At 38.2% G+C, this 114,282-nt stretch overlaps 13 protein-coding genes, 1 long non-coding RNA gene and 2 pseudogenes across 19 annotated transcripts; 5 read left to right on the plus strand and 11 right to left on the minus strand.

The window, feature by feature from the left end:
• Positions 1–1,973: 1,973 nt before the first annotated feature.
• On the plus strand, positions 1,974–6,105 carry LOC126803641 (mechanosensitive ion channel protein 1, mitochondrial). Its single transcript, XM_050531413.1, is given in 9 exon segments — positions 1,974–1,977; positions 2,348–2,666; positions 2,759–2,874; positions 4,063–4,143; positions 4,146–4,226; positions 4,514–4,618; positions 5,172–5,296; positions 5,618–5,842; positions 5,923–6,105. Coding segments are annotated over 9 exon segments (1,170 nt in total). The 3' UTR covers positions 6,037–6,105.
• Positions 6,106–11,595: 5,490 nt separating this feature from the next.
• On the plus strand, positions 11,596–13,568 carry LOC126803944 (putative UDP-rhamnose:rhamnosyltransferase 1; annotated as a pseudogene).
• Positions 13,569–24,314: 10,746 nt separating this feature from the next.
• On the minus strand, positions 24,315–24,882 carry LOC126803980 (3-hydroxyisobutyryl-CoA hydrolase 1-like; annotated as a pseudogene).
• An 8,688-nt stretch (positions 24,883–33,570) lies between these two features.
• LOC126803942 (probable polygalacturonase) lies at positions 33,571–36,067 on the plus strand. The gene is made up of 6 exons (XM_050531680.1): positions 33,571–33,624; positions 33,722–34,078; positions 34,483–34,603; positions 34,766–34,940; positions 35,036–35,106; positions 35,215–36,067. The coding sequence occupies exons 1-6, from the start codon at positions 33,589–33,591 to the stop codon at positions 35,919–35,921; spliced, it is 1,467 nt and encodes a 488-aa protein (XP_050387637.1). The 5' UTR covers positions 33,571–33,588; the 3' UTR covers positions 35,922–36,067.
• Positions 36,068–43,522: 7,455 nt separating this feature from the next.
• On the minus strand, positions 43,523–48,408 carry LOC126803955 (mitogen-activated protein kinase homolog MMK2). Its single transcript, XM_050531696.1, has 6 exons — positions 47,941–48,408; positions 46,748–46,877; positions 46,010–46,147; positions 45,001–45,333; positions 44,251–44,434; positions 43,523–43,972 (listed from the first exon to the last, which is right to left on the minus strand). Exons 1-6 carry the CDS (start codon positions 48,102–48,104, stop codon positions 43,800–43,802), a joined length of 1,122 nt encoding a protein of 373 aa, XP_050387653.1. The 5' UTR covers positions 48,105–48,408; the 3' UTR covers positions 43,523–43,799.
• A 2,060-nt stretch (positions 48,409–50,468) lies between these two features.
• Positions 50,469–52,724, minus strand: LOC126803957 (protein BPS1, chloroplastic-like). 2 transcript variants are annotated; one of them, XM_050531698.1, is made up of 2 exons: positions 52,597–52,724; positions 50,469–51,749 (listed from the first exon to the last, which is right to left on the minus strand). In XM_050531698.1, the coding sequence occupies exon 2, from the start codon at positions 51,732–51,734 to the stop codon at positions 50,676–50,678; it is 1,059 nt and encodes a 352-aa protein (XP_050387655.1). In that variant the 5' UTR covers positions 51,735–51,749; positions 52,597–52,724; the 3' UTR covers positions 50,469–50,675. The 2 variants fall into 2 exon arrangements, with proteins under 2 accessions (XP_050387655.1, XP_050387656.1); XM_050531699.1 differs by lacking the exon at positions 52,597–52,724 and adding an exon at positions 52,371–52,551.
• A 10,832-nt stretch (positions 52,725–63,556) lies between these two features.
• On the minus strand, positions 63,557–66,437 carry LOC126803939 (probable serine/threonine-protein kinase At1g01540). The gene is made up of 7 exons (XM_050531676.1): positions 65,756–66,437; positions 65,083–65,187; positions 64,866–64,988; positions 64,612–64,782; positions 64,368–64,497; positions 64,075–64,284; positions 63,557–63,983 (listed from the first exon to the last, which is right to left on the minus strand). Exons 1-7 carry the CDS (start codon positions 66,325–66,327, stop codon positions 63,816–63,818), a joined length of 1,479 nt encoding a protein of 492 aa, XP_050387633.1. The 5' UTR covers positions 66,328–66,437; the 3' UTR covers positions 63,557–63,815.
• Positions 66,438–69,190: 2,753 nt separating this feature from the next.
• On the minus strand, positions 69,191–74,475 carry LOC126803947 (CAAX prenyl protease 1 homolog). Its single transcript, XM_050531685.1, has 14 exons — positions 74,376–74,475; positions 73,649–73,796; positions 73,476–73,560; positions 73,292–73,387; positions 72,514–72,579; positions 72,242–72,340; positions 71,962–72,075; positions 71,755–71,865; positions 71,204–71,266; positions 71,000–71,092; positions 70,526–70,639; positions 70,234–70,305; positions 70,092–70,157; positions 69,191–69,662 (listed from the first exon to the last, which is right to left on the minus strand). The coding sequence occupies exons 1-14, from the start codon at positions 74,455–74,457 to the stop codon at positions 69,546–69,548; spliced, it is 1,326 nt and encodes a 441-aa protein (XP_050387642.1). The 5' UTR covers positions 74,458–74,475; the 3' UTR covers positions 69,191–69,545.
• A 1,599-nt stretch (positions 74,476–76,074) lies between these two features.
• Positions 76,075–76,913, minus strand: LOC126803990 (uncharacterized). Its single transcript, XR_007673126.1, has 4 exons — positions 76,783–76,913; positions 76,565–76,636; positions 76,415–76,480; positions 76,075–76,260 (listed from the first exon to the last, which is right to left on the minus strand). It is a non-coding gene; the product is annotated as an uncharacterized LOC126803990 (long non-coding RNA).
• A 563-nt stretch (positions 76,914–77,476) lies between these two features.
• On the minus strand, positions 77,477–80,323 carry LOC126803948 (CAAX prenyl protease 1 homolog). Its single transcript, XM_050531686.1, has 14 exons — positions 80,200–80,323; positions 79,949–80,096; positions 79,789–79,873; positions 79,592–79,687; positions 79,424–79,489; positions 79,240–79,338; positions 78,943–79,056; positions 78,739–78,849; positions 78,600–78,662; positions 78,416–78,508; positions 78,175–78,288; positions 77,959–78,030; positions 77,816–77,881; positions 77,477–77,732 (listed from the first exon to the last, which is right to left on the minus strand). The coding sequence occupies exons 1-14, from the start codon at positions 80,228–80,230 to the stop codon at positions 77,610–77,612; spliced, it is 1,281 nt and encodes a 426-aa protein (XP_050387643.1). The 5' UTR covers positions 80,231–80,323; the 3' UTR covers positions 77,477–77,609.
• Positions 80,324–80,741: 418 nt separating this feature from the next.
• Positions 80,742–82,136, minus strand: LOC126803974 (uncharacterized). The gene is made up of 5 exons (XM_050531715.1): positions 81,739–82,136; positions 81,500–81,654; positions 81,302–81,368; positions 80,962–81,013; positions 80,742–80,882 (listed from the first exon to the last, which is right to left on the minus strand). Exons 1-5 carry the CDS (start codon positions 82,097–82,099, stop codon positions 80,792–80,794), a joined length of 726 nt encoding a protein of 241 aa, XP_050387672.1. The 5' UTR covers positions 82,100–82,136; the 3' UTR covers positions 80,742–80,791.
• A 1,333-nt stretch (positions 82,137–83,469) lies between these two features.
• LOC126803956 (sphingoid long-chain bases kinase 2, mitochondrial) lies at positions 83,470–87,292 on the minus strand. The gene is made up of 13 exons (XM_050531697.1): positions 86,989–87,292; positions 86,818–86,894; positions 86,183–86,236; positions 86,015–86,074; positions 85,524–85,601; positions 85,334–85,380; positions 85,212–85,252; positions 84,937–85,021; positions 84,737–84,851; positions 84,503–84,625; positions 84,321–84,421; positions 83,904–84,108; positions 83,470–83,795 (listed from the first exon to the last, which is right to left on the minus strand). Exons 1-12 carry the CDS (start codon positions 87,179–87,181, stop codon positions 83,979–83,981), a joined length of 1,104 nt encoding a protein of 367 aa, XP_050387654.1. The 5' UTR covers positions 87,182–87,292; the 3' UTR covers positions 83,470–83,795; positions 83,904–83,978.
• Positions 87,293–87,509: 217 nt separating this feature from the next.
• Positions 87,510–89,546, minus strand: LOC126803971 (50S ribosomal protein L5, chloroplastic). Its single transcript, XM_050531712.1, has 3 exons — positions 89,282–89,546; positions 88,796–88,996; positions 87,510–88,003 (listed from the first exon to the last, which is right to left on the minus strand). The coding sequence occupies exons 1-3, from the start codon at positions 89,519–89,521 to the stop codon at positions 87,674–87,676; spliced, it is 771 nt and encodes a 256-aa protein (XP_050387669.1). The 5' UTR covers positions 89,522–89,546; the 3' UTR covers positions 87,510–87,673.
• A 3,311-nt stretch (positions 89,547–92,857) lies between these two features.
• LOC126803987 (heavy metal-associated isoprenylated plant protein 19-like) lies at positions 92,858–93,451 on the plus strand. The gene is given in 3 exon segments (XM_050531726.1): positions 92,858–92,890; positions 92,970–93,051; positions 93,177–93,451. Coding segments are annotated over 3 exon segments (390 nt in total).
• A 1,660-nt stretch (positions 93,452–95,111) lies between these two features.
• Positions 95,112–101,417, plus strand: LOC126803928 (uncharacterized). Of its 4 annotated transcripts, none has more exons than XM_050531661.1 (10): positions 95,112–95,807; positions 95,921–96,019; positions 96,212–96,414; positions 97,112–97,305; positions 97,496–97,604; positions 97,751–98,064; positions 98,433–98,825; positions 99,150–99,231; positions 99,351–100,979; positions 101,080–101,417. In XM_050531661.1, the coding sequence occupies exons 1-10, from the start codon at positions 95,740–95,742 to the stop codon at positions 101,244–101,246; spliced, it is 3,258 nt and encodes a 1,085-aa protein (XP_050387618.1). In that variant the 5' UTR covers positions 95,112–95,739; the 3' UTR covers positions 101,247–101,417. The 4 variants fall into 4 exon arrangements, with proteins under 4 accessions (XP_050387618.1, XP_050387619.1, XP_050387620.1 ...); XM_050531662.1 differs by having other exon boundaries at positions 99,150–99,226; positions 99,349–100,979; XM_050531663.1 differs by having other exon boundaries at positions 98,433–98,741.
• A 414-nt stretch (positions 101,418–101,831) lies between these two features.
• Positions 101,832–106,398, minus strand: LOC126803960 (protein REVEILLE 3). 2 transcript variants are annotated; one of them, XM_050531703.1, is made up of 9 exons: positions 105,976–106,398; positions 105,481–105,538; positions 104,642–104,765; positions 104,375–104,551; positions 104,131–104,232; positions 103,432–103,541; positions 103,211–103,270; positions 102,465–102,582; positions 101,832–102,388 (listed from the first exon to the last, which is right to left on the minus strand). In XM_050531703.1, the coding sequence occupies exons 1-8, from the start codon at positions 106,212–106,214 to the stop codon at positions 102,475–102,477; spliced, it is 978 nt and encodes a 325-aa protein (XP_050387660.1). In that variant the 5' UTR covers positions 106,215–106,398; the 3' UTR covers positions 101,832–102,388; positions 102,465–102,474. The 2 variants fall into 2 exon arrangements, with proteins under 2 accessions (XP_050387660.1, XP_050387659.1); XM_050531702.1 differs by having other exon boundaries at positions 104,131–104,259.
• Positions 106,399–114,282: the final 7,884 nt, after the last annotated feature.

A 114,282-nucleotide genomic window follows, 5' to 3' on the forward strand; every position in this document is an offset into this window, starting at 1 on the left:
AGCTGGCTTCTATGTTTTTATGGAATGAATAATATCAATTTTGGTTTGTGACGCTGATGTTACTTTGAGGAGATATTTTCAGTGTTGGGATCTCATTAGTGAAATACTTAAATTTGGATAAATTTTTTCCATCTAGATCAACTCAACTTGAACGGGGAGATGATCTGAGGTCAAAGGGAATGGTGAGTGAGGAGTTGAGGATAAAGTTAAATAATGAAGAGTGTCATTTTATATCGACAAAGATACTTAAATGATAAACATAAATGTCGAGTTAGAGATCATTGGGGAACACATGAATTTTAATATATTGGAACAAAAATTGAAATTAAGCAGAATGCTGAAATTGAAGCGCTAATATAGAGATGTCATCTTTTTGAGGTGAAAGAGGTCAGAAATAGAGATGTCATCGACATCATATAAAGTTGATATGTGCTAATGTGCATCAATTAAAACTAGTTAAGCTGTTGTGTACGAGAAGTAGATAACAAAGAATTTTAAAGATGTTTTGTACATCCTAAAGCTATAATTGTTTTATTCGATAGTAATCCTAAAGCTAGAGTTTGATCAAATTCAATAAATCATGCCAAATCAATCGAAGTGGAATTTAAAATTAAATTGTGCAAACCATGCTAATAATAGAAGATAAACCAATTAACAAAAATTAAATTACTTTCAAGCTATTCCACCGGATGCAACTGTGAAGGTACACCACTTGGAAAGAAAAAGAAAAAAAGACAAGGTCAATTGTTGAGTTGGAGGGCAATGACACCCACTATCACCTTTCCGATGTCACTCTTATGAAGATATGATTAATTTATTGACAAATAGTCGTGTATTACTGTATTAGGAAGATTCTTAATTTCCTCGCATCGGATTTCAAAACCAAATTATATATGTAATTCTAGGCAACGTCTGCTAAGAGCCTCCTCTCTCAGAGTCCAAATCAACTTTTGCATACATGTTGATCGGGGATAGGTTGAGCCGACTTGGTCTCACTTAACTGTGTTAAAGGTCAGACGTTAGAAAAAATAAAAAGCCGCATATGCCATGCATGTGACTTGATGAAATGAAATGGTTTTTTTTTTTGGAAATGAAATGAAATGGTTGGTTGGGTAACTTTGCTCTATTTACCACATGTGAGAATAATGGCGCTGAGAAACCAATTTTATCACTGTAGCAGGAGTCGTTGACTCGTTGTATTTGAAGAACACAATGAGGTTGAGAAAGCCGAGGAATCAGAGATACCCATGAGTAGAAAATCACTATGGGATCAAAAATTTATTACTTGTGAAAATTGATCTCACCGTAATCTCATTTTTGTCCAAATTTTGTCCATTTTCCCGACCCACCCAACGCCACACCCTTATTTCTTCCCCATTTCTTCGTTTCCAGGACAGGGCGGGCTCCACAATTTTGCATCTCTAATTAACATGGCTATCATAATCATGTCTCCATCTACTCCTCTTTAACCCCAATTCATAGACCAAAATTTTTCCATCTCCGAATCTCCATCCATGAATCACTCACTGAAACCCACATCCTCAATCTGTCATGTACCTTTTCGTAATCATCGGATTTACCGCCACTCTCTCTCAGCCCCGCCGCCACTCACCGCCGAGGTGGAGAAGGTAGTGTTCTATCCATCCACAATAAAAAAAGATCAAAAATTCTGGATGAAAACATAATGCATGTACGGTGTACCTAAGTTGGAGATGAAGGCATAATACGTGTGAACACATAACACGTGACCTATGCGTGTTTTTATTGACATTTACAAAAAGTTTTACAAAAAATTTCACCAAGGCTAACACACAGACGTTGTTTGTCGAAAGATGTTAGGCTCTCGGAGAGTGGGTTCTTACCAGAACATGTCGTAATCCTAGTGGTACTCCTTACATATTATATTTCAACACGTAGATTTATTACACTAAAATTATAATTTAACATATTTTTATTATTTGTGAAATGATTTTATGGGTATTGATGATTTTAAACTAGAATTTCGGGTTTATACTTTAGAATTTAGGGTTTTAGAAAGAAACCTAAAATAATCTTTGACAAAATAACTGAAATATAATTTTTCTGATTAAATTTTACATGTCAAATTGTGATTGGAATGTTAAATCACTAGACATTAACACGTGAGGTATGGTATCATTGAAAAATTTCTCTCACCGGAGTGAGCCGACTATTGACATGCCAATAAACGTGATGATTATACTAGTGATGTGTCAATAATAAGTGACTGTGTTAAAGAGGGTCCACACAGATTCCACCCTTTTTAAGCACATCTATCCACCGCCGGGATCCAATTAAGACTTGGTCTCCAAATTGAAACCCAACCCAGCTGGGAGAAGTCATAGAAAGCCCTGTCTTCTTCCCCAAGCAAAGTAATCAACCTCCCCATATGTTAAGCAGCTGTTGGATACATATCCACATCTTAACAATGTGATTGCTCCAGTTGGATATACTTTGGCAGGTACTGTATTCGCTTGGCTAGTGATGCCTAGGCTTTTCAAGAGGTTTCACAAGTATGCAAATCAAGGTCGTAATGTCGTACTAGCTCAAAGCGCATTAGAGGAGCATGTTCCATATGAGAAAAGTTTTTGGGGTGCTTTGGAGGATCCAGTTCGATACCTTGTTACGTTTATGGCATTTTCACAAATGTTAGTGGTGTTAAGTTCTCATATTTTGATTCACCTATATGCGTTCTTTTATATCACACTGCATTAAACCAACTAAGAACTTTGATTTATAGTGGCTCAGTGGTTGCACCAACTACTATTGCTGTTCAATATCTTGCACCAGCTTGGAGAGGTGCAGGTATCCTATCATTTGTTTGGTTTCTATATCGGTGGAAGACAAATGTGATTATTGCAGTAGGATAATGGCTAGGAGGATTTGAAAGGCATTATGGCATTAAGGCAAGAAAATGCCCTTACTATAGATAGGCTAAGGGGCCTTTACTAATATTATAATGGCGCTTCTTTTTGAAAGTCAAGTTTCGCGCTTGTTGTTTAAAAGAGGCCCTTACTTTTTTTGGCTCCTTCCCGGCCCGGAAGTTCGCTTCTGGCGAATAGCTTCTACCTGCTAGCGCTTGGAATGGGAAGCAAGCTACATGTCACATCCCGCCAAACTTAGTCAAATTTTACTTTGAGCATTCTAGACGGATCCAGAATATGGCGGAATCCTTTGGAAGATCATAGAAGATTTTAGAAGGCGTTGGAAGTCTCAAAAAACCTTGGGACATCTTCGGATTTCTCTAGAAACCATAGAGAGGCTAAGAGACCGGAATTCTCTAGAACACTCAAGGATCATCTTAGATGTGTGTAGACTTGTATAGAGTTCTCTAGAATTCTCTAGAATTCTCTACATTGTACATAGTCCTAGAATTTTCTAGAACTAGTAAAGTAAGAGAAGTCCTATAAATAGCAAGACACCCATCTCATTTCATCCATCAAGTAAGCAAGCAATCAAGCAATCAAGCAAGGAGCATACTTGTAAGCTTTATTTATTTGTTCAATATAAGTTCTCTTCGAGATATTCTTTTTGCCTTTCAATTGTTATAGTAGGGCGTTTGCGAGATTAAGACTGACTTAGTATAAAAGAGTTGCTAAGACCGCATGAGTTGCATAGCGAAGAAGTAAGCTCGTGACAGTTGAAACTGATGTCACGTCCCGTTTTCGGGAGTGTCAATCGTGGGCGTTGCTTGTTATAAGAACATCAGGCACAAGTGAGATCTGTTCTAAGATTAAAAGTGTGGGTGATATATGGCTGCTCCTTCCGAGGGGTTCAGGCAGGCCGACCCAGTTTAATTCGGAGAGCTTGTCGCTAATTGGGGACTTAACGTCAAAGAAAGGAGTTGGTCGCCCTACACACAGGTTAGGGTCTGGAGCCGATCCCCTGATGAGTCTAAGACAGGGCGAAACCAATGTATTGCCCCGTTGGATAAAGCTGGCTCCATGGGGATGGAGCGCCGCATGGACCAAGTGTGGCAGCCGAATGGCTAGGTCCGTGACATACAACTACCTTCAATGAATGAATGAAAAGAAAGGGTTCGAGGTCGTGTATTAGCAACACAAAGTTTGCCCAATAGTTTTGACCGGGAGAAGTTGTTAGCTCTGGACAAAATTTCATCTGTTGGTCTTTTATGGTTGGGGTAATGGCCTTAGCGGAGGCATGTGGGGTGGCTGTGCAATCTCTTATGACTGTTGGAGGCGTAGGAGGTAAGGATGGCATATATATTCTACCTCTTTTTATTCATGACACTTGGAAGTGTTTGCAAATTGACGTCTGAATTTGTTTTCATTTACTGCATATTTTGGTACAGTATGTAAATATTGTTATTGGTTTCTTTCATTCCAACTCGGCCTTCTGATTAAGTTACACTTAAACTTCCTTTGTTGGTTGGGTTTCTTGGGATTCATTCTTTATTCCGTGAATTCTACCAACCCAAATCCAGAACCCGACCTTAATAAGATCTGACATTTTCTGCTCTGCATATATTATGCAGGAGTTGCCACTGCTTTTGCTGCCAGAGATGTCCTTGGAAATGTCCTGAATGGTTTATCTATACAATTTACAAAACCTTTTTCACTAGGTGATACAATAAAGCTATGTTGTGCTGCATTCATCCAATCTGTTTGTTGGTACAATTTGGTTTATCCCATTCATTCTATTTGATTAGCAAAATGTATTATAAGCATGGATTTCTTGTGTTTTTGGTAAGAGAGTGAGCCGTGAGTGATATACTTTGATTGCAGTACCACAGAGAGATAACAGAAACATTAGGGTTATACTGTATCTCGAATATTTAAAGTAAGGCTCCACAGTTCAAGTTCTTTATTTGTTGATTGTTCTGCGATGATTCTTATAGATCAATCTAAGTATCGTGCATATTACAGGAAGCCCTTATAAATGATGTTGTACAATGATCTCAACCTAAGACTGAATAGATTTACTCTTATTTCATAATGATCAGCCGTTCATGAATTGAAGATCACATAATATGAAATTATTATTTAAGCATTATCATTTTCTTATCTATAGTAGGATCTGATAATTGTTGGGCATACAATATCTTTCCTAGCATAATGAGCAAACCGGAAATTTGTCATATATCAAAATCTATTTGCTGGTTATCGTACTTATTTTCTTCATTATGTTAAAAGTTTTGCATATTGTGCAGGCTGGATCAATAGAAGGTCAAGTGGTGGATATGGGACTTACAACCACTTCATTACTGAATGCCGAGAAGTTCTCGGTGATAGTTCCCAATTCACTATTTTCTAGTCAGGTGAGTACTTTTCCACAATTTTATTTTGTTCCCTCTGGCTTCTGATACTCATTGTGTGCATAAGCAACAGTTGCAAATTTGCTTAATATACTCAAAAACCATCAACCATGCTTAAGTCACCCAAGTATGTAGGACCTGGGCATGACTTGACTTGTTTGTTTTAGCTTCTTGATACTTTGTACTTTCTAGTGTTTTCCTATTATATATTTACTCATGCTTTCTGTATGCTGTATATTATGTTTTCTAGATTGTTTTAGCTTTAAGCATCCTTAATAATGTTTTTCTGTGATATGTTTAAGCAATCTTGATACTTTTTTGTAGGTGATTGTAAACAAGTCACGAGCTCAATGGCGTGGTATGGTCACCAGAATTCCCCTGCAAATTAATGATGAGTTGGATAAGGTTCCCCAGATATCAATTGATATAAAGAACATGTTGAGATCACACCCGAAGGTTTTCCTGGGGAAGGAGGTGCCTTATTGTTTCCTGTCTCGTTTAGAGAGTTCATTTGGAGAATTGACTCTTGGCTGTAACCTCAAGCATATGGTAAACCCTGCGTCCCTTTTTTTTGCAGTAATCTTGTTATAGCTATTGCATCAATGTTACTGATCATTTTATAATTCCAGAGCAAGGATGAATTGTACTCTACAGAAGAAGATATTCTTTTGCGGGCTGTCAAGATAATCAAGGGACATGGTGCCAAGTTAGGCAGCACATACAATGATACCACCACTCCATAGTAGCTTAAGTTAAGAGTTGGAACTCGTGCTTTGGTTTCTCTGAAGATATATTTTCTTGACTGCTAACCGTAGAGAAGAGTTTTTGTGAATGTGGGTGTTGGATACTAACCTGTTTGTCATGGTTTTGTTTGTCTTAGCAAATAGCAAGGGAGCTAAATAGGAACATGGATGAAAACTAATGCTAGCTTTTATTGTTTTAGAAACCTTGTGAAGCTTATTTTTGCCATGTTTGGGAACAGAAAATCTCATGCTCCTAAGTGTGGCCACCAAACATCTATGATTTGGAAAGCAGGTGTAACAAAGATTGGTAGATATATTGTCGGAGTTAGTGGAAATTAGTAGAATAGTTGGTGGAAATTAGTAGGTAGAATAGTGCTAGAATTAGTCTATATAATGAAGTGTAATTTGTAAATGAATCACTAAGCAATAATCTGTTCAATTCAACTTGGTATCAGAGCCTTCGAGCTCTGTTTTTTCTGAGATTTTTTCCTATTTTTTTCCGGCCGGGTTCTGCCTTCGACTCACCCGCTGCCTCACCGTTTTTCCGGCTTCCTTCCCTGTGCCCTCCGATGCTCTTCCCGTTCGGCTCCCTCACGAGTCACCCAGCTTCTCCGACATCGGGCAAACCCGACGATCTCCGGTGATCTTATGTACCCGATGACCTCCGGTTCGCACTCGACCCGAAGTAGTCTCTCCGCTCCTCGCCGCTGCTCGCCGGACGTCCTCAGTCGCCGCTCCTCGCCGAAGCGTTTCCTAGATCGGTCTCTCTGCACCGACCCGGTTACAGCTCGCCCCGCCCCGGCCCAAACTGCAACCCAACACAACCTAGCCCAGACTGCGTGTAACCCGACCCGTCCACACGACCCGACCCGTCCACTCGACCCGGTCCACACGACCCGACCCGGTCCGGTAAGAACCAGTCGTCTTTTTCCTTGTCTGTGCATCCTCACCGTCAGTGCAAGTGCACCAAAGACATATTCTTTTTTAATTGGTATGGCTTTCAATATTTCTCACTCTGGTAGTTCTGATACATGGATTATTGATTCTGGTGCATCTGATCATATGACTTATGACAAATCTTATTTTACCATATTATCCCCTCCACCCGTACCCTATGTTACTAATGCTAATGGTGAGCCATTCCCCGTGGTAGGGACAGGGTCTGTTCGTATTACTCTTACCATAGAACTTCACAATGTACTCTATGTACCTGCTCTATCTCATCATTTGATATCTGTTCCCCAACTAAACGCTGACGCTCAGTGCTCTGTGACCTTTTTTCCTATGTATGTGATATTTCATGATCTTCTCACCGGACGAGTAATTGGTCGGGGGTATTTGCGGGGCCGGTTGTTTTATATGGATCTGACGTACGCAGGGGAAAAACCAGGGGGACAGTCTCGGACCGCGTTACTCTCTACTTCTGACAAGCTAAGTGAAATTTGGTTATGGCATCGTCGCTTAGGGCATCCATCCTTTAGTGTTATGAAAAAATCCATGCCCACTTTGTTTATTAATGTGGATGAGTCTTGTTTATGTTGTGAGACATGTGTTTTGGGCAAGAGTCATCGATCAACTTATTCCCCTAGTATTTCAACTAAAAGTTTTCTTCCTTTTGAATTAATTCATTCTGATGTTTGGGGACCCTCTAAAGAATCTACTGTCTCAGGCATGCGTTATTTTGTGTCATTCATTGATGAGTGCACACGTCTTTCATGGATTATTCTTCTTAAAAATAAAGATGAAGTTTTTCCAGCTTTTCGTACCTTCCATGCCTCTGTCCAAACCCAATATAATGCCACCATTCGAGTTCTTCGTTCTGATAATGGGGGGGGGGGGAATATGTGAATCATGTCTTTCAGGAGTTCTTTAAGACACACAGAATTGTTCATCAAACAACGTGTCTTTACACACCTGAGCAAAATGGGATTTCTGAAAGAAAAAATCGTCATTTACTTGATATGGCTCGATGTATTCTTTTTAGTGCCCACATGCCTAAATACCTTTGGGGTGATGCTGTCATTACTTTCGCCCACCTCATTAATCGTCTTCCATCTCGTGTTCTTCAAGGGAAAGTTCCCTATGAGGTGCTTGCATCTCATGTCTCATTACCTTTTTTTCATAATCTTCCTGCCCGTGTTTTCGGTTGTGTCGCTTTTGTTCATCTTCCACAACATCAGCGTTCTAAGTTGGATGCCCGGGCAGTTAAATGTGTGTTTGTTGGGTACGGAGGCCATCAGAAAGGGTACCGGTGCTATCATCCTCCTACTCGGAAGTACTATGTCACTATGGATGTTACCTTTTTTGAGGACATGAGTTACTTTTCCTCTTCTGATACTGCTCTTCAGGGGGAGAATTCCTATTTTGAAGAGTTGTATCATGGAGAGGGGGAGACAAATGAGCCAGTCGATATGGTAACAAGTTCCGTTGAGATTACCAATGTGTCAACCACACAGGCACCACCGGAGGTCGTCACTCAAGAGATTCAGGCACCAGAAGCTGACAACACAACTGCCCCTCATGTATCTCATACTACTGTTTATACCTCTGATCAAAGCTCTCCTGGTACAGAAGATCACTCATCTGAGGTTAGTCATTCTATTGAGGCTAATAGTAGACAATATATTTTGCCAAATAGGTCTACTCGAGGTCAACCCATAAAAAAATATGAACCTACCCTTCAGACTAAAGCCAAGTATCCGGTGGCCAATTTTATATCTACCAAAAGATTATCTAAGTCATATGAGTCATTCGTGAATCAAATATCTACTGTATCGGTACCTAACAAAGTGCAGGATGCATTGGGAGATCCAAAATGGAGGAAAGCAATGGAGGAAGAGATGTAAGCATTATAAAAGAACAATACTTGGGAGCTTGTACCTCCACCATATGGCAAGAAGACTGTATGATGTCGATGGGTGTTTACAGTGAAGCACAATCCAGATGGGTCAGTAAGCCGGTATAAAGCACGCCTAGTAGCAAAAGGGTTCACCCAGACATATGGCATAGACTATGATGAGACATTTGCACCTGTTGCAAAGATAAACACTATCCGGGTATTGCTCTCTATCGCTGCTAACTTGAACTGGCCACTTAGGCAGTTTGATGTTAAGAATGCATTCCTTCATGGAGAACTAACAGAGGAAGTATACATGGATCTTCCGCCTGGATATGTGGCCACTTCTCCAAGTAACTCCGTATGCAGATTAAGAAAGTCTTTGTATGGTCTTAAACAGTCACCTCGTGCTTGGTTTGGAAAATTCTCACAATTCATGAGGAAAATTGGCTACATGCAGAGTAATTCAGACCACACATTGTTTCTCAAACACCAACAAGAGAAGGTAACAGCTCTAATCATATATGTTGACGATGTGGTAGTTACTGGTAATGATACTATTGAGGTGGACAGATTACAAAAACAACTTGCCACAGAGTTTGAAATGAAGGACCTAGGTACACTCAAGTACTTCTTAGGAATTGAGGTAGCCCGGGGAAGTGATGGTATCTATCTGTGTCAGAGGAAGTACATCCTTGATCTACTAACGGAGACATGTATGTTAGATTGCACTCCAATTGATACTCCTATTGAGCAAAACCATCGGTTATCAGAGTACCCAGATCAACTGCCCACTGACAAAACTCGTTATCAGAGACTAGTTGGACGCCTGATTTATTTGTCACATACCAGACCAGATGTTGCGTATGCAATAAGTATAGTGAGTCAGTTTATGCATAATCTGAGTGTGGATCACATGGATGCTGTTGTGAGGATTTTGAGGTACTTGAAGTCAGCTCCAGGGAGATGAGTAATGTTTTCTAATCACAACAATATCCTCGAGATTTGTGGCTTCACAGATGCAGACTGGGCTGGAAATATTACAGATCGAAGATCCACATCAGGGTACTTTACCTTTGTTGGAGGTAATCTTGTTACATGGAAGAGTAAGAAACAAAATGTGGTAGCACGATTTAGTGTTGAAGCAGAATACAGAGGTATGACTCAGGGAGTGTGCGAATTGTTATGGCTTAGAAGTTTGCTACAAGATTTGGGTATTAAGCCTGAATGTGCTATGCAGATGTACTGTGACAACAAGGCAGCCATTGATATCTCCCATAATCCGGTGCAACATGATCGTACAAAACATGTAGAGGTTGATCGTCATTTTATAAAGGAGAAGCTAGACGCGAAGATCATCAGTTTTCCTTTTGTTTCTACAGAAGAGCAACTTGCCGATATGCTCACAAAAGGAGTGTCTAAAAAGGCCTTTTATGATTCACTTAGCAAGTTGGGCATGGTTGATATGTATGCACCAACTTGAGGGAGAGTGTCGGAGTTAGTGGAAATTAGTGGAATAGTTGGTGGAAATTAGTAGGTAGAATAGTGCTAGAATTAGCCTATATAATGAAGTGTAATCTGTAAATGAATCACTAAGCAATAATCTGTTCAATTCAACTTATATATCACAGTTCGAAGGTGGGTCCGGGAAAGGACGTCTCTTCCAATTCCCCATCTGGTTTGGAAAAATCTCATTTTGGAGGATGCATCATAATTACGCACAGGATCCCTGCTCTTGTTACTTGAGACTCTTGTTATAGCTCCCGAGTCCACAGAATACTCGGAATAGGTTAGTGAATGTGAGGTTTTGCATATTAGAATTAGCCTAGATTGTCATGTACTCATGTTCTTCTACTTCCCGTCTGAGCAGCTAGCTTAGGATCGTCTGTTGGTGATGAAAAATTCCCCAAGGGCATTTAACTCACCAAAATATATATTTGTGGGCGGGAACTGTTAGCAGACTGTCGTTCGTTTTTTCTTTTCCTTTGACTCGGGTGATTGACCTTTAGCAAGAGAGGGATACGAAAACCCTTAAATGTCAAAGTCAAAACGTTTCTAATCTGAATAGCTTTCTAATAATCAGAATCAGATGTCTTTAACTCTTGCCCAATTCCCTCTTTATATAGTGGAATTTCTCATTCTCCATTAAATTACATTTACGATCGTCATGACATCATTCATGTGTACTTATATATGTTCTCCACCATTGCTCATTTATTCTAACGGTTATTCATTATATTAATATCTCCTTAATGTGTCAGTTTCATACCGATTATTCATTAGTCATTACAATCACCATAGTTTTGGCCATCATTAAAGTCACATTGAACTGTCTCTTTCATTACCATTACCACCCGGCCGTATTAATTTCCTCTATTTAACACATCTTTTCTTTTTGCATTTTCTCCATGTGACTTTTGGGTAAAAATATTTTCTCTTTCCCACATCGTCGGTAGAAAGTAATGCAGTAATCTATTTTGGCAAAGATACCGACACAGTGATTAAGGCTGCCCGTTTTTGTTAGTCCAAAATTGTGTGGAATTATTCTGTCCACGATATTTTCATTTTGTTTCCATACACGTAACTTTTTTTTGAACTGGGACCAGACACATAACTTAGCAGTCGTAGTCGTGGAAGTCAATTTATACTACTAAATCAAGTGCATTCATTATCATAAATATACCAACTGAAGAGACATGTGAATGACTTTCATAAGATGACTGGTGACAAGTTTATTTCGTATTCTTCTGATTTAAGCTAACAAAATCCCAAGCCTTGAAACAGTTAGAGCAAAATTCAAATCGGGCAGAAATACCAAGCGAAACAAAAGTTCAATTAAGCACTTGCAGATGTAGATCTTCTGGTACCAATATGTACGTGCCGACAATTAATTGCAGAGGTTTGTTACTTTACCACATCTTTATCACTCAATTATATATAGTTCAAGCTATCAACCTGACCAACTCTCCAGTTTCAGGAACTAGAAATGGCAAAAGAGCTTCATGTTGTGATTCTTCCATGGTCTGCCTCTGGCCATATCATTCCTTTAATTGAACTCTCGAAAGCCTTAGCAAAAGCCAAGATTCATGTCTCCTTCATATCTACTCCAAAAATCATTCAAAGGCTCCCCAAAATCCCACCAGAGCTACAATCTCTCATAACATTCGTGTCTTTCCCTCTGCAAACTTTGGGCGCTGATCGCCACTTTCCGGAAGGCGCCGAGGCCACGGTGGACATACCTTTCGAGAAAATGGACGACTTGAAGATTGCTTTTGATCTTCTACAACAACCCTTTAAGCAGTTCATAGCTGATCATCTGCCGGACTGGATCATCGTCGACTTTGCTGCTCACTGGGCGGTTGACGTGTCCAAAGGGTATGGTGTTCCTCTTGTCTACTTCTCTCCTTTCTCTGCTGCCAAGTATGTCTTCTGTGGTTCACCCGAACAACTCATGTTCCGCCGTCATCGGAAGTCTTCACTTCACCACCAAAATGGGTTCCCTTTCCGTCTATGGTAGCACTAAAGAAGTTTGAGGCCGTTCAATGGCATGCTGGCGTTTTTACTGTGAATCGTTCAGGAATAAGTGATGCTGCAAGGCTTGCCAAGACTGTGTCAGGAAGTGAAGTACTAGCTGTTCGTAGTTGCAATGAAATTGAAGGAGAGTACTTGGAGTTGTGCGGGAAGCTCACCGGAATACCTGTGATTCCCACAGGTTTGCTACCTCCAAAGAAGTCCAAAAAGGAGATCGGGAATGATATGATCTTTAAGTGGCTTGATAAGCAGAAGGCCAGGTCAGTTGTGTTTGTAGGGTTTGGAAGTGAGTGTAAGCTGAGCAAAGAACAAGTGTATGAGATAGCTCATGGTCTGGAGCTTTCAGAGTTGCCGTTTCTCTGGGCACTCAGAAAACCAAATTGGGCCAGCACTGATGCTGAGGCTCTTCCTCTAGGTTTTGTAGACAGAACATCAAAGATAGGCCTTGTTTGCTTGGGATGGGTGGACCAAATCGAAATTCTGGGGCATCCATCAGTTGGGGGCTCTCTGTTTCATGCTGGCTGGGGTTCTGTGATTGAAACTCTGCAATTTGGGCATTGCCTTGTTGTGTTACCCTCTGAATGCAAGGCTTCTAGTGGAGAAGGGTCTGGCTGCTGAAGTGGAACGCAAAGAAGACGGGTCATTTACTGGAGATGACATAGCAAAATCACTGAGGCTGGCAATGGTGGAAGAGGAAGGAGAGCAGCTGAGGATCAATGCAAGGAAAGCTGCAGCTGTGTTTGGAGATGAGAAGCTGCAGGAAGACCACTACCTTGGTGCATTTGTTGATTATCTCAAGACTAATGGTAGAGAAAGGTCTTCCTAAACAATATGTCAAAGTAGCAAGGTAAGAAGTGCATTGTTATCCAAATCGCAATTCGTGCATTATCAAACTGTGAACGCTACAGGGTGGTAATTATCGTGGTGATCAGTGCAAGAATATTATGTAGCTGGTCACCTTAATTTGTAATAAAGCAGAATTATAATTTTGGTCCCGGTATCTTTTATTTTCGCATGATATTTTTTTTGCTTTGTTCAAAAGTGTCCCAGCGAATTTTGCATGACATGAGTGGCGACAGGAGCAGATCCGGCCCATGCGGAAATTTTGGGATTAAAATATTTACTACATATCAGCTAACGCAAAAAAGAAGAAGAGAAAAGGCAGATTGGATTAGTTCTCCGTCACCCATCATTCCGTTCGTTCGTCACTTCGTCCTTCGTCTCTCTCTCATCGTGCGAAAGCCACTGCCCAACCACCCACTGCTCCTTCGGTCTCTAGTCCTCCGCGCCCTCCGCCACACTCCTCCCACCCTCACCTCCGGGCTCCATTGATTTCACCACACAAAGGTTCTCTCACTTTTATGATTTCAAATTTTCAATTTGATTGATTGATGTAATGTATGTTAAATGGATTGTGCTACTTTGAATTCAATTATCTCATTTACTATTTAAAGTCTTGCGTTTTGCATTAATTGACATCCTTATTAGTTATTACTTGGCATCTGACTGAAAGCTCAAGTAGAACCAATGACTACTCCTTGGATCTCTTTGTTGTTGATGATTGGCATATGCTTTGAGTAATATAATGAAGACAAGTATCTTCTCGGATTACATATTATTGAGGAGATATATCTACCTGTATTATGAGATTGTTAGTCGCGATCGTTACTGAAATTCCTTGAGTAATTCCAGAAATGACTTTCATCTGTACGATTAGTCTATGATATGCTGTTCTGTATTGAATCCATGTGTACTTGAGTGTGTTGTTCAGAAGTGAGGGATTGGGGGAGAGAAAAGAATCAGCGAACTGAAGTGATCTCCTCTGTGCTCCCAGCTTGATTTCTTGTTATTTGTTTTTATTACACATTGCTATTTTTGGTATACTTATTTGTCAATGTTCTAAAACTCGGTCAATTCGACCGAGTACTCACGTACTCGGTACTCGGCTGGTTACTGAGGCGATTTTGACCTACTCAGTGCCTCTACTCGGCGGGAAGAAAATCGGCCGAGTATTCGGTACAACTCGGCCAACTCGGTCAGAATAAAAAAAAAAACAAACGACGTCGTTTGCCTTCAACCCTGATTCATTTACTCGATGAGGATGATTTTATATCCGATGATGAAGAGGAAATAGATGACTTGAGTTCTGATTTTGAGTCGGATTCGGAGGAAATACAAGATGGATATGGAGAAGAAGAATTTGAGGCATAGTTACATATGTTTGGGATTGTTTGCAAAAATTGAATTTGGTTTGCTTATATTACTTATGTTATTGTAATGGACTAATGGTTTTTTTATTTTTTAGACATTATTATCTCTTAAATATTGTAATATTTTATGGACTATTTTTATTATTTTGGACATTATATATTAGATTATATGTTTTAGAAATAAAAAAATGTAGAAATTAGAATCCGAGTACTTCTCTACTCGCTAGTCACCAACCGGCCGACCGACTAACGAGTAGCGAGTTTTAGAACCTTGTTATTTGTTAATACTCTTTGTACTACGTTGCTTAGCATATGCAATCCATATTAACATCCCTGGAACAAATGTGCTACGTTGGTTAGTGATTGGTTAACACTTAAGCTTGTTATGTCTAATTACATTTCCTCTATCAAATGTGCTATGTACATGCTCTGTTCATAGGCTCTTCACAGTTGCAAAGTTATTTATTGCTGAAATGGGTTGTGGATTTTTTATGTCCTATTGATCAATCCAAGGAAGAATGTGGTAAAATATGTTTTGTTTCAAAAATATGAACTTGATCGACTTCGGTTCATAGGTAAGTAAATGAAATTTTATAAAGTGGTTTCAAAAGGTTTATGGTCAATGACTATGTTAAATGTTGAGTATCATTGTGTTGATGTTGTGGGTTGTAGTGTTGGTTTCTCATTTCTTTGTTCTTATTGTATGTTTAGTGATTTCCTGAATTATGCTTTTATGCATAAATCACTAATCAATATTCTGTGTTTTTTAAGGTGTAATCTCTTGAACTAAAACTAATACAGAGATTATACTTTTTATGTTTATTTGAGTGATATCTTGAACTATGCTTTTATGCAGGATTCACTATTTTTTTTCTTGCATTTCTTTCTTGTGTGAGTGGATCTTGTAGTGTGGTGTGTGTTGTCAGTGTGATGTGGTATGTGAGTTAGATGTGTGACTTGATGAGGACATTGGTTTGGCAACCAACGTTGTAGTTGTAGGTTAAGGTCTCTCATGCGTGGTGAAGGAGACCTATGTTGTGTGATGTTTTCGGTCTCTCCTGTGTGGGGTATGAGATCGTTGATCCCTCCTATGTGGCGAAGGAGATCATTAGGCCTAAGAATGTTGAGAGTAATGACGTTGTGCATTACGCCTGTGTTGTGTGAATAGGGAGTGAGGTAATATGTTATCTTTTACTTGCCTTAAGTTGTTGACTAGGAAGCACGGAAACGTGCATACACCCACGTTTCCCGCTTCCGAAGCGGAACCACTCCGGAACCATTTCGGAAACGTCCGGAAACGCTCGGAAACGCTCGGAAACGCCCGGAAACGTGCCGGAAACGCCCGGAAACATGTTTCCAGAAAAATGAGTTTTGGAAACGCGAGTTTCCAAAAAATAAAGATTTTTTAATGTTTTTTTATTTGAGATTTTGAGTTAATTAAATTAAAAATTTATTATTATATTTATTTTTTTGTATAATTTATATATATTTTTAGTTTTTTTTATTTCGACGTTTCCAAAACGTACCCGCTTCCTAAATTTTTTGAAAAACACGCTTCCACGTTTCCAAACGTTTCGCTTCCACGTACCCGTATCCGTTTCCGTGCAGCCTAGGTTGTTGAGGGTGTTGTTGTTGTTGTGGTTGTTGATGGAGTCTGAGTGGTTGGTGGTTTTGTGTTGTGGAGTTTGAGTGCAGTGAGATATTGATGTTATACGTGTTGTTGTCGTGGTGACAATGTGATGATGTTGTTGTGAATTAATCTAGGCTGAACGGAATCGGGTACGGGTACGTGGAAGCAAAACGTTTAGAAACGCGGAAGCGTGTTTTTCAAAAATTTTAGGAAGCGGGTACGTTTTGGAAATGTCGAAATAAAAAAAATTATATATTATACAAAAAATAAATATAATAACAAATTTTTAGTTTAAGTAACTCAAAATCTCAAATAACTTGGTGTTCAACATTCGAAAATAATACAAATATAATAAGAGATCTAGGTATCAACAAGAGAGAAGGAGGGTCGGCAACTCGGTTGGAGGTTAAAAATATGTCGAAATAACTCATTTGACTTGACGAAAGTATGTCTAGTACTTCATTTAAAATATAAAAAATAACATAAAAACCTTTATTTTTTGGAAACTCGTGTTTCCAATTTAGAAACTCGTGTTTTCTCCGCGTTTCTAAAACACATTTTTCTGGAAACACATTTTTCTGGAAACACATTTCTGGGCGTTTTCGGGCGTTTCTGGCGCGTTTTCGGACGTTTCCGTCGAGTTTCCGGAGTGGTTCCGCTTCGAAAGCGGGAAATGTGGGTGTATGCACGTTTTCGTGCTTCCTAGGAATTAATGGTGTTGCTTACATATTGTTGAATATGTTGTGATGTTGTTGAGTAGATATATTGGTTTACTCATACCAGCTCTGAAGCTGATCGAGTTGTGTTTACAATCACGGTGTACCAATCAATGATGTAGTGTGTACTATCCCAAAAATTTATAATTATTTTTTAAATATTATTCGGAGATATTTAAATTGGTGGTGATCCAATTATATAGTACGAGAGAAAAAAACGAAAATGTTTGAGCGATTTTTACTCGGAAACGTTATCGTGAGGGGTCAAGAGTTGACTTTTTATCCGTTAGGAATCTCAGAAAACTTCATTCGTGAAAGTCGTATAGTTCGTCAATACGTGTTCGTAGACGCGCGACATGCTTTAATCGGATGTCGTATGTGAAACTTGTTAGGAACATAAGTTTGGTTGCTGATTTTGGGATGTGTATAAAAGGAAGGAGAGGAGATTAGAAATTAAGAAAATCAGTTTTTTTTTCTTTCCAAAATCAGCTCGGTTACTGTTTACTCAATCTCGGGTACTGTTTACGTGATTTTTCCCTCTTGGTTGCCGGATCTTTCTCCGACCATATCGTCGTCGTCCGGCGACGAAATTGAGTGAGACTGGTGGTGTTGGAACCGTCTCTTCGTCTCCTACTCATCTGAGTTAGTGTTTGAGAGAGATTCAAGCTGTTTGAAGCCCATAAATGAAGAATAAAGCAGATATCCCATTTTGAAGAAGTGAGAAGAACTCCCTCCTCCGGTAACCAATCAAGGTGATTCTTCTTATGTCTTGAAGCTTGTAGGTATCAACCCTCTAAACAGTTTTATCTATTTTGAAACACACAAGGAGAATCGGCGATTTCTTTTTCTAGGGTCTGTGAATAGTGCTGATTTTATGGTCTTCGTCGATTAGACTGTTTAGGCTTGGATTTAGACTTTGTTTTCAACTAGAAAATTGTTGGAAATGTTTTTTAGATTGTGGTGGTAAATTTTGGTGATCATTTGTGGTCACCGAAATAGTGGTAGTGCCGCCACTGTTGGCGGTGTGTTGGGTCATGTTTCGGAGTAATGGTTTACTCCATTGTGATGTGCTCGTCGATATGAGCGTTTACATAGGTCACTTGCTTGCGTTAGGTTAATCCTAAGTAAGTTAGTTGTTGTTAAAGGTTTGGTGATTTTAGGTTGAATTTGTTGTTGGTTGTTTTCGGGAGTTAGACTATTCCCGGTTTGGTGGTTTACTAAGTGAAACTTGTGTCCCTTAGGTACTTGGAGTTCATTGAACCAAGTGAGTGAATCTCACTTTAGGTTATAAGTTGCTAGCGGGAGCGGAAATGTGAGTAAACCTCACGTTAAGCTACTTACCTTTGGCGGTAACTAGACGTATTCGTATTTAGTATGCGTTGATTACTTGTATGTTGTGAGATTAGTAAATATATATATATATATATATGTTGATATATATATATATATATATACCTTTAAGTGATAATGAGATTGTGCATATAATTCTATTGTTTATGTGTTGTTATATTTTATGTATCGCATTGAGATATTGTGCGCGTTTTGTTGAATTATATTGATTGTGGAGGATGAGACCGAGAGAGAATAAAATGTACCTCTCGGTAAATTGGAGGTTTATGGAGGATAATTGTATAGTTGAAGTGTATGTGTGTTTTGTTTGGCCGGAAGGGAAGAAAAAATGTACCTTCCGGTGTTATTGATGTTTGAATGCAGTGGTGTAAGTAGTAATGATGTTGCGCTTGTATGGTTTCGCCCAGTGGCATGTGGTGAGTGTCAATATGTTCTGCTTTTAGTGGCAGTCTTGATGGTAAAATATTTGTGAGTGTGTGTATCTCGCATAGTGGCGGCCCAAGGTTGGATGTTTTGACATTGTATTAGTGTTGATGTACCTGTTAGTAGGGTTCTTGATCCACCTACCTTAAAATCGTTCTAAAAATATAATTGTTTTGAAAATACATGGACTTGATTGACTACGGTCCACGGGTAAGTAAAACATGATTTTATTGTTATGATTTTTAAAAGGGTTAATGGTTAAGAACTATGTTGTATGATTTTTTTTTTTTTAGATTTATCTGTTTGAAAGTGACTTCATGAACTACGTTATTCTGCAGGAATCACTAATTGTTCTTATGTGCAGTGTAATCTCCTGAACTAGGTTATTATGTAGGGATTACATTTTTCTTTTCTTATTTCTTCTTGTTATATGTGAATTCCTGAACTCGGCTTTCCCGCAGGATTCACTAATTGTTTTCTTGTTTTGTGGTGTGTATATATATCATGTGTGGATTAATATATATTGTACGTGTTGTTTGTGGTGTGCATATATATCATCCATGAATTGATATATATTGTCGTGGTTTTAATATTGAGTCTTGTTAAAACATTTTCTGGTCTTCGGACGATGATGTCATGTAAATCGGAACCAAGCCTTGGCCGTGTATTGATTACGATCAGTTAGAGCTCTAGTTTGTCTGTTGTACTACATGAGGGGTAACCATGTGGGCTGCCCATCTCATGAGTACACATGTTTTAAAAAGACATTATGGTAACCAGGTGGGTTGCCCGAGTCTCATGAGTATTCATATTTTATTGTGTTATTTGTTACGGGTAACCAGGTGGGCTGCCCGGGTTTTATGAGTACTCATATTTTCATATATTATTTGTTACGGGTAACCAGGTGGGCTGCCCGAGTCTCATGAGTACACATGTTTTAAAAAAATGTTGATTGTACATTTCCTTTATAAGTGATGTATGTTTAAATGTTGGTTTACTCATACGGGCTGAAAAACTTACCAGGTTTGTATTTTAAAATCCTGGTGTACCAAATCAATGTTGTAGATGATAGTTCTGCAGGTGAGGATTAGCAGGCTCGGAGAATTTACACGGAGGACTAAGGGTTTCATTCTTCTGTTTTTGGTGAGGATTGAGTGAATATTAATTTTCCAATTGTTTTAAAACTTGAGTGTATAAATTCGTGATGTATTATTCGAGTCGATTGAGTTGTACTTTGAAGTCAGTTTCGATACACTGTTGTTGTAAGATGATTTCAATATATTTGAGATTATTTTAGAGTTTTCATGTCTTCGAATTAGAATTTTTATCATTCGAAATTTCGGGATCGTGACACAGTGGGTAGTGTTGCAGGTACTTCTTATTAACTGTGACAAGACAGGCCGGCAGCGTGATAGCTGAGAGTTGTTTTTTATCCCAGTTTTTCTTTTAGTTTTGGTGAGGTTTCATGAGATTTGTCGAACTGTACTTTTTACTTTCTTGTAAATAGTGAGTTTGGTTTTGAGTTGTAATCAAGTTGTTTGTTGAAACTCGATGTTGGATATTCAGCTGTTGTAATGTAATTTCATTATTGAGGTTATTTTAGAGTGTTAGTGATCTAAATTTTGAAATTTTACTGTTCAGAATTTAGGATCGCTACAGATAAGTTCTTCTTTGGTCTAATAAACTTAATATTCACACTGACCACATAGTCATCACTTACCCAGAAAAATTCATGTAAGAATTCAATTTCAAAGAATACTAGATTTCACCCATGTATAATTTCAATCTTTAATCAAAACCCAAAAACAAAAAGAGAAGAATTGAGGAATAAGAGGGAGAAATGAGTTGTTTACCTCTTAAGCAGCTGCAAACCTTAAAACGAAAGGGAGAAGTGAGAAATGGAGGTGCACCAGGAGACTACCACGAAACAAAATGGAAATGGTGGCACTCTCTAATTGGCGAGATAGGTTTTTAGTTCAGCTTAGCTTTTATATTGGTAAGCTAGTAATTTTCAGCCATTGCAAAGGGTACCCAATGTCATTTTTAAAATTTCACTTAATTCGCGAAACGGAAACGCACTGACTTATAATTATAAGGAAAGAGCCACTAACTTTTGCTTATCCCTCATAGATGACTCAGGCTTTTAAGATAAGTCAGTTCTTTGTGTCTTTACCAAACGATTCTTTCTCCTCATCTTATAAGCTAAGAGCTTATAAGCTCCCCCAAACGTGCACTGTATTACATCTTCCCTAAATCAGCTTATGTGGCATCAACGTTTAGCTTACCTTTCAACTCTTGTGTTATCTGCATTGTTCCCATCTTTTTTTGTAATCAGCTTGATGATTGTGAAACATATCACAAATCAAAATTTACTAGGCTGCCTTTTCCATCTGTAGGTTCTAGAGCTACTCGTATTTTTGAAATTGTTCATTCAAATGTATGGGGTCCTGTAAAAACTGTGTCATTTGATGGTTTTAAGTATTATGTCACATTCATTGATGACTTCTCAAAATCTACATTTATGTACTTACTTAAACCCAAAAATGAGGTTGCGAATAGCTTTGCAAATTTCAACGACTTCGTAAAAAATCATTTCTCATCTAACATATGCATCTTGAGATCAGATAATAGCACTGAATATACGTCTAAAATCATGACTTAATACCTTAATGAATAAGGCATTCTTCATCAAATAAGTTGTGTAGGAACTCCATAACAAAATGGAGTGAGTGAGCGGAAGAATAAAGACTTGCTGGAGAAGACAAGATCCATTATGGTGCAAAAAAAAATGCCTAAATGATTTTGGTCACAAGCTATACACATTGCTGCATATATCATAAACAAACTACTGAGTAGGGTTTTAAATTTCAAATCTCCTTTCGAGGTGCTTAAGGAAGGAAAATAAACATTGATCATCTTTGAATCTTTGGTTGTGTGTGCTATGTGCATGTTCAACCCCTCGGCAACCCCTCTGTAAGTGTACGATTTTTTACACTGAGGGGTTGCCGGACTTTCGGGCCCCATACACTATCAAGTATGTCCCTCTCACGAATAAGTCTAACTACTATTAATATCTCAAAACGTGTCTAGCCTCGGGTTTTCACAACATTTAATGGATCTAAAATAATTCTTCTTGAGAACTAGACTATGAACTTAAGTAGGCCAAATCAACATAGGAGGGTTAGCTCCCCTACCTGGAATGACGTGTAGAATCTCAGCCGATACTCAAATCCAACATATAGCTGCTGTTGTTGCTCCAATTCTCTGAATGATCCTCATAACATCAAGTCTGAGTTCATGAGGTATAAAAGAAACAACATCAAAGTGCAATATCTAAAATAAGTTTACTCACTCATTTTCCCTAGTTTGACCAGGAAAACCAATTATTGACTTTACATTGACCTAGTTTTTCCTAGGTTGACCAGGAGTTGATTAAGTTCACCATATTTGACCAAAATTCGACTAATTCTCGAATGACTTGAAAATAATTTAATTATAATTATCAAACGATATTAAGCATGTTTAAAATCTAAACACAGTCTAATCATATCAATGACTTAATTTTATTACTGACAGAATCTTAGTTAAATGATTCTCGATCCTCAAACTGGGTAAGAATCAGAAGTAACATTAGTTGTTACAAACGTTACGTTTAATTGTCGCCATTTTAAATAAGTTGGGTTTTCACTAAGTTACTTTTACGTAAAAGTAACATTGTTAAAATCATTGAGTAAAAGTAAAAAGGTAACTTATGTTAAACCATACAAGTAAAATGGTAAAACAATAAACAGTAAAACTGTAGTTATGAATAGTAAAATTGTCAGGGGCATTTTGGTAATTTCACACTGCGGTAAAACAGAAATGACCACAGAAAAGGGTAAAAACAGGGGAATTCACCCTATGCTTCTCCAATCATGTTTCCGGCCACAAAATCATATTCTAACACTCCTAAATTAACAAACAATATCACCACAATGTCCACAACAACAGAGCAAGTCGAATTCAAGATTACAAAGCAAGAAAGATTACAAAGTCGAATTCAACAATATTACAACTGCTACTACTCCAAAGTCTCCCAAGAAGAGAAGGGTTGGTTGCTGCAGCTCTCAACTTGCCAAGAAGGAAGAAAACGATTGTGGAGGCACGGCAGTGATGAAACCCAGAAAAAGAGAAATTAGGTTAAGCTTCAAATTGATGAAATTGAAAGGGAGAAGAAATTTGGATTGAAACAAAAGAATTGGTCTCACCAAATCGTGGCCAAGGAAGCTCGCCGGAGCTGAAGAGCTCGCCAAAAAAATCACCCAAGGCATCTCACTGCCTCTATTTCGATCAAGCAGAAAACAAGCTGTTTGGAGAATGATATGAAATGGAAGAAGAAGGAGATGTGAAAATGGTGGGATTGCATATGTTCTTCCTTGCCGGATGGCGACGTTGCAAGGAGGAGAAGGTGGTGGTGGTGCTAATCGGTGAAAGAATAGAGGAGAAGAAAGAAAAGGATTTCGCGAAATGAAAGAGAGAAGATAGGAAGAGAAAATGGGCTCGGGCTTTGGGCCCCGGTGAGCAAAATATTTTGGACTTTTTCTTAAAATCTTGAAAACAAATACCCAAAACTGAAAATTATTTTTGAAATAAAACACAACTTTAGAAATTTGTAGAAACAAACACCGAGCATCTGAAAATATTCCAAAGATATTTCTGAGTTTGTGACGACGTGTAGTTTAATATTGACGTATTAAACTACGTTTTCGACACTTCACATAAATGTCGATTAATTAGTCATAATGTGTCGGTAATCGATATTAGAAATTTCGGGTCTTACAAAAACCAGCAGAAATTCAACAAAGGATGTATCCTAGTCGTACTAGGAAACAATCTACTAGGCTACAAGGTTTCTAATTCTCTACTCCTCGGCATCCAATTGGCAATGCCATTTTTGCAGACAAGGTATCTTAGGCTCATCATGTTTTCCTTACCAAACTTGATGAGATTACTGAGCCTATATCTTTTGAAGAAGCAAATTCATCTCCAATATGGTAACAAGCTATGGATGATGAGCTTAAGGCTCTACATGATAATCAAACATGGAGCATCGTTAATCTTCCAAAAGGGAATAAGGTTGTAGGTGCAAGGTGGATCTACAAAGTGAAGTTTCACTTAGATGGCACAATAAAGAGGTGTAAAAACACGTTTAGTTGCTTGGAATTTACTCAAATTTTTAGAGTGGATTATAAAGAAACCTTTACACTTGTGGCAAAGATGAATTATGTTCGAGTTCTTTTGTCAGTTGTAATTAATTTTGGTTGGTCAGTATTTCAGATGGTGTGAAGAACGCGTTCTTACATGGAGAAATGGAGGAAGAAGTCTACATGAAACGCCCACCTGGACATCCCCAAGCATCAAATCCTAAACTTGTTTACAAGTTTCATAAGGTCATATATGGCTTGAAACAGTGTCCCCGAGCGCAGTATTCCAAGCTCAGGCCATTCCTTTTTGCTTCAGGGATCAAGAGATGTGTTGGTGACTCTATGTTCGTTAGAACCAGTCAAGTTGGCAGGTTAGTTGTGTTGGTTTATGTAGATGATTTAATCTAATGAAGCCAATTTTGATGAGGGAACGAAGTGAGTTGCTAGACCCAAAGCAAGCATTTCTGGACCGTCGAATCTAGCATCTGTAAGACCAAGATACTCTCCAAAGAATCCAGGAAGTCTTGACAGAAAATAAGAGGAACCAACATCAGAAACCCTCCTATAGCTACTTCCGGCATAGCAAACACCGTCTTCTCCGTTGCCACTGGAAAGCTACCGTGTATTGAAATACCTGCCCCTGTCCGGCTGTCCCCATGGTCATTCCATTGAGAAATGAAACCTGGGGTGTAGCCTTTGTTGCCACTAAGTACATTAAGGTGTATGCAATTGAGCAATTGAGAAAGATTTGAAAGCAGCTCTCATATCGCCATTGTAGAGATGATGAGCAACAGATGCGACGTCGCCGCCAGCGGAGGAACAGTTCAGACAACCGCTAGAGCATAGGAACTGAGAGGGAGTTCAGTTTTCGTGGCCTGTTGAGTGTCAACGTCGTCACGGATCGATTACTCGTTCGTACCAGAATCTCTGGATCGTGGTAGTGAGGATCTGAGATCGAGGAAGCCATGTTATGATTAGTGAAAAATGGGAAATGCTCAATGAGCAATAAACTGTTTTGGCTAGTTTATAAAGACACACTGATGAAGTGATCGATGGGACACTGAATTCGTTGTAATACTTATTAGAGAATGCAATAGTGTTGCATGCTTGTTTATAATTAGTCTAATCACCATATGCATAAGGTGCCAATTAAGAACAATTTATAATTTTGTACGCAAAAAAAAAGACACGCTTTTACTTGTGATCAACATTTGGATTATTAGCTCTGCACTTAGGTGGTCATATCACCACCAAATATGAAGTTTACATGTGTGATGACTCATAAAAATGACTGACCATTGTTAATGTAATTATCAGAAAATGGAAAGCAAGCAATAATAATGCTCTTATGATGTAGTTATTAACTAGTTATTAATTGGTTAATAGAAACAAAGTACAGTATAAGCAGTACGTCAAGTTTTATGACCCAACACCAATCATCATTTTCCTTCCTTACCGTCGAAGTGCAGTGAGGGCCGGCCCTGAGTTGTTTCGGGCTTTAGGCGAAAAATGGAAATGGGGCTCCCCACCCATATCAATGTACCAAAAACAATTTCTCCCTTATATAGTTTTACTAGTAACATAACAATATATATATAGCAACACTAAGATCATTTTACCAATATACGGTACTAATTCAAGAACACATTTTTAAAGGATTTTTGTATATTACAAAACATAGTATTGTATTACAGTACTACTGATAAAAGGCTAAATTAAAAAAAATCAAAGAAAAATATACTATAGGTTTAAAAGGAAGAAGAACAAAATAGAAACTTAGAAAACCAAATTTGGTTTCGCTCAGACTAAATTAAGTTAATTTTGTCATCGATCTTCTTCTATTTTGTTTGTTTCTTATAGCTCATTTAGTTGATTCTTTTATGGATGCAAAATAATACCATACTTCGGTTTCGTTCTTTGGTATTAAGTATCATCCTACAATTCTGCAAATCTGAAGTAGAAGATGATGAACAAAAGTAGAAGATGCTGGTGATCACTTCCACATGTCATCAGCAGATGATATGACCACCAAAGTGCTCTTGGTGAGCAAATCCGAATCCTCAACAATTCCTATTTGGATGAAGCAATTAAAAGTGTGTTCTTAGTACAACATTTTATGCGCATCATGTGCAATTAGGGATTAGCCACCGTAGTTTGACTAAAAGCATAGATTGCCTCACACGGGCGGTCAACATATGTTTCTTTTTTCCTTTTTTTTTCTTCACATTGTTTCCTTATTTATTCTTATGATTTGGATCAGACACACAATTTAAAGCAAATTTTACACTTCATGTGACTCATATAACCATCTAATATTCCAAATTAGACATTACAATAGCAAGCACCCAAGAAAATCATCAAATTATGAACTTTCAAATATGTTTCTATATAATCTTACCATGACATATAGGTAAAAAAATAATTATGGAAAAACACAAATGTTTAACCAATGTACTTTGACAAAATTATCATTTGTATTAAACACAATTACATAAAGAAATTACCTTTAAGTGTTTTCTTAGAAAAAAAATTTCTACAAATTCGCAACTCGTGAAATGAAAACACGTGCATTACATGAATACGAGACTAGTGACAAATAACGGGGAGTTATATTTTTTTTCTTCCTAACAAAACTATAAAGTGAAATTAAATATATAAATTACCATACAATAAATAAAATAGAAGATTGGTATTAAGTTATTTCCTTTGGCGGGTATGGATGTGCATGGCTAATTGTAATGGAGGAGTGGGAGTTGTTACATGTAGGCATGTAACTCTAACTCAGGTAATTCGTGTAGCGGAATTGTTTCAGCGACGTGTTTTGTGATAGTGATAGATAATGTGGTGGGTGCAGAATGTAGTACATATGGGAGTTTAATTATGTACGTACGTAAGGTTTGACACAACACGTACCTTTCTTCATGGGAGGTCTGTCTCAGGGTGCTTCCTTTCTTTGATTTATTTCTTCCAGGATCGAGCGCTCTAGAACTCGATCACTTAGGTAGGTTCTGGTAGTTGCATGGCATGAGATAAACGATAGGTTATACCTGACAAACGAAGTTTGGAGGCTAGTAAGTTATTGGAAACAGCTGCGGGGTGGTGCATGGTGTTTCAGTAATCGAAATGATATGAGGCCTCTTGTCAGACTCAATTTCCGCCTGATTAAAAAATGATGGAAGGCCTATGGGCCAAATTTGGTGGGCAGGAGATCATGACACCCACCAAATTCGTCTGCGAGGCTATTGGTTCCATCCATTGTATTGTCTCACGTCGCTGCCAGTGTGTTCACCTCTTCATTGATAAGATCGTGAGGTTGTTCACTACTAATTTTTCATATTTCACAGTTTCACACCATCTTTAGGTTTAGCTTTGATTTTCGAAATTGTCACTAACAGCAGCTATAATTCAAATATGGGCCAACCTCGCTGTCATCAATTGAGGAAAAAGTATGGGCTGATTAAACTGAAATTGGGCTTAGCTGTAAATATATTTGAAAGCCCACAAATTCCATCAAAGTCTACCTGTAATTCCACTATGGGAAAAAGAGTTTACCACAATCCGGTGGGTATTTGTCTATTTGATGTTCGCCGATTGCAGCCGTTGGTGGCATGGATGTACTGGTTGAGAATTGGTTGGCTAAATTTGGAAGTGTCGACCAGAAACTTTGGGAGTTAAGGTGGTTTGAGGATATTGAAAGTTTGAGACTATCGGTTGTCTTGGCTCCCAAATGATACATTGATCTGCATAATATGACAAAATGAGAATTGAAGCTCTACTGCAACTAGCGAAAACAATTTTTTGATTCGTTTATGTAAGTAAACATGTCACGCTTCCTTGGCAACTTGGTCCGATGCAAATGGACGGCAATCTATACTTCTGGTCGGTGCTCCACTAATTTGCACACTAACATAATTTAACATTGGCAAACAAAAACCCATAATTGGATATTTCTACAAAAGCTGCAATAGTGGATTATAGTCGTGGGATGGTTCTGGTCGTTTGGATAATGAATTATAGTCTCCACCACACAAGGCTGTGCTAGGCTTCTAGCTACCACCACGATGGATGCCCAAAGATGCTTCTCTTCTGTTGATTAAATGCCTATTTTCCTTCTTTTTTTTCTTTTTCTTTGAGAACTAGTTAATAATTAACCTAAATTGATCGAGGAACTTAAAAGACAAGTATTGTGGTATATACAGCTAGTGAATCAGGTATAAAATTTAGACGAGACAGTACGTCAAATCATTTGTCAAATGCACGTTTTTAGACAAATACTATCTGTCATTCCATCAGACGAACCTACACCTTATTCTTAACGTCTTAATTTGACAGTTCATACACTTAGCAACTACTTATTATCCGTTTCATGTTTCTCTCATCCATATTCAGGAACATTTGTTCCGACCGACATATAGAAAAAGAAACCGCATTAGAGCTTTAGATGAGAAAATGCATGCTTAGCACTTGATTGCACTTGTTGTATTTATATTGATCGATCTACCCACAATTTGAGCAGCATCGACAGTTTATTTCGCTTGCTCCCAATTACGGAGTGGCATTTCTTTCTGTTAACATCACCCGACTTCCGCACAACATAGTCTATGCATGTGCAAGAACTTTTAGGGCGTGAAGTGAAAGTGTTCTTGGTTTTATTCTCAATCACGTTCCAAAACTCCACTGAGGAATACTACTGCTTTGGACGTTTTCTTTTGTTTTGTACCAAGAGACTTTTCTCGTGAGGTGTATATCCTACGCTCGTGAAAATTTGGAGTCTCTTTCTAGGGCATCTTGCCATCTTCTGCTGGAAAATATAGTACTCTAACTATTCTTGTAGTTATATCAGTTTGCAAACCCAGTTACATTATTCTGTTGCCTAGTATGCTAGAAGCCAAAGTTACATGTTCCATCAAGAACTCTACCTCTTTCACGGGTTGTCAGCAGGGATGTTTCCTTTTTACTGTCCCTTTACGTTTCGGACATGATTGATCGTCCAAAACAGATGCTGCATGTGCGTAGTGAATTGATCGATTGATCCAAACTTGCCTTCCCTAATTAAAAAAAGTCAGAATTAATGTTTAATTTTGACACTGGCAAATTATAATAGTCGCATTCTTTTCAAGCATCTCGTCTCTAATTATGCTTATACGTACGCACATTACCAGAACCGATCATCTATATAACTATATTCTTTTGGCACATTGGGTATTTGGGTTTCATTACTTTCATAACTAATGAGAGCATCTTTTTACTCGATCCCCCAGTCATGCCTCAAGCCCTCAATAGCTCACTTAATTAACTCGTCGTGACTCCATACTTAGTTAATCATCGATATCACTGACATTGCAAACTTCTCTGCATATCAGAATATGAGGGGTTCAAGAATTCGAAATGCTATACCATAGTTTTCTTACATGTTAGAAAAATAGGTTCTGGGTCGGATTGTTCTTCGGCTGCCAAACGACAAAAAAGACATGCATAATTCAACTATGTTTAATCAGAAGAGATCTAAAAGGCGGACTCATTATTAGTATATATATCTGCTAATTATAGTACCGCAACAAGCCATTAGGGTTAAGGTGCATGAGGGCCACCAGTAGGTTTTGATCGACCCGTGATGTCGGTCGTCGTCGGCAAGGCAATTCTTAGATTTGAAGAGTTCACGAGTTTGAATGGGATGTGATACGAGTCTGAACATGATTGTAGGAAACTTCAAGAAGTGATCGAAGACTCTGGGAACCGATCAACCACTTCCCAACGGCAATAGTCCAAAACTTCACAGAGGCAAAGATCCCTATTTTACCGCCCCCATAGTAGTCACTAGTCAGTAGCCACAGACTCACAGGCTCTCATCAGTCTCATGAATTTTTGGTGAGTCACTCTAGGAGTCATGTGTGAGATATTTTACTTAGCTACGATCTTTATTTTTCCATGCATTCAAAATGTTAGTTTGATACGAAAAAACAAGAATATTACAAGTTTACAAATGGATAATTTCTACAACGACCCTCTTCCAAGTTCCAATTGTCGGAAGAGAGAACCAATGGACTAACATTGTGAAATTTCTTCCTTAATACACTAAATATGTATTTTAGTATGATTTTTCAATCATGATAGCTAAACTATATGGTTTTAATAGTGGAAAGGACGGCTGAGTTCTCAAATTAACATGGCTGATCACATCGATCACTAATGGAGTTTAAAATTTAGACTCTAGCAAGTAGCAAGTATTAGTATTTTTGTACAAGACAGAGAAACTAGCTAGGGACTTTGGGAATCAGGCCATCTCCAATTCAAGGATGTTAGGAGCTAAATTGCTAAATTTTAGCACTAACCATCTCCAACCCACATTGTTAGGTGTTAAATTTTAACATTGAGGTACTAAAGTGCTATGTTAGGTGTTAAATTTAGCACTTAACATAACACTTTAGCACTTTGAGTTAAGATTAAAATATATTGTAAGGGTCTACCTCTTTAAACCTTCTACTAATTTAATTTAAGATGAACTATTTCTAATTTTGTATTTTAAGAAGCATTTGACGAAGACAATAAATTTGCATGTAGATGGAGATGGAAAGACCTTGTGTATCATTGGTAGAGTTGATACTTTATAATTATTTAAATAAGAAGAGCTAGCTTCCCTCCCAATTTATATGAGAAGAGTTTATAGCTTAGGTCAAACTTTAAATTCTAACAGCTAGTAGTAATTACTATAGAATAAAAGCTTGTTGTAGAGTTTATACCATAATATAATGATTAAATGAGAACAATAACACTTAAATGTATATAACATATTCAAAACCTTAAAATATAATAATGTACTATAATTTAGCACTAACGGGTATGTTGGAGACATAATATGAGCAAAACCCTAGTAGCCGCTCCCCTTGTTAGGGTTTCAAAAACCCTAGCTATATTTAATATATTCCTTCTATTTTGCTATCTCACAAGTATCTCATCCTTGCCCATCACCATCTATAACTTTCCATTGTTCACCATGTCGAGCCTTGAAGAGGTCACCATTAGTTTTGCTTAATCCATGACACTTGCTAGTGGTGACGTCATTGATGTGTCTTTCATGGATCCATCAGAGGATCCTCCTCTCGAAAGCAATACCTTTCTCTTGGCCAAAACCCTCACTGCTGAGCCGGTAGAGATCAAGGATATGCAAAGCAAGTTTCGTCGGATCTGGAAGGTTCGTCGCGGTTTTAGGGTTCAAGAACGTGGCCCTTCGCTTTACATTTTCAAGTTTGATCTTGCAAAAGATCGAAACATTGTTTATTGGGGAGGTCTGTGGTACTATCAAAATACTCCCATGCTTGTTGAAGAATATGATGGACTAAGATCTCCAACGTCCATACCAATGAACAAGTTGTATTTTTTGGGTTCGGTTGCAAGGTATTCCACTGGCACTGGAGAAGGAGAAGCACATCAAAAACATTGCTTCTATGGCCGGATCCTTTGTGCGGCTGGATGATGACATCTTGACCTATCAGCAGAAGGTTAGAGTTAGGGTTTCTCGAGGCCTTAACAAACCTTTTTTCAAGAAGAATATGCTAAGGATTACTGCTGGGGTGATTGTGGAGATAGATTTTGAGTTTGAATACCTTCATGGTGTTTGTCAACATTGTGATCTTATATTTCATGAGGGAGGTCACTGCTTCAAGCTAGGGCAACTCTGCCCTAACCCTAGTGTTGGATCTTCTACCGCGGCGTCCTCAAAGTTTTTGCCTTCTTTGCCGAAGTTGCCTCAAATCAGTATGCCTATTGGGACGTTCAAGTTCAAGGGAGTGGGGATCAGCCTTTGCCTTCAGTTGCTCGAAATCTTTTTGATCCTAAGCCGGCTTTGAAGAAACCAACAATTCGGCACAGAGAGAAAGGTGAGTCCTCCCACGCTATTGTGATTGCTGAGCCCCAGATTGAATCTCCTCTGATCTCCTTGAAAAGGGCTAGACCGGTTAACTCCTCGGCTTCTCCAAAGAAGCCAAAACTGTTGTTATTATAGGACAAAGCTCACGGTTCTTCAAAAAGGGTGAAGACGCCATAGGTGAAGCTCACAGCTAAGGCTTTTAGTTTAAGGGAGGGTAGTAGTGGTGCTTTGGTTTCTTGGCAGGCTAGTGAGTCTAATGATGAAACAAAGAAATGGAAAGGTAGACCCTATGGCTCCAAGAACCAACCAAAGGAGAAGAAGCTGGAGATTGTAGTCGGAAAAGGTCCAAACATCCAAGCTGAAGGTCATGATCCGGGCCCTAGTGTGAAGAGTAAGGAGAAGATTTAGAGTAGTATGTTGCCTATTGCTATGCTTGTATCAGTCATAAAATAGGCTAACTTTTTTCTTTTTCAATTTTGAGCTTATTACCAAAGAGTAGTTCTTTACCGTATATAACTTTGAGTTTTGATTCATAACTTCTTGTCTGATGCTTTGTACACAACATATGAGTATATATTGGCTATTCCGGCCTCAGGAAAATTTCTATAAAACTTAGTGGTTTGCCATTAAAAAAAGATATATTAGAGACGATTGATGTCACATAAATAAATAGTGCAGAATTTAAGATGTTAAAAGTTAAAATTTAGCACTTTGGATTGGAGATTGTCTTAATGTCGTTCGAGTTAAAGGACCACTAACCTTAGAATAAAAGAGACTCGATCACATTATGTAAACACTATAGGACAAGCTTTGTGTTTATTACAGCAACTCAATCCTGCAGTCATTATCATTATCAATATGGAATTTCAGTGGAATTTGAATCCTCATTTGCCTCTAGAACTATAGAAGAGGCAAAGTTTTGTCAATACTGGATATGAGAAATCAATTAGGGTGGATGATTCATATATATTCTCGCGATTACGTACAGTTCAACTGTACATATTCACCTCAAATGTCGACTTTCTGAACTTTACATATCCCCTCGATCATGCACCCTCCAAGCAAAGCTTGTATCAGTCCCTAAGCATCTAACTCCAAATTGGGAAGAGACGTGCAAGCAAGATCTGGATAGAAAACTATCGATTTGGATGAGAGGAAGGATTGCTTCATTGCGATACCAACATGCAATTAACTCAAGCTCATTGCTTTGTGAGTCTTGGTTTATGGTTAAGATGAAAACCTATAGGATCCTTGAAATAGGTGAAAAGTTGCATCCCATATACAGTAGTACTTATAATTTGGTCGTTTTGTATGTGATCGTCAATTATCACTTCGCATTCAATTACTTTTGGTTGTTCGTCACATTGTTATGTAACAAATTCACAGATTGCTATTAGAACACGATCAAGAAAAATATTAAAAGACAGTATATGAAAGATTGAATTGCTCGTGATCAGCAAATCAATTTTTCAAAGAAAATGAAAATAGAGTTTTGATGTAAAAAGAGACTGATATAACCGTAGCTCTTTGGTAGGTTATTCGTGTCATTCTGGCATGTTCGAGTTAAGTATGCATAACAAGTAGAAAACAGAACAGACATTTTTTTTTCTGATAAAATTAAACACTTAAAAAGCAACTGAATTGTCATTTGTTTAATTCCTTCTGAGAACGACAACCACCCCAATATCATATTTATCATGTTATAGCTGAAGTGTTAAAACTATTCCCAGCTAAACTTTCCCTCCTATATATATACCCTCTTGTTCTCTGCAACACCATAAACAAACTCCAAGCTCTCTTTCCACAATGGGATTCTTGAGAAGAAATCCCATGAAAAATCAAGTAAAAACTTCACATTATCTTTCTCTCGTGTTCCTTCTCTTGCATTTTCTCACCAACCAAATGCTAATGCCAGCCTCTTTTTTCCACTCTTTTTCAGGTGATGAAATCAATGTTACTAGTTGTTGCTGTGGCCTTAATACTAAAAGTGGGAGAGAGCAGAGAAGCAGTCAAGGCCAAGCCTAAGAAGGCCCCTAAAAGATTTGAGTCCTTTGAGTACTCTGCTATGAGTTGCAGAGCTCACAGTGCTTCACTGACTGAGTTTGGAGGAGTTGGAGATGGAAAGACATCAAACACAAAGGCTTTTCAGACAGCAATCAGTAAGCTGAGCCAGTATGCAACAGATGGAGGTGCTCAGCTTTTTGTTCCGGCAGGGAAATGGTTGACAGGAAGTTTCAGCCTCACCAGCCATTTCACTCTTTATCTTCACAAGGATGCTGTTCTTCTTGCTTCTCAGGTCTCTCCTTTTTTCTTAATTATTGATCCCCAAACATGCATGTAATTCCATTTCTGCTGTTTAATTATTATTTTTCAGTTTTCTGTCATAAAGAGGTTATGTGTGTCAGTAGGATCAAGGTGTGTGAGAATTAAATTTATCATCATCAAAATCAGTAATAAATCTTTAGATTGGAAATGATGTGACAGCATGTTAATGTTCACATTATAGTCTGATACTTTTATTGTATATATATTCTGAAATAATTACTATGGAATTAAAGTGGAATTTGGTAAATTTTTTACCCAGAAACCAAGAACCTGAGACTGTTTTGGTTTGTTATGATATGTTTGATATACTTTCTTATGTTAAGTATGTATGTGCTTTTCTTGGTCTTATTGACACAATTATCAACTGGGTTACAGGACTTGAATGAGTGGCCTGTTCTTAAAGCCCTTCCATCTTATGGTAGAGGAAGAGATGCAGCAGCTGGAAGGTACTCCAGTCTCGTATTTGGAACAAATCTCACTGATGTTGTTATTACAGGTATCTACTTAGCTTCCTATAATCAGCTTACTTGTAAATTGTAATTTGTGTAGTAATTTTAGCTGAACTAGAATTTAGCTATTTTACTACCAACTCCAAACAGCTTGTTATGTAACTTGAATATAATGGAGTGATTACATAGTGTTATGTTCTCAATTTCAGGAGAAAATGGTACGATTGATGGTCAAGGTGAGTTCTGGTGGCAACAGTTCCACAAGAAGAAGCTAAAATACACCCGCCCTTACCTGATTGAGATCATGTTCTCAAGCGATATCCAGATTTCAAATCTCACTCTCCTAAATTCTCCATCATGGAATGTCCATCCTGTGTATAGCAGGTAATTTACATCTTTGCGTACATTAGAAACGTGACGCAGCAATAATATTATTCGTACCACATTTACTAATCATCGTCGCAATTCTGATGTTTCAGTAACATAATTGTGCAAGGGATTACTATCATTGCTCCAATTTCATCTCCAAACACTGATGGGATCAATCCAGGTTTGACATAGATCTGTATGTAGTTGTGTCGAGACTTTAAGCAAGAACCTCAATTGGTCAAAGTTGGGACGATGGAAACCTGCTTAACAATGTGTGTTTTGTCTGCAGATTCTTGCACAAATACTAAAATTGAAGACTGTTACATAGTCTCTGGGGATGACTGTGTAGCTGTTAAGAGTGGCTGGGATGAGTATGGCATATCATTTGGAATGCCAACAAAACAACTAGTGATCAGAAGGCTCACTTGCATCTCACCATATAGTGCAACCATTGCATTAGGCAGTGAAATGTCTGGCGGTATCCAAGACGTCAGAGCCGAGGACATCGTGGCCATCAATACCGAATCAGCCATCAGGATCAAGACAGCTGTTGGGAGAGGAGCATATGTCAAAGACATATATGTAAGGAGAATGACACTGCATACAATGAAATGGGTGTTTTTGATGACCGGTAGCTATGGCTCACATGCTGACGGCAACTATGACAAGAATGCGTTTCCTCAGATCACTGGGATTAACTACAGGGATGTGGTAGCTGAAAATGTAACCATAGCTGCAAGGTTGGAGGGCATCACCGATCATCCATTTACCGGGATTTGCATGTCCAATGTGACCATTGGATTGGCACAGAAGGCAAAGAAGCAGCCATGGACATGTACTGATATTCAGGGGATCACAAGTGGTGTGACGCCAACGCCCTGTGGTCTGCTGCCTGATCAAGAATCTGATAAACCTGCTGGTTGTGATTTTCCTACAGATGATCTACCGATCGACTTGGTAGAGATTAAAAAGTGTACTTATAGGAGTAATGTGTAACATTCCTTGAAATCATGTACCATGATAGCCATGGTGTTCTTACTGCTTAATGGCAAAGCTAGTTTGTCGCACCAAAAAGCAAATGACATATCTGAGGACAAGTTTAATCCTTTATGTAGAACTATTATTGTTAATCTTAGCGAGAATTTAGTAGAAATCTAAAGCAACCAGGTTCCTAATATCAAATAGACTGAAACAACACCCTGCCAAGTGATTGAAACTAAATTTCATAGAACACACTGAAGCAATGTACATATTAGCGAGATCAGCTCCACCTCTTCCTCTCTGCTCAAATCCTGAGAGTGATTTCCTCTATCATATCAACACTAATTGTGTGATTGATTGTTATTGATTCTTTGACTTGATTCTATGTAATTACTGTTGTTTATATCCTTCTATAATAGGTTTCAATCACAGCTATATATAACTTGTATATTGTAAACAGTTTCACAAGAAAATATATTTCTACATGGTATCAGCCTAAAAGTTCCTTACATGTCCTTCTTTGTCCTCATGGCTTCCTCTTCCTCCAATTCCATCGTCCCCAACACCTCCCAATTTCCCAAACTCACAAAAACCAATTACCTCATCTGGCTTCAACCAATTGAATCATATCTCAATGGCACTGATCTTTCGGGCTATATAGACGGCTCCATTCCCGCTCCTTCTCCCACCATCGATGTCGCTGCTTCAGGTGACACAGCTGCGACCACTGCCCCCAATCCCAAACACAAAGCATGGTTCCTTGTTGATTAGTCCATTAGGAGTCTTCTCACGGCCTCTCTTTCCGAACCTGTCGCTCAACTTGTTGTTGGGATCAAAACTTCCAAAGGCATTTGGGATTGTCTTGCTTGCCATTTTTCTCAAGCCTCTCTTGCTAGTGCCAGCAGCCTCAAGCTCCAGTTATTTGACCTCCAAAAGGGTACCCAATCCATTGATGATTACCTGCAACATGCCAAATCCATTGCCGATTCCCTTGCTTCCATCAATCAACCAGTCTCCGATGGTGACTTAGTCATTGCTACCCTTCATGGTCTTGGATCTGATTATATGATGCTCATGACTGCCCTCACCCAACACCCACCCCTTCCGTCCTTCACTGAACTTCGAGCTCGGATCTTGGCCTTTGACGCGCAGAACAACACGATGTCTTCCACCCCGACAGCCACTGCTCTGTTTCATCATGGAGGCGGCTCTAATTCCGGCCAAATCACCCATGGCAGCGGCTCTAATCCCGGGCAATCTGGCCGTCGTCAGGGTCAAGGAGGGAATGGTCGGACCAATGGCAAAAATCGGAAGAACTCTGGGCACTACAACTCTCGGCATAATGGTTTTTCTTAGCAACCTCAATCCTTTCAGCCTTATATGGGCTTGTCTACTCCAGCATGGGCCCAACAACAACACCAATTCCGGCCTATTTATCAACCCGGTATCCTTGGGCCCGCTCCTGTTCAGCAACAATGGTGTCCTACATGTATGTCCTCCCTTCATGGGCCTACGCAATGTCCACATCATTTTTCTGGTCCCAATACGATCTGTCCCTTTGCTGGTGCTCATTTTGCTCAACTTAGCGATCCCTTTTGGTACCCAGACACTGGAGCAACTCACCACATGACATCACTACCGGTGAACAATCCACAAGCTTATGGGGGCCCACACAATGTTTTTATGGGTAACGGTGACTCTATGCCCGTTTCCCATACCAGTAACCTTCCTCTTTCTATAGGAGATTCTCAATTCTCTCTTCGTAATGTCTTTCAAATTCCAAATATTCGTAAAAATCTTCTTTCTGTTGCTCTTTTCACACAAGATAATCTTGTCTTTTTCCTCTTTGCACCTGATTTTTATCAGATTTATTGCTTACGCTCCGGTCGCCTCTTGTTTCATGGCCCATGTAAAGATGGTCTTTATCCTCTTCCGCTCTCGTCCTCATCTTCTCCCGCTCCTCAAGCTCTTGCCACCTTGTCGTCGTCATTATGGCACAATCGTCTTGGTCACCCATCATCTCCGGTTTTGAGTCGTCTTGGGTCTTCTCTTGGTTCTCAATCTTCTTTTACTTCCTTTTGTAATGAATGTGCGCTTAGTAAGTCACATCAATTGCCATTTCCTTCCAATAAAGAATTTGCCTCATCTCCATTTCAAATCATCCACAGTGATGTTTGGATGGCTCATGTTCCTTCAATAAGTAGATTCAAATATTATGTCATTTTTACTAATGAGTATTCTCGTTATACTTGGCTTTATCCAATACGTCGCAAAAATGAAGTACTCACGCATTTCCAAACTCCTGTAGCTTTGATTAAAAATATTTTTCAGGGCTCGGTCAAAATCCTTCAAAGTGACAATGGGACGGAATACGTTAATAAAGCTTTTTTCTCATTTCTGTTGTACTATGGGTATCCAACAACGGTTCTCTTGCCCCCACACTCCCCAACAAAATGGCCTTGCTGAGCGCAAACATCGTCACATTGCTTCTGTAATTCGTACTCTTCTAGTTACTTCTAATGCTCCCCAACCTCTTTGGGTTGAGGCAGCTATAACCGCTGTCTACTTAATCAATCTGCTCCCTACACCAACTCTAGATTGGGACACACTGTACTTCCGTCTTTATCAACGTCCTCCCTCATATTCGTCTCTTCGTGTCTTCGGTTGTGCCTGTTTTCCACATCTTGGTGCTTATATCTCCAATAAATTGTCAAGTCCTAGTATTGAGTGTGTCTTCGTTGGGTATATCCCCCAACATAAAGGTTATCGTTGCCTTGATCCTTCCTCTGGTCGTGTCTATGTCTCTCGTCATGTTGTCTTTAACGAAAGTCGTTTTCCTTATAAATTCTTGCAGGTACCACTTCAAGGCCCACTTGAATTTATTCACATCACTACCACTATACCTACGGCCCAATACCAAAACCCACAAATCTCACAGCCTACATCAGAAACCACATCTCCCTCTCTCCCACATCCGCCAGAACCTTCTCCCCCGACGACTACCACCAACTCCAGTCCTCTCCCTCCTCCGCCACCCCCACCACCTCGTCCCCCTATCCTTCACTTTTACAGCCGCCGCCCACCACAACCACCACCGCACATCCCCAATTCGGACGTCCAGTCCGATCTCAGTCTCGTGCCGGCTTCTGCCGCACCCACGCAGGCCCCTGCCTCCCCCGCCGCGCAGGCCCATGCCTCTCCCCCAGCGCCGGCCCCTGCTGCTCCAGCGCCGGCCCCTGCCGACCTTCCTCCCTTTATGAATACCCGGTTGCGCAATGGGATCACGAAAACGAGACAACGATCCGATGACACAATCAGGTATCCAATTCCACATGGACTTCTTACTGTTATGAGTGATATGGAGCCAACTTGTTATTCTCAGGCCTCAAAGTCTAGGGAATGGCGTTCAGCGATGGTTGAAGAGGTCAAGCTCTCCTAAAAAATCAGACTTGGTCTCTTGTTACCCCATCAGCCTCCCAGAAACCGGTTGGCTGTAAGTGGGTTTTCCGCATCAAACATAATTCGGATGGCTCCGTGGATCGTTACAAAGCTCGTCTTGTAGCTAAAGGGTTCCATCAACGACAGGGCATTGATTATGATGAGACCTTCAGTCCTGTCATCAAGCCGGCCACCATCAAAACCGTTCTTGCTATTGCTGTATCCTGTGGCTGGTCCCTTCGTCAGCTCGATGTCAAAAACGCCTTTCTCCATGGGTTCTTAACTGAAGAGGTTTACATGACTCAGCCTCCTGGTTTTGTTGATCAAGATCACCCACATTATGTCTGCAATCTCCACAAGTCTCTCTACGGTTTGAAGCAAGCCCCTCGGGCGTGGTTTAATCGCATTAGTTCTTTTCTTGTGACAGCTGGATTCTATCAATGTAAGGCAGATCACTCTCTTTTTGTTTTTCGGTATGGGGCTCACATCATCTACTTACTTCTCTATGTGGACGATATTGTGCTAACTGGAAGTGATGCTAAGATTGTTGACAGTTTTATTAGTGCTCTTAGTCGTGGTTTTGATATTAAGGATTTGGGTCCACTCCATTATTTTTTAGGGTTACAAGTCTCTTCCTTTGGTCATGTTCTTCACGTTGATCAATTGAAGTATGACCATGATCTCTTACAGAAACATGACCTCCTTCATTGTCAACCTGTCAACACTCCAATGACCGCCAAGCCTCTGCTCTCTGCCACTGAAGGAGACCTCCTCCCAAATCCTACCGTATACCGTGAGCTTGTTGGTTCCATCCAGTATTTCACCATCACTCGTCCCGACATCTCTTATGCGGTAAATTATGTTGCCCAATTCATGAGTAACCCTCGTACTATGCATCTCATAGCTGCCAAGCAGATTCTGAGATATGTCAAAGGCACCATTGACCATGGTCTTTCATTTCGGCCACAACACTGCCATGTGTCTCTCTCTGCCTATTCTGATGCTGATTGGGCCGGCTGTCCAGACTCTCGCCGATCCACCACAGGCTATCTTGTCTACTTTGGCACCAATCTCATTTCATGGTGCTCCAAACGTCAGCCTACAGTGGCTCGCTCAAGTGCCGAAGCAGAATACCGAGCCCTTGCTCATGCTTATGCTGAAACATCATGGTTAGGCTACTTGCTTTATGAACTTGGTATATGTATTCAATCTCCAGTCTTGCTGCATTGTGACAACCTAAGTGCCACCTATATGGCTTCTAATCCTGTGTTTCATGCCCGCACTAAACACATTGAGCTCGATTATCATTTTGTACGTGAGAAAGTGGCACTTGGTAGCCATCGTGTTTGTTTCATTCCTTCTATTGATCAGCCAGCCGATCTCCTCACCAAACCCCTTCACAAACCGCGCCATCATCTTCTATGTCTCAAATTTGTCCAGCCAAGGCCGTCTAGTTTGCGGGGGGTATTAGCGAGATCAGCTCCACCTCTTCCTCTCTGCTCAAATCATGAGTGATTTCCTCTATCATATCAACACTAATTGTGTGATTGATTGTTATTGATTATTTGACTTGATTCTATGTAATTACTGCTATTTATATCCTTCTATAATAGGTTTCAATCACAGCTATATATAGCTTGTATATTGTAAACAGTTTCACAAGGAAATATATTTCTACAGTACATTTTGTAGGACTTTGAGAAGCTTTTATTAGATTTCTAAGCTAGGAAGCAAAGCAGAAAGTTTCTCTTGAAAGGAATTTGAAAGGAATTTGAAAGAAAGAAGAAATATACAGAGTTTTTCAAGACAAAGAACCTGAAGTGATGAAGTTGCAGCATATCAACCCGACTGTTCATAGTTTCAGAATTGACATGTAAGTTACAAATAGTCAACTACTAAGAAGTTGGAGAGGGCCTTCATCAGCATCTAAACAGCCTCATACCGGAACCTGAAAGGTGCATTAGCAAAATGAACCACTGATGCTTGTCCGGCTGTGACGTCGGAGTTTGCTCTTCTTCATCATCTTTACTTGACAGCAATATTGGTTCTTGACATATCAAAACACTAGAGTTTCGTTCCATGAAATCAAGAGTTGTGAGGAAATCCAAATACTATAGCTTGGGAAGTGATAGCAAGCAACCATCGTCATTCAAAATGTTGGTAAAGCGTCATCGAGACAAAGCGTCCCAGGGCTACTGCAATCACCAAGATTCAGATATTCAAGCCTAATGAGATTTTAAATTGACTCATCTAGTTCTCTGATGTCACTGCCCCGTAGAACAAGAGACCTCAAGGAGTCCATCTTAATTGGAATTTTCGGAAATGTAGCAAGACTTGAGTAGTTTGTCGCAAAAAAATGTTCGATGGATTGGTGCTCTGGTCAGAGAGCTAGTTTGAGGAAGTAATTGAATTTTTCCGGGTGATGCAGGCTGCATGGAATAAATAGACAAGGCAACCAAAATCAATTTAAATGGGCAAGTCATAAACCAAAATAATGATGAGAAAATTAGAGATAAACCCATTTTTCAACCCTCCCCTTCAATCTAGACCCACACTCAAAACTTTTTTCAATATAAACCCAAATTAATTATTTTTACCTTATTCATAGGTTTTATTTCAATTAATTTGTTTTTACATTTTAGATGGTTTCACGATTCTACCCTTTTGGTTGTAAATATGAAACATCTCCTTCTATTTTAGTTAACATATAGTTATCTCTATCATAAATAAAATTTACTATTTAATTTGGAAATATTTGAGATAATTTTTCGGGTCAACATAAATAAATTTTGCAGTTTTATGTTAAGAGGAATTTTAGGATTGCATAATGTAACCAAACTAATAAATTCAGAATTACATTCTCAATTCCCCCCCCCTTGATTAAGACGATTTAATTTTGAATTTTGCCATTATAGGCTTTAATTTTGGCCATTAGTTTCTGTTCCTTACTTCTATTTAGTCGTTTGTCAATTATATTATGTCACCACTAACTTTCATTATTTTCCTTATGATCATACGTTTTCTCTTTTCTCTCCTAGACATGTTATTTTGTTCCTATCTTCAATAGGTGCAACATCGGCCCTCCCACTTCCCGTACTCATTAGGAGGTTGTAATGCTATTACCTACCAAGCAGGTTGTAATGCTCATTAGGATAGAATATTTTGCCTCAACCTCCAATGATAATTGCATTACCTACTAAATTACCCATACCTCATACACAAACAACTAACCATCTATATACCTTGACAACATAAAAAACAACACATGTTGTACATTAATTTCGAATCTGCTCAATAGGTGCCACATTCATCCTCCCACCTATTCAACAGATCGGAAGTGTATATACCTTGTACACCAAAACATACCTATTTGGTAGAATCACAAAAACAAAAACATCCTACACATTCAACAAACAAGGAAAACTAATCAAAACAATAAAAATGCATACCTCTTCACAATGTTGTCAACTGAAAAATATGAAATGCCCTCTTATCCCGACTGCAGACGTTCTCCAGCTCTAGTACGGATAACAACACACAACTTTGCTGGGATCTACGTAGCATTTGAATAAGCTTTGGTTAATAAGATTTCAAGAATGTAGATGTAGACAACCCATAAACAAAAATATACCTATGTCGCAGGGAAACAAAACCAATTACCTGTCCTTGATCCTCAAATGGATACCCAGACAAACATACGCCACCCACCATCCTCTGATCCTGCGATCCATTTATATCCAGAGCATCGACAACAAAATCGCTAGATTGAAGTCAGAATGATGATTCTTTTCATTGTGAAGATTTCAAAATTAATTACCTTTACTAGTGAGGCTTCCATCTCGCGATTCGAGTTTAATGGCGACATATTGAGATTGATTACCTCTTACCCAGAGTTATTGAGGTGGATTGGAAGCTTCAATCAAAGAAGCTATGATCAAGGGCAGAATAATGGTTGGCACAGTCTTGTTAAACCCATTTCACGGAAGTCGACTTTAGCAACCAGAAAATTAGGTTATTGATACACGTGGCAACAATTGTAATTTTGTTAAAAACTAGGACTGTTTTCTTACACTATATTGTATTTTTAATTTTCTGTTTAACCTATTAACAAGACTCTTAAGGTGGGTTTATATTGAAAAGGGTGTTGATTTTTGGGTTTAGAATCAATTACCCCAATAATGATTTATGGCAACAATGAGGGGCTAAAGCTTTACATAGTACACTGGATAGCGGCCTTGACATTCAATTGTCATCCCTTTTACACATTAGAAAATACTGATAATCCAGGGATGTGAACAAGCCGTACGAATGACATCTTAGCAGAATTTCTCAAGGAATGTCAACATCTCCAACAAAGTTTTATAATCTAGTTTCTGCAGCGGGATCCAGGGATGTTCTATGTAGCATTATTGTACTCAGTTTACTAAGTGCATACAACAGATTATTGCATAATCTTCAGTGAATTGGATCTGGATTGAACTTTACTGACTCTCTCCATATGAGCTCCTTGATGTTCTCTTCTGTAAATGATGGTTGCTCGAAGTCAAAACTGAAAGGACTTGCGCAGACAGGCTCCTCATTGATATCATGAAGAGGTGCTAAGTACGGATGGCAAAGAGCCTGATCAACTGCAAAGGACAAAGAATAATTGTCAGTGAAACTACCCAATATGGTTCCAGTTGAGACTGAAAATACATGTTCTACCGCTTATAACATAATGGATAATAGTGAATCTCTCATTACTATGTTTTCTTTACTGATAATCCTATTGACGTTTCAATGCACTCAGAACACTGTAGGATTGTTAAATCGTTGTTATAGTTTCTAGCAGAACCAAGTTACTAAGAATACTTCTTTAAAAAAAAGTTACTAAGAATACTATTCAAAACAAAAACCCTAAGAATACCTGTAATGCGCCTGTTTGGGTCAAAGATAAGCATCTTCTCTAGCAAATCAATAGCACCAGCTGACATATTAGGAAATCCAACGGAGAAGTCCTTCTTTGCATACTGAGGTAGTTGTCGAACATATCTCCGGGCATTATCACTCCGTAAAAATCCAAGGCTTGAGTCATCAGGTGAACCTATTAGCTGCAATGTAGAACAATAATGCAGTAGTCGTCACAATCAGAAAGTATATATGAGCTAGGAGATAAACTATTTTGTAACAAATATATGTTGGAAGGAAAACACATCCCCATCCTTCCTATCTTGAGACAACCGTTGTCGAAGTGGCAAGCAATGTCTCTTGCACAACCATATAAATTTAATCTTTCTTCAATCCATCACTTCATTTGTTTCTCCATACAAATCAATCAGGTTTGTGCACTTTCTGCCATTGGTGAGAAGAAACCTAGCCAAATGAAATTCAAGTGGTTCCTCTGACTTTTGAAATTAGGATTTAGCTGTGTGTTAAGTTGTCTAAGAACCAAACGGTAGAATGATCAGCATTACCAAGAAAATTTGATACCCTGTTTTTTTTTTTTTAAGTTGCATAAACTCTGCTGCCCCCCCCCCCCCCCCCCCCCCCCAAGTTTAAATTGAAGTTTCTGGAAATTTATCAGCTTAACATAAATCTACAGATGCATCATTCACATAGATTTGAAATACACAAACCAGTCCGTTAGGGTTCAATAAGAAAGATAAACAAACAATACCTCTGTAATGAGTCTCAGCTGATGCACGTAATCTTTGCCAGGGAACAGGGGCCGTCTGGTCATGATTTCACCTAGAATACAACCTACAGACCATATATCAATTGCTGCAGTGTACTCCGAACAATTGAGGAGCAACTCCGGTGCGCGGTACCAACGAGTAACAACATACTCAGTCATGAAATCAGTTTCAGATGTTGTCCTTGCAAGCCCAAAATCACCAATCTTGAGATCACAATTTGCATTCATGAGCAAATTGCTGGGCTTCAAATCACGATGCAAAACACCTGCTGAATGTACATACTTGAGCCCTCGTAACAACTGATACAGAAAGTACTGCAACGATAGCACATAAACATTAGTGAAAGCATACGGAACAACAAAATTAGATCATAAGATATCTACTAGATGCACATAATCATGTCAAAGTCTACCCTTGTTATCATAACTATGAATCACAGGTGAAAGTTCTCTAAAATTGTTACTCAGAATGATAAAATCCGGAAAACTTGATAGTAAAGATATAGAAGCATGTTCCAAGTTGCAACCAAACTAGAGGAGATAACACAATCTAAGCAGAGGACCGGTATCTTTTTAAGAGATGAAAAGAGGACCACCTTACACAGTTAAATAAAGCTATTAAAGGAATTGCAGAACACTTAGTCCTACTTCAGCAGTTGCTTGAATCAACCTACTTCAGTGGCAAGCATGTATTGCTATCACTAGTAACCTAAAAATATAAATCTGGAGTCCAACTATAAACCTTGGCCTCTAAAACAAAAGGACAACCACTGTCAATAGTTTATATCATTCCAGATTTCTTATGACCACTCCATATGAATTGCATGAAAGCACAAAATCCAGATAGTATAACTAATATTTTTTTTAAACACCCAAAAAAAACTGACCAAATTTTGAAAAATTCCAACACAACTATAGTAGCTACAAAATCGCGGTGCTTTAATTCCAATCGCATGTCAATCATATCAACCAAGAATAATTTAGTACCAACCCGGCAATGGTCATCGGTCAAAGATTGGTTGGACCGTACTATCTGATGAAGGTCAGTGTCCATTAATTCATAAACTATGTAAACATCATTGAAGTTCTCCTTCTGTGGAGGCCTTATGATGTCTTTGATGGCAATAACCTGAGCAGAGAAAAAGAAAAATAATAAGAGTTGTGATTCCATGAAAATATATTGAGAAACAAGCAGAACAAGTCCATGTGAGATGTTCAAGTAGGGAGGGTAAAGAAAGCAATTATGCCAGAAAAGACTCTCCCCCAACTTTGCCGAGTTTAAGTACCTTTCTATCAAACTCATATAAGTACCTTTATTTTTATAAATGTCAGAATGATAAATATATAAAATTAAAAATAATTAAGAGAAATGATCTTTCAAGGTATTACAGATGATCATCTTAATCTCCATGGTAAAATAATAAGGACTTATTTTAAGTGATTGTCTGTCTACACAGTTTATATTCTAGTTGATATCAGTTTGCACAGATAATCCTTCGATTGAAAGTGCTGTGAAGCAATATATGATGTGAAGAAGAAAAAATGCAATCATATGTTTCAAGTAAAGAATGATCAGAAATAAATGACGTAAGCTACTTGAACAACTACATTGTCATTTACAACAGTTGCATTGTAAAAGATGATAAGGAAAATGAGTATCTTGGAGATATAATGTGCAAGGAGGAGGCAAAAAGGATTCCTCATAAGAACATGAAGGGAAGAAAATTACATTTTCATGATCCATGTGCCGAAGAAGTTTAATTTCTCGTAAAGTCCTTTTGGCATCTATTCTGTTGTCAAATGCATTACCAATCTTCTTAATGGCAACCTCCTCATGAGTCTCAGCATTCATAGCAGCACTAATAGCAACCAAAAAAATTTATCTTCCTTCAATTTTTTTGATAACACATAGGACATAAGTCAAATAAATGGAAAGATTATTCATAACTGAAACCTTGAAATAGCACATCATTCAGCCAACACAGGCTGCAGCAGTCAAACACACAAACTCTGTACTGACTCACAAGATCCCGATATAATGTAATATTTCCCATATTAAAAATGAAAAGAAACAAGAGATAGGAATACATCCATGCATAAGTTCGTCTTCATTAATGTAACATGGGGCAATAGAGGATAAACAATGACAGGAGTTCGATCAGCAAGGAAAGGATCACACACTTGGACTTGACTAAAAATCACATTAATATACGCAAAGTGACAGACTAGTTATGTTGACAACCCTCGAAAGCATGGGAGATAGAGTTCAACATTGTCCATATTTATCTTTTAAGAAAATGTAACACTATGTTGAGTATCTATTCTTCCAGTTAAATTCAAACACAGGTGACCATAATACTCTTAATTCAATAGTTTCACAATCAACTTAAGACAATGTATATGCATCTTTTGGACTAAACTCTCCAACAAGGAACACATAAACATCATTTGCCCCAGCTTAAAACCAGTTTAAAAAATTTCATGTGAATATGTGCAATTACACTTCATTTCTTGTACACAAAGAAACTGACCCTCTCTAACTCACAACCTTCATAACTTTACAGCCGAAAGTAGAAAAACCACCCCTAAACCAGAACATACCAAATTCTAACCCACAAATCAAAATTAGAAACAAACCTACAACACAAAGAAAGCTACTATCTTTAGCAAACTCAGCTGATTTCCATATAAAGATCTCCATAAAGAACCAAACTTCCCAAATTTACATCCACATATCAAATCACATCAATACCATGATCACAATTTCAAAGTGCTTTTCCACTAAACTAAACATTCAATCAAATACATCCAACTCAAAACCAAACTAAACCCAACAACTTCAAGAACAAGAAATCACCACAAAACACAAAAAGACTCAAACTTTAAAGAACCAAGAAAACCCAAAGAAGCAAGAAATCTTACCAAACAATACCATAGGCGCCTCTCCCAACAGGCCTAATAGGAGGCACATACTTCCTTGAAACCTCAAAGAGATTCCCATACACATTGTACTGCACATACCGGCCGCCGTGGGTGGGTGTCCCTCTGATGTTGTGATCAGCTCCAGAAGCAGAGCTGGACTCCATGGCAGTTGGGTCGGGTCAGAATCCGAAATGGGTCAAGACAGATGAGATTTAGTGGCTACAAAGCTGGAAGAGGAGCTAATGGAGGAGGAGGAGGAGGAGGAGGAGGAGAGGTGGGAGAGTCAGATTGGTGTCGGTAGGTGTAAATGGCTTTGAGATTTCTATGTATTGATTGGTAGCTCTGGTTTGGTTTATGTTTAAGGTACGTGTGAAGTTTGAAGCCCTTTTTCAACTGGAGAAACCCGTGGGGGAAAAAATTGAAGCTCTTTTTTACTCTTCTTTATGTGAAGGTATGGTGTGGTGTCTGTGATTTTTGGGTTTGAGATGATCCTTCTTTTAACTTCTGTGTAAAGCCAAAAAAGAAAAAGGGTTGAAAACTAATTAAAAGTGTTACAGTATTAGAGGATCGAGCGTTGGAAGGGATTGAAAATTAGCTTTGTTTTATCAAATAAGGAGTCAAACCGAAGAGTAAATTGATCGAATGAGTGTCGAAAATGGTAGAAAAAGTAGTCTGAGAAGAAAAATTAATGGAATTAGTGTCGAATGTATATGAAGTTTGTTTCATATACTATAACAAGACCGATCTTTCTATCTGATTAGATAGAGAGGGATGAAGTGAGTTCAGTAAATTGAAGTTTGTATTCGCGTATTAGCATTTTTTTTATTTGCTGAAATTGAATACGAGATTATTCATTCATTATGTTCATCAAATCTCACAAAGATGAACAATTCCATATAGTGCACAAATGTGGTAGAACAATGTTAGTTTGACAGTAATGTCACATAGTATACCGCATGTAGTTTTTATTATTTCAAACGTGTAAATGACAATTTTTGTAGTCCATTCGGACCACAAATCACATGATAATCAAAAAGTCTAAAGTCAAAATTTTGACCCTTCCAAGCTTCCTTACAGTCTTGTATGAACACCTTGACCTGAGAAGAGAAACCAAAAACTAAGATCATGTATGAACAAGAATACAGATTCCACAAGAATGACTCGAGCTGCATGATGTCATTTCATTATTCCATTGCCTCATCCGATTTCTTCATCAATTATAAATGAGTATGGTCATGAACCGTTTATGTAGGTAGCCTCTCACATAATGGATTGGCAACTTGGGTACACTTGCTAGTTATCTTAAATGATCAAATTCAGTGATTGGTTCCTGTGGTAGGTAAGATGTTCATTGTTGAGTGTTAACAACCGTGGATAATTAGCTGCAAGGTCTTGCGAGGTTTTTCTCTTGCATTTTACATTGTTCAAATTTACTTGCGTTCAAATTGAACACATTAATTTGACTGAAGAAAAGTGATTAAAAAAAGCATGCGTGAAGGGAACGCAGAGAATTCAGATTCCAATTGAAACTTGACTAGGGTTTATTAACTAGGACCTATTAACATGAGCGTATCACCATAACTCATATCCCACAATGAGAAATTGACTGAGGAAATACTCTGACAATTACCATGTTTTGATGATGCTCATGTCTAATTTTCCCATCTGAGTTTGTTCAATCAAGTAGTTCTGGTCCGTGAGGTCATATAGAATTATAGATTATGGATGTGAAGAAAGAACTTGAATATTGGAATCCGAAAGAACTTGAATATTGGTCAATTCATAGTTACCAAATGAGTTTTCAGGTTGTCCGAGTTGAGCAAGCGTAATCAGTAGCGATGGAGAAATAATAAAAAATTGTCAGATCGTTTAGCCTCTAGTTTGAATGAACCAAAGACATAATGGATTATATTGACTCAATTTAGCAAACTACTTGGGACAGGAAGTCAGAATCGGTATTTGGTAGAAATATGGGAGAATCCCAATTCCCTCGAACCTCCCAGGCTTTCTCAACAGAACCATACAACTATTCCAAGGTCATCTATTCCAGGTTCGACCATTGTCATCTGCCGTTCACATGTTCTCATAATGTTTACCTACATGTAATCGCATTCGGTAACACAAGAAATTATCTCACAAATTCCAGGAGTATCATGCCCAAATACTGCAAATGTTGTGCGTATGAATCTAAAAGTAGGAAATAAGCACACTGAACTTGTATAAATCAGAGACAATGAAGCTAGAATTTACCAAAATGTTCAGCCATAAAGTGAAGAAAGCATTGGCTCCACTGTAACTTGTTGGAAATCAGATATGGCGCTAGAGTTGAACTTTTACCAAAACCAGACATGGAAACTTGCTCCATTCATCTAAATCTTTAGCTTTAGGCCAACCCCAACATCCATACTTCACATGTAACGATTTGTGCTACGAGTTCAACATCAAAAAGTATGACAGAGGGAAGAGATGGAACATCATCAAGCTTAGACCAATGGGAACAAAATAAAATGCAGAAAAGCCTCGCACAATTTCAATCCAAACCATACTTCTTTATATAAAAACGTCAGCACATAGTACAGCATACTTTTACAAACCACTATTAACATAGTAATACAACATGACTTGTACCTCACAGCATACTGAATACACTTGGCCATACAAGATGTTATACTTACAAAAACAAGTAAACATAAAGCCCCGTACCTAATGTAAAGGATAGAGATTAGCTTTGCTATTCACCTCACAACCTGCCCTCCTACATTTCCCATCAGCATCCGGTCAGAGACTGCTCCACCTGATCTCAACTTAGAAAGTAAGGCATCGCGTCCGCTCAAAAGGATTTGGAAAAATCCATCCACTTCCTTGGTCAGAATATCAAGACCTTGAGAAAGATTCTGTGCTTTTCTTTCTAATTCCAAAACAGACTTCTTAAATGCTTCTTCTTCTGCGAGGGCCACACCATCTTGGATCATAGGATACAAGTGCTTCACAATACCATCAACTGCTTCCAGCTCTTTAAGAACCGTAACTCTGCCACTAGAAAATACATTTCTAATTTCCCCATTTACATTACTCTGTAAGTCAGTAAATGCTTGTGCCCACAAATATGTATCGGCGACATTCAAATCTAACAACTTGCTTGCAGAACTAGAAAAGGCTGCGGCGAAAACACTACAAACAGATACAGTCAACACCTTCACTCCATACATAGCACGCATTAAAAGTTTACCTTTGGCTGAGTTCTTGACCTTTGGTAGATCCAGTGATTCCACAAGCTTGTCCAGAATGGTGCTACAGTTCTCAACCCTGGTGTTCTTTGAGGCAATATGATTCTTCCAGTCATCAACTGAAGAACAGGCACGAATAAAATGCTCTGAGGAGGCTGAATTCAAATTATGTAACACAAACTGAAGAAAAAGGTTCCCCTGGTTTAAGCGTGAGATCTCAGAGCTGAAGACAATGCATAAATCGAGCAACTTTACACTGATGTCCAAGTACACATCAATCCACTTCTCATCCCAGGCACTCACCGGAAGATCAATCTCAGCTATGAGTGTCTTTATGTCATTATGAGTTCCACAAAGCGACTCCATTGCTAATTTCATCCATGACAAACTAAGGACATCATTCTTATCTTTTGGGTTAAGCTTACTCAACCTCCCAGCCAATGTTTCCTCAAAAGTGTTCAGCAGTGCGCAAAGGTCTGGGGTCATTTTGGATCCCTTTGGCGAAATCATCCGGAAAGGGTTCCCAAAATGGAAGAGGGGTCGGTGCGGGACCTGTGGACGACTCATCACTATTATTATTCACTGCAAGAAGAAGAAAAACATGACGTTATAGATCAGCTACCAAACACGATAACTCAATATCCACCGATCCGTGAACATTACTCAAAGTTCAAACAATTTTTCCCAGAGTTATTCACCATTCTAAACCAGCCAATTTAATAAATTAACAAAATTGCTCCATCTCTACAATTAATTAACACGACACCAAATCTCTCAGGTAAAAGCTATTAAATCGAATCTTATCTGCAACCATGTCAACTCTTCAGCCTTAATTCACCAAAATAATAACACGCAAAGCTAACAATCTTACGAAAAGGTTTTCTCTTAATCTCTCCTCGAATCTGTTCAAGACTACATCTTTCCCTGTTACCAAACCAACAATCCACCATTATAAACATACAAAGCATAAACCCTCTCCGATTATCAAACAAACTCCAAATCTCTACCCAAACCCCCAAATTTCAGCCTCATACACAACACACCAAATCAAATTCTCACCACAAAAGTACAAAATTAAGCAAAAACTACACCTTACCCAATCAAAATTCATATCTTTATCATCATACAAACACATACACCGCATATTTAAACAAAATCAACTACAAATATCAAAACTTTCAACACCTTGATCGATCTACTTACCCAAACAAACAAGCAGCCGCGAAATCGCTAACAAATATTCACCAATTATTAAGAGATTCACAACTCTAACAGCTAGATCTACTAAAGAACTAGATCCACAAAACCAAAACCTAAAAACCAAAAGCTACAAACAACATTTTTTTTTCTTTTTTCTTTTTTTTTTCTTACGAAGCTGAAATCGGTATTCTCTTGAGAGCTGGAAATTGAAGAAGAGAGAATTTCTAACCAGATTAAGAAGATTTGAGATGTCACGAAATTTCGACGAGGGTTTCGGTGTGCGTTGAAAATGTCAGGCTGCTGGGAAATTGGCTCTGGATTAGTAGGTGAGGGGCTTGCGATAGGATGACCCGGGGTTATACGGGGAATAAGGTGACACGTTGCAACTGAAAACAGAGGGGCAATATTGTCTTTTGGATAACGTACTTATCACCTCCGGCTGGTCTCCCGGCATATCCGGCAATTCACCAATGTGTCTTGAAATGTTTCTGCGCCTGGAGACAGGGAAACGTCAGGAAACGTGCTGTAACATGTCAGAAACTCGCCGGAAACGAGCCAATACGCTCTGAATACTTTGGGAAAAGACATTTATACCATAGGAATCAGGTGGGGTTTCGTAGGTGAGAGTGTGAGACCGTTGGTTCGAGGAGCTTCGGTTGTTACGCTGGGGTTGCAGGCAGGCGATTGAGGTGGAAAGTTTCAGTGTGGCTACGTGGCGGAGTGTGGATGGGTGTTGGGGTCTTTGGAAAAGTCTGGAGGTAGTATGGTAACGGACGCGTATGAATGTACACTTTTTTGGGGTAGGTGCATGGAAAGTATGAGTTGTCTCGTATATAGCTACGAGTATAAATTACCTTCCAAATGTTACAAATACGAAAAGGCATGAAAGATAATAAATACAACATTTTCTTGAAGGCATGAAAATGAATTCGGTAATCAGATAACAAAGATAATAATTGCTTGAAGATATGACGAGGATTTGATCACACAAACATGCAATCGACTACACGTATAGAGTACCATTTTCACTAAATGCGTGAAAGACAATGAACTCGACTTTTGACATTATGTAAATCAAATCTCAAAAAATAAAAATCCAACTTTCAATTATAGTTTTATCACCTTTTATCCTTCTCATTAGTCATATATTATATGATTAAATACTTGTGACACCCTATATTTTAGGTGTAAAAATAGTTTTGTCCTTCTACTTTCAAATTTAATCTGTATATCTTTTAACTCTTGTTTTTAACAGTTTTTTCAATTCCGTTAGTTAACCGTCAAAAAATTTCGTTAAGCCATTAAAATGTCTAGAATACCCTAAATTCAAATTAGATTTTTTTCTTTCTTTTCTTATGTCTTTTTTTTCTCTTTTGGTTTTTCTTTTTATTTTTCTTGTTTTTTAAAATTTAATTCATCATATGTGCTATCAAATATATATAATTGTAATCAACATAAATTATCAAATTAATTATAAACATCTTATAATCAATTGGATAATGCCTAAAATGATCAGTGAGTGTCAGTACTCAAATCCAGTTAAAAACTTTTTTTTATATTATGATGCTCTACAAACATATTTTGATTATTTTCTACAATGCTAAAATAAGAAAGACTTCTATTATCATAACCATACTTTGATGCCAAAATAGTTTCAAATTATTTATTTCCAACTTGATGTTAAGCAATTGTCATTAATTCTCTTCTTACTGCATAAGCAAATTAACAAAATTTCTAACAATGAGCTTGGGTGCTCTGACCAAAAGAAGAAAAAAGGTTAAAAAGTAATGCTTGGAACTAAACCTCTTGTCGTACGACAAGAATTAGATTATAATTGGAAACATAGTGCAATTACTAGTAATAAAGTTTTCAAGCAATGCATTCACTATCATTCGCTCTAAGTTTGAGTTTTGAAACACACCTGCGTGAGCAGAGCCATTCCATTTTACTTGTTTTACATCTGCTCAAAGTTCTCGCAAGCGTTCAACAAAATTACAGATAACTAAATAGGGAGCAAGATCAGCATTCTCTTGTTTACAATTAATTTGATAATTTGTATTGATTACAATTATATATATTTGATAGCACATATGATGGATTAAATTTTAAAACAAGAAAAACCAAAAGAGAAAATAAAAAAGGCATAAGAAAATAAAGAAAAAAATCTGATTTGAATTAGGGGTATTCTGAACATTTTAACGGCTTAACGGAATTTTTTGACGGTCCACTAACGAAATATTGGACAAAACTGTTAAAAATAAGAGTTAAATGATATACATATTAAATTTGAAAGTAGAAGGACAAAACTGTTTTTACACTTAAAGTATAAGGTGTCACAAATATTTAATCGTATATTATATTACATACAAGATCAAGACATGTTGTTGACAAGTGCATGCATGTAAGCAGTGAGCTTCCTCATCTGTTGTCTTGTTTTTTATGTCTGTTTTCAGATAAGAATTAGAACTTAATACCTTCAGCCACTTTGTAAACTTTATTTTTATTTTTTTAAATGACTTTGTAAGCTTTATAACATCAAACTAAATTGTTAGCCCTGTTAATAAATAAGATCATGATGCAGGATGAAATAATTATGTATTATTGAATGACATGAGGGTCTATATATAGGCATTTACGAAATCACAATTTCGTAGAATTCGGAGTCCTAATATATTACAGAGATGATAATCTATCTCTTAACAGGAAACCTATTAGGCTAAGACACACACAAGGGTAAAATAGTAATTCTCCCAGAACACTCCCCATTGTATCGCATGCCTAAGTTGCATGGCGCACAACGTTTCCTCGGTAAAAACCTTATCAAGCAAAACAAAAACCTCTTGGGTAAAAAAAAAATTTGATCGAATGGAAAAAGAGCACAACGCACCAACTACTTAAAGATCTTAACATGTGATGTAGACTCCTCCTAAAGTCTACCAAACTCTAAAGTTCTGATATTCGACGCATGTCAATGCTCTTCACGTATTTCACAAAAGTAGATTTAGGCAAAGACTTGGTTAACAAATCCGCAACAATTAGATTCTGAACTCACTTGATTGATTTGAACATTCAAGAACTTATGTTGTTGAATGTTGTAGAAGAACTTGGGCGAAATATGTTTGGTGTTCTCTCCTTGATAAAACCTAACTTTGTCTGCTCTATGCAATCAGCATTATCTTCATAAATGCACATAGGTTGATCAGTTGTAGAGACTAATCCACAAAAATCATGAATATGACGAATGAGTGATCGTAGCTAAAAACACATTCTTTCACCGTTTCATGGAGAGCGATGATCTCCGCATGATTAGAAGAAGTAGCAACAAGAGTTTGCTTCGTGGATCTCCAAGATATTGTCGTATTCCCAATTATATACACATAACCGGTTTGAGAATGAGCCTTGTGAGGGTCAGAGAGGTATCATGCGTCGGCATAACCAACTAACAAGTTGTTTGGACTCTTTGCATCGAGGGAAGGAGCTGCACGGGACCGGTTGCTACTCTCGGCACTGTGGTCCGCCGCCACGCCGTGGCTACCGGCGGCGGTGCTGTCGGCGCTTCCTGCGGCGCTAGTGTGAGGTGGCACGGCCATGGTGTTTTCTCTGTTGTAAGGATAGAACAATCCCATGTCAAGGGAATCTTTCAAGTTTCAACACAAATGCTTGATTCTATTCCAACGACGTAGCGTAGGCGTGGAGCTAAATCTAGCTAATAGGTTCACTGCGAAAGATATGTTCGATCTAGTGCATTGAGCAAGATACAATAGTGCCCCAATTACACTAAGGTATGGAACTTCAGGACCAAGAACTTCTTCATTATCCTCTTTAGTACAGAATGGATCTTTCTTGATATCTAAACTTCGGACGACCATGGGAATAGACAATGGACTCTATAGATCCATATTGAAATGTCGAAGCATCTTCTGTGTACAATTCGACTGGTGGACTAAGATGTCGTCGGCCCTATGCACAAGCTCAAGGACGAGACATAATTTCGTCCTCTCTAGGTCCTTCATCTCCAATTCCGACTTCAAATAAGACACGGTCTCTTCAATCTCATCAAGAGTACCAATTATATTCATGTCATCAACGTAAACCGCAACGATGACGAATCCAGAATTTATCTTTCGTATGAACACGCATGGGCATAGTTCATCATTCTTATATCCTCTCTCTTTCAAGTACTTGTGCAATCGATTGTACCACATTCTTCTAGATTGCTTCAACCTGTACAACGAACGACGTAATCTAACTGTATGAGCACTCCGTGGTCTAGAGGCACTTGATGGAGGTAAAGGTAGTCCCTCTGGAGCTTTCATGTATATCCTGCGTCAAAATCCCCATAGAGATAAGCTGTGACCACATCCATAAGCTGTATGTTTAGTCTTTTGGACACTACCAGACTAATGAGGTAGCGGAATGTAATGATATCCATAACAGGAGAACAAGTCTCTTCATAGTCAATGCCAGGTAGTTGTGAGAATCCTTGCACCACGAGTCTTGCTTTATAACACATGATCTCATTCATCTCATTACGCTTACGAACAAAGACCCATTTATGTCCAACTGGTTTGACATCTCTTGGAGTCAATTCAATCTTTCTGAAGACTTCTCTCTTTGCTAATGAGTCAAGTTCTGCCTGGATTGTTTCCTTCCACTTCGGACAATTTGTTCGCGTTCGCATTCAGCTACAGAGCGAGGTCCAACGTCGTCTTCAGATATGATCTCATGTGCAACGGAATAAGCAAAAACGTCATTAATGCATGTAGTGGCTCGGTTTCGGACCGACTGCTCACTTGTGTAGTTCACTGAGATTTCATTGTTCTCTGGCATCAAACAAGGTTCCAGAGCGTCCCACGGTAACACTTGAGTTGATTCATGGACATAGCTGTAATCAGAGACAACTTCATGCGATGGTGGTTCATCGTTGATGACGCATTGTGCCTTGGTCATTCGCTTCTTTCTAGGTTTTGAATCCCTAGAGTTAATCGGTCTCCCCTTTTTCCTTTGAGGAGCTGAGGCCGAAGCTGCTCCATGTCAGGCCATCTCGGCATCGTGGCCACAAGAGCGCTGGCAGCGCCGCCGCGTACAACTGCACTGCCGCCGGCTGCCTTCCTACTGTTAGGAGCCTATCTTCCACGCCCGTATTTCGGGACATCCAACCGTGCTGGTATATTTTCAGCGGGTATGTTTGATCTCGTCACTTTAGCAATATCTACAAAGTCGTTAGGGAATTTCTAACTCACTTTGAGCAGTGCGGGGATCATAATGAGACATAGTGGGGACACACCACGTCAATTCCTGACGTTCATTTGGATTGATAACATTCTCATCTCCCCCTAACGATGGGAAGCATGTCTCAACAAAGTGACAATCTGCAAATCTTGCAGTAAAGAGAACTCCAGTGGTTGGTTCTAAGTAGCGGACAATCGTTAGGGAATTATAGCCAAGATAGATACCTAATCGTCTCAGAAGACTCATCTTAGTATGCAGTGGAGGCGTAATAGGCACATAGACGGCGCAACCAAAAATGCGTAAGTGTGAAATGTTGGGTTCGTAACCAGTTACCATCTGGTACGCACTAAACGCTTGGTTAGTCGCGGGTCTGAAACGAATAAGTGTCGTTGCATGCAACACTGCATATCCCCACGCAGAGACCGGCATGTTAGTACCCATAACCATTGCCCGAGCAACAAATTGAATACGCATGATGGTAACCTCTACTAGACCATTCTGCATGAGGAACGAGATGTTCAACTTCGATCCCAATAGACATGCAGTAATCATCAAAAAAATTGAGGTGAATTCTCCAGCATTATCCAAAGGAATGGATTTGAAAGGATAGTTGGGGTGGTGAGCCCGAAGTTTGATGATCTCAGCTAATAACTTAGCAAATGCAGCATTCCTTGTGGATAGCAAAGCGACGTGTGACCAACGCGTCGATGCATCAACTAATACCTTAAAATATATAAAAGGACCGCATTTTGGTTGAATAGGTCCACAAATGTCACCTTGGATACGTTGTAAGAATGGAATGTTCTCGGTTGAAGCCTTAGCAAAAAAATGACTTTCTTGAAATTTAGCAAGAGAACAAGCTTTGCAAAACGAGCGATGGGTATCAGAAATTTCCATGGAGGCATTAGAAAGCACGGGAGACATCACAAGCTCTTGTGAAGGAGGGGATGCCACCACCGACGGCATGAAAGCCGTGGAGAATGGAATGTTCTCGGTTGAAGCCTTAGCAAAAAAATGACTTTCTTGAAATTTAGCAAGAGAACAAGCTTTGCAAAACGAGCGATGGGTATTAGAAATTTCAATGGAGGCATTAGAAAGCACGGGAGACATCACAAGCTTCTGTGAAGGAGGGGATGCCACCACCGACGGCATGAAAGCCGTGGAGCTGCGGAGAGAGGCAGGCTCGGCCACACCGTGCGGTGCACGTGTAGGCACGGCCTCACCGTGTGGAGCACGGGTGAGGTGATCCTCCAATCGCTTCCGGGACTTGAAAAATGGATGACCATGTGAATTCTTAAGAATTCTAATCATCATATCACATGCAGGGTGCCCGAGATGGGCAAGCCAAAGCATATAAGAGTTTGAATCACAAAAGTTGCGTTAAACCGCATATGATTCAAAGATTCGAATGGATGTAAGATACAAACTATTCCCGAGACTCTTCATCTTCTCTAAAATGCGGCGGCGACCTGCTTTCTTAGAGGTAACACAAAGATATTCCTCTCTATTCTCAACTTAAGTATTGAGGTAAAAACCATTGGCACGTATGTCCTTAAAACTTAGCAAGGTGTTGGCCGGTATGGAGGCCGGAGCTACAGGTCCAACAAGGGATGTCAGCATGAACCGGATGGCGGCGCCGGAAACGCCGGCAAGTGGCCAAAAGGCTGCCAATACGCCGGCAAAATGCCGGAAAACGTTTCGGAAACGCCGGAATAGTAACCGGGTACGGCCAAGGCCAAATGACTTCGTTTTTGACGTTCCGAGATCCGTTTTCCAAATTTGAAGTTCCAAATTCACAATGTAGTTCTATTGGGGTCTCATGTAACCCAAAAGCGTCCAATTGAAAACCATGTGAGTTGCACACGTTGATCATCATGCTAAGTGTAAGGTAAATAAAATTCTCAAAGAGATCGTCTTGTAAACAAGAAAATGAGAAATTTTATTGAATGTCAATCATTAATACATCACACGAATTTCTAATTCCAAAATCAAAAGACTATTACAAAGTCAATGAAAATAACAATGGTCATAAACAATACTTGAAATCATAAAGCTAAAGAAGCTAAAACGACTAATCAAAGTCGGGAGTATCCATGGTGGTGGCTGGATGCTTAGCCTTAAAAGCAAGGGGCTCGGGCTTCATGGAGATGTGGGGAGTCTCGATCTCAGGGTCTTCATCCACATGATTCGATTTAGGTTATAGAAACTTCTTGTAGGCGGAGTATGCCTTGATCATCTCTTTGCTAGCGCGAAAATCGTGATTAAAGTGCTTGAAGGAGCCACATTTAAAGCATGGAGACTTGCCATTACCGGAAGTGAAAGCATGAGGAGGCACACAGCCTCCTTGGGGTTTAGGACGGGGACGGCCTCCCCTTGAGGGTGCGGCGCCGCCACCATCACGAGTCCAAGTATTGGACTTGGGCCGAGACCGGCCTTGTTGCCTCCCACCACGAGAGTTGTTGTTTTGGTGCTAGTATGGAGCGTTCCTTGATTGATTCTTTTGCTTATGAGCTTTCTCATAGTTAGACTGTGGCGTATAAATCTTTTTAGTGCCAACATGTCTATTGTTGTTGTTGTTGAGGAGGATCTCAGAATGTCTCTCATTCTTAGCCAAGAGCGCCATTAAGTCGGCGAAAGACCGGATCTTCCCTTCCTCTACATGAGTGCGATACGTATGAGCTTGAACCTCATAGTTGATTGGAAACGTGTCCAATGTCTTATTGAGAAGATCTAGGTCGGTCTTGATGACACCAACGGTGCCAAGATCGGATTGTAGGCATAGCATATCCTGATTAAAGTCATCCACTCTCTTATAGTCCAATAGACGAATGTTCCCATCTAACGATCAATTCAGGGAGAAGCTTATCATGAACGTTGTTGTACCGCAAGCATAGTTTGTTCCATAATTCTTTAGGATCTTTTACGTTCAAGTATTGCCTCTTGAGAGTTGCATGGATGTGACGTCTCATGAAGATGAGAGTTTGAGTCTTGGCCATGGGTGGGAAATTAGCAGGAGGGTCGGCAAATATGTCTTCGATCCATCGGCTCTCGAAAACGAGCTCCATGTCGGAAACCCAGCTGTGGTATTCATTCCCTTCTAGATCAAGAAGGCCAAATCCCGGTCGAGATGGTGATGACATCTACAAAAACGAATACATAATCGATTAGATTCAAGTATAATAGGAATTATAATGGGTGACGTAGATGGTCACAAGAAAAATCGATGCAAATGGCGATACTCACGATCGCACCCAAAACAGCGGTGCACTCAAGCGACCACACGAATATCGATTAACTTCCCTTTCAAAACAATCGTGACTCCCCCAGGACCGTCACACAAAAAAAGATCGACCAAGAGGGGAAACCCATCCCTCTATAGTCTCAGCGGCGTTATAAGAAAGGCCGGAATGAAGACAAGAAAAAAGCTAATAGCGCATGATATAGTATATTTATACGTTCAAAAACGGGAACATTAATAAAAAAAATTACCTTTGAAGGTGTGAAAAAGACGGGAGTAGCTTTTCTTGAGCGAACACTTTGTTTGTGAAGTTCGCGTTTCTTGCGTGAATATGCGGGGGGGAGCAATCTTGAATGCTTTGATGCGGGTACTTACGGGGCAAAAAGATGTTTTTGCGGAGCGAATGCGGAGGAGACCCCTGCGGAGCTGCGGGGTTGCGTGAAGGGGCTGTAGAGGCTGCCTGCAGGGGCTTGCAGGGGGGGCTGCAGGGATTGCGGGTAGGAGGTTGCGGGGCCTGCAGGGGTCGGCAGAGGCTGCAGGGGGTCAGCAGCGGCGGCGGTCAGGCGCTGTCACCAACGAGGAGCGCCGACGGAAAGATGTCGGAGGCCGAAGACGAAGGCGGCCGGCGGTGGAGAAAAAAAAATCTATGGCTCTAAAAGTTCAGGGTTTTAGGGCAAAATGTGTAATAACGTGATGCATGATGAAATAATTATATATTATTGAATGATATGGGGGCATATATATAAGCATTTACAAAATCATAATCCCGTAGGGTTCGGAGTCTTAATCTATTACAGAGATGTTAATCTATCTCCTAACATGAAACTTATTAGACACACACAATGAGTATAATAGTAATTCTCCCGGAACAGATCCCTTGTTTTCGACAAAACAAAAAAGATTACAAAGAAAGCTCTCTACAACAGTCAAGCACCAAGAAATTAAGAATTGGAAGCTGAGAGAACAGATAAACGCAATTGATTTATCAACAAGTCAACAACTGAACTCGATCAATGGACTGGAACCTTGATATCTGTCACCATGACCTAAATTCGTCAAGAGTAGAAATTTTTATCATAAATACTATATATTAGTATCTTAAAGTCCCTATAACCAAAAGATTATTGAGGACATACAGACTAGCAGATAGGAGACCAACTCTTAATGCCCTGGCTTTAGCTTAAAGAATAATGGAGTCGCCCAGGTTCTTTATATATTAGATGCAACTAATGGCAAATCTTGGCTTTTCTTATCACAAAAATTAACCTGCAGCAGCATAATTACAAGGTTAAAAGGAACCACCAAAATTAAGCTTAGGTATTTTACGAGGAGAAGATTTCCGGTCGATCATTTAGCCAGGAGTAATATAATTTGAGTATTCATAGCTCTCAATCCGAGGCTGCTTATCTAAAATATCAAACTATTGCACATGAATATGTATGTCATTGGCCATCAGCACAATATTAATCACATGATGTAGGTATGAGATTAAATGAAAGAATGGAACAAAATATGCTCAGAAAGGATTAAGCTATATAAATTAGTTTCTACAGAACGGTTCTTTCTGATGCTCTCTTTTATAAATCGTTGTGTGCTTCTTGTTAAGCTACATAATGGATGACCACTTACTCTAAAATAAAAAATATGAAATACTGGGGTTTTGTGCTCCGTCAACACAAACTGGCCAGGGTTAGCAAAAAATTAATTAGCAGCTTGTTAGTGGACATAACGATTAGAAGAGAGACTAATCAACAGAGACTGCCGAGTAAAATACAATTAGAACATTTCCGCATTCAAAGGCGCCACTCGCAAATTAGGAAAAACAAAGATCACAAACCACCATGACCAAAGAGACAATGACATAGTATATTCTAAAATTCTATGCAGGATCATCTATCAAAACACATCAACGATCGACAATCGCTCACATGAGCATAGTAGAGTAGCTATGTTCAGCTTCTGAAACGGTAGGTGAAGCGTGACCCGATTACACATGCCTTCTTGACAAAAATTTCTTGCGAGAGTCAACCATGTAACGTCTAAGCGACGGCAGAAAAATGAGAAAAAGGTCTCCATATGAGATAAGCAGGGCAGGCAAATTGAAGTCATACTGGTATGGATAAGCAGATGATTCACAAGAGTTAGAAGAGACCGAGTACCACACTACTAAAGAACTCGACCTAACAAAGCAGGCTCCTGCAAAAGACAAAAGGATGTCCCCAAAAACATTCATGGCCAGCTTAACCCTTATCATTAATCAAGACAAGTGCCAATGTGAAGCTCAGAGTGGGCAAAGACTACAAGGGCACGTTCTGGCATTGATAGAGAAACCTCAAAGCCTGACCCCAGTTCCAGCCCCAAGCCTAATCCTCACTTACCTCAGTTCCCTAGCCAACTAGGACAAGAGGAACCACATGAATGAGAGAAGCTGCAAGCTTTGTAGGATAGTAACAAACAGAAACCATTGGATCCAATTCCCAGAAACCATCCAAGGCTCTGATGTTGATGATGTCCTCTGAAGAAAGCTTCTATCAACGGAACTCTGGAAGTGGGCCCCACTGCTGGTCGCCAGTTGGATTCACGAGGCCGGCAACGATGGTGACACAACAATTGGCAGCAGAAAAATCATGGTTTGTGAACAATGATAGCTATCGGAAGCAACCAGAATGTGGACGATGAAATTGAAAGGGAGTGCATATAAGGAAGAATAGAATGTGACCACAGAGAGAGAATATTTATATTGATGTAACACTAATGATATATTGTTTTACAAACGGAACACCTATAAGAATGATGGACAAATTTGATTCAATATTGTACAAAGTGCACCATAATTTGATGCACACCCTATAAAATTATGTAACTAAGCATGCCAATAAACGCAAATTATTGAAAGATACAGGCAAAATCAGGGTAGAAGAAAAATGAGATTCAAAAACTCTGGAGATTGTTAGTCACCTAATCCTTCCTAGTGGGTATTATATCAACCTTGTCGGTTGATTATGGTTCCTACCACTACCACCTTCACTAGTATCAGAAGTCCCTTCACTCAAGTGTTTATCTTTATCTCCTAACTTCATGCCAACATGATTCTCCCGTCGATAATCGGAATCTGAACGGGAACTATCCCTCCTTGATCGCATTTCCTGCATATGATGGAATAATGGATAGAATTAGGAATTGATCAAGAACACAACGCCATCAAAAATCTTCGTAATGAATTTTTGTCACACATACATCACGGAATAGCAAGTCATCGGCCTCCAGCATGTGGATCACATGCCCCATTTTTGGCCTTTTTGTGGCATCAGGATCAACACATCGAAGAGCAACCAGCAGAGCACGTTTAAGTGCTTTCGAAGCAGGCATCTCAGGCAACTTGGGATCAACTACATCTTCAGCTTTTCGATTTCCAACCATGTTTTTTAACCATTCAACTAGATTCACCTGGAGGAAAAGAAGAAGTTACAATTAAATATCAATTTACAGTTAAAGAAAAACCCTGATACTTCTATCTTTTCAAAACTAACCTCTCCTTGTGGCCGACCATAATCAACAGGGCTTCTCCCAGATATAATCTCCATAATAAGTATTCCAAAGCTATATACATCACTCTTCTCATTCAACATTCCAGTACAAGCATATTCTGGTGCAACATAGCTAAAGAAACCACCAATCAGAATCAAACTTGATGAACATAACAATGAGTATTGATATATTTGTTTAAATTAATCGCCAACAAAAAAAATGATAATGAGAAAAGTATGAACTAACCCAAATGTTCCCATCACTCGAGTAGTCACATAACTATTCTCAGAGCACAAGAGCTTGGCAAGCCCAAAATCCGACATCTTAGGATGCCATTGGCGATCAACTAATATGTTGCTAGATTTTACATCACGGTGAACAACCTTTGGTTCAAGGCCCTCATGAAGATAGGCCAACCTGCACAGAGAGTGAACCTCATATAAGCTTTTACTTACATAAATCAAACACAAAAAGAATCAAAATTAGTATATGAACTGTACCCTTTTGCAGTTCCCAATATTATATTCATTCGAATGTCCCATGTTAGAGGGCTGACTTCACCAACATCCCCATGAAGCCATTGATCCAGATTGCCATTGTCAACATACTCATACACAAGCATCCTAAGAAACAAAACCAGAAGTTGAATAACACCTCTTATCTACTTCAAAGTAATAATAAACTGAAACTTCAGTACTAAGATAAAACCATATATACCTGTATGCACCTTCAACACAGTATCCGAGCAACCTCACAAGATTTTTGTGTCTCACACGCCCAATTACTTCCACCTCCACTTTAAACTCCTTCTCAGCTTGACCCCTGAACATCCAAAATCCAAGGCAGCATCGTTAGTTAATTACTAGCCACTATTCACTACACAGAAATAACCGAGGCAAAATGCAAACTGGTAACACTTCGAAAAATGAGATAAGTCAAAAAGCACATGTGTGTGTGGAGTGAGAGAGAGGGAGAGCAAAAGGGGAGATTCTGATGCCAACATCATCAACTCAAGCTTGACTATGAGCACAAGAAACCTAAAATGAGTGATGATGGGCTCTCTTATCAGAAAGCAGAAGCCTTTACAGCACAAATTATAACTAACGCAAGATAAGAATATCAACGAGCAAATCCAAATAAATAAATAAACAAAAGTCTATGAATCAATTGTTGCCCAGAAACTGCATGAACACAAGAATTCACATCCACTCATATAACAAAACACCCTACCCGATCCACCACCTATCACTCCACATCAAAACTCTACCATATTATGAAACATTCAAGTGATTCAACCATAGGAGAGAAAACACCAACAACCAAAACCAAAACAAGCACATCAACTAAGAAAAACACAGTTAGTCTGAACTATGAAACATAACAGCAGTACCTGTTATTCAACAAGTTCTTAACAGCAATCTTAGTCCCATCACAAAGAATCCCACTATACACAATCCCATACCCTCCTTCACCAATCACATTCTCCTCACACAGCCCATTCGTCGCCGCCTCCAGCTCTCTCAACGTGTACCACCTCCCCCACCCCAGATGCGACACCTCCGGCCCCACCACATTCCCCAAACTCGCAAACGACGCTGTCTCACTGTTCATCGTCCCCCTACTCTCGCCGCTCGACGCGCCGCGCTGGTCCGAGAACACCACCACGCGGTGGTCCGGCTTCCCGATCTCCACGTGGACCTCCGGCTGCGGGTTGTGGTGGTGGTTTACGATCTCCTGTATCTCCTTGGATTTCACCGGACTCGGCTGCTGGCTGAGCTTAGCTTGGTGGTGGGACGACTTGTGGTGGCGGTGGCGGGCGGTGAGGCAGAGGGAGAGGAGGAAGAGGGTGAGGACTATTAAAGAACCGACAAGGATTCCGATGACGACCCAGAGATGGAGGCCGAAGATTGAAGTGGGTTTCGAGAGCTCTGAGTTCACAAACGCCGCGTCGTAGATCGTCATTGCTTGCTGCTGCTGCTCCCGAATCGGAAATTACGGACCCAGATGGGGGAATAGAGTTTAGAGATGTGGGTTGGGTCGCATTAGGGTCGCCGCCAATGGGTGGTGTGTTTTTTTTTCCGGCGAACAGAGAATCGGAGATGGAGGTGTTTAAAAGAAAGTGGGAGAAGTGTAAATGATCTGAGGCTTCTGTGAGTTCTGTCTGTCTGTCTTCTGTCTATAATTAATTCCAAGTGTGCCGAACATTTGTATAGAATGACGGTTGTGCCCCCTTGTGTTTACTTTCCAAATGGAGGAAATTTAATTAAGCAGATTAAGCTAATCAGCCAGCATTAACAGGGTTGAGAATTTCTTTTTTTCTCATCATTTAAAATGTTTCTATAAAAGAGTTACTCCTCAACGAGCTCATCACAATTCACAACTAGATGTTTTTTTTTTGGTTAACTACATGACGTTTGATCAGATCTGCTATGAAGCATTGTATTAACCGTAGACTTGAGATCGAAAACTCTTGCGATTCTTACTAGCACAAAAATGCAAAAAAATAAAAAAATAAACAATCTCATAACGTGTTTGCCGATCACTAATAATGTGATTTCCCAACCCTTACAAGAATTAACGAAAGAATAATGAAGAAATGTCGAAAGATTTAGTTTGGGAATTAAGGTAACCCGCAATTTTGACGTCTCTAAACTATTCCATCTTTTGTCACCATATCACAAAAACAGAGGAGATTGAAGGTAGGAAACTCTAGACAAACTGGTTTCGATCTGGACATCTTTGAATTGAGAGGGAAAGTATCATACAGAATTCTTTTTATGGTGATCAACAAATCGATAACAATAACTATTATAGTGTAGCTAGAAATTGAAGTATTGAGATTAACGAATTCAGGACAATAACTGGTACACTATTCAAAAGGGTAATGGAAGTGACATTATCAGCTGAACCGTTATAATGAGGGAATCATGACACTCCATGAACACACACTATAATGTGCAAGAAGTCCCTATGAAAGCACTCTCTTACCTAATTTTGGTTGAAAGGTGGGAAGAAATATGATTGAAGGCTATCGAGGGCCTACTGATCCACTTATAAACAAGAGGGTTAAGGTAACCCCAAAAGTCCAAAACGTGACCGTTGTTACATACGTGTCCTTTAGATATTTAGCCACAAAGTGATCCTTCCTTGCTTAACAAGTCTGTCTCGGTGTTTTTGTGTTGGGATGAAATTTCATTGGGAAATTCTTATCTGCATCTTCAATAATCAATAGCCATCGATGAAAAGGAAAAGAAAAAAAAACAGTCAGATAAAACTCAATAAATCAGGGCACAATACTATAACACAAATGTATTGATTCTGAGTTTTTACGCCACTTTGAATGTGAACTAGGTAGGTTCTGAGGTTTGGATCACCTTCAACTGGACCTAAAACAGAAGATTACAGATCCAAAGAATGCTTGATTGTTATTTTTTGTGACTGCACAATCAAAATGGAAGGGCGTGTTTGCTTGCAAGTGGTGTTTTATGGATTTGTGGGAATCATATTCCTAATGTATCTAGACCAAGTGAAGAAAAACTAAAAATCACTAAATTGTCACCCTACTATCTACTTTATTTACTCTCTCTACTCATTTCACCTCACATTTTAAATTTAACATTAAATTTGTTTATTTCACTCACTTATTTTTCTAAAACTGTCCTTAGATGACATATAGAATTGAAAAATATAATTTTTAGAGACAATCTTTCAATTAATTTACAGCAATATAAAATGAATAATACAGTTTCCAAATAGAATCATAATCTGATTCATATATTTCTTTCTTAATTATATATTTCCTTTTAATTTATTCTAAAAAATTAAGTGTGGAAAAAAATCATAGATTAATAACTTTGAGTTGTGGAAAAAATCATTGATTATCAATTTTGAGCAATGAAAAAAGATTGATTTTGGTGTTATAATTTTTATTTGTGATGTTCACCATGTATTATAAAGATGTTATTAAGTTAATAGTAATTATTTATGATTTGAATAACGAATATCATATGAATATCGAACAAAAAAGATGAAAATTTTCAATGAATAAGAAAGAAATGTTTTTATATTGGGAGGAAAATATTAATATTTCATGACAAATTAAGTGTTTTTTATACATATAATTAATTGATTATGTATTTTAAAAAATTAGTGTACTTAATAGTTACTTTACACTTGGGTAATATAGTCTTTCAGCAATTAAAATCTTTATGAAGTGAACAAAATAGTCAGGTGACAATAGCCGCACCCATAGTGGAAATCCCTCAAGGAATTGTGTGGACAGCAAATAAATTATCCATGATGGCACTTGATAATGATTTCTTCTCTGCATTTTTTTGTGTAGTGACAGTTGGGGTTCCTTCACATTTTTGGCTAAATGATAGAAGCTGCATCATTGGCCATGAAGAGATAAATCATCCTGTTTTTGGTCTTAGTGGTGGTTCTGAGGAGTAAGATTTGGGATTTGGATTAATGATCAACAAAGCAAATCCTTAATCCGCAAGTCATCAAGTAATCTTGACGTTTAATCCAAATCCTAAATCATTCTAATTAAGATTTACATAAGAGGATATTTTGGTGGGATACATGTGAGATAAATAATAGAACCAACAGGCAATTCAGATGCATAAAAAATTTGCTGTCATGAACTAGGAGAAGGGGCTTATGTGGTAGATGGTAACCATCCCCTAATTAATTTTAGCACTTAAGCAAGTTGCATATAGAATACATTAAACAGCAAGGATAAGAATTCAACAATGCCTGCAGGAAATTCTAACATACGATTAACAGACAATTAGCAGATACTGTGGTTACTGCAAGCATGTGATTATCGGATACTGTCATACTAATTCAAGTTAAAGAAAGCTGGTACAGGGCAGAAAGAGAACTGCTATATAAGCTGTTCTGACTAGCTGTTAGCTCATAGGAACAATATACACATAACAGAAACTAATTGTTTTTCGTTTTGCTCATTTCTATCCATTTTGCCCCTGAATAGCCTCAATGATTCATTGTATCCCCTTCATATCGTATTAGATAAAAGTAGTACTTTTCAACTATGGATATGAATCCTCATTGAACATTAAAACGAAAGGAAACAAAACAGCCGTTGACAATGCTGTGCTCTTTGTCAATTGAGATTGATGAATCGTATTGTGATGATCATCCATTGGTTTACCATATTAGTCTGTTTTCTTGGCCTCTTCATCAATTGCAGCTAACCTTTCGACAAGCGGGGGGTGAGAATAGTGATACGCCGAGTACCAAGGATCAGTGTTCATAGCAGACAAATTATCTTCCTGGAAAATCATTTAATCCCATTTAGTAATGACTACTGTACTAGCAACAAGAAATTGAAAACAAACATATCAATCAATTCAAATACCAAATAAATGCACATACATCCCACATGTTGGGTGTTATACATGGGCCTAAATCCTATTTCTTAACAGAATCATAAATGATCTAGGGACCCTAATTATGTGGCACATTCATCTGTTTAATGTAATTAATAACTGGATCTTAAAGATGTATTGGGCAGCCACATGTATATATGTGATTTACTATCCATGCTATCAGGATAACAAATCACAAGAAGTCAGAATGTAGTAAAACACTAAAGAAGATCCTTAATGGTCCTGATTATTTACTTTAGTTGCATTCAAATTAGTTTGTAAAGAGAACAAATCAGTTCATGTACAAACCAGGGATAAAATTAGATAAATTACCTGTAGTCTAACAAGACCAGCTCGAAGTGAAGCAGCATAGCCAAGCTCCTTAGCAAAAGCATCAGCCTACAAAAATAAAAATCTGATGAGAAAAAATACAGCAGTGTTTAAGCAACGATCAACTGATGAAGTATAAAATCACCTGGAATTCAAAAGCTCGGCTCACAAGGTTAAGAGCAAAGCTGACTAGGTGCTGAACAGGTATTATGGTGTGCTGCAAACAACAAAGTGAGGTCAAAATTTATCTTTGAATCCAGGAAATAAATAGGAATGCATGAGTGGTCCAAGTAGCCTAGTCTTCTTTTCCAAATGGTCCACACAAGCATAACATATGGAGTTATGGACTATAAATATGATGCATGTGGTCTGTATATAATATATGATATCTATCATTGAAGAACAGAAGGTAAGGGGCGATAGCAAAAAAATGGTACCTGAAATATGATGAGTCCAATGATGACTGGCTGGGTATCAAAACCAAAACTTTGGAACAGACTGCTCGAATTTCTTACTAGAGTATATCCCCCGAATTGCAAAAGTGTAAGGATCTGTGCCCAGCGTAGAAAACCATAAGCAACAAGGGAAACGATATAAAAAGCTCACTTAAAGTCAAACAACAGGAGAAAAACAAATTGTAATCTTCTAAGTATAATGACTATTTAGGTACACAAAACATGACCAGTCCTCTCTATGACACCCTTTCTTAGAACAATAGGGTCTGCTAATAAGCCTAACGGGCTGCCCAAGGTGATTTATCAGACTAGATCCACTTTCCTTGCACCTCACCAAGTATATTTACACCTCAGATAAGGTCGACGTAGCTATAGGAGTTCAGCACTCTAGACGATCAACAGAAGAGATCAAAAGGTGATGCAGTATACTAGAAAGCAAGAAATATTAAGGCATACCTGCACCGCAATAAATGAATACATGGTGTGATTAAGCTTCCAATGTCCTAGCTCATGAGCAATAACAGCTACAATTTCCTCATCATCTTTGCACTGCAAACCATGAGCTTATGAATAAAAGAGTTTATAACTATAAGCTAACCAACAGGCCACAAAAGTAGACGAAAGAGGAAATGTTTCCAAAATTGCTGCTCTGCTCCTAACCTGCTGAATCAATGTATCATAGAGGACAATTCTCTTGTTCTTGAAAAAGCCGTACATATAGGCCTGTCATGATAGGAAAGATGAGTAAGTTAACAAACATTAATATAATTCAGAACAAATAACCAGAGAGGAAAAGAAAAGAAAATACATTCCCCGTCCCTTTAAGGCAGTATTAGCCATGTAAATCTGTAAAACCAGAACACTAACTTTACATTTAACGCATACCAATGAACAAACTCAAAGTACATTTACTCATAACCCCTAATTGCAATTTCACTAATGCACAGGTTAACATGGTAATGAGCAGGCCTTTGTACTAATTATCAACAAAATTGCAAATGAGATCAGTTGACACTTCTGAGCTGCAGTTCAGAACTTTTTTAGCTTACTTATCCCTGACTGCAGTTTCATTCATGTACAGAAGGTTAAGTATGCTAATAACTGGGGGAAGGGTTTCCCCAGCTCGCTAATGAACAAAAATGCAAATGAACATTTAGAATACAACATAACAAGTTTAACAAAAAGCGGTGAAACAAGGGTTGCGTCCTCACATTGCTATGGCTTGACCTTGTAGATCCATCAACAACAAACAACTTCTTCAAAGGAAATTTGAGCGAAGAAGCGAGTTTCTCAATTTTCTCCCTGAGCAGACCCTCCGGCAGCTATTGTTACACATAAATTGGAAGTTAGACCACTAAACCAATACAATTACAGGATTAACTGATTCCAGTTTGGTGACACTTATATTGAACACTCACAGGAGTAAACTTGTTGAAGAGTGGAGCTATTAGAATAGGGTAGATCGTCATCATAACGAGAGAGAGTACGAACATGAATCCCCAAAGATAAATGGCCAAGTAAGCACCTCCTTTCTGCAATCACAAAGTTACATATATAACCACTAACCATGAGAAATGTTTTGCACACCATCCAAGAATTAGAGTGCAGATAATATAGTGTAATATTCAGCCAAAACAAAACATCTAACATGTAGATTCAAAGAAACATTCATCAAAAGGTTTTTGCTCAAAATCTTACCTGTACAATCACAATGATTGCTGCCACAATTGGTGGACCAAGGACGGTCATAATGCAAATTCCTTTCAACATGTCTCTAAAGAATAACCATAATGTTTGCTGTTGAAGTGATGGAAATATTAGAACGAACATTAGTTATCATTATAAATCAATAATGAATAATTAATTGAAAGAACATACTAAGATTAAAACTACTAACTTATGAATTAGGGAAATAATATGAACTGATAAGACATGGCACTGGTGAGAAAGGTCAGGTTCTGAATACAAACCTTATTGAAACCATGGCGTGCCTCAACCACAAATGTGGAGTACAGAGTAAATGGCAAATCAGTGATCTGGTAGAAGAAAAGCAAATAGCCATGTAAGCTAGTAGAGAAATATATCTATTCAATCTATGCAATGACTCATAAACATTCAGAACTTTCAAAACCAATGCCAGCAGAAGTCATTCGGTATTTCAGACATGTTGAGAAAACCCATCATGATTATTAGATTAATAGATTCTTATGGAACTACCTTTCCAGCCTTCTGTGTGGATATACAAATTTCATGCACTCTAAAATGATTAAAGGAACCATTTTGCTCATGATAGCTACTGGCCCAAATCTTGGATCTGATAAGTACCAGCACTTGTACAGAGAATTAGAGAAAACTCGGTGCACAACATTATACCAGCATCTACACACTGACGGGTTAAGGTTGTCAGACCCTCCCAAACCCCAAAATAGAGGAAAAGCCATACACTGTGTTCGAATTCCCCTCGAACCTTCTTTTTTATATATACATATATAAAGAGAATAATAATCAGTAAATGTTTATCACGATAAGATGCATATTTACTAGACATCAGAAAAAACTTGTGACAATTGCAGCATAGACATTCTACACTACTCCAAATAGCACGAGACGAGTGCAAAGATATTCATCAAAACCAGTAGATCTTAATGATTCAATTAAGTTATAACACACTTAAGCAAGTTTTGTCAATCACAATAAAGCTGAAAAAGAAGTGTCCTTGCATATGTAGGGAGGATATCAGGTGTGCACCTGCGACCAAATCGTGACTCCAGTTAAAAATGCAAGTGTATGAAGAATTTCATTCTCCGCATTGAGGCCAGCTAAAACCACAAAGTCTCCAGATTTCTGCATTGTTGAAACAAAACAAAAGTCAGTATATCAAAAAGTTAATAGTGTAGCCACAAGGGAGGTTTGCAAGAAATCAATGAATTACCTTCCAAAACCAAGGCAAAACCCGATAGAACAAAATTGCTGAGTCCATCAGTATTGTCACCAACTCATGAACAAAATGGAAATGACTGCAATTGAAGATAGATACATCAGTTAAGAAAAACCGTGCACGTGTTCAAAATAAAGAGCATGAACGAGAGAGTAACTAAGATGTACCTCTTTTCAAGACTGTAGGCTCGTGACTTCTCAAACTTCTCTTGGCTGATTACACCCTCCAAAGTCTTGGGAAGGGTCGGAAGTTTGAGAGCAGAGTGTTGCCGTGTATCCAAATAAGTCTCAAAGAAGTACATCAGTATCATGAAACCTGTAAAGAATAAAAAACCAATCACAACCTACTATACAAAAAAAAACAAGAAAAACTGAAGATGACTGAATAAAGAGCTGGACATGATTCCAACAGAAAATGACTACAAAACAATGAAATCAAAACCACAAAGTTCACAGAACATAATATCAACTCCAAGAACACATTATTCAACTCTCAATGAACATATAAGCTCAAACCCATCAAACCCTATTGTTCATATCATAGAAAACAACAGTACAACCCATCCAAAGCAGTGATGTCACAATATCGATAGAACCCAAATGTTCCAGCTCTCATCTACATCATGAAAGCACTAAAGTTCAAGAATCGCAGTTAAAGAAACAAGCGTCAACCCCTGAAAAATCCTAGCACATCTTCAGAATCAAGATTCGAATACCGAGTCAAGAATTATAAAATGCCCTAATGCTAAACTTGAACAAGATAAAAACCCACAAGGGGTTCAAAATCTAATGCAAACATATAAACAGATGAAAACTTTGAATCGGAAACAACGTGTTCGGAAAGTTGATCAGAAAATTGAGAGAGAGAGAGAGAGAGAGAGAGAGAGAACGGTACCGATCACAGCTTCGAGAAAAGGGAAGGGAGACTCCATGGCTGGGTATGCAGGGAGAGCGAGAAAAGGGAAGGGAGACTTCATGTATATATACCCACGGGTCTCGGGTTGACCTGACTTTGTTTTCATGACCCGAGTTACAGTAGAAGTGTAGAACCCTTCCAAAACCACCCCTCCCCCCCCCCCCCCCTTTCTTTTTCTCTTTTTTCTTGTTTGATGGGGAAAAGTAGACAGTCAAGTGAAATCAAATCCACGAAAAATAATTTGATCTATGAACAACATCGTTGTAGTAAAGGTCCAAATGCCAGAGGAATCATTACCGCATGACATAGAGGGGGAGGTCATAAGCGTCTATACCGTAAAATCGATTTTGGTTCGACCCGTAATCATATATGAAATTGCGGATGGTATTAATTTAGCAACACTTTTCCCTTAGGATCCATTGTGGGAAAGAGATAATCTAGAACTTCGAGTTGTAAATTATATGCTTTATGGAAATGACAAACCTATTCGGAGAATTTCTGGCACAGGTATTCAATTAGTTCGTACCTGTTTAATCTTGAACTGGGACAAAACAAAAAAAAGTTCTACTAATTAATTATACATGAAAACAAGGATTGAAGAAATCAAGTGGTTTAGGAAATCCAGAAAATTGTCATTTTCTATGGACACCGGTAATATAAGACATCAAGCGGCTAATTTTAGTTACTGTCGTGTGACTACAAAACAATTTATTTGAGTTCTAATTGTTGCTTTAAGAGTTGGAAATTTTGCTGCCGTTTCAATAACATGGAAGATGAGCTATAAGATCAAAGAATACATGACATTTCTCATATAGAGGAATTAACGACATTTTGAAAATAAAGCAGAATACCTTTGCTATATTGCGCAAAGCAGCAAATTGGATCAATTTAATATTGGTTCTATTAAAAACCATTTTGGGAAATATTGGTTCTGGACAGTGCGCCATAGCCATTACTGAGTGTCTACTTGATGCAACAAAATCTAAGATAGGTAATTGTTAGTAGTAGACAATTGGTTCAGATTTCAGATTTGCTCCAGGTTCCCATTTTCAGCTATCTGCTTTCTGAATCTTTAACAAGCATTTTACCTTGAAGAAAACCCATGCATGATCCAAATGGGGTAGCTACTAGCTACCTCAGTATGAATGCTTCATTTTTCTATGGAGAATCTTAGTACCAATTGGGTCCCCAACTCCCCCAATATTTCATTGTCAAAACTATCCCTCACAAGTTACATGATTCACATCGGACTATTTCATATTTAGGTGCAGTCAAGGGGTAAGTTTGGGAAAATAGTAAATATTGACGAGGAGGGTAAACATGATTTCGGCAAGGGAACTTGATGAGAAAGCTAGATGATCAGTGGCTGGCTAGGTTATGATAGTCCTCAAAGTGAACTAGACTCATCATAGCTGGAATTGACTTGGGGTCCAAGAATTTACTATTTAGTAACTGATCAAAAGTTGTTGACCTCCCAATATATCCCTAATCCCTTTTGATAGAGATATATATGAACATTCATTTCAGCAATTACAGGGCTCATTACCTATTTACCATGCCAGAATAAAACTTGTCTTCAAGAGACTCAAATACATATTAGCCAAAGGTATCGTATGTCGATAGGCCGTCATGATTAATCCCCTTGACTGTGGCCATTTTCATTTATTTACTATAAATCCATTATGTCTTGAAATATAATGGTAGTTGATGTCTTGATGATCCTACTGCTGTGCTGATCATCCATATATAGGTTGCATATATCAGTCTGCCTTCTTGTCTGTCTCAGCCTTTCGACTAGCGGAGGATGAGAATAGTGATATGCTGAGTACCAAGGATCAGTATTTATAGCTGTCAAATTCTCTTCCTGGAAAACACCATCGAATTTCCGTTCAGTAATAATATAAGCTGTTTTAGCAAGAAAACAAAAAATTGCAGTACTGCAAACACAATGAAATGTTGCCTAACTTAACAAAAGCTGTGTATCCTCCCAACAAGAAACAAGGAATCAGTTAAGTTACCTGTAGCCTAACAAGACTGGCTTGAAGCGAAGAGGCATAACCAAGTTTCTTATCAAAAGCATCAGCCTACAAATTACCAAATATGATCAGAAGCAGATCCGGCCAAGAAAAAAGGCATTAACAAAGGCCAGCTGTGAAGAGTAGCTTCACCTGAAATTCAAAAGCTCGACTCACAAGGTGACGCGCAAAGTTTACTAGACGCTGGATAGGTGTTATGGCATGCTGAAAACAAACGGTGTAGACATAATACACGTCAAATTAATAATATATGGAACCAACATATTACTGTGGAAGACATAGGAAAGTTGCCTAATTAGCAAAAATGCAATATATATTAATACCTGAAATATAATGAGACCAATGATTACCGGTTGAGTATCAAACCCAAAACTTTGAAACAGACTGCCGGAGTTTCTCAGGAAGGCATATCCCCCGAAGTGTAAGAGTGTACGAATCTGTATCAATGTAGAAAAATCACACAGAAGCACAAAGAGCTTAATTACTCAAGTCTACGTACCATGGATATATATGAGTAACTAATTTCTAATTTCAGACGAACAAGACATTCTCCGGCACGGGAACCCGTGAGTGCGGCGTGGAGTTTCATCAGTGGACTCCACTCTGAGAACAAAAGAACTCCGGACGGTTCAGAAAAGTTTCGCGTGAGTTTGTTGGTTTTTCTTTATTGGTTATTTGTTTTTTCATCCTGCAAACTAGGAAGGTGTGGTTAAAGGAGATGGCTTAAAAGCCACAAAGACTCGAGTCACACGACTTGGAAAACAAGTCAATGATGAAGTGAAAGATGGTGGTGACAAAACTCAGTTATGGATGATGATCATTATGCACATCTGCATTGCGATACCGATGATCTTCTCCGGATCGCAATTGGCTCCGATGATATGCAATATGGATGATCATCTTTTGCTATTTTCTATAAGTATTCAAAATGCATAATGAATTAAAGATCGCATGATATGAAAGAGATTTTTTTGATCATTTCTTAAACCCAACACAACATATAAAAACCACTCTCAACTAAACATATTCTAACAAACAATATTTTAGCAAAGAGAACTGCTGACTTTGTTCGATTTAATACTGCTGGCGGGCTTTCTGACTATGCTATATATCACCAGAAAACATTCTGACAACACTAAGTTTCATCTTCATCCCATTACAATTACATAATTATCTTTTATGCACTGCTTTCCTCCTTGTCCGTTTTACCAATTGCAGCCAACCTTTCAACAAGCGTGGGGTGAGTGTTGTGATATGCTGAATACCAAGGATCAATATTCATGGCTGACAAATTCTCTTCCTGAAAAGAAAAATAAACTAACATTCTCAGCAAAGCTAGGAAAGAGTTCACACACATTGAGTTGATGCAAATAGACAAATTACCTGCAGCCTAACAAGACTGGCTCGAATGGAAGAGGCATAACCAAGTTTCTTAGCAAAAGCGTCAGCCTGCAAAACCAAATTGATAAGAAACAATTCCGGGGAAGGAAGAAAAAAGAGTAGCCAACTGTGAAGTACAGATTTACCTGATATTCAAAAGCTCGGCTCACAAGATTACCAGCAAAGTATACTAGATTCTGAATAGGTGTTAGTGCATACTGTAGACAAGAAGTGACGTACAAATGTATGTCAAATTTTCTATGATATATAACCTATCAGAACTGTAAGATTATCAAGAAACAAAAATGGAAAGAATGAAAAGTGGTATGCAATAGCAAAACGGCTATGTATTTAATTGATACCTGAAATATGATGAGAGCAATGATTAGTGGTCTTGTATGAAACCCAAAACTTTGAAACAGACTGCTCCAATTCCTCACCAGAGTATAGCCCCCAATGTATAAAAGTGCACAGATCTGCACCAAAATAGAAAACTCGTAAAGCAAGATTGAAGATAACTGATCAGGAATTCAAAATCAACCAGACATGATGCGAGTTGCTTCACTGATATAAAGTTGCAATACAAGACGATAGGATTTATACCTGGTTGGCAATTAAAAAGTACACTATGTGATTATGCTTCCAATGGCCTAGCTCATGAGCTATAACGGCTACAATTTCCTCATCATTTTCGCACTGCAATCATCAGTTTCTCAGATAAATAACTTGTTGCAACAAATTAACTAACCGTCATGAAGTGAAAAATAATTATTTAGGTCTGAAATACCTGCTGAATCAGTGTATCATAGAGGACAATCCTCTTGTTGTTAAAAAATCCATACATATAGGCCTGTAAGATCAGCAAGTCCACAATCATTACCGTTACCGAAAACAAAATTAAGATAGTGAAAAAGTTGAATCCTCACATTGCTGTGACTTGACCTTGTAGATCCATCAACCACAAATAACTTCTTCAATGGAAACTTGAGGGACGAAGCAAGGGTCTCAATTTTCTCTCTCAGCTGGCCATCTGGAAGCTAATGTCGCATGTAAAATCAAGACAAGCTTAACATAATAACAAGATGAATGGATAAACCTCAGTAATCATCATTAATAATTTATAAACTCACAGGGGTGAACTTGTGAAAGATTGGGGCTATTAGAATAGGGTAGATCGTCATCATCACAAGAGAAAGAACGAATATGAGCACCCACAGATAAATGATCGAGTAAGCACCTCCTTTCTGTAGCAACATAGTTGACAATCAAATAGAATTCTAACCAGAAAACTTGGAGGTTTGCAGAAACTGCTAGCATATTATGAGTCATGAAACATTAACCACCAAGCAATGGAAATTATTATTTAGTACATGAAAATAAGTCATTATATTTATCTGATCTGTAAAAAATATTGTACATGAGTTTACCTTTACAATTAAAATTGCTGCAGACACAAAAGGTGTGGCAAGAATAACAGTAAGACAAATTCCTTTAAACTTGTCACTAAAGAATAACCATATTGTTCGCTGTACAACAGAGACAAATTCATGTTAGAAATTAAAGCAATACGAAACGATCGGGATATAACATGATGAGGTCTGCAATACAAACCTTATTAAAACCATGACGGGCCTCGATCACAAATATGGAGTAGAGCGAAAATGGTAAATTTGTGAGCTGGTCAAGAGATGCAGAATATCAATACCATTACAAATTAGCTGATTCACTTACTTGTTCGTATGTTCCAGAAACTTAAGCTATTACCAATAATGAGCTTACCTCTAACCAAAGCAGCACACCAGCTAAAAACGCAAGGGTATGCAGTATTTCATTTTCTTCATCGAGGCCAATTAAAGCTACAAACTGTCCTGATTTCTGAGATGGTCAAAAAGGAAAACAGAACTAATAAAACAACAGTAGAGCATCAAGTAGATTAACACAAACAGCACCCCTCTTTATATTACAGTATTACTAACCTTCCAAAACCAAGGAAAAACCTTAAAGAACAAAATTACGGAGTCCATAAGTATATTCACTAACTGACAAACAAAACGGAATTGGCTGAAAGTCAAGAAAGGAAAAAACATCAGTTAAGATAACCAATGAGAAATGATTGTCAGAAAAAATCAGATATACCTTTTTTCAAGACGGTAGGCTCGGGACTTCTCATACTTTTCTTGGCTGATTACTCCTTCCAAAGATTTAGGAAGGGTTGGACGTTTGAGAGCTGAATGTTGCCTCAAATTCATGTAAGTTTCCAAGACGTACATCAATATCATAGAACCTGTAAAAACCTTCAAGTTAAAAGCAGTTACAAGGTATGTAACATGAAGGTCAGCAGCAGAAAAAAGAAATCGAATGAGATGAGAACAGAAACTGATTCGTACCGACAACTACTTCCAAGAATGGGAACGCCATGCCTTCGTCTGAAGGTACAGAAAGGTTTTGTCCAAAACAAACAATCTTTGGTATCAATATGTAGTAGTGATAGTAGACCTGAGTCCTCAAAGAAAGAATATATATATTATAGAGACTTGACTAGCCGACAAATAATAGTAGACTTGACTAACCAAAAGAATATGTATAGTAGCGAGGCTGGTGACCTTTATTAACACTTCTATATCACTTTCAAATTTAATCCTACCAGCTACTCGCAGTAGAAAATACTATTAAGCAGACCCAGTTATCCAACTTTTGCTATGACCAGTGATTAATGCAGGATTTTTGTAAGAAACTGGTGGATTTGAAATCACCTGAATTCACATTCATTTTGGTCACTGACATACACATTTCATATATATAACTTATGAATGCCAACATATCAACATGACTACCACTAGGCCACTCCTCAGTCAATTACAATTCACAAGTTAAAAACATCTTTTTCCATGTACGTAAACCATCAAAATTGTGATCAGAGTCTGAAGAAGTTGGCATATAGCTTGTTACTCTGACCCTCCTTTTCCAGAAACAGCATCTTCAACCACCGGTTTTCTTAAGCCATCCCCTGCTTGGCTTCAGAATCTGCTTCAGTAAAACCATTTTGGGAACATTCCAGTGCTCTACATGCCTGAAAATATACAATGCTACTTTGAGTTTTTTCGCTAGGAATGGAGTGAATAAGTTAAATTTTTGCGACAGCAAGTTACCTGGACACTTTCCCTGACTGTTCATCAAAGTAGTATTCAGTGTATCCACTTGCTGCAACAACAAAGTCAGAATGGTTTAAAAGCTGTAAACAAATCTTACTTAAGAGTTATGATGCTTTTAGGCTTTTGGGTTTGTAGTTTGTACCCAATGTAGCAAATGAGGTAGCTAACAGATGGTTAATGATAAAGGTTGAAGAGGGACTAGATTTACAATCTTTTTACTTCATCTGCTATATAGGTGACCAGAAGAAATTTATCCTATGGAAATATTTTATGTCCAACCGTCACAGACGCAAGATTAGTCTATTTTGATACATGTATTGATTACTTTTCTGCTTACCAGATAGAATAGGCCTCCAAGGGAATGACAAGATACAACTGAATCTCCAGTGACCAATTCCTTTATCCTGGTACCAAACAACAAAAGGTTCGATGTAAAATTGAAGAAACTACAGTGAATGAAAACTCAAAGTGGCAGCAAATAGATTCATAAGAACCAAATGTGGAACTTGGGCATGGTGAATTAGTGAAATATTACCTCAAAATCTTCCCACTTCATAAGCTTCATATTTGACTTCGTTAAAAGGGAGCCAAAATTGGTACAGTTCCTTTTGAAACGTTGAAGCCCTCTGAAAGAACTTGCAGGATCAGCAAATTCACAATCTTCTTCATACGCATCAAGTGTAAGGTTCCCTAGTAATCAAAGCTGGAAGATTATTACTCATTATGAAACCAAAAGAGTTCAATAAAAAGTTTCAATGAAATTTGTTCACTAACCTGTGACAAAGTAAGATCTTTCAAAGTCATCTTCGATTGATTTTACTACAGTGGCACGATCAACGGCTCCAGACCCATCTCTTGCAAGCTCAAGAGCAGTTTCAGGAGCTTCAACTTTGGATGGTGGGTTGAAAAATGAAGTAGCAATGCCCAAAAATTCAGAGGCATACCAAGCAACCTTGAGCACTACATTTGCATTTTCAGGTTGAGATTCTTTATTGGATGTCGAATTGCTTGTCGAGTTTCCTCCACTGCAATGAATTCTGCAGATCCTGTAACCCTGATTTGGCTGGAAATTGAGGTGGTGGTGCTGAGCAGTGAGGCGTGGTGTAATGGGAGCATAGGAGACAATGTTTGCCATTTGAAAACAGAGAGAAACGAGCCTATGGTTGGAGTTAAATATCTTAGACCACAACGAATGATGGCCATAGATACACTCCTAAAGAAAAACAATTCTTTTTAATGACAGAAACAAAACAACATAAACAAACAACAACGAAGAAATCTCTAGGTACTCCCCACCCAAGGATTAAAATTTAGGCGAGAATAGAAATATCGAGGATCCAAAAATTATAAATTTTGATTGAAATTTCAGAAATAATTTGATTTTAAAAAATAATTAAATAAATTGATGAAAATTTATATAAAAACATGAAAATTTTAAATAAAACTTTTGAGAAATATTTATTGATCAATTATCTATTATATGTCATAAAAAATTATTATATAATTATTAGTTTATAATGAGTTATAGTAATTTGAGGTGAAATAATCGTCGAGTATTATTAAAATCTACTTAAAATATATATATATATATATATATATATTTACCTAAAGTGAGACTGGTTCATCACGCCTTATTTACATATGATACATTAAATATAAAATTACATGAGTGATTTAGAACCACATAAATTATCTATGAGGTACAAATTTTTCATTATCTTCATCATGTCTTTGAGTAAATTCATGAGTATATTATGAAGAATAGTCATTAAATGATACATTCCATTTCATTTTGCATATACTGACTTATATGTCAATCATAGGGGTCGTGGGTGATTAACTATGGGTTGTGGTATTGTAGTTCCCATTTGGATCAAGCATTTCTCGACTTTGACCATAACCATAGTTTTGTGAAGATTGTGTATAAGAATGTGTCCATATATTTTCACTTGATTTCATCTCATTAGAGAATAAATATAGTGAATACGGCATATTGAGTTTCCCCCATAAGAGTAAGGTTCATCATTGCTTCCTCCTTGACCAAAGGGGTTTGATTCCCTTCAACAACTAGTTCGGTTTATTTCATTTTTATGTGAATGTTGAGACATAGAATGCAATATATAATAAAAAGAGACATAAAACAATAAGATGATGTAATAGAATTAACTATTTGTGCTTGCAAAAGGATGGATCAGATGTTACATTCTCCTCAACAATGATTTTTTATTTTATTTGAAGTTGACCTGATATGTGGCGATATTATGAAAATATCGGGAAATTTCGAAAGTTTCCAGATATATCGAGAAATTTCGAAAATTTCTATCAAAAAATATTTGGTATGTAACAGATTTATCCATATGCCGAAAAATGAAAAATTTCGTAAAAATATCTATAAAATTATGGATATTTAATCCTAGTTATGCCAATTGCCAACTTACAGTGCTTTGGAGACTTCCAAATGTCAACTTCAACAGAGAACTGTCAAACTTTTATCAAGAATTAAGCTCTAGTTAAAACTGACCCTGTATATTCACTACATAAATAATGAGGCTGTGTACAAAAGTAAACTTCACTAAATTGAAGGCAAAATTTACTGCATTTTTCTGTTCCTATATTTGGAGACTGAGGTTTCTAAATTTTGTGCTAGCTATCAACATAAGATAAATCATGAACTTTACAGTTTTCCCCTTCAGACTGAAGAAGCCCCAGTAAAGCACAACAAAGTACAGTTTAACATTTAATTCACAGTTTCACACCACAATGTATCAAGTCAACTCCAGCTCTTATTCTCAGCACAACGTAACGAGCCAGCGTGAACAACACGTCGATAGCTGCAATTCGAGTATTTGTTAGAAATTAGAGAATCAGTTACGCCAGTCTGTAACTTTGGCTTCAGTTATGTAGGCATTCGTGTGTATATTATAGTTTGTTGAACTCACTATATTGATAATGCCAGGCTGTTTTCTCTGTGGACTATTCCTCCATAACCAACAAGCAAAAGTTCCAGCAGAATGTCAACATATCATCTCAACTGCAGAAGGTAATATACAAAATTTCCTAGGCAGGAATCCTAAATATTCGCCATCTGATTGAACATAGATGCTGCCACTTCCTGAAATCTCCTCCACTTCAATAGAATGCACACTGCAAGATAAACAAAATGAATAAGAGTTGCACTCACAAGAACCCTAATCTACTATCTGTGGATGGACTAAGATCTAGGAACCCATGTGGAAACCTTTTTGGCATCAACCTTTAGTTTTCATTTTCCTTGAAGAAATGTGGGAGCAAGAAAGGGGAGGGTACAGGAGAAAAGATGAAAAGTATTAGAAACAACTCCACCTAACATGACCTACCTTCTTGAAGATACATTTTCCACTGATAGATGAGTCCCATTGTACAGCTTATGTAGCTTCAAGATAAAGTCATACCACTTGAAGTCCTGAAGAATCACAACCTGCCAAGAAAGTTCATAATTCTGCATTATATACTTTTCTATCAACAACTAAGAAGCATGTGTGCAAGAAAACTAATCCACCTCAAATTTTCCATTCTGAGGATCAGCATTTGGTGTAACTTTCATGCCACCACCAAAGTATTTTGCATTTCCAATGCAAAGGGCCGTTACCTGAGGATATACTTCCCACTCCCCTTCATCAACCTATATCAAGAACATTTTCGTAAGTGGAGTGAAAGATACATGTTTGTAAGGTAAAATATACGCAGCCAATAAACTAGCAACTACTAGTTTACGATGCATCACAATACTGACCTTGATTCTAAGGTCCTGATTACTGTGCCCAATAAAGCCTTTCAAAGCACCAATAATGTAGCACAAGTTTCCAAATCTCTTGTATTTAGAAGCATGGTATCCTGCTTTTGCACTCCTGCAAAGTACCCGCCCAACAAAAAGTCATCACGATTTTCTAATATCAGCATGTGTCTAGTGAAAAATTTCCAAAGCAAACTCACAAATGAATGTCGGCCACATTAATAAAGTAATGAGGTTCATCAGCTTCTCCATTAACAACTCCAACATCTATCCGTGATCTCTGTCCTGCAGAAGACAATTATGTATCTCTACCTTTAGAATATTTTGTTAATTGAGTAAAATGAAGGTGAAATTATAAAGTAAAAACTCCTTCAGTGTTAAATAAAGATGGATTACACAAAAGAAAAGTAAGAAATGAAAAAAAAGAGGACAAACAATATAAAGATTGAGAGAGAGAGAGAGAGAGTGACAGAACCTTTGGCTATGCGTTCAATGGCTTCATAAGGATTATTTTTCCTGAAAAAAAAACATATAAATAACAATATTGAGAAAGTGAACATAGACAACTCATAAAATACCATATCAAAATCAACTAACCAGCCGAATGATCTGGCAAAATCAGACCCAGTTCCCAATGGAATGAGCTGTAGAAAGCACCAAATAATTATATCTTCCCTTCAGAAATTCCAAAGTCATTGAGCATTTCACTAGTAATTGAATTTGGCAATAACTACATACAATGATAAAAAAGTTAAGTTAAAATTACTAGACTCCCATAATCACTTACACCGAGGGCAGTTGAATGGGTGGCCTCTCTATCATAATTTGTCACAGGTTTTCCAGCCCAAAAGAAACCATTCACAACCTGAATATCCGAAGCCAAGGTAGATAAGCAACAGTGTAGATTAAATGTGTAATTGTGTATGCATCAGTAGCGCACAATTTAGGTATTTCATACAAATCAGAACACTTGCACTTTTGAAATTTGCATGTACCAAATATCTTCATAAAATCCATTAAACCATTTCTAAAGGTAAAATTGTCTATGCCCATAAGACCATAAGTGAAGCCAAATCCCACACCGATAAATTTTATCACTTGTCAAGAGACAGATCCTTAGTTAATTCCAAAACCACATCAGTACACCAAAATGTCTGATCAAAAGAGTAAATCCCCTATCAACCAGTCATTCGCTAAAAATGAAAGGCCCAGCACAGGTAGGCAATACAATTGACCCTGGTCATCTCAGTCCTTCCATGAACTTAAAAATGTTAATACCTCATGCAAAGTTCCATCTCCTCCAACCACAATTACAGCATCAGCACCCTCCCGTATAGCCTGCACAGCATTAGAATCATATTATCCCATCTTACATCAAACTTCCAGCAAACAAATTAGATTTAGGCATTTAGTTCAAGCTCAAACTATAACAGTACAAAAGCTCACCTCTCGCGTTATGTCAATTGCATGAGAAGGACCTGATGTCAAAGACTCGCATATCTGTCCATAACATAGAGAAGCAAAAGTATAAGTTCATAGGTGCATCCCAATGCATAAGAAAAACAAATACAACACGGGCTGCAAACAGATAATTGGATAGTAAAATATGGTCCATGTCATCATTTCAGCCTTATTGAGCTATATGAATACAAATGTGGTGACTGGTAATTGTACACAAAGTCATTTGCCAAATCAACCATATAGAATGTATATCATAATTCCTGAATTAATATGGAACTGTAAAGGTACTTCAAACTTACCCTTGAGTACTATTACAGAGTGAAAACTTGTACCCTCAAATCAGGAATTCACATCACATATATCTAAAGGAAGACTCTTTTCAACAAAAAGACATGTTTCAGTTTAGAAACAGACCCCTACTGATCATATCAGTTGCCAATCAACATAAACTAATCAAAAACAACATCCACATTCTACAAGCAACTCATCCATAACTAACAATAACAGTAAACCAATGCCACCATATTCCAATCTCAAACGCACTAGTCAACTAGAAACTCTAGAGGTCTATATCTGGGTCAAGCTCAAAACTTGTTAACAATGGCAAGCAAGAAACTCACATTGCAATCAGCACCAAGACGAGACCTCAAATACGGAAGCAGCTTCTTCCACTCCTTACCAGTCCTCCCATTAGCCCCTGCATCCAATTCCCCAGTTTCACTCATCACCAATCCTTCAAAACACAACCACCCAAAAAAAAAACCAAAAACCAAACAGAGACAAATAAAGACCTGAAGGGTTGACGACGAAAACAAGGTCACGGCGGCGAGAGGAGGAAGAAGACCCACTTCGGAGAATGGACCTCTCGGTGAAGAGATCAGGAGCTCTGGGAAGCTCTGCTCTCACAGCCCAAGATGGTTTCGCCATTGAAACTCTGACTGTAGCTATTCCGCAACCCAATGCTATCTGATTTATGCTGCCCATCTCTTTTGTCTTTATAAAGCTTCAGTCTTTTTGGGTTTTCTTTTCCAAAGCTTTGAGCTTTGCACAGAAAATCAATAGGCTTAAAGAAACTAATGCTGGGTTCAATGTTCATCACTGTCAAAACAGTGCAGTGACTTATTAATAAGACATCAGAATTAGTCCGCCTACATTATTTAAGGTTCTAAACTAATTTAGCATATTTTGTTGGGCTGGCAATGATACTATATACGTGGCATATGATTCTACTGGGAATCAACGTCAAGTATCAATTTTGTTCATATGTATGCGACATTTTCATTGCACACAACAAAGGATAAGATCATCTTCATACATAGAACGGCGAAGACATTGCTTAGTTACCAACATGATCTACACAACAAGAGTATAATCATTTTCATTGAACATTTTTAACATACATGGACAGTATGGTGAATGGACTTTGCAAAATACAGAACTAACAGCAAAATGGTCCTATATCCAAGAGTCGGGAACTCATTTTCGTCCAGTTCCCTTTCGGCTGAAATGGTGAGACCTCAGCTTCTTCTTTCGCACTTCGGTTACAGGGCCAGTCTCTCTGAATGGCATCCCCATTAGAGCCAAGAGTGTTTGAGCTTCTTTATCTGTATTAGCTGTTGTTTTGATGCAGACATCCATTCCCCTGCCCTTACCAAGATCAAACTTAATCTCTGGGAACACACTTTGTTCCTTGATTCCAACGGCATAATTACCATTTCCATCAAAGCTGTTTGGATTAAGACCCTGAAAATCCCTTGTCCTGGGAAAACCCAAGTTAATGAGGCGATCAAGGAAGGCATACATCACCTGCAAAATCAACAGTTGGCACATGAGATTGCAATGAAATTGGAATTATGAGTGACACATGTTTTCAACAGACCAGATCCACGCACTCAGAATATAGATTGATATAGAAAGATTCATGAACACAAGTAGTGTTCAAGTACTATCAACTAACTGATTCCTTGAATCATGACCTTCACCATCATCAGTGTAGGGTTAGCACTTACTAGTCACAATCAACAAACAATGATGTTGACTCGGTGACAAACAAGTGAACAACCCTCACCATTGTCACATCAATGAGGGTATCCAGTCCATACAACTGAAATTAGAGTCACTAGTGCCACTATCCTCTTTCTTTCTAACAACCATACATATAATCACATCCAAGTTGACCATCTGCTTCGCATTAGGTTATTTCTTCCATGCAAAAAATAGAAATACAGGTGACAGTAGTGGCCATGGTAGAACCTTACAGAAACAAATAACTGAATAAGCTACTCTTTTGTGGTGCCAACATTAACGTTTTACAGATTAACTTATGACTGAGGACTAGTTTAATTTACTACCAACCCCAAATGACAATAATATGTGCTGCATTACCATTGCAATGTAAAACAGTGCCACTTGAGCTTTGGCATAAACCGCTATTCTGAAGTTTGATTACAATAATATAACTATTCGTTAGGAGTTGACAAGAAAAATGAATAATGAAAATTGCTCACCAAACAATGAGAAATTCAGTCCTAAATATCTACGAGAAATGAAAGCTTAGAATACCATTAATCTTTTACGCAGGGGGAAACAAGAACTCACATTTCCTCTGAGTGTGACAGCAATCCCAAGCGGCTGCCCTTCCCTGATCTTAAACTGCGCAAGAGAAGCCTTTGCTCGTGTCTTCACAGGTCTCTGCCCCGTAATGAGCGCCAAGTCACGCATTGCCGCTTCCAACCCCTTGGAATTCTGCTGAGCATCTCCAATACCACAATTCACCACAATCTTCTCAACCTTCGGAACCTACAACAAGTCCCCACCATTGCACAAATCACCAACATAACAACACCTCATCAAACCACTCAACTTCACAACCCAATAATACAAACAAGGCTCAAACAAAACACCATCACCAATTTTAACAAAAACCGAACCACATTGTCAACAATTCATGACATAACCAAACAGTTACTTACTTTCTAAACCCCAGACTCACTAAAACCTTAATTAGACCCTAATTATACAGAAAAATCAGAACTTTATATCGAAAATTAAACTGAAATGCAAAAAGGTGGAAGCTTTAATCACCTCATGGATGTTTTGATACGAAAACTCTTCTTTGAGCTTGGGGATGATTCTCTCGAGGTAAGCCGTCTTGAGGCGACTGACCTTCTCGGACTCGGACTTCTCCACCAGCACAACCTCCGCGGCCTTCACCACGCTCACATTTCTAGGGTTTGTAAACGACAGCCGCGGCGGCGATGCGGCAATTGGGAACTGGCCGTGAAACGACGACGTAGAGGAGCGTAGGATTGAAGGGCAAGCCATTTGGGGATTTTGGTGTCTCTGTTTCTGATGAGTAGTGTGGTTTTGAGCTCAGTGAGGTAAGGTTTTTGATGGGGTGAGTGGAATGAGGCTTTGAGTTGGAATTATTTACAGAAATGGTACAGGTTGGGTGGTGTGGTTTTGTTTGTAATATTGGAGAAGAGTGGGGGTGATTTGGTAGGTGTGGTGTTTTGTGAATGAAATGGGATAAGGTGTGGTCCGTTTTGCGAAGAAAGGTGATGCTAGAAATCCTAGAATATAATGTGCTTAACTGAGAAATGTATGCTGTGGTAAAAAGGACATTCCATCGGTATTAATTAAGTCAATAACCCATTTTTTAATATGGCTTCTATAAAAAAAATTAAATTTGACACCTTAAATTATAAAAAAAAGTCGCTTAAAATTTTCAAAATTATAAAAATGTCAGGTTCTTAAAACGTTACCCATAATTTTGTAAATTTTTACAACATGTGTCATTAATCCTAAATTAAAGAAAACTTCAAACCATCGTCAGCAATTTGGGAATTGCGCGAAGTTGGAGCATGAGGCGCAAGCCCCCGATCAAATTTGACTCTCTCTCTCTCTCTCTCTCTCTCTCTCTCTCTCTCTCTCTCTCTCTCTCTCTCTCTCTCTCTCTCTCTCTCTCTCTCTCTCCAGGGTTGACCCCAATCTCCACCTGCATAACCAACTCCGACGACTCCGGTTCCACTTGCTTCGCTGCCGAGCTCTCCACCTCGACTCAGCCAGCTTCACTCTCTCTCTCTCTCTTCGCCCTCTTTAGGATCGACCTCGGGGCCAACCTCTTCCTTATCACCAGATCTAAAGAAGCGGATCTTGGGGATTAATGATCGAGGTCTTGCTGCTGTGGAGCCGTAGATTAGGTGGTCATATGGTGAAGTAGAGAATGACCCAAAGGAAGCTAAATCGTGGAGATGAAGTAGGTGAGGTTTGAAAAAGCCACATGAATTACAAGTGCATATCGAGACTATTGCAGTTACTCAGGTCAAACATGATGTCGTAAGGCAATGTTGTAGTTGCTAGAGATATGGCAGAAGGAAGACATATGGGAAACTAACATGAAGTCGGCGATTGGAGAAGATGACATGGGTGGCCAAAGCAGATTTTGGGTGCCCAGTTTTGAATGCTAGTTTTTGATTTCATCGATTTGAGTAAATGATTTTATGACTGGAAATGTAGCTGACTCATCTATCTGTCACATTACTAGTCACACTACCAGCCACATTATCAGTCACACTAACTTTGTGTTGTGACAGGTAGTGTGGCAGGTATTGTGACAGGTACTATGATAGCTAATGTGATAGGCAGTGTAACAGGTAGTGTGATAGCTAGTGTGATAAGTAGTGTGACAAGCAGTGTGACTGGTGGTGTTTTGTAAGACAACATAAGTGTCGATATGTGGATCATATTAGTTCAAGATCACATAGCAATAAACAAAAGGTTCGTTATTTATAGTCTTCTTCTTCTTCTTCTTAAAAAAATAGTGTGACAGGGGTTGTGACAGGTAGTGTGACAGTGGGTGTGATACTTAGTGTGACAGGTAGTGTGATAGAAGTTGTGACGGAGGTCGTGACAGGTAGCGTGACAAGGGTTGTGATAGGTAGTGTGAGAGAGGTTGTGACAGTGGCAATGTGTGTGACAGTGGTTGTGACAGTAGGTGTGACAGTTAGTGTAATAGGTAGTGTGATAGTAGTTGTGACAGGTAATGTGATAGAGGTTGTGACAGTTGGTGTGACAGTTAGTGAATATATAGTGTGACAGCTTCTGTGACAGTGGGTGTGATAGCGGTTGTGACAATATGTGTGACAATTAGTGTGAGAGGTAGTGTGACATTGTTTCTAACAGTGGTTGTGACAGTATGTGTGACATGCCAATAGGAAATGTGGAAATATGCGAAATTTTATTAAAATTCAAATGAGATTGGTATAAGCATGCTCAGAATGAAGAGAATAGTTAGAATTAGGAAACCTTGAGCTTCGGTTTCGCCGAAATTGCTTGGAGCACCGCCATCGATGACGGCAACCTTTTGCGATGGTTATTGCGCCTTGTACGGTTGGTCGATTCAGAGTGGGTAGTTTATCAAATGAAAGAGAGGAGCGAGATATTTCTAACGGTACCGATTTCGCCAAAATCTATCGCCAGACGGGAAAGTTATGGCCGAAATTAGAAAAAAGAATTAAAAATAAAAAATAAAAAAATACTGAGAAATGGCAAAACAGTCTAGAAAATAATTTTTAAAGTGACTTTTTTCTAATTTTCACTTAAATGTGATGATTTTTTTATAATTAATTCATAAGTAGTGACTTTTTTCTAATATAAGTTTGGAGATGATACATTTTTATAATTTATTCTTTTTAATATAATATTAATCATGTTGTATGAGTAATATCGTAAAAAGAAAAAAAGTAATAAAATAAAAAAGAAATTCCCTGAAGATGAGATAGTTGTTCCAAATAAACTTTTTTTAAAAATAAACTTTTAAAAGAGATTTGACACTGGGAGGTTTGGAGCAGGTGGAGAAGATTTCACAAGAGAAGAAAGCAACCCACAGAGTTAACAATAGAAAGAGCTACAAAAAGGAAAAATGAATTCGGGTATGAAATCCTTATGAGAAATTTATTAATAACGTGAATGCTCTTAAATTCCATGTACTGTATGTTATATATTTTCTTTTACTTCTACTTTCAAGCACTAAATTTGGCTTTCTTTCTTTTTGGAGTATTGTTTAATTGATTTCTATTATTACTTTGGTTGTTTATGAAACTTAGTCTAATCGTTCAAATAGCAATCAGTAGCATTTGTGGGTTGTAAGTGCATATGACATGCTGCCAATAAAATGATGGGAGTATGATGATCGTGGGCGTGAACAAAGATTGATTTCTTGATGAAAATGGGAAGAATTACCGTGATATAGTATGTGAAATTGCGAAAACAGGTAAGATTCAGTCCACCATATCTCCTACTAATGCTTAGCATTTGATTAATTTTCTTTGAGAGCTAATATCAAATTATTAGTGGAAGCTTTACCGCACGAGTGTTATCTTACAAACAAAAAAAACGCAAATGCTGCCGTTTTGCACGAGCATAGCGTGTGCAGAAAAACTAGTCATATAGAACACAAGTGGCACTTTATATTAGATTTCAAGAATGTTTAATTAGCGCAATTTTAGCAAACTTCTAGTTTTCCGACAACAAAGGACGTCCATTTAGTAATTGCTATAACCAAACTCATTCTGAAACTACCTTTTCAAGGCATGCATGTACATGCATTTTCAAACCCTTTTCACCTCGCATGAACAATCAATCTCATTAACGGTTTAAATGGGGAAGAAGAAAAATGAGCAAGAAATTAAAGTAAGATTCCTACTCCATTGGTAATTATAATGGTGAATTAGAATCACATAATTTACAGTTTGGCTTATCTACCATGTAGCATGTCGTTGCAGAATTCAAAATCCCAATGCACTGCAATGCATGTGAAAGAATAGTTGTCAAAACCCTATTGAAGATCAAAGGTACCTGATATTCGTTTTGCACCTCTCTCTCTCTCTCTCTCTCTCTCTCTTTTCAATCAAACCCTAACTCATCAAGTCATCGTTAGTTTGCTCTTATTTTGCTATTTCCTCTTTGGGTTCTTTAGGGGTGGAGAGGATTGCAACAGACATGAACAAACACAAGGTTATGGTAACGGGAAAGATCGACCCGGAAAAGGTTTTGAATAAACTGAGAAAAAAAACTAGGAAGAAAGTAGAAATAATTGATGACAAAGAATAAGACTTAAAAGATGCGTCTGATGAAGGAAACTTATCAAGATCATTTATTAGTCATCCACTAATTCTTGATTGCTGTAAAGAAAGTGAACAATTACTTATGATGTTTAGTGATGAGAATCCAAATGCTTGTTCCATAATGTGAAGAGTATCAAAAGTATGTACATTTTGTGATTTGAGATAGGATATAATTGGTAGTTTCACACTATTTTGGTTTCGCAGTGACGTTGGTTTTGAGTTAATTCTCACGAACGATCCTAGTGACCTAATGAAAGAGATGAAATCATGATCATTTGATTATGTATTTGTTGTATACGATTGCAGCAACAAAATAAAAGCATATAGTGCTAACTGATTATTGAACCAAATTCAGACTAAACTATGGGTTTTATTTGGTATACTGTATCCACAACATGAGTATTTAAGGAGTCTTGGCTAGGGATTAATTTTGATATTACAACACTACTTTTTTTTTATTGAGTTGCTTGTTTAATCAATATTTTTAGGAAATAAGAAAACTGCAAAAGCAAAATATAAAATAGTTAAGAGAGATTCTATTTGCACCTCTAAAATTTCTATGTGTATCTCAATTACTTATTACATCTCCTTATTATTTTTTAACTCCACAAAACTCTAAGTACACCTCTTTTTCCTTACTCAATTACCCCTCGCCCCTCCAGCTATATCTCTATTATAATTTATAAGTGGTCGTTTTACTAAACACGACAATGGCAAGGCTCAATTACCGCCCACTAAAGATTATTTTTAATGATTGATTAAAGGGATATGCTGGGGATGGTTCAAATCAGTTCATACTGAGAGAGGCTTTGTATAATTGTATTACTTTGTTCGTGTGGCTTCCATGATTTTGGGTGATATTGTGCTAAAACTTTTGGTGAGTCCCAAAAACACCCAAATATGGGAGAGGCGCAACTATTCCATTACTGGAGAGAAGTATGACTTGGCTCCTGGAGCAATATTATTATTCTTAGGTACAGTAGAAACCATTGAATATATATCAAGTTGAATTTCGTAGCTCAGTTTGATTAACGAGTTTAAATTTTTGTTAATCATAGATCAAAGATTGATAGTTGTACATACAAAGAAAGAGATAAAACAATATTTTTTTTTCTATGTTTATTTGTTCGTGTTTATCGGTCTTTTTATATGAGTTGAAAAAGTCAAATAGAAATAAAGAAATTGTGAAGGTATATACAATAATTTTAGAGGTGAGAATAGAACCCACGATAGTTAACTGTTAACCCTAGTTTTAAAAAAAAAAAAAAATAGGGTAGAAGACCAACCCCTAATTGAGGCTACCCCTGCTCTCATTATTATTAATCATACTGTTATGCAAAACCAGAGGGGGCATAGCACCTAAACTCCGATTAGCACTAAAAACATTACAAGAATCTTTAACTAGTAGATCTTGAATAATATTCAGAACTTCCCCAATATGAAAAGAAAAACTCATGTGGCATCTTCATAGAAGTGGGTATGTGGTGAGTATACCAAAAGGGAGCCACAAATTTGCTCCCTAGTAATCAAGACAACTTTCGTTGTATATGTATGGGATTGAACCAGCACTTACCTCATAATCACTCATCAGTAACTCATGCCTTTCATTACATGTCACAATTCAGTATATAATCAAAAATTTCAAACACAAAAGGACTCCAATAGCCGAGCGTGCAGTTCACAAAACAACACAAGCGCGTGAGATCCCCCTTCAAAAAATTTGTTTTTCTCCCTTTGCGCTGTTGAAAAAGGTGAAGAAGGTCATTTCAGGCTAACCCAGACCATCACCACCCTTCTCAAACCCCTCTCTCTCTCTCAAAACTCTCTCTCTCTCTAAAATAACAACTCCATCGCTCCGATCGAATACTATGCAATTCCATCCAAAACCCTAATCTCTCACCGAAACCCATCTTCCTGTACCTTGTCTCATTCCAATCCCGGCTGTTCATCAATACCAAAACCCCTAAAGATCTTGAACATTTTTTTACTACAAAGATACGAGGATTCTTTGTTTTCTAGCGATTATTTTTGAAACATACGTGAGATTCTAGCTTGGTTTCTGCAGAGGATAGTTTCTTTTTGTTTGTATCTGTTAGTGTTTTGGATCGGTAGAATGAATGAGGATCTAGGAGCCAGTTGATTAGAGTGTTTTCAATGATTTGGGTTGATTAGGAGTTGAGGGAATTTGATTGGGGATGTTGTAATTGCTTGAGTTGAAGCTTTTGGGTTTTCTGGGTTTGGGAGATAGTGTAGGAATTAGTGTTAAAGATTGAAGCTTTATTTTGTGGAAGTTGGAAATCGAATTGGGTTGATTGAGGGGCTTGTGGTTTGAGCTTGGAGCAGTGAGTTTCAGTGCACAAGGTTGATTAGGTTGTAGTTTGTAGTTTGGGGTGTACTGCTTGGAGAAGTAGCAGGATGAGCTTAGAGAACGAGGACCAAGAGTTGCCGGATCAGCCTGTCGAAGCGAACCATGAAGTTCATAAGTAATGCATTTTTCGTTTGCATTTTCGGTTTGTGTGATTGCTAGGGTAATAGTTATGTGTATATCATTTACATTGTGGATGGTGACATAATAAACGTATTTCATATGATGTAGGAAGTTGAAAATATCGTATACGAGGGAGTTTCTGCTGTCGTTGAGTGGGTTGGAATCCTGCAAGAAGTTACCAGATGGGCTCGACCAGTCGTTCCTGAGGTGAATATTCTTTTTCAAGTAGTTCACCTGTATTTGTAGTCTGCATTTCATAAATTGGGGAATATTTATACTTATTTTGCTGATTTCTTTTATCTTGCTCTGATTTAGTGATTGATATTGCTTTTAATCATGTGTTAACTGTTGCTCATAGTGTTTGTTTTTTGTTTCCGTTTATTCCCTTTCTCATATCAGTGAATTCGAGGATGCTTTCAAAGATAGGCAAGGGACATCTATTGTTTTTTCAGCAAATAGTTTCAGGCGAAATGATTATGGCTCATCTCCTCCTACTAAGGGTGATGCTGCTGGTTATTCGCGGCCACTTCATGGAAGGTGGGAAAGTCGTTCTTCGGGACGCAGTGATAAGGATAGTGACACGCAATCTGACAAAGACTCTGGTGGGTTAATCATCGTTATTTGATACTTCCACATTAAATATCTACGTATATGGTGTTATTTGATACTTCCACATTAAATTTCTACGTATATGTCTTCTATATTTTCCTTCAAACATATATGGATATATGTGTTTCAGAGAATAGTTTCACCAGTGGTCGACTGGTGTCTCTATAGGAACTTCTGAAGTACCAACTAGGTGATTTATTTATGTTTGTAAGAGTAGAAGAATACTTATCCAGTCAAGCTAACATTATAAATTCCTTTATGAGTAAGTAACTATTTAACTGAGACCGCAAGGGAAGTGATTAAGTATCACATTATGTCTTTATTGTTGATCTCTTGGAGTAGAGTCTTGAGACAGATTTCGGGGGCAAGCTGATAATTATGGTGAGGAAATCAAAGCATTAGTTGTCAGGCATATTGATTAGACATATTGATAAGTAAAGTCAGGAAATCAGAGGATTAGTCCTTTGGCGTCCATTAACTGTTAAAGCTCTTCTTCATTTTCATTTCCTGTCTTGAATCAATCAAGAAGTAAATTTCTTGACTGAAAAATGCTTTGACCTCATTCAGAGTCGGGCTCATTTCTGTGGCAATTCATATTCTGTTTTCTTTTCTCGTTGAGATCCTGCTCAGCTGCTTTTCCCACAAAAGTAGATATTTGAATTTTTTATTTACCCATCTGTTGAATGACAGATCCTGGAAGGCACTATGGCAACCCGCCTCGGCGGCCCTGGCAGGTCCATGAGCATGACGGGCTTCTCGGAAGTGGTTCCTTTCCAAGGCCAGCAGGGTTAGCCGGAGGGATAGCAGGAAACAAAGTTCGACCAAGTGACACCTATCAGCTAAATAGGACCAGTGAACCATATCAGCCTCCCCGCCCTTATAAAGTAAGCTTTTGACTTATTGCTGGGCCTACTGTCTATTTCAAAAAATTCCCAAAAGCATGATGCCAGCAATATTGAACTTAATATCCACCAGTTTAACGTGCTACAGAATAATTTCCTGTGTCTCTGAAAATAGTATTGTGCAGAGATAAGGGTCTCAACTATTTCTTTTACCCTTTTCTATAATTTGCAGGCAGCACCTCTCACACGAAAAGAGATTACCGACTCACTTAATGATGAAACGTTTGGTTCCTCTGAGCATACAAGTGAGGATAGAGCAGAAGAGGAAAGGAAGAGAAGAGGTACTTATTCTTATCTTTGGGGTGGTTTTGGTAGAAGTGATTGCAGCATTTTCTGCTACTTTGATCTTATGTATCTCTCTAGCTTTTCAGTATTTTTTTTGCTGGCAGTTGTATGCAAGTTTGAAATTTGATGGCTTTTCTCCCAGATTTGTTTGAACAAATGAGGAAAGAGCAACATAAAGCATTCCAAGAAAAGCAGAAGCTGAAGCCAGAGGCAAATACAAGTGGCTTTGATTTTTCTACTCTGTTGGATGATGATTCTAAAGAGAAGAGACTTCTGCCAAGAAGCAATGAAACAACTGAGCCTCGAGTACCACCAACGTCAATGAATGATGGGGAAAAGTCTACGTTACCTTTGCAAGCTCCGTCTTCGAGACCTCTTGTGCCCCCTGGTTTCACTAGCACAATTTTGGAAAGAAATCTGGGAACAAAATCCTTGAACCATCCCCATCAAGTGGAGGTAACCAATTTGTACTTTCTTTTAACTCATGATGACAGTGTTTCCAAGATTATTGTCTTTTCCATTCTTAATGTGTTGCATATGTTATGCTTTGCATTGAATTGAATGATTACAATTTTGCTAATAATTGTCAAAAGATAATAATCTGAAGAAACTTATAAGCACGTGTATCTAGTACTGAGTTAATAGTGGAAATTGTATCTGTCTTTCAATTTTGTAAATATTGCTGGTAATTGCACCAAGCAATATATAGTTCTGCTAGAATGCGATCTAGCAAACCAAGCTCATATCATGGTTTCCTAATTCGTACCCTATTTGTGTTTGATCATTAATACAATCTGTTGATGCTTCTTTCTGAATTCTGATAGGTTGGAAATTCTGGACTTGAGGATAACATTCTACATGGCAAAGGTAACCGTATTGTAAATGGTACTTCTGATAATCGAGTGGAAAAAAAACCGGTTGAGCAAATGGTTTTAGGCATGCAGCATCTTGCAAGCAGAAGTACTCATGCTTCATTTGATAGTATGACCGGAAAGAGTCCAAATTTCGTACCACCTCAAGGTGCTTATAATAAGATAATTGGCTCGGACAATCAAATGTATAATAAAGCGAATACACCACAAGGACTAGAAGCTTCCAGAAATAGTGAAGTGATTGAGATCGATGCTGAAAAAGTGACTGGTTCTACTTCAATACTAGAAAAACTTTTTAGCAGTGCAGTACCATTAAATGGTGTTGGCTCCTCTAATATCACTGAGGTACTCAAATGTGTCCCTCTCTTCTTTTTTCCTCTTATAGAGTTTATAAATAATTGCATTACTTAGGATGAATGTCAACTGCCCAGACTCTCAATCTGCTGTTTAACATGTAAAATTAAAATAGGAATTCTTGCATCATATAATTTGTAGTCATAATACTAAGATCTGCATTTGATAGAGCTCATTGGCATTAGGTTTTATCAGAATCTAGTTTTCATAGTCAAATTCCATCTTATGTTTAGGTCCCAGGAACTTTACTCATTTGATTTTGAAACAAATTAGCTTGAAACAGTGATCTCATTTGCATCCTTTGTGCTTCTGCAGCCTCATAATAGCAAAGTAGTCGAGGCAGTGGGCCCCCACATTGCCAACTCTTCAAAGTTTGCTCAATGGTTTCATGAAGAAGGTCTGTTGCCATTATGCTTTGGAGTTTAAAGCTCTTTTAGTGTGCTTCCATTTGTTGTCAATTACACCTGAAATGGAAATGATCTGTATTTTAATTTAGGCAGTTCTGTTATACTGCAGACAAGAAACCTGCTGATGAAATCTTATCTGGAAGGCCAAATGACTTGCTTTCCTTGATCGTTGGTAGTGAAAAGGCTGGACCTCATATTTCTGATGGGAAGTTACATGATCACAGTTTTCTTAATTTTCCTGCGCAAAACTCTGAACCTGCAGAGAGGCCGCTGACATCAAAGATAGTACCTCCTCCAGTTGCTGACACTCAGCGTTTGCACAAAAGTACTAAACCGGAGGCAGCATCAGCATTCCTTACATGTGAAGACCTTGAGCAGTCCATTTTGTCTGAAATTGGTGAAAGTGGTCCAACCTTGCATCCCCCTGTTCAAAAGTCAGTTGTACCTGATAGAAAGGCTGTGCAGCCAAAAGCCAAAGTAGATGATCATGCATCCCTGCACCTACTCTCACTATTACAGAAGGGAACAGGCTTAAAAGATGTTGAGCCATCTTCGAATCAAGAAACAGCATCGTCAGAACAAATTCACAACTTCGATGGGACGACTATTGGCACTGCACGTCATACTTCAAAAGAGAAAAATGCTGATAATGTTTCTGATCCAGGGAAGAGTCTGACACTTGAAACACTATTTGGAACTGCTTTTATGAAGGAGTTACAATCAGTTGGAGCACCAGTTTCTAGTAAAAGAGGCCTTGTTGGGTCTGCAAGAGTAGAAGCTCCAGAGTCTCATGGGTTGCCTTTCCCGGTTACAGAAAATAGTTATGTTCCTTCTGCATTTGATATTGGACCGAACACAAGTACTCATGATAACAGTGACATGGCAGCGAATAGAAGGAAGCAAACCAGATCAGATAAGATTGATGAGCAGTTTGTCCGTTTTGATAATCCTCAAATTGACCTAGATTCATTACAGGTTAGAACTGACTCGGTGTCTAAGATAAGCATCGATGGGCCTGCTGATATTCGACTTCCTGAGGAGGATAGCTTACTTGTAGTCAGTGAACCTCTCAATGTCCATAATTTTATGTCTACTGGGAATCTAGTGAAAAGCAAAGAACTCTCCTCCCGGAACTCAGAAGTTGACATTGTTGAAAAATTGGCAGCTTTGAACTCTGCCTTCAAGGATGAAAGGTCTATCATGGGGAACCAAGAAGGTCCACCTTTTCTTCGTGGGCCTTATGATATGAGACAGCCTGATATTCCTTATCAGAACCTTAATGTCCAGCCTTCTTCACAAAATATCCATCATCATCAGATGAATCATAGGGGAACTTTATTTCATCCATCAGATTCTCATCCTGGCAATGCCAACTCTCAGATGAATTTTATGACACCAGAGGGTATGATTCGAAACGATCCTCCACAAAGTCATCAGTTTCCTGGGAATATGCTCCGTCCACCTTTCCATCATGCGAACGCTGGACAATCTGGGTTTGATGCTCATCATCACCCTATGTTGCAACAGATGCATACGGCAGGCAGTTTTCCTCTGCCTCACTTGCTACAAGGATTATCGAGTGGTCCAGCCATGCCTCCTCATCCTAACAGGGTCCCACCTTTGCCTGCTCATCCTAACAGTCAGGTTTCTAGCTTTATGGAAGAACTGAACCCAATGGCAGGGTATCCATTTGGTCCTCGGCCAGTCAACTTAGGTGGTCATGGCATGCCAGCACCAGGTAAAACCACTTACCTTTTTTTTATTGCCTAGGTTCAGTTTCAGTCTATAACCTTATTATGTCAGAAATTGCACATGAAATTACGTTCTTAAAATTTCAGCTCCTGATGTTGCTGGTGGAAGCAACCATCCGGCGGCATTGCAAAGGCTCCATGAGATGGAATTGAGGTCAAACCCGAAACAAATTCACCCATTTGCTTCCGGTGGCGGGCATAACAGTCAAGGGATGTACGGACATGAACTGGGCATGGGTTTTGGGTATAGGTAGTTACTTTGTGCTTTGTGTATATCAGTGTATTGACAGTCCCTTGCTCAGATATGCAATTAAACAAATGGCAATGCGTTTAATGTTGCTTCTTTCATATTGGTTATATGGAGACTACTGTAAGTCATGGATTTTTTTGCCATTGACCATGTTATTGGGTTCATTTTGCTCTTACTTCATTGGATGCCATGCAACATTCATGAAAGGGAAACTGAAGCTTTTTTTTTAGTCAGGTGGAGACTGGAAACAACTTGGCAGTTTCCATTCATCAAATTTTTTCATTTCGTTAGCAATGATTCATCATTCCATCCACATGCATGAATTGGGACTCCCATGCTGCTTAGATAAATCGCGAGTACAAACGGGTGTTCGTTTAGAGCTGATTAGAGAGCAAGCCTTCCACACAATAACTGAAAGAAGGGTGTTTATCTCAAGTCAGCCAAAAAATTTCATACGTTTTACTCTTGCACAAGTCGAACGTTACGGATATAGAAGAAGGGTGTTTATCTCAAGTCAGCCAAAAAATTTCACACGTTTTACTCTTGCACAAGTTGAACGTTACGGATATAGAACTCAGCAAGGTAAAGAAGTAAATTCAGTTCATTAATAAATCAACTTTCAACACGATTAAATAACATTGAAACACAGCAATCTCTATATTCTTACAAACCACGACTGTGAAACTAGTATGTACCCAAACACTGAAGTATGGGATTTCCCTCATAGTGATACTTCTTATCGACCTGGAAATCATTACAGACGGAACTCCTAGACTATGTTGAGAGCTACCACAAATGTAGTATCAGCTGGAGTTGGATTCATTATCATCAACTCCTCTACTTATTCACTAGCATGTCATAACAAGAAACAGGTCTAAACAACCTTATACAGCAGACAGCCAGACATAAAATACAATATCATATAACTCAGGAACTCTACAAGACAGCCGAGGTGAACCACTAAATTGACAATCATCCTTCACTTGATGACTGGTTAAAGTACGGTATACAAATAAAACTGTTATTGATTCTTCGACAAGCTGCACAGTACTTGATCTCTACCCTGGACGGTGCTGCATACTCCGCATATTTACAAAGACTCCGGGATGTAATTGTTAGTGAATGCCATCATTCCACGCCATTCAACTGGAATTTACAATTTAGAGTGAAAATGGGATAAAAAGAAGTGTGCATATATTAAGGAGTTGGAAGCTTCATTTACCTTCTAATTTCTACATAGATAGGATGGCATTCTCCGATTTACCATGGCAAGAGAAGTTGCAATTGTTAGCAGTTTTAGCTGTCTCAGAGTCCGCGTCATATGATAAAAGCAACCTTCTCTGTGTAAAGATCAACAGGACTGTTAGGTCTGGTCATAGTGGTCATACAACAAAATTTAGTTATGATACAAAGAAACTAGAAAAGAGAAGCCAATATTAAATCACTTTGTACATCTTGAAAGAAAAGCATGTTTCGTATGGGTTCTAAAGTTGTCAATCTAAACCAAAATAGTTGTAATGATCGTTTTACATATTATATTGAATTGTATGGCATCCACTCAGTTCATATAAAGAGGAAAACTATAGGCGATTATTAATTTGTGAACAACCATCATGTGCGAACTGCATTCTTGTATAAAAGCTGAATAATAAACATCTGTGATATGATAGATGCAGAAGATATGGGCAGTGTCTGTGCTCTCAGATCTGTTCCTCATGAAAACTATCATTGACTCGCCACATAGGGTTTGCACAAGCTTAACCTATCTGTAAGCTAAGTTATTGTGCAAGGCAATTTTTAATTCTTACCTACACTGCAATGTAGGTAAGAAAATTGTGCAGCCTCACTCATTGTGCAGTTTATAAACCAAAGAAGACAAACAAGTGAAATGTTTACAATGTCACTTAAAAAACCAACATTCACAGCTGTCAAGAAAGAGATACTGTCACTAAGAAGTAAAGTACTTACATGTTCCTCAAACTCGGGACTTCTTAAATTAATGGATAGATTTCGCATCAACAAAAGTGCCTGCAAAGAGTCAAATAGGGGGAGATTGAGTGAATGAGCAGCTCCTAAGCAGTTAGAGAAAGACCAGACATGACTATCTTTGAGTGTTAGCTCTTAAACTTGAATGGCAAATTAAAAAAATAAAAAAATAACAAATTTATGCAAGATTAAATATAACATACTGTTTCCAAATTTATAGGGTCCATTTGTTTCAGTCTCTCCACATGACTAGTTGACTCGGGGTCAAACACACTGCCGATGAATTTATACACCTGAGCGAAATCCGGTAAAACTGCACATACAATAAGTACATTTAATATTAAAAGAACTGCAATAACTGTAATGAACTATGATATCAGTTCAGTACTAGAGAAATAATCTGTCTGTTTGGGAGTTGCGCAAGCAGCATATTGAACTCTTAATACAGAGATAAACGAATGCATGGCATCAGATTTACAGTGATAAAACATAGATCATTTCTGCAGTTATGGGTAAAGAACTGGAATAATTAAAAAAAAAAGTGTGAAACAGTAATGGTCAGTCATGGAAGAATGCAGAACACAAATTTTGCACTCCAGATGACCTCATTATGTAGCTACTATGTTTAACAACTGATAAGGATTACTTGACGCATACCATGCAACAAAAAATACAGATAGAGAAAAAAGAAAACCTCTTCGTGGTTGGTGATGACATGCCACTAGAAATAATAAAAAAATAGTGTACAACAGTATTTGGTTGGTCAAGTTTGAATGCAGAACAGAAATTCTGTACTCCAAATGACCTCCTTATGTAGCTATTACATTTAACAATCAATATGGATTACTTGAGGCATACCATGGAACAACAAAAAGATTTTTAAAAAAGATAGAATTTTTAACCTCTCTGTGGCTGGTGATGACACGCTCTACCAAATGTCTCACCCATTAGCCAAGCTGTAGGCTTGCTTTCGTTACTACTACTGTAGCAAGAGTTTTGTGCATCTGTTGAACCAGCTACATTTCCATCATCTAAGAAATAACAAAATAATTCAAGATTTTAATTTAACATAAGCTATTATGGATATTCTTATCATGAACAATAAAATAGAAAGTCAAAACCAAGAAAGGTGGAAAAATTTAAAACCTTTGGATACTGGCGATGCATTGACTGGAGGCACGTAACTATGACTCCAGGAAGATAAAGTTGCACTAGTAACTGGAGTGCCATGCACAAATGATGAATCTGGCTGGTAAGTATATCCATGTTCAAGCACTCCAGTTGAGGATTCAAATGGCCCAACAACTTGAGATACTACTGGAGCTGCCAGAAATTGACTTATAAGCATTAAACTTAAAAGCAAAAGTAGAATTGCGAAAACAAAACAAGGGTTGACTATGCCTAGTTGCTGACCAGTCTTAGGAGCCTTTTGTGGGTATGGATGAGTTGCTTTCCTCTTTGGCCTAGGAGGAGGTACATGCTCGCTTGTCCCTTTTTTCTGAACCTTCAAAAAGTACTTTTGTGCATGGCTACGTATCTGACAAGAATTACACTTAGCTTTAGTACAATGAAGACACATGGAATTCACAGACAAATGAAGTTTACTGATAAGAAATGAGTGAAGATGTTCTAACCATATGTTTCCTCATTAATCTTTTCTTTATATTGAATGCATTAACATGCCTAAACTGACTCGACTAAAACTTTAACTATTAACCATCCAAATTTTCTCAAAAGATAAGGAGCCTATATCAAAATTATAGAACCTATGGAAAACATGTTGGTACAATTCAAAATTGCAAGATTTTATAAAAGAAAAGTAATCTAATGTAACGTATCCAATAAAATGTGTTATTTATTATGTAGTCTGCTAGCACCAACAGTCCACCGACCACAGGATTGTAATCGTGAGTTCATACATATTGGACACTCAGTTTCTGCTGCTACTAAAGATGCTAGCATGAAATTTTACAAGCCAACCTTGCAGAACCCTGCAATAATTTTGAGTCCCTTTGACACCGACAAGTATAAGCAACTTTTTTTTTTGTCTGTGGAGCATATAGGTAGTTTACTATAAACTTGAACAAACAACAAGACATAACAGAACAAAGATAATGGCACAAACCTAACAAAACCACCAAACTTTGCTCTTATAACAGACATGTAAACCTTTTAACTTCATGCTTCAAATAACCATTTTAAGCTTGGAAATCTTTCATTCATAGATAAGTCTGACTATGATTACTACTCACCTGGATAACCGTTTTTGAGCCAACAAAAGCTTCAATTTTCTTCCAGTCACGGTCGAATCTGTGTAAACAAATAAACAGTTTACTCCAATAAGTCGTAATCCACAAAGCTTACAGCCACAGTAGCTCATCAAAAACACACACACACACACTCACACCAAAATACAATTCTTTCACACATATAAACCAACATCACAATGTCTCACTTTCCCCAACTAGTAACTAAAAAGCTCTCTATCCAAACCCGAAAAAAAAAATCACCCTTTCAGCTCCAGAAAACCTCTAAATTATTAATTAACACATCTCATAAATCTCCCAAACTCAAATGAACTCTAATTATCTGTTTAAATTACATGAAATGAAAGAAAAAAAACGGAGCTTTTCAATTTCTTAACTAAAGATTGAAACTTTCTCATATCAATTCACCCAAATCAAGCAGACCCTCAATTCCCAGATACAGAATATAAAACCCCAACAATAAAAACTTGAAGAACTCACAGCTGGAGAGCTTCTAGAAACTTTTCATGCTCCTGGTCACTCCAGCTCTCCCTGGACTTGGTAATCGTATACGGCTTCCTGATCCTCTTGCTCTGATCCTCGGCGTTCTGGGCCGCGGCCGACGTGGTGGTGCTGGCCGTGGAAGGCGGAGGCATGGAGTTGATCCCCGGGAGGCCCATGTTGGTGGGATCGAATAAGTAGAAGCCCTGAGGTGGTGGGTTTGGGTTTACAGACACCATAAAAAGCTACTAAGCTGAGCTGTTTTGAAACTCGGGTCTAATCTTAGCTTCAGGGCTTGAAGAGGCTTCAAGATATGAACTATGTGAAGACCACACAAAGTAGAAGAGAGGGTTTTGTCTGTGTTTTGTTTTTGAAGTGGGTCTTTTTCTGGGTGGGATGGTTTTGGTTTGTGTGATTTTCAGGTTTTGGTAGGGAAATGTGGTTTGGAGAAATACAACCGCCCTTCATATATTTATACAATAATTTAAAATATTTAAAATTCCAATAAGTCGGTAAACTTTTAGTTTATGTTTTATCTAACGATGCCATATAATAGGACCTTGGTTTGACAAATAATGTGGGATGAGACTGAGAGAAATGACCTCAAATTCTCTAATTAAGTATTCACTTACGGTATATTAGATTATCTAGTGTACCCGTAAATAAAATATATTAATATGATATAAATTATAGAGGCATATGAACAAACTAATATACGTACACATATCGGTATTAATTAAGTAAACAATGTTTATGTAACTGCCATTCACCAAATTCCTACAATAACCTTTCCTTATATAACTTTGAAAATCAATCATCTAATATTCAAAGGATAAGATAGTAAATTGATATATTGATGGGCTATATAAAAGAAAAAAAAAGAAAATATTAGAACATGGAAATCCGATTGATAGAAACTGCTTCCTCTTTTTTTTGGGATATTTTACTTCAATTTGTGAGCAGTAAAAAGTTTGATATCTTTTGGATTTTATTTTTACTCTCCTGCATGTCAGTAAGAATTATCATGTGTTTTTTTAATCTTAAGATTGTATTATCATGTTAATTATAGGAGCTAATTATAAACTTATAATATAATCGTGTTTTTTTCGCAAGCGCACAGCGCGTGCATAAACGCTAGTACGAGTTGAACTTAATAAAGAGCAGTTTATTGTGGGTTTGTGCTTTGTACATTAGTTTAAAACTAGCCCGACACATAAATAAATAGCTCGACGAAAAAACGCATAAATTGGTTCGAAAACGTTGCCATACTTGAAGTGTCGAGTCAGTTTATCTCTTTTACAAGCTACTCATTATTTGTAAAGTTTCATCTTAAATTACAATTATATTTTGCTACTAAAACACAGTAAACACTGGTAATTTAAAAATCTTTTCCAATTCCCAGTGAAAAATTATTACCAAAGGCGAACACGAATACAGTTCACGTGCATTAGGTTGGTTTATATTTGTTTATTCTGATAAAAGGACCAATGCCTCTGTTTTAACCGTACGCGTGGCACCTCTTTGGACACGATACCGACTGCTGCGCATTGAGCAAATGGCACGTGGAAAGTAAGTGGCATTTTGAAGCTACGTGGAGCAAACCAATTGGCCGTGCTTTATTTAGAAAGTCGGAAATCGTCCGGTTAAGGGAAGTACGTCTTGTCAAGCGGCACAACAAACTCAATAACTTCTGCCTCAAAGTTTTTGGCGAGATGACAACTTTGATCGAATTCGATTCCATCACAGTTCCTTCAGTTATACTCGAAAAATTGAATTTATGATTTTGATTTTCTTATACTAACTTTATCAATAAAATTAGTATGAATATTTTCTTCTATAAATGAAGGACGTCAATTTAAGAAATACAATGCAATAATATGAAACATCAAAGTGGAAGAAGGCAAACAACATAACCAGATGCAAAGCTGCATAAGATGTAAAAGGAATTGCACGTTGTGCCGGAAGACATTGACTAATGCATTGCAGAGGTCATTTGAGAAGTGTCTGAATGTAACTGCAAACATGTGAGGCAATTTCTCCCCCAAGAAAAAAGAAGAATAAAAGCATGATTATGTAAAAAAAAAAACTCACATTGAAATCAAACTCTTAATAACAAGATTTATGACCTTGTGTCCCTAATTTGACCAAAAATAACAATCAGATTACGAATACAAGGTCATCAATGAACAAGATTTTATTTTCTGAATGAGTTTTCTCATATTGATTGCATGAACAAAGCATTAGTTGTTCGCGGAGAGGTAAACCCACATCTCATTCATCGCGGCAGCGTTTACATGTGATGTATCATAACCTTATTTTTGCTTTCTTCTCTGCTTTTTGTACACTTATCATTGATTAATCGTAGTCCCATGATAACTTTTCATATTTATTATTTTGTAAATAAATATTTAAAACCGAATCTATTTTATTTATACATGTCACTGGAAGATTATTATTCTAAAGCATAAACTAGTTCAAAGACTTCAAACAAACATGCAAAAATCCACCTCTAGTTGGTGGTTAGACGCATACGTCATGCTACGAGTTTAGTGGGAAGAGGATTGGTCGATGAGAATTGAGAAGTGAGTGTGTTAAATGTTTATGCCGCTGAACCTTTCGAGGCCGAGTACACATATTCCTATTACGAAAACTCATATCCTGTCCAACGCGCTAGTTACGAATAAAGCTAAAAACCTATTAGTTTAAGAATTAAATCCCAATACCAAGTATGTAGAAGATCAAACGACAACTCTTATCATGAAATTATTCTCTGACTTCTTAATTCTACTCTAAGTAAAATGTGCCTCGTGTTCCTGAATAATTATTATTCTACTCTTGTGTGTGTCTTAGTCTTATTAGGTTTCATATTAGAGATAAATTCGCATCTCTATAATAGATTATGACTCTGAATCTTACGAAATTATGGTTATGTAATGCCTATATATAGACCTCATTATTAATCAATAAAGGGTTACGTTATATTCTTTATGTTGTTATTATTCTTATTTCGTTCATCTTCAAACACGTTATCATGCACTTTGTTCTAAAGTGTCTGAGCGACGAGACCACCACCAGAAATTTAGAACCCTAGCCTTGACATGTTTTCCTCTGGCAGCCTCTTATTTTTGACACCGTCGGAAAACTAACCTCCATAATCCATACCGACAACTTGTAGTCGGAAAAAACTAAGAAAAAAACCTCAAATTCGCATGTTCTAAGGGCACCTAGAAATTTGTTATATGCACCACTAATGTCATCTCCTCCGATCTCGGTCTCCTTCTCCGACCAACTTCCTGGTGAGCTCCTCAATCGACGAAAACCCAGCAGTGTCGTGCGAATATGCGATCTCTTCTGTCGCCAGATCCATCCCGAGCTCAGCCTTATGTTGTCAATCCATGACCCGGAGTTTCAAATTGAGAGCACCAAATCATCGCCCTCCCTCGACCTCGCGCTGTCGCTGCCCAGATCCCGATGTCTCTTATGCATCTTCGCACACGTTCATCCTAGAGCCGATATCTCCGACGAATGATCTGGACACACAAAGCATGGCAGACCTGCACGCGTATGCTCAACCTGAATTTGCAGCTGCTCCAACACGTGTCGCTATGTCTTAGATTCGACCCAGCAACTCCCTTGGGTTCCGACCTGCCGAGCCCAACAACCTTTTTTGTCTTCTGTTTTTTCCTTTTTCCTTTTCATTTTCCTATTTATTTATTTGTTTCTATGCACGTCTTAGTTTTTAACTATATTTCACGTGTTCTTATAGGAAAAATAGTCACTTCTCATACTGTGGTGATGACATATACGACATAGATGGACGTTAATTCTGCAATTTGCACATGATTTCGAGCATATTTTCAAAAGATTTTTATGTCATCAGACGAAGATGAAAAATGAATTCATCAAGCAGTTTTTCTACATGAAGATATTTGAAGATTATCTCATTTTAATGTTGTCTATTTGGCAGACTAACAAGTATGTTTTTCTTAAAATTGATGCTTTTAAACATATATATATATATAAATTATCGGGCGTTATTAGCATTCGTCATGTCTATTTTTTTGTCTTTCTTATAACGCCGATAAGACCAAAGAGGGATATGATCCCCCTCTTAGTCGACGTTTTTCATGTGACGGTCCTGAGAGAGTCACGTTATTATTTAAGAGAAGAAATCGATTTCGTGTGGTTGTCTGAGCATACCGTTGTTTTGGGTGTGATCATGAGAATCGTCGATATGCATCGATTATTTTGTGACCATATACATCAAAACCCTTCTAATTCCGATTACATACTTGAATAGTTTCGATTATTCGAAATTTATACAACCCTCGTTTCTTATGGATGCGTCGACATCACGACTGTTATTTGAATATTTGAGTTTTCTTAAACTCACGTATATAAACAATAATCCCCAACATCGCTATTTGCTGATAGAAAATTCTCAAATTCTATGGGACACACTTAAAATGATTACATAAACGTCTATGACGTGGTTTTACCGGAGTTGACCTTGATGCATGCTCCACATCCAAGAAACACATGTCATTTTTTTGGCACCTGTATCTATTTATATTGAGGAAACATTTGAAATGGAAACGTAACGTTCTTCCATTCTCAAGTAAGCAACTTTTTTAGCCTTAAGCTAAGGCTCCCCGATCTGATATGCAAGATTTTGTTGATACGGATTTTTACTTAGTCAATCTATTTTGACTATATTTTATGTTTACTATTTTTCAAGTATGATGTTGGCATTGTCATGTTTCTTACTCGATTTTAGCTTAAATCGTCTATTGAAATTGGAAGCTTGTTTGTGTTAATTAAAGATTGGCATATTCAATAAAATATCTCGTATTCCTTGTTTACAAGATGAACTCGTGAGAATTTTATTTGCCTTAAACCTAGCATGAATGGTCAACGTTTACAACTCACGTGGTTTATAAATTGACCGCCTTTAGGTTACATGGAACCCCAATACTACTAAATTGTGAATTTAGACCTTATAATTTGGAAAACGGACCTCGGAACATCAAAAATTGACGTCGTTTTACCCTTGGCCGTACCCGGTTACTGTTCAGGCATTTCTGGAACGTTTTCCAGCGTTTTGGACACCTTCAGGCCACTTTCCGGCGTTTCCGGCGCCACCACTCGGTTCCTACCAGTGTCACATGTCCGACCTGCAGCTTTGGCCTCCATACCAGCTAGCTTCGGCCTCCATCTGCTGGTTTTCCGAAAAACGGCGTTGCCGATTTCCGACGAGTTTCCAGTGATATTTTCGTCATTTCTTATCATTTTTCCGGCATATTTCCTGCAGTTTTTGCTGTCAACTTTTCCCAATCCAAATTTCACTCGGTTTTGAGTTATTTAGACATGGTTTTTCGATTAATTTTTCAGTTTTCTCCAAGTCGTTTCATAGCTCAAACGATCTTATTATTATTGGTGACCACCCGCACTAATTGTATGGTTTTTACCACCCTAATTGTTTGGTATTCAACTGCTCTAATATCATGTTTTTCCAACTCCTAAGTTGAAGAATGTAATTTTATTGCCATGTGATACACTCGATGAGATTACACTTTATTTCAATCTCTCATCTTATAATATTCTACGATGTATTGTCTAGAGAAGTTCACCGCGTCGTTGACTCTCTTAATTTTGAGAATGTCCCGCCGTAAAATCGAGTGTCTCGCTAATTGCGTAACCACCCACACTATTCTACGGTGCATGTAGTTATTTTACAGATCTCGTGCGAAGATTGTGTTTTATATCTTTGTGCCTTGCTAAGTTTTAAAAGGTCATACATGCTAATGATGAATTTTCATCTTGATATTTGTGTTGAGAATAGGGAGGAATAAATATGTTAGATTTCATTGATAATCGTTTTTTTCAAGCTTCGACAGTAGCTTTGTTAGCCTGCAGACAAAGATTTGCTTGCATGCAGTAGTAACTTTATATAACTCAAGATTCTTTGAATCATGGGTTCGATTTTGTTGTCTTCTCAATTTTGACATGATCATTTTTGGTCATTTTGAACGAGGTATGATGATTCAAGTTCTTTGAAATTCATATGATCATCTATTTTTCATGTTCAAGAAATGATTGGAGGACCACCTCACTTGTGCTCCACACGGTGAGGCCAAACTTGCCCCTCTCGGCGGCTCCAGGGCATTCAGGCCGTCAGTGGCGGCATCCCCTCCTTCACATGAGCTTGTGATGCCTCCCATGTTTTCAAATGTCTCTATGACAATCTTTGATGCCCATCGCTCATTTTGCAAAACTTGTTCTCTTGCTAGATTTTAAGGAAATCCTTTATTTGATAAGGCTCTAACCGAGAACATTTCATTCTTACAAAAGTATTTAAGGTGACATTAGTGGACCATATCCAACCGAATGCGGATATTTTTCGGTATTTTTATGGTATAGGTTAAGAGCATCGACGCGTTGGTCACACGTCGCTTTGCTTTCCACAAGAAACGCTTCATTTGCTAAGTTTTTAGCTATGATCATCATCCTAAGGGCTCACCACCCTTCACATCCTCTCATATCTATTTGATTGGATACCGTTGGAGAGTTCACCTCCATGACTTTTGATGATTTCGTTTTGCATATCTACTGGGATCGTTGTTGAACATATTGTCCCTCATGTTCATTCACTGCACGATCTAGCAGAGGCTCGGCCTTGGTTTATGGGTACTAACCTACCGGTGTTTGCATGAGGATATGTAATGATGTTGCATGCAGCGACACTTATTCGTTTCAGACCCACAACTCACCAAGCGTTTAGTGTGTACCAGATGGTTACTAGATACGATCCAAACGTTGTTTTTCAATAACGCCTATTTGGTTAAGTTGTTTATGTGCCTATATTTTAGTATGTCATATGGGTCTACATGAAACGATTAAGTATTTTGGTTGGTTATGATGTATGAATCACCAACACTTGTCCTCTATTTCCAATCTATAACCGTGGATCTCTATCCTGCGATATATATGCCGACGGCCAATTTATATGACATACTTCCCGTTGTTACGGGGAGATATGGAATGCTCCCATTCCGGTTTTAACGCTAGGAATTAACGTGGTGTGACACTATGTTTCATTAAGATCCCGCACTGCTCTGAGTAAGTAAGAAGTGCAAAGCATTATCGACCTCCAGAAAGTCAAAGATTCGATGCTCAATGACTTTACCAATATTGCGAAAGTGACGAGATCGCACATAAATGTTGTGATGTGCCGGTAAGGTTGGAACTCCCGAAATATGTGAGAATTTCATATGACCTGGTCCTAACACCATTGACACCATCACTGACAGTGGGAAGAAAGCCGGCAATGTCACCATTGTACGTTGTGGTGTTGTCAGCACCCGTGGTATTGCACTACAAAACAAGGGCGACAAAAGCAAAGATGGACTAGTAAGGGTCATAGCTTCAGTCTTGGCTCCTACCTAAATGAGGGGGAGACCATTATTCTCTGGAATAAAAAACCAGAAAGAAGCGAGGAGCGTAGGCACAAGTATTTCGCCCATCATCAAGAGATATTCTTTAAACATGTGTATCAACTAAGTTCTGTGAGACGCTACATACTCCTTTTGTCAATGTTAGAGAATAATAGAAATCTCTCAAATTGATCGTATAAAGCGCGCGTGTGTTTAATGAATTGATCTCTCATGATTGATGATGTATTTCGCTTAAGCTTTTATTCCGTTGTAAACTAGTAACGATGAGCAACTTGACCGAAGTGGAAAGAATCAATGCATGTTGAACTAGACTTGTTATGTTAGTCATTGTTCGTAAGTGTAATGAGAAATATGAAGTCATGCAATATTTGTAGGACTTATGGCGTAAATATTGTCTCATTATCCTAGTTGACTACTGATAGGAGCACTTTGTGCGACATTCTTAACATGTTTTTACCTCTATTTGTACTTTACTTAACTTTTATTGTTGTACTATTGAGTCATTGAGTCGTAGTAAGAGTGTTTGGCAGTATTTGATGCATATTTGTGCTTACATGAGTTAAAAACGCAAAATTAGTCTATAGTCCTAGTTTGAGTAGGAATCCTTGTAGGACTAGGAAACCTAGTTGGATTAGGAGTCTTCATCTTTCTACGTTTTGGTCGCATTGACGATATTTTGAGAGTCCTTCTTGCACTAGGAATCCTTATTAGACTAGGAAACATATCATTTGGGAGAGTCCTACTTGATCTAAAACTCTTTTTGCAAAACTTTCCTAAATGAACTTTCATGTTCTAGTAACTTTCTTTTATAATAAGTTTCATTTTTGCAAATTAGAAACTTTCTTAATTAGTC

This window comes from Argentina anserina, chromosome 7 (assembly GCF_933775445.1).
Source record: "Argentina anserina chromosome 7, drPotAnse1.1, whole genome shotgun sequence".
Lineage (NCBI taxonomy): Eukaryota > Viridiplantae > Streptophyta > Magnoliopsida > Rosales > Rosaceae > Argentina > Argentina anserina.

Excerpts from the sequence above, each read along its gene's own strand:
- LOC126803928 (XM_050531661.1), top strand. The coding sequence starts at position 95,740 with ATGAGCTTAGAGAACGAGGACCAAGAGTTGCCGGATCAGCCTGTCGAA. Across the intron at positions 97,306-97,495 it reads AGCCTCCCCGCCCTTATAAA|GCAGCACCTCTCACACGAAA; the intron begins GTAAGCTTTTGA and ends TATAATTTGCAG. Across the intron at positions 97,605-97,750 it reads AGAGGAAAGGAAGAGAAGAG|ATTTGTTTGAACAAATGAGG; the intron begins GTACTTATTCTT and ends CTTTTCTCCCAG.
- LOC126803947 (XM_050531685.1), bottom strand. The coding sequence starts at position 74,457 with ATGAAGTCTCCCTTCCCTTTTCTCGCTCTCCCTGCATACCCAGCCATG. Across the intron at positions 71,866-71,961 it reads TCTTCAACAAGTTTACTCCT|CTGCCGGAGGGTCTGCTCAG; the intron begins GTGAGTGTTCAA and ends GTGTAACAATAG. Across the intron at positions 69,663-70,091 it reads CTGGTCTTGTTAGACTACAG|GAAGATAATTTGTCTGCTAT; the intron begins GTAATTTATCTA and ends ATGATTTTCCAG.
- LOC126803955 (XM_050531696.1), bottom strand. The coding sequence starts at position 48,104 with ATGGAGTCCAGCTCTGCTTCTGGAGCTGATCACAACATCAGAGGGACA. Across the intron at positions 46,148-46,747 it reads GGCACATGGATCATGAAAAT|GTTATTGCCATCAAAGACAT; the intron begins GTAATTTTCTTC and ends TTCTCTGCTCAG. Across the intron at positions 45,334-46,009 it reads TGACCGATGACCATTGCCGG|TACTTTCTGTATCAGTTGTT; the intron begins GTTGGTACTAAA and ends CTATCGTTGCAG.
- LOC126803957 (XM_050531698.1), bottom strand. The coding sequence starts at position 51,734 with ATGAGTCGTCCACAGGTCCCGCACCGACCCCTCTTCCATTTTGGGAAC.
- LOC126803974 (XM_050531715.1), bottom strand. The coding sequence starts at position 82,099 with ATGGCAAACATTGTCTCCTATGCTCCCATTACACCACGCCTCACTGCT. Across the intron at positions 81,014-81,301 it reads TTGGAGGCCTATTCTATCTG|CAAGTGGATACACTGAATAC; the intron begins GTAAGCAGAAAA and ends TTGTTGTTGCAG. Across the intron at positions 80,883-80,961 it reads CAGTCAGGGAAAGTGTCCAG|GCATGTAGAGCACTGGAATG; the intron begins GTAACTTGCTGT and ends GTATATTTTCAG.
- LOC126803971 (XM_050531712.1), bottom strand. The coding sequence starts at position 89,521 with ATGGCTTGCCCTTCAATCCTACGCTCCTCTACGTCGTCGTTTCACGGC. Across the intron at positions 88,997-89,281 it reads CGTATCAAAACATCCATGAG|GTTCCGAAGGTTGAGAAGAT; the intron begins GTGATTAAAGCT and ends GACTTGTTGTAG. Across the intron at positions 88,004-88,795 it reads CTGTCACACTCAGAGGAAAT|GTGATGTATGCCTTCCTTGA; the intron begins GTGAGTTCTTGT and ends TTGATTTTGCAG.
- LOC126803948 (XM_050531686.1), bottom strand. The coding sequence starts at position 80,230 with ATGGCGTTCCCATTCTTGGAAGTAGTTGTCG. Across the intron at positions 78,663-78,738 it reads CAAGGTCAAGTCACAGCAAT|GCCTATATGTATGGATTTTT; the intron begins GTGAGGATTCAA and ends CTGATCTTACAG. Across the intron at positions 78,509-78,599 it reads ATGATACACTGATTCAGCAG|TGCGAAAATGATGAGGAAAT; the intron begins GTATTTCAGACC and ends TGATGATTGCAG.
- LOC126803939 (XM_050531676.1), bottom strand. The coding sequence starts at position 66,327 with ATGACGATCTACGACGCGGCGTTTGTGAACTCAGAGCTCTCGAAACCC. Across the intron at positions 64,498-64,611 it reads CGAGTGATGGGAACATTTGG|CTATGTTGCACCAGAATATG; the intron begins GTTAGTTCATAC and ends TGGTTTCTTTAG. Across the intron at positions 63,984-64,074 it reads ATGACTTGCTATTCCGTGAT|GAAATGCGATCAAGGAGGGA; the intron begins GTATGTGTGACA and ends CATCATATGCAG.
- LOC126803956 (XM_050531697.1), bottom strand. The coding sequence starts at position 87,181 with ATGGGCAGCATAAATCAGATAGCATTGGGTTGCGGAATAGCTACAGTC. Across the intron at positions 86,237-86,817 it reads GTCTTGGTGCTGATTGCAAT|ATATGCGAGTCTTTGACATC; the intron begins GTGAGTTTCTTG and ends TGTTATGGACAG. Across the intron at positions 84,626-84,736 it reads ATCAGGACCTTAGAATCAAG|GTTGATGAAGGGGAGTGGGA; the intron begins GTCAGTATTGTG and ends TTCTTGATATAG.
- LOC126803960 (XM_050531702.1), bottom strand. The coding sequence starts at position 106,214 with ATGGTGTCTGTAAACCCAAACCCACCACCTCAGGGCTTCTACTTATTC. Across the intron at positions 104,766-105,480 it reads GCTCAAAAACGGTTATCCAG|ATACGTAGCCATGCACAAAA; the intron begins GTGAGTAGTAAT and ends AATTCTTGTCAG. Across the intron at positions 103,542-104,130 it reads TCATCACCAGCCACAGAGAG|TTTTACCGGATTTCGCTCAG; the intron begins GTTAAAAATTCT and ends TTGTATGTGCAG.
- LOC126803942 (XM_050531680.1), top strand. The coding sequence starts at position 33,589 with ATGGGATTCTTGAGAAGAAATCCCATGAAAAATCAA. Across the intron at positions 34,604-34,765 it reads CACTGATGTTGTTATTACAG|GAGAAAATGGTACGATTGAT; the intron begins GTATCTACTTAG and ends TCTCAATTTCAG. Across the intron at positions 34,941-35,035 it reads GTCCATCCTGTGTATAGCAG|TAACATAATTGTGCAAGGGA; the intron begins GTAATTTACATC and ends CTGATGTTTCAG.